The sequence below is a fragment of the Mirounga angustirostris genome, unplaced genomic scaffold, assembly GCF_029215605.1.
Source record: "Mirounga angustirostris isolate CCGP_5_RB_7025 unplaced genomic scaffold, mMirAng1.0.hap1 SCAF_8, whole genome shotgun sequence".
NCBI lineage: Eukaryota > Metazoa > Chordata > Mammalia > Carnivora > Phocidae > Mirounga > Mirounga angustirostris.
This window is the reverse complement of record NW_026991716.1, coordinates 16,511,718-16,650,407: the sequence shown is the minus strand read 5'-3', so window position 1 is coordinate 16,650,407 and position 138,690 is coordinate 16,511,718. Positions and strand designations below refer to the sequence as shown.

The following is a 138,690-nucleotide window of genomic DNA, read 5'->3' as shown; positions in this document are numbered from 1 at the left end:
GCAAATAGTAAAAGTTTCCCTTCTTCCTTACCAATTTGAATGCCTTTTATTCCTTTCTCTTGTCGGATTACTGTGGCTAGGACTTCCAGTACTATGTTAAATAACAGTGGTGAGAGTGGACATCCTTGTCTTGCTACTGATCTTAGCGAGAAAAATTTTCAGTTCTTCCCCATTGAGTATGATGTTAGCTGTGGGTTTTTCATATAAGTCCTTTATTATGTTGAGGTATGGTCCCTCTAAACCTACTTTGTTTTTATCATGAATGGATGTTGTACTTTGTCAGATACTTTTTTTGCATGTACTGAAATGATCATATGGTTTGTATCCTTTCCCTTATTGATGTGATGTATCACAAATATTGAACCACTGTTGTATCCCAGGAATAAATCACACTTGATCATGATGAATGCTTTTTAAAAATGTATTGCTGGATTATGTTTGCTAATATTTTGGTGAGGAATTTTGCATCTATGTTCATCAGAGAGAGTGGCCTGTAGTCTCTTTTTTTGTTGTGTCTTTATCTGGTTTTGGAATCAGGGTAATGCACAATTATATGGTCAGTTAATCTTTGACAAAGGAAGCAGGAATATGCAGTGAAAAAGACAGTGTCTTCAACAAATGGTGCTGGAAAATTAGACAGCTACATACAAAAGAATGAAACTGGACCACTTTCTTATACCATACACAAAAGTAAACTGAAAATGGATTAAGGACCTAAATGTAAGACCTGAAACTGTAAAAATCCTAGAAAAGAGCACAGGCAGTAATTTCTCTGACATCAGTCATAACAATATCTTTCTAGATATGTCTCCTGAAACAAGGGAAACAAAATAAAAAAGCAAAAATAAACTATTGGGACTTCATCAAGATAAAAAGCTTTTGCACAGTGAAGAAACAACCAACAAAACTAAAAGACAACCTACTGAATGGCAGACGAAATTTACAAATGACATATCTGATAAAGGGTTAGTGTCCAAAATATATAAAGAACTTATACAACTCAACACCCAAAACAAATAATCCAGTTTAAAAAATGGGCAGAAGATACATGAACAGACATTCTTCCAAAGAGGGCATACAGATGGCCAATAGATATATGAAAAGATGCTCAACATCACTCATCATTAGGGAAATGCAAATTAAAACTATAATGAGATATCACCTCAGACCTGTCAGAATGACCAAAATCAAAAACATAAGAAAAAACAAATATTGGTGAGGATGTGGAGAAATAGAAACCCTCTTGCACTGTTGGTGGGAATGCAAACTGGTGTAGCCACTGTGGAAGACAATATGGAGGTTCCTCAAAAACTTAAAAATAGAACTATCCTGTGACCCAGTAATTGCAATACTGGGCATCTGCCCAAAGAATACAAAAACAATGATTCACAGGGATATATGCACCCCTATGTTTATTGCAACATTAAATACAATAGACACTTTATGGAAGCAACCTAAGTGTTCATCAATAGATGAATAAAGAATATGTGGTATATGTATACAATAGATTATTATTCAACCATAAAAAAGAATGAAATCTTGACATTTACAACATGGATAGATCTAGAGGGTATACTGCTAAGCAAAATCAGGCAGTCAGAGAAAGACAAATACCATATGATTTTCCTCATGTGGAATTTAAGAAACAAAACAAATAAACAAAGGGGAAAAACAAGAGACCAAAAAAAAAAAAAAAAGGACTCTTAACTATAGAGAACAAACTGATAGCTACCAGAGGGGAGGTGGGTGGAGAGGATGGGTGAAATAGGTGAGGGGACTAAAAGTACACTTATATTGGGGCACCTGGGTGGCTCAGTGGGTTAAGCGTCCAACTCTTGATTTCAGCTCAGGTCATGATCTCAGGATCATGAGATTGAGCCCCATATTGGGCTCCATGTTCAGCATGGAGTCTGCTTAAGATTCTCTCCCCCTCTCTCTCTCTGCTCCTACCCTTAGCTCACACAAAAACTCTCTCTCAAAAAAAAAAAAAATAGTGCACTTATCTTGATAAACACTGAGTAATGTATGTTGAATTGTTGAATCATTATGTTGTACACCTGAAATGAATATAACACTGTATGTTAAAACAACAACAACAAGCAAAAGTCCAGGACCAGGTGGATTTACAGGTGACTTCTAACATTTTTAAAAGATTTAATACCTATTGCTCTCAAACTATTTCAAAAAATAGAAGAGAAAGGAAAGCCTCTGAATACATTCTACTAGACCAGCATTTCTGTGATACCAAAACCAGACAAAGACATTACAAAAAAAAAGAGAACTATAGGCTGCTTTCCCTGATGAATGCAGATGAAAAAATCCTCAACAAAATATTAGTAAACTGCATTCAACAGAACATTAAAAGGATCATTCACCAAGATCAAGTGGGATTTATTCTAGGGGTTCAAGGATGGTTCCATATGCACAAATTAATCAACAGGATATACTACATTTATAAAATGAAGGATAAAAATCATCTCAGTAGATGCAGAAAAACCATTTGACAAAATTCAGTTTCATTACTGATTAAAAACTCTCAAAAGTGGATTTAGAGGGAACATACCTCAACATAATAAAGGCCATATATGATAAACCCACAGCTAACATCATAATGGTAAAAAACTGAGAACATTTTCTCTAAGATCAGGAAAAAGACAAGGGTGTCCACACTCACTGCTTTTATTCAGCATAGTTAATGGGAGTCTTACACAGCAATCAGAAGAGAAAGAAGTAAAAGGTGCCCAAATTTGTAAGGAAAAAGTAGAATTGTCACCATTTGCTTAAGACATGATACTATATCCAGAAAATCCTAAAGACTCCACCAAAAAAACTATTAGAACCTATTAATGAATTCAGTAAAGTTGCAGAATATAAAATTAATGCACAGAAGTCTGTTACATTTATATACACTAATAATGAAGTAGCAGAAAGATAAATTAAGAAAACAGTCTCATTTACAGTTACATCACAAAGAATTAAAACCTAGGAATAAACTTAACCAGGAAGTTAAAGACCTGTACTCTGAAAACTATAAAATATTGTTGAAAAAAATTGAAGACAAAAACAAATGGAAAGATATACATGCTCATGAATTGGAAGAATTAGCATTGTTAAAATGTCCATACTACTCAAAATAACTTAACAGATTCAATCAGAATACCAGCAACATTTTTCACAGAACTAGAACAAATAATCCTAAAATTTATATGGAAACAAAAACCCTGAATAGCAAAAGCAGTCTTGAGAAAAAACAAAGATGGAGGTATGACAATCCCAATTTCCAACTATACTACAAAACTGTAGTATTCAAAAACAGTGTGGTACTGGCACAAAAATAGACACATAGATCAATGGAACAGAATAGAGAGAGCCCAGAAATCCATGCTGCTTTGGTCAATTATTTTGTCTGACAAAGAAGACAAGAATATACAATAGGGAAAAGACTACCTCTTCAATAGTGTTGGAAAAACTAGAACACATTCTTATACCATACATACAAATAAATTCAAAATGGATTAAAGACCTAAATAAATGTGAGACCTGAAACCATAAAACTCTTGAAAGAACACATAGGCAGTAATCTCCTGGACATCACCCTATGTTTCCTCAGACAAGGGAAATAAAAGCCAAAATAAGCTATTTGGACTACACCAAAATAAAAAGGTTTTGCATAGCACAAGAAACCATCAGCATAATGTTAGGCAGTCTACTGAGTGGAAGAAGATATTTGCAAATGACATATCTGATAAGGGGTTAATATCCACCAAAATATATGAAGAACTTATGCAACTCCACACCAAAAAACCAAATACTCCAATTTAAATATAGGCAGAGGGCCTGAATAGACATTTTTCCAAAGAAAACATCCAGATGGCCAACAGACACATGAAAAGATGTTCAACATCACTAATTATTAGAGAAATGCAATTCTAAATCCAATGAGGTATCACCTTATACCTGTCAAAATGGATAGTATCACAAAGCAAGAAATAACAGGTGTTGGTGAGGATGCGGGGGCAAAAAAAGGAACCCTCATGTACTGTTGGTGGGAATGTAAATTGGTGCAGCCACTGTGGAAAACCGTATGGAGGTTCCTCAAAATTAAAAATAGAACTACCATATGACCAGAAATTCTGCTACTGGGTATGTAATGAAAACGAAAACAAATTCAAAAGGATACACATAACCCTATGTTTATTGCAATATGATTTACGATAGCCAAGATATGTCAGCAGCCTGTGTCCATCAATAGGTGAATGGATAAAGATGTGGGGTACACACACACACACACACACACACACCAGAATATTACTAGTCCATAAGAAGAATGAAATCTGGGCGCCTGGGTGGCTCAGTTGGTTAAGCGACTGCCTTCAGCTCAGGTCATGATCCTGGAGTCCCTGGATCGAGTCCTGCATCGGGCTCCCTCCTCAGCGGGGAGTCTGCTTCTCCCTCTGACCCTCCCCCCTCTCATGTGCTCTCTCTCTCTCGTTCTCTCTGTCTCAAATAAATAAAATCTTAAAAAAAAAAAAAGAATGAAATCTCCCATTTGTGAGAACATGGATGGACCTAAAGGGTATTCTAAGAGAAATAAACCAGACAGAGAAAGAAATACCATATAATTTCTCTTGTATGTGGAATCTAAAAAACAAAACAAATCCCAAAGACGCCTAAGTATTGAGAAGAAACTGGTGGTTGTCAGAGGGTAGAGGTATAGGGGGATGGCCAAAATGTGTGAAGGGGAGTGGGAGGTACAGTCTCCCTATTATGGAATGAATAAGTCATAAGGATGAAAAGTGAAACATAGGAGATATAGTCCACGGTATGTAATAGTGTTTTATGGTAACAGATGGTAGCTGCACTGTGGTGAGCCTAGAGTAATGCATAGAGTTGTTAAATCCACCATGTTGTACACCTGAAACTAATGTAACGTGTGTCAACTATACTTAAAAAAATGTGAAAACAATTTAAAAATAGAATTTATGACACAAAGAAATAAATAACTCAGGATAATTTCCAGTAACTTACTTTACATATGTTATGTTAAATTAACTTATGTGTATATATTTATAATATATTTATTGTTTGGGAGGGTGTTTTGGTGGTTTTTGTTTTACTGCTATGGCTTTGTTCTGGGTTCCCTCTCTAAAAAGCTTGTCGTGATATACGTAGGTCACAATTCAGATGATAATGAGTCTTTTGCACTCATGGCTGAACATATTCAAAAGACTGGTTTATGAAAAATAGAACGACTAATGAAAAAAACTTACATATTGATGTAAGTAACAGATTTTTATGAAAAATAACCAGACTTTTCAAAACAAACATGTGAGAGGAGTAGCATTATTTTGTTTTTGCAAATCTCTTAAATGTCAGGCTTCACAGAAGGTAGCTGCTTTGTCATATCTGCTTCTGAATTCAATCTGTTGTGATATCACACATCATGTAATGCAAAACTCCATTCTATATTTGTGAGAGTAAGAATGAAAAAAGCAAATGAAGTCTTAGTATTACTTACCATTATTACCAAAATAGTTTTGGACTCACAGAACCTTTGGACGCTTAGGGGTCTCCAAGAAAAGGGGTCCCTTAAAGGTCCTAAAGGTTTACACTTTGAGAACTGCTGATATAAATCCATGCTATATTAAGAATTAGGGAAGATTATACCCCTAGTCTTCTGAAACCTGGAGAATTATTTTGACTAACCCCCAGACTTTAGATAACTGTCTCTTTAGTTCATACAGATTACATTGTAGGATATTAATTACTCTTTAATTTCATCTCCTTATAATAGGCCCCTTGTGTGAATTTAGAATACCTCAAAGAACAAAAATTCCTCCAAAATATACATCTCCCTGGGTTTTGCCTTTGCTGTCCTCTCTTCCAGACACCTGAGGAAACCACGCTGTGGCTTGCGGAGGAGAGATGATGATGATGCTTTTAGCTCAAGCTGGGTGCTTACTGGGTACCAGGCTGGAAGCGTCTATGAGACTTAGGTTATTGAGCTTGGTTGAGATCCAATATCTGGATCTGGTTGGTACCCAGTGTCCTTTTGGCATGTTTGCACATCAGTGATGGATTTACATATTTTGCTAGGGAATGAGAAGGACATTTCTCGGACTAGATTATTTCAGTCCCTAGTGCAGTGTTACAAGGAGGTAGGGATTTAATACGTTTTTTATTTTATTTTATTTAAATCTATTTAACCAACTGGGACATCAGGAAGTGATTCAATACTTTGAATGATTGTCAGGAAATATCTCTACCTACTATGTAGGCTAGTAGCATTGACAGATACAATGCATGAAATAGAATCAAGTGAAAATATTAATTGCTTAGGTTGATATTCTGAATTGGCCATTGACCCTCCTCGGGTAACATCTAGTAATGCAATGATCTATGAAATAACTCTATGGTGTATATATGTACATATATGTATATTCTTATTTTTAAATTGTCTAATGTAAATGTGATGAGATGGACCAATTTCTTCCAGGCTTAATCCAGATCAGCCTTCATGAGGAAAGCCAAAGCCCAGTGTTACTACTGCATTCCTGGGGTAGGTGCAAAGGTTTACTTTGATGGAATTGGGGTGGAGGAAGTAGGCAGTAAGATACTCTAACGTTTTGCCCATGTTCCACGAAGTTTTCTCCTCTTTCACAGTATCGCCCATCCTAGAAATTATCCTTTTGGATCTGGTCTTTTCATTCAGTAAATATTTATAATTGAGTGCTTGCTCTGCAACAGGCACCATGCTAAACATGAAGATACAATGGTTAACACAGAGATCTGTTCCTGCCTCCATAATAAAAATAAATTCCTTGAAGGGAGACAGAAAAAGACAAGTGAAGAAATAAAATAATTAAAAGTTTACTAGTGCTTTGAGGGATACTGACAAGGGGTGCTTTGGCGGAGAGTGATGGTGTGAAGTATTGGTTTCAGATAGGATGGTCATCAAAGGTCTCTCTGAGGAAGCGACATTTAAGATGGAGTTTCAAGCATAGGAAGGAACCAGACTTAGGAACAGTTTAAAGCACCAGGATTGGGGAGGGGAGAACATGACATGTTTGAAAAACTGAAAGTTCTTAGCTCAGAGTGGTGTTTTGGAGGACAGTTACTTGAAATGAAGCTGGGACCATGGCTGACTCTCAGTGAGGGAAAGGCCTCCCTGAGCATATTGAGGAGTTTGAATTTTATACCACAGGTGAAGGAAAATATGGGCAGGTTCTGAGCAAAGGCATTAGGGGTGAGGATAGTGTAATCTGGTTCATATTTTAAGAAAATCATCTTAGCTGCCATATTGAGACTTGACTGGAGAAGTGAGAAACAGAAGAGGGGAGCTGAACTGGATGGATGGCTTTGGAGATGGTGAGAAATGGGGATACTCCAGGTACATTTGGGGGCCAGATTTAATAAATCACTGACAGACGGACGCGATGGGTGAAGGAAGGAGAAGTAAGGATGACTCCTGGGTTTCTGTTTTCTAGCAGTTGGATAGATGGTGCTGCCAGTTAGGGAGATGAGGGGAAGACTTGGGGTGGGAGGAATATGTGGGTCAGGCAGGAACTAGAGTTTATTTGTTAACACGTTAACTTTCAAATGTCTATGCACGTTCAAGTTTTGATGAGAACTTGAAGTAATGAACAATTTTCCAGGAAAATATAATTTAATAAAGTGGACTCCTACACAGATGGGAGATATTCATAGAAGAAGTAGAGAGAGAGTTGATGAACTACCATGCAGATGTGTATGATTCAGGTTGTGTCACAGAGGAATTCTACTGGTCCTTTAGCAAACGATAACTTCAGTGCGAGTGACTAAATGAGACTAAAGGGTAACTTTAGTATTCCATCACACAGAAGAATGAAAATTCCCAAATTCTTCTTATGCCTTTTGCATTACAATGCCAAAATTCAATGAGAATTGCACAGAGAACCATAGAACAATCTCACTCAAAATAACTAAGCCAAAATACGAAGTAAAATGTTGGCAAACATCATTTTGCAGCTTATTAAAGGAATAATATGTCATGATCAAGTGAGATTTATCCAAGCAATGCAAAGATGGTTTGATATTAGGGAATCCATTAATACACTAATTGCTAATCAATCTAGGGAGAAAAATAATTATGATTCTCTCCGTATATTTCAAAAGGCATTGAAAAAATTCTACATCTGTGTTTAAATTTGCATAAACCCACATAAAATAGTCATAACTAGATATTCTGTAGTTTGCTAAATCTCAGTCCAAAAGCCACTCTTACACTTAATGGAGAAACTCTAAATGCATTATTACTAAGTTCAGGACAAACCGATGAGGAGACTCAGTAAAAAAAAGATGTCAGTTCTCCCGGGGTGGAGAGCAGAGAAAGCAAGCTCTTTCCTGACTCTTCTAAGAGCACTAATTCTACTTTTGAGGGCATCTCATGACCTTATGTCATCCTGATTACTTCCCCAAAGCTCTACTTCCTACATCACATGGGTGTGTGGGGGGGGGGATTTCAGCAATTAGATGGGGTGGGGTGACACAGACATTCCATCCATAAATAGTGTCAATGGATTGACAGTTTCAGTGGAATCCAAAGTTAAGACAGTGAGGGAAGGGAGAGCAGGTGGCTTAGAAAGACCCGGCAAGTGTGGTTAGAAAATGGGATGTTGAGAATCAAGGTTTCAGAAGTGGGAAGTGTGTGATGACAAAAATATGAAAGTGCATAGCTGTGGTGGAATTGAAGAAAATGCTAGAGGTGGTGAGAAGGTGAAAGAACTGAGAAGCCAGAGCATGAAGATGGGTCCCTCATGATGGAGTTTCAGTTACTACTAAGGCTGACGGGAACCAGGGCCAGGTGAACAGAGGGGCCAGGATGATGGATGATAATTCAGATGGCTGGCATAAACATCTGCAGAGAAGTGTCTGCAGGAGAGGGAGCAATTCCTGTGTTTGGTAGTTCAGAGCAAGGAGAATACCTGCCTCTCTACCTGTCCGGGATAACAGAGAAGAAAAAACTTTTAATTGACAGAACGTATGGGGAAGGTGGTACCCTCAGAAGTCAGCCGCCTTTTAGTTAAAAGGATGAGGCAGGGAGGCCTTTTCTTTTAAGAAGAGGCTGAGGATACTGGGGAACAGACTAGCGTAGAGGAGATACGTATAGGCATCATCAGGTGAGAATGTGGGTGATAATGGTCACCTTTTAGCAGTTATTAAGGCAGAGAGGGATTTGAGACAGGATGGGATTGATTCAGAGAGATTTTTTAAAAAGATTTTATTTATTTGATTGAGAGCGAGAGACAGAGACAAAGCATGAGCAGGGGGCAGGAGGCAGAGAGTGAGGGAGAAGCAGATTCCCCACTGATCAGGGAGCCTGATGCCGGGTTCAAGCCCAGAACCCCGGGACCATGACCTGAGCCAAAGGCAGATGCTTAAGCAACTGAGCCACCCAGGCACCCCTGATTCAGAGAGATTTTTAAATGAAGAAGTTTGTGGGGCTGCTCAGCGGAAGGCCTGCTTCTCCCCCTTCCTCTCCGCCTGCTTGTGTTCCCTCTCTTGCTGTCTGTCAAATAAATAAAACAATTTTTTAAAAGATTTTATTTATTTACTTGAGAGAAAGAATGAGAGACAGCATGAGAGGGAAGAGGGTCAGAGGGAGAAGCAGACTCCCCACTGAGCAGGGAGCCCGATGCGGGACTCGATCCCGGGACTCCAGGATCATGACCTGAGCCGAAGGCAGTCACTCAACCAACTGAGCCACCCAGGCGCCCTGATTCCATTTGTTTTAATTCCGATGATAAAGCTGGCTTGGGCCACACAGTGGTGCTTTAGTGCTCTGGCTTATTCATTTTGCTTTGCTCCCAGTGGAACTCCTGAGAACTGCAGAGTTGGAATAGAACAGAATATGTTTTAGATGTATATGTTCATTCACTTAAGAAACTGCTGAGTCTATGAGGTGCCAGGTACTGTCCTCGATGCCCATTGAAGACTAGAACGATACCCAAGAGGTCCTTGACCGCATAGAGAGTACACTTTAGTAAGATAGACAGTGAAGAGTAAACAGGTAAGAATTCATGACAGTGATAAGTGGTAAGAAGGAGAAAAGTGTGATGACAGAGACTGATGGTGTGGAAGGAGAATCCAGTCAAACCTCTCTAAAGAAGTGACATTTGAGCTAAAGCTTAAAGGGTGGGAGAGCAGGGAAGGGTATTTCAGAGGGAATGGCCAAGACCAGTGTCCAAGGCCATAAGCAGCTTGATATGTTCTAGGAATTCAGTGAGGGCCAAACAACAGGAGTAGAGCAGAGTAGTATAAGGAGGTTGGGGGGTGTGCTGTGTGTGGTGGTGGTGATGGGGTCACCTTATGGGCTGTGGAAGGATTTTCTTCCAGTGGCAGTGACCGTTGTCATGGTAAAGGACTACTTTGAAGGCCCTCTGCGTATGTGTTGGGGTGGGGTGTTGGATGATGCGGGCAGGTGTAGAGGGAGCCGGAAGGGTTGCTGATGAGTTGTGTAGTGGGAGGGGTGAAGGGCGACTTCCAGGGTTGGGGTTTGAGCAACCTGGTGGAGATTGGTTTCACTTAAAGAGATAGGGAAATGTCTGCTTTAGCTGGTAGGGTGAAGGAGAGGTTGTGGATAGATGTTAAAAGTTTAATTTGGAACGTATATTTGATGTGTGATTTCAGCATCTGAATGGAGTTGGCAAGTGGGTAACTGGATATTTGAGACTAAGACTCATGGCAGAGGGTTGAGCATGAGCCTGGCTGAGCTGACTTGGACACTGAGTATAGAGAGAAGTGCCCGGACAAAGTCCTTGGGCTGTTCCAATGTGTTAAAGGAAGGTAAGGGAGATGAAGCCAGCAGAGGAGGAGGGGTTGAGCAATGAGATAACAAGGAGGGTGGTGTTACAAAAGAGAATTTCTGTGTATATACATGCATGTATACACAGTGAGAGTCTAGATTCTAAAAGATATTCACCAAAATGTCAACTGTGGTTATTTCTGTGTGGTGACATTTTAGGTGAATCTTCGTATCTTAGGCTACTTCTGTATTTTTAGGATTTAGTCCAAGATAAGAATTACTTTTGTGGAATAAATTCAAATAGCATAACATTTATAAAGAGTTATTTTTTCCCCCTTTCCCTACCCCTCATTCTTATCTGTGATCCAGAGGTAACTACCTCTTTATAGTTTGGTTCATATTCTTCCAGACACTTTGCCAATGCTTATAGAAGAATGTGTACAGATGTCTGTGCAAGGATACATATGTATATTTTTAAGTAACACAAATGTTATACTAAAATGGGCATATTTTCTCTGAGCAATAAAAGTAGGAATCCTTTCCAAGTTAATAATATGGATCTACTTTTTTTTATTAACTGTAAAATATTCTAGTTTATGGACATGTTATAACTCATACATTGGATTCCCTATTGATGTACATCCAAGTTATTTTAAATTACTATTACAAATAACTCTAGTGAATATCCTTTTACATATATCTTGAATTACTTATCAGCACTATTTTTAAAAAAGATTTTATTTATTTCAGAGAGTGAGAGAGCACGCACATATGAGCAGGGAGGGAGGAGCAGAGGGAGAGAGAGAAGCAGACTCCCCGCTGAGCCCCACGCATGTGGGGTCAGACCCCAGTACTCGTAGATCGTGACCTGAGCTGAAGGCAGATGCTTAACTAACTGACCCACCCAGGCACGCCAGGAAAAAATTACTATTTTGGAAAAAAAAAAGCAAATCTTCAAATCAAAATAGTACTAAAAGAGGATATAGAAAAAAGACTAATCTGGGTTAAGAATATTAGCATAATTCCCAGCCCTAATGGGGAATTGGATCACATGAGAATTAAATGTACATGTGACAGTTGGTCACATGTAACAGGAATCAGGCTCCAGCAGCTAAACCAAGTTGGGGTTTTCTTTATCCCCTGTAAGCTGCAGCCCAGAGGGAAGGGGGTTATCCAGGGCTGGTGATGCAATAGCATGAAGTGGCCATCAGAGACCAGGTTCTCTGAGCTTCCGCCTCAGCCATCCTTCGTATGGCTTTGGGCTTTATAATGATTGTCTGCTCTACTTCTGGAATCTCTTCTACACTCCAGGTAGGAAGTGGGGGATGGGTGAAAGGTAAAAGAGGTGTGCCCGCAGAATCTACCTTCACCTTCCTTTTTTCTAAATTAAGAAAACAGTTTTCATGGAAGCCCAAACCAACAGACATTTGTCTCCATCTTACTGACCCGAACTGGGTCACGTGGCCTCCACAGTGGAAAAGGAATATGGGGAGAATTTAACTGTTAATGTCTTCTCAAAAAGTGGGAATCTGTAAATAAGGGAGAACAGATGTTGAATAGGTATCTAGTAATGTCTGTCAAGCCTGAATCAAATTACATGTGCTGAACAGAGGGGAAAAAAAAAGGATTTAAATCACACAGGTGATTCTGTCTGCCATTCTTTAGAATGAGCATGCACCCAAGTGTTTGCATTAGGATGGGAAAACCTATCCCTCATTGGTATCAGCTCTTATCTATCTCTTGTTTTATGAGGATCGAACTGGGCTCAGTCCCAGTCTGGTTGTTAACAACGTGCAGTTTTCATACAGCATGGCCCCAAAAGCCAGCCCAGCCCCTGCCTCTGGTACTCCACCCAAGAAATAACTGGCTTTTCTCCAACAGTGGAGGAAAAAATAATCTGCGTCTATTAAGAGGTAGCAGGCACATCTTCAAAGCAGCACATTAAGTCCTTTTTTTAAAGGTATTCATTTATTTGAGAGAAAGTGCTTGCATGCATGCAGGGGGAAGAGCAGAGGGAGAGAGAGAATCCCAAGCAGACTCCCCACTGAGCCCGGAGCCCAACGCAGGGCTCGATCCCAGGACCCTGAGATCATGACCTGCGCCAAAATCAAGAACCAGCCACTTAACCCACTGAACTGTCCAGGCACCCATTTTTGAGGGTGATTTTGACTCTGGCTAGCTTTCACCCAGTGAACTGACTTCAGCTGGCCACAGAAGATGCAACTTCACTGAATATCTGAGTTAGGGATGTAGCTGATAAAACATAGTGACGTTCATGTTGGCTCACTGGGTTCTGAGGGACCAAGAGGGGGATAGTTCAGGCTCAGCTAACCACCGTTCTTTTTATTTTCTTTCCAGCAGTCTGAGCCACCTGAGGACGATAAAGCTGGCTTGGGCCACACAATGGTGCTTTAGTGCTCTGGCTTATTCATTTTGCTTCACTCCAAATGGAACCCCTGAGTTGGAATAGAATAGAATATGTTGGTAGTTTGCAACTGTGTTATTGTCCCTTTGTTCACAAAAGTTAACCTTCTGTATCAAAATTTGGTCAGAAAATAGGAAGTTCAGAATGTTTACCAACTTAGAGTGTTGCTTTTTTTTTTTTAATGATTTCAAAGTAATATTGATTTTTATTTGAGAAGGGTCCTCAAGTTTTGTGGGGGAAAGAAAATCTTAACATCTGTATCCATGCTATTTGGTAGATCTCTTTGAGGAAGAATTTAATTTGTGATAAAAAGAGCTCAGATGAAAAAGGCATATTTTGAAATAGTTACTATTTCACTTGATCCACAACTATTCTAGTTTCTTCAGCACTTTCACAAAACCGCCAGCTTGAGCAGAGAAGAAAGACTCACGTGGTAATTACTAAATGCTCTAATAAAGTCTGAGTGCATGAAGTTTGCATGTACAGTTGAGTGGATTTATTTTGGAAAAATAAAATCTATCTAATTTGAGGCCATTTACAAAGTAACTGTTCACAAACTGGATAAGTACAGTTAAAAACTGTGGACTGAAAACAGTTTATTCATTGTATGGTATAACTTAGTGATGTAATGTATCTTATGTATTACGTATTTAATCTGCCAAAACAAATGTTTACAACCCCAGTGTGTCATCTTTTTTATTTAGGATTTTTTAACAAGCTATGGTTTAGTATATTATCGCAAGCTTTACAGAGTATGAGAGCACTTTTTCTTTAAGTCCAAAGGGTCTAATTAACCTCATCTCATTTGGGTGTATCCAGTTTAGGGCTCACGATTCCTGGTGACCTGGCATGTTGTGGATTTCAGTGCCATTATATTGACTGTCTTAAGTGAAGGACATCTAAAGAGTATATATGACTTCTGGTAACGGGTGAACATATATTGGAGAGCTGTTCTCTCCAAAGCCTTCAGCGAGCTCACGTGGTAAAGGTTAGGATGGGTAAGGTGTGATCTTAGCTAGTAAGAACTTAGTCTTAAGACACCAGGTAATTGAAAAATCTCCAGGCTGTGTGTGACAAGTGCCATAAATGAGTTGTGAACTGAGCACCAGCAGGGTTGTGAGGAGGGAGAGGTCCTTTTTGTGGGGTTGATCAGGGACAGCTTCCTGGAGGAAAAGCACCACTTGAGCTCCTGAAGGTTGGGGAGGGTTTTTCTAGGGTTAGCAAAGAGGGACTAATGAGACTAGTGGAACAGAGGCAGAGGGATGCAGAATTTGTTTGAGGCTGTAATATTATGGAGTATTAGTGGAAATTAAGGCTCAAGCCACCTTTACTGTCTTCACTGCCTTGATTGGAAGGACTTTATTCTTTGGTGAGAATGAGTCACTGAAGACTTAGCAGAGAATGATAAACGAACATGGTGGTTTAGGAAGATTAATCCACTAGTAGTATGAAGACCAAATGCAATCTACTAGGAGGTTTTAACAGCAGTAAAGGCCTCCCTTAGGACAGAATGTAAAGGGGGGAGCAGGTATGCTAGCTCATGGCAGGTAGGGGATTTTTAAGAGCTAAGCTTGAGGATGAGTTGATGGAAGTTGCAAAAGCCATGAACTTGAGATACTGGGGGATATCTCTTTAGAAATATTCCCCAGGAAGTCTTCACTCAACATCATCTTATTCTGCAAATCCTTATTGAGCACTAACTGTACACACAACCAAGCTCTGTGCGTGGTGCTGAGGGTTCGATGTTGTTATTGTCAAGGACCTCAAGGAGCTAGCTATGCGATGGGGACAATTACACAAACACGGAGAGCAGCTTGGACCAGAGTTCACCTCCCCTCTACTGAGAGCAGCCCTGTGCCCACCTCAGCGAACTCTGGAACCAAGCTGTGGCCTTGACCTCATTTGAGGTTTCCAACATTCCTCTGAACTGTAACCTTCCATCCTCCACAGTGGCTCTTCCCAGTATTTACTGTGATCCTCACCTCTCTTCCATGCAGATTATCTCCTGGCCTCTGTTCTCTCTCTCTCTGTGTGTGTGTGTAGTTGACACACAATGTTACATTAGTCTCAGGTGTGCAACTTAGTGTTTTGACAACTCTCTACATTATGCTGTATTCACCACAACTGTAGGTACCATCTGTCCCCACACATCACTATTACAATATCATTGACTGTATTGTTTATGCTCTGCTGTTTATTGCCATGACTTACTCATTCCATAACTGGAAGTCTGCATCTCCCTCTTCCCTTCACCCATTTTCCCCAACCCTCCATCCTCCTCCCCTCTGGCAACCATCTGTTTATAGTTCTGATTCTGCTTTTTGTGCATGTATTCATTTTTTAAGATTCCATTTATGAGTGGAATCATATGGCATTTGTCTTTCTCAGTCTAATTTCATTTAGCATAATACCCTCAAGGTCCATCTGTGTCTCAAATGGCATGATCTCATCCTTTCTTATGGCCATGTATTATTTCATTGGATATATTTCTATACTACATCTTCCTTATCCATTCATCTTATCCTATGTCACCTTATCTATCCATTGATGGACACTTAGGTTGCTCCCACATCTTGGCTATTGTAAATAATGCTGCAACAAACACAGGGGTGCATATATCTTTTCAAGTTAGTGTTTTCATTTTCCCCAGGTAAATAGCCCCCAATAGTGGAATTATTGGATCATATGGTATTTCCATTTTTAACTTCTTTTTTTTTAAGATTTTATTTATTTGACAGAGAGAGACACAGCGAGAGAGAGAGAACACAAGCAGGGGGAGTGGGAGAGGGAGAAGCAGGCTTCCCGTGGAGCAGAGAGCCCGATGCGGGGCTCGATCCCAGGACCCTGGGATCATGACCTGAGCCGAAGGCAGACGCTTAACGACCGAGCCACCCAGGCGCCCCTCCATTTTTAACTTCTTGAGGAGTCTCCATACTCTTTTCCACAGTGGCTGCACCAGCTTACATTCCCACTAACAGTGCACGAGGGTTCCATTTTCTCCACACCCTCGCCAACACCTGTTGTTTCTCATCTTCTTGATTTTAGCAATCTAATAGGTGTGAGGTGATATCTCAGTGTGAATTTGACTTATATTTCCCTGATGATGAGTGATGTTGAGCATCTCTTCATGTGTCTGTCCGCCATCTGTATTTCTTCTTTGGAAAAATGTCTATTCAGGTCCTCTGCTTATTTTTTAATCAGATTGTTGTGGGGTTTTTTGTTTTTTTTTTTTTTTGGTGTTGAGTTGTAGGAGTTCTTTGTATATTTTAGATGTTAATCCTTTATTAGATGTATCAATTGCAAATATCTTCTCACACTCAATACACTGTCTTTTTGTTGGTGATTTCTTTTGCTGTGCAAAACCTTTTTGATTAGTCCCACTAGTTTATTTTTGCTTTTGTTTCCCTTGCCTTAGGAGACCGATCTAGAAAAATGCTGCTACCGTTGATGTCAGAGAAATTACCACCAGTGCCCTCTCCTAGGATTTTTATGGTTTCAGGTCTAACATTTAGGTCTTTAATCCATTTGGAGTTTTTTTTTTTTTTTTTTTTTTTGTCTATGGTGTTAGAAAGTAGTCCAATTTCATTCTTTTGCGTGTAGCTGTTCAGTTTTCCCAGCACCATTTACTGAAATGACTGTCTTTTCCCCCATTGTACATTCTTGCCTCCTTTGTCCTAGATTAATTAATTATATAAATGCGGGTTTATTTGGGGGTCTCTAGTCTGATCCATTGATCTATGTGACTGTTTCTGTACCAGTACCGGACTGTGTTGATTACTATAGCTTTGTAGTATATCTTGAAATCTGGAATTGTGATACCTTCAGCTCTGCTCTTCTTTCGCAATATTGCTTTTGTCATGCAGGGTCATCTTTGGTTCCATACAATTTTAGTATTATTTGTTCTAGTTCTGTGAAAAATGCTGTTGGTATTTTGATAGAGATTACATTGAACCTGTAGATTCTCTTGTGGGCTCCAGCTCACTCTTGATCTCTCCCCATTCTCTATCCATCCCCCCTTCCTGACTTCCTCCCCGCCTGGTGGACTTTGAGGCCTAACGCTGGACAGGATGACAGCAGTCTCACAGAAGCTTCTTAATCACTACCACAGCTGTATAGGGTCAAATCCCTGGCATGAGCCCCTTCATGGACATGTGTGGGTATCTCCATAGAGGTTCTGCTGCTGAAATCCTGGGCCCTGGTCCACAGGGCAATAGTCCTTTTTTTCCCCACAAGAACTTAGAATATGCTTCAAAAGTGTAATTCACACTTACCGAAGTTCCAATGGTTTTTGCTGCTTTTCTCAAGCCAGGTGGTGTGAGCTCAGCAGGAATAGGGGTCTTGGCCTTCATAGTCAGGGCCCCCATGTATGTGATAGGAGTCTGTGAGCCCAGACATCTTTTTTTTTTTTTTAAAGATTTTATTTGACAGAGAGAGAGAGAGACAGCGAGAGAGGGAACACAAGCAGGGGGAGTGGGAGAGGGAGAAGCAGGCTTCCTGCGGAGCCAGGAGCCCCATGTGGGGCTCGATCCCAGGACCCCGGGATCATGACCTGAGCTGAAGGCAGACGCTTAACGACTGAGCCACCCAGGCGCCCCGAGCCCAGACATCTTTAACAGCATAAACAGCACATCTTACAGAGCGTGGTAACTGCCGGTTTTCCCTCTAGGAGGTGTCCATTAGACAAGAGCTTCTTAAAAGCAGAGCACCTGTCTGTTCTCTTGACATTTTATTCCAAACCCTGGGCAATGCCTGTCACATGGGAGGCACTCAAATAGTTGCTGAGGGAATGGGGACTCTATTGGAATCCTAGGTGTTTAACCTCTGGAATTTTCTTGAACAAAGCCCCCTCATCTATATGGAGAATTTCTCATCCATCGAAACTAAGCTCAGGTATTGCCTCCTTTAGTTTTCTACGTTTTCTCAGTAAGCTGTTTTTTAATACTTCTATTATTTTATAACTAAACATTTCTCCATCTATTTTACCAGACTCTGAACTCTAAGGGCAGATATATCACCGGGGTCACTTCTGTATCTCTAGTGTAATACACAGCACTGGGCAAGGTAGATTTGTGAACAATATTAAGTGAACATTACTATTTCCAGAGTTTTTCCAAATCCCATAGGACTAAACTAGCTTTTATGAAGGCTAGGGGCACCTGGGTGACTTAGTCGGTTAAGCCCAGCATCTGCCTTTGGCTCAGGTCATGATGTGATGACAGGTTCCCTGTTTGGCAGGGAGTCTGCTTCTTCCTCTCCCTCCCCCTCCACCCTGCCCCGTTCATGTGTGCACATGCGCGCACGCACGCTCTCAAAATCTTGGAAAAAAAAAAAAAGCGGCTAGTTCTACGTGGGCTAGCTCAGGTAGAGTGCTCAAATCTTGGAGAAATTTGCAACTTCTAATACTTGTTACTAAGGGATGTGATGTTCATTTCCCTCTTAATATAGGACATGAACCCAGGCAACATTGCAACATTTTTCCTTCTGTTCAATGCTCAGGAGTCAGACCCAAATGCCTTCAGGGGTCAGCTAGGTGTGTTGGCTGAAGGCAGATGGGTGAGTCCTAAGTGTGGCTGGCAAATACGAGAGCACAGGTCTGCTCCCCAGGCTCCAGGCTGTGGTGTGTGCCAACGGCAAAGGCAGGCAGGTGCCAGGAGCTTGGAGCGAGCTTGGCCTCACGCAGGCTGCCAAACGTGACCTGGCCTCAGACGCCTTCACATTGGGCTCCCGGTGAGTGGCTCCTAAGATCCATAATGACTGTACTTACAAACCGCTTGTTCTCATGCTGTTATTCCAGTGTTCCCTCCACAGTTTCTTTCTTTTTTTTTTTTTTTAAAGATTTTATTTATTTGACACAGAGAGACACAGCGAGAGAGGGAACACAAGCAGGGGGAGTGGGAGAGGGAGAAGCAGGCTTCCCGTGGAGCAGGGAGCCTGATGCGGGGCTCGATCCCAGGACCCTAGGATCATGACCTGAGCCGAAGGCAGACGCTTAACGACTGAGCCACCCAGGCGGCCCTCCACAGAGTTTCTTAAAACGGAAAAGGACCTACACTCTTCCGTGACTGAGAGTCATGTTCTACTGAAGGTCAAGGGATATTTTAGGTAACTGCAGTGTCAAAAGAGTGCTGATTTCTTTGTGTGCCTTGGAATAGAACTCTTCCTTACATATGTGAATGTAATTGATTTTGAAAAAAGCCCACTGTGATAAAAACACACACTGAAGCTTTCTTAATATAAAGAAACTAAGAAACGTATCTGGGTGAATGCTTACCATGTATAAGCAGCTGTTTTACTTTGCAACAAATTCTTAGGCCTTGCTCTAGAGACCAAAGGATTTCTTTTATTTTTAAGCATGAATTGAATCCACCCACTGCTTAAAATGAAATCCCAGTGGGTTAAGAGGAGGCTCTTGAAAATGTCCTCTTGTCCCTGCCCCCATTCAGGTAGCTAAATTGAAATCCCCCCCCCTTCTGTGCCACCTCTCCATCCCGTTTCCCCTCCTGCCCCATCCCTGTTACTATCTAGGGATTTAAGCAATTTCATAAGTGGACTTTGAGCACATCTTTTGGACTTGGCTTGTTCCAACATCACCGTTCAGAACGCTACACTGACACAACAGAACCAATCAGTGAGCCTGCTGGACGACCTTGACTTCCGTCTCTGTGGGGCTTCATCAGGGTCAAGCCTCCGCTCACCTCCCACTCCTGAGCTGGCGCAGCCTCCTCTCTGCCTGTCTGGGTGCTCTGCGGGGGGAGAGTCTGCGGCTCCAGACCATGGGAAGAGGTTTCTGCCTCACACTGTCCCCTCAACCAGGCCAGTGCTCCTCCTTGGGTTATTCTATAGAGCAAATCTGCTTGTTATAACCGCTATATCGTCTGCTCATCTAACTGGTCTTAAATTTTTCTTGTAATAACCATTTTCTGAAATATTTTAACTTGGTATATGAATATTATGTAAAGCTAATACTGTTACATAAAAGGCCATGCATTGCTTGTTGAAATGAAGAATTAAACGTTTAAAATTAAGTGCTAAAATATCCCTTTATTAAAAAAAATTCCTGAGTAATCATTTGGAATACCACGCAGGCACACATTTTAATGTCTTTGAACCAAATAAGAACAATCTCAACATGCTGTGCTTTAGTGTAAAAATCAATTTATTATATAACAATCATACAGAATGCTTATCGGTCTACAAAGAAAAATGGCTTCTCCTGCATCCCTGTCCACCCCAATCATGATATTATGTTCTCAAGTATTTTCAAAGGAAAACCAAAAAGTGATATCCACATTTTCTAAATAAGGAAGTCCCCAGAAACATCATAAAATGATATGGAAGAATCATTATGGTCTCTTACAAAGTGCTGTTCTGCCCATCACAGTAAGTATCATTTTGCCTTACAAATAAAAATAAGTACCTCTCTGATGGGGATAGGGAGGACCTTCTCTCTCAATATGCCTGAAGGCGTCAATATATCATTTTGATGGGTTGAAAATGTCACTTCATTTCCATTTAACATTCCATTTTGTTTAAAAAAAAAAACTGGAATTTTTAATGTGCTTATAGTATTACATATTTTCATTCTTATGAGTAAAAGGAAATTTGGGAACAAAAAGTTTTCATTTTTCTAACGTATATAGGCTGGCTTTTTTTTTTTTTTTTTTACAGTTTTAGGAAAATCGCATTAAATGTAGACATTTTGCTTTTTAAAGTTCCAATACTTAATAACAGGTCAAAATATTTACCTGATTCAGCTTTTGCGGCTAAGATTTCATAGCTCTGTGTATTTATATCAGCCTTTGAATGGTTTAAGGCTAGAAGTGTTTGATTAGAATTAAAGACTCAATGGGAAACAGCGTCCTGAAACCTCTACACTGAGCTGGAAAAGTGCAAACTACCCTGTTTTATCCCTTTGATCTGAGAGGCTTCCACCTGCCTTGTACTTACAGCTGGTGGGCTCACTCATTCTGCTGAAGGATGGCTTCTGTCCTTGCTCTGCCAATACCAAGTCCAGGAAAGCACCAAAGTTGCAGGTAAACGCCGGGGGGAGGGGGGTGGCGGGGGGGGAGACTTTCTGGCCTTCCTGACATTTGAGGACCAGCTGCAAACAATGAAGGCCCAGTGAGATCCAGCTTCTCCCTGAGTCTCATTTTTCCCCGGAATGCACTTTGAGAACAGAACAGATTTTTAGCCCTCACTTGGGACCTAAAACTGAGCTAGTCCAGTTGCTCTGAGGGGCTTTAGTCCAACCCATGTTTGTTACAGAGGAATAATCAGAGGTATACTTGGGTCTAGCCCTTATTTTAAAATGAATTTCTGGGAGAGAACGATACTCCTAACAATACTGTTAGGATGGGATGGAAGAAGCAGGGATGAAGCACCCTAGAAAAATCAGTTTTAGAAAACTTTTTAGAAAAATAAATCCAAGAGTAAGTGGGTGTCAAAAATGTGTGTTCAATAAAAATGGACCAAGTGCCCACCTGTGACATGTACATATACGCACAGCGCATCTACCACAACAAACAGCTAAGACCCGTCATCTTCCACACAGCGGGCCAGGTCCTGAGAGAAGTGAGAAAACGCAATCACAGTCCACGTTCAGTGTCGTACCAGAGTCTGTGCTCTTTTTTAAACGGAGAAGAATTTTAACACTAGAAAGCGAGGGGGTAAGGAGGACAGAAAGGCATCCCGGACAGAGCGGATGGGGTCCAGGGAGCGGTAAGCACGCCCTTCTGGTGCTTGTGCTTCGGACCTCAACAGGCCACCCTATGAGCTATTTTAAAGAGAAGGTAGGAAAGAGTAAGTGTCAAAGGCGGCAAGTCTTGTCTTAGGGCATAAATCTTCCTCACATCTTTAAAAAATATTGTTTCCATTCTTGGTGCAAGTGAATAGTAAAGGTCCAATACGCAGGGAGAAAAAAGAATATTCACTACTGCTTTCGTCTGCTTTTGTGCTTGTTCTCAGTGAGAGCGTGTTATCTGGGCAGGGAAGGGATGTGCTGAGTTTGCCAAATTGGCACTTTTCACGGAGGCTCATTACCACCCCCTGGCTCAGCGTTGGAATCTTTCCATCATCCTCCTCTTCCCATTTTCAAAAACTTAACCTGCAAAGAGTGACAGCAGGTATTTGGGGGTAGTATTCACAAGCGGGCTCACAAGAAATAGTGGAAAAACTCAATGTCTGTTTTGCCCCAACTGCTCTGATTTAGAAATATTCCAGTGGCTTATCCTTCTAGGGAGAAGGGAAGATTCCTTGATCAGAAAGGAAACGGGCAGCCAGATTTAGATTCTGCTTTCAAAACTGAGCAAGGTGTGTGTTTATAACCTAAAGTAGGGGAATTTAACATAGGAGGTAGACATGAACATATGAATAGTCATGGAAACCAAATTAAAACTGAGGAACAACTCCTATCCGAAGCCCCTGAGCTATGAGGATTTGGCAGATTTTTTTTCTTCTTAGAAAAAGTAATCGTCAAAATAAAATACAAATTTCATTACCATATCACGAAGTTGAGACTTAGTGTAGGAATTTGACAGACTGCACCTTAAAAGAAAAAAGTTGTGCTAGATTTTCCTGTCTTCCATGTATAATCCATTTTAATTATTTTCTGGGGTTGAGTCCTAATGGAACAAATGGACTAATGACTTTATTGCTTAATAAGCACTAAGCAATTATTGCTTAATATAGATTAAGACCCTGTGGTTAGAAGGTAATTACCATTTTGTCTTAAACATTTCAATCTGAATAAAACTTTTTATTTGAAGACTGGCTTCGGAAAACAAGGCTCCATGTTTCCTGGCTTTGTATGTGTATAAGGCGTTATGGAAACAGTTTCTGGTGAGGGGTTCAGTTTGTGGGGAGGAGGAGAGAGAAGCTACACCAGGTCTGAGGTCTACAGAGCTCGGTGTCTGAGGTGACATGGTGTGCTGACGGGAGCATTCAGTTAACAGATTAAGCTAATAGCAATATATTAATACATTCCGGGTACAAATGATTTATAAACTCAAAAGAAATTAGTTTATGCTAAAACATGTAACTTTAAATTCAGTCTTTGCTTTAAAACAAGCGAATCTTAGGCTATTATATATGCTTTGTTACTCGATGTTTATTGTGCTTTCCTGTTGATGACCCCATTAGTCACCGTGAAGTAGGCTTTGGAAAAACCGTTCTTAACTTCTTTCCCTGCAGGTGGCTCTTCCATATTTTTCTTCACTGGCTTTTTCTGGTACGTCTGTTGGATGTGTGTATTTCAAAGAGGGGGGAAAAAAAGGATTCTTGAATAAGACTTTCTCTCTGACATGGCATATAATCTAAAACAGTTCATGATTTTATTGCATATTGGACAAGTAAGAATTTTTGTAACAGGACAATTTTTAAGCTAATGGTTAAAAATAAAGGGGTAAAACCCAAGACAAATATGAATTCCAATGAAAGGTTATTTCTTTCACCTTATCAACATTGGTTAGGATTTACGTATTAAGGGATGGGCATCCAAATTATTCTGCATGTTGCTTCCTTGTAGTTCCTAAAAATGAGATCCTTTTCCAATTCAAGTTGAAAAGGTGCTGTTATTTTAAAAGTACCAGTACCTTGGATTCTGGCTTGATTTGGGTTTTGGCATATCCTTCCTAATTCTGACAAAATATCCGATTTCATCTCATTTTTACCTTTTTTTTTTTTTTTTTTTTAAAGCAATGGTATTAACAAGGGTCAAGACTGAAATTATATACTCAACTCTAAAGGAGTAAGATTCCATTTAAACCAACAAGTAGGGTTGAAGTTCTGGGCGCCCAGCACCCACCCTGCTGGGCCGCATGCTCCTGTCCTCAAGGTCCGACCCCAAGCACCACGTGGACTCCCTGAGCTTTCCTGGAACAGTCTGTTTCGGTTTGTTTTTGTTTGGGTGGCTTTGTTTGGTTCTATCAATGGTTATTTCTCTAGAAATTCTCAGAGGAAACTTATCTCTTATAGAAGACAAAGGCTAGCCAGTCCAATTTCAGAAACACAGGGGCTTAAAAGCTTGTCAGAGGTTCAGGTTCCCACAGCTGGGCTCTGTATGAAGCCCCTGTGGGTTAACTTTCAGCAAACACAAACTAAAAAAGAAAGCACTTGTTGTCTGAAGAAAGAAATACACACTTGATTACAATTTCAAAAGTGCTGTTTTGAATATAAATGTATGTTCTCATTGCTTTTTCATGAAGCTTAATTTCTCTGTCCCCCACCCACACAGGAGAGTAATTTAAAATCTATAATCACCTGAGGCTTGTGCCCTGCTACGGCTTTCATCAGTTTTTGTCTTAACAGAGTTGCTCTGAAATTGTGTTTTGAAGCTCTGTTCCATTTAAATTGTTGATTAAAAGAAAATGACACTTAGTGAAGAAAATGCCAATGTGACCTTTCCACGATGGCTGGCCTTAAAAGATTTTTTTCCAAGTAGTGAGTTTATAGTATCACAGTGCTGATATAGAAACAATTTTTTAACACTAAATTCATTTAGCTTCTGTTTTTCTCCCTTCAAACAGATTTCCTGCATTCATATATATCAACCAAATGTGTGACCTGACTGAACTCTAATAAAATGCCCACTAGGCTCGAACAGGGGTTATCCTTCAAGGGGAGGATGCGGGGTGTGGAGTTAGGAATGCACATTTCTCTGTTTCCTTTGGGTGCCTCGATTAGGCACAAGTCTGTGCTACGTTATTTAATTGGCAAAATTAAACCTCTAGGTGAGGCAAAAGCCCAGTCTACTATGTTTTGCTGCTGAAGACTTACAGGTCACTTACCTGCACGTAGAAATTTAAGAAGAGGATGACTAACGTCAGCATGTAGTAAGACTGGAAGATGAGACAGCCCAGGGGGAAGCCACAGGGTCTCACCACTGCACTCATGGTGTGCGTGATGGTGAGCACGAACTGTACCTGGGGGAAGGGGGTGGGGAGGCAGCAGGTGAGGCAACCAGGCGAGCCAAAGAAAATCCACTTTGAAATGTTATACACTGAGAACTCAACTTCTGGTACTCCCTAAGATTCGGAAACAAACGCTGAAGCAGCCCACGATCCTATCCAGACATTTTATTTGAAATGACACTAGTAGGTATATACAATTGCAGTTGAAATTCTTTAGATAAAAATGAATCTGTTAAAATTAATGTCTGGGTTAAAGCATCTACATTTCAAAGCAAGGAATAAGCTAATTGTATCCACAGAGGGCATTTTAACACACCAGGTTTAATGCTTAAAAGGCAATTTTAGAGAAAAATAGGCAGCATCCTCACACAGAAAAGCCTCTGTGGAGGATGACAGATTCCTTTCCTCCATCCCTCAGCATATTTAGATGCTTCACATGGAGAACAGCGGAAAGAAGGGATAACATACCAGTTGAGCCTGTGTGAGATATTTCTTCCACCAAAGATACTTGTGCATAGATGGAAACACAGAAAGGCCATAGTAGGAGTACATAAGAATGTGGATAAAACTGTTCAGTGTGGGTCCAAAGAAACCTGTGAAAGTACAGTATAAAAATTACTGTTCATTCTTTATCCAGTGAGACTGGTTCTTCCTGTACACCATCACTGAAGATGAATAGCAACTCCGGTACTAGCAGATACCAGAATTTCACATGGACAGACTCCCTTTCGCTTCTGTGCTTACTCCAGGATTCAGCAAAAGTCCCCGAGACAAGACAAAACTGGGATGGTTTTTCAGTCAGAGTGTCAACCAAACAGGTAATTCCTGATCTGCAAAGGTTTTACTGTCTCTTACACCATCATTATTATCCACTAATCTGGGAAAAAACGAAATGTTTGCTTAAAACTGGTGGCAGAACTCCTCTGAAAGAGAAGTGTCTCCACTTTTGCTAAACCTTGGATGAACCATTTTGATTGTGGAAAGAAAGCCACCAGTACGAGGCTGAACAAAGCGTTCAAGGGTCGAGGACAGTATGTTGCTCTTTATATTTATAAATTCAACCTGAAAGGGACCTAGGAAGCAGGAGATGCTGGGGGAAGGCGAGAGAAGGTCCCGCAGGAGAGAAGGCTGGGACAGAGAGGGACCTGTCACTGAGATTTCCCAGTGGCTGGGTCATGTCATGGACTTCTAGGACAAGGAATGTCTAAAATCCAATTTGAGGACCTGTGCTGTGCCCCTCCCTTCCTGAAGTCCCTGTAGCTGCCATCAACGGGGGTGAATGATGTTTTGGGAAACCAAAGGCAAAAACTAAGTTCTATGTTGGCTCAACTAAGAAGCAAAAGGATTTAGCTGCAAGAGGTGGGATGTCAGAGGCAGGTTCTTTGTTGGGAACTGGGATACTCACTGTCATGAGGAGTAAATCAATACATACATGCAAAGTGCTTACAATGGTGTCTGGCAAAGTGAATACCACTTACGTGCTACCTTGGGATCCAGATGGAGCTGAGTCCTGCGGTGAAGAGGCTGTGGAGCTAGAGGACCCCTACTAGCTAGGTCCCCTTGGATACATCAGTTTTACTTGGTAAATTTTGATTTTGCCATCTGGAAAATGGGCATGATGGGATTGACTGAATACTACTATATAAACTGAAAAGTACTGGACCTATGCTGGTTAATCAATTTAAATTCTCTAGCCTGGTTTTCCAATTCTAGATCAGAGGTCTGGTTAGATAAATGCAAATCAACGAATAAGAAATGAAAACAACACTCGCATCCAGTAAGTCCTCCGCAAACACAGGCTGGAATAACTTGTTACAGGGCTTGGATTTACATGAAAAGAGTTTCAGAGTACCAGCTAGCATAAGGTCAGTGGTATTTCTTTACTCACCTGAGTTTTCATTACCATGAATGAATGGAAAAGGAGTGGTTGATTATAATTCCATAATATTTTAGGTTCACTAGAAATTGTCACACACAGCATCTTATTAACAGGAATCCGATGTCTTTACACAGCAATTATGTGAGACTGTCGTTCAGATGCTTAGTGATTTGTAATGAGATAGCTGATAAGCACAAAAAATACTTAACCTTGATAATTCTTCTTTAATATTGGTTATGGGCTTTATATTGATTAAGCATAAGTCTATCATTGTCTTAATAACAAAACTCAAACTAGATTCGGTCCAGGAGAGGTATAAAAGACCCATCTCTTTCTGACTCCTGCACCCCCAGCAATTTCCTTCTTCACACTCTGGTTTCAATTTGCATCTTCATAGTCACTGATATTTCTTAAAACATCAAGAATGTTTGGGATAGATCTCTAAGGTCCCCAAATCATCTTTCTTTTTTTGGGGGGGGGTTTCCTTTTTTTAAATTTTAAGTTCAATTAATTAACAATATAGTGTATTATTAGTTTCAGAGGGAGAGTTCAGTGATTCATCAGTTGCATATAACACCCAGTGCTCATTCCATCATGTGCCCTCCTTCATGCCCACCACCCAGTTACCCCATCCCCCTCCACCTCCCCTCCGACAAGCCTCAGTTTCTTTCCTATGCTTAAGAAGTCTCTTATGGTTTGTCTCCCTCTCTGGGTTCATCTTGTTTTATTCTTCTCAGGTTTGTTTGTTTTTTTACTAACCAGAATCATGCTGTATGTATTGTTCTTTGATGTGCCTGTTGGAGATGTTCTCAGCCTAGCACACTCCTTGTATCCATTCTATATTCCACAGAAATAGTTAGATGTTTGGGTTGCTTCCTTCTGCTGTTATAATTATGCCCACTTTTGTGCACAAACTTGAGCACAGGGGCTGGAATTTGAGGGGAAGAGTGTCAATTTGAGCCCCTGGCAATCTGAGGTGAAGGCATGTTGACTTGGCATTTAGCAGGTGGCAGGCTGTGCGTGCTGACTCGGGCAGGAGGGTGGCTGGACTGTGAATTTGGGACCCACAGGCCGATGGCATCGTGTGTGACAGGGACGTGGCTGGTTTTGCTTTTAATTTTTGTTTTTCTGGGAAACTTGATCTCTCCCTCTATTCTAAATGAAAGCCTTGCTGGATAGAGTATTCTTGGCTGTAGATTTTTTCCTTTTAGCAGTTGGAATTTATCATGCCACTTTCTTCTGGCCTGCAGAATTTCTGCTGAAACCCACTGATAGCCATATGGGGTTTCCCTTGTATGTACATGCTTTCCTTTCTCTTGCTGCTTTTAAAATTCTCTCTTTATCACTACTTTTGGCCATCTTATTTACTTTGTGTCTTGGTGCAGACCTCTTTGGGCTGGTTGTGTTGGGGGTGCTCTGTGCCTCCTGGATCTGGGTTTCTCTTTCCTTCCCCAGATAGAGGAAGTTTTCAGCTATTATTTCTTCAGACAAATCTTTTGCGCCCTTTTCTCGCTCTTCTCCTTCTGGGATCCCTATCACGCGACTGTTATGCAGACAGTGTTGCTGAGTTCCCTGGGTCTATTTTCATTTTGCTTTTTCCCCCCTCTCATCTGCTCAGCTTGATTGCTTTCCATGACTCTGTCCCCCGGGTGGCTGATCCTTTCTTCTACTTCCTCTTGCTTGCTATTTATTCCAGATGGTCTATTTTTATTTCCATTTAGTGAGTCCAATAGCTCTAATTGGTTCTTTTTTATGTCTTCTATCTCTTGGTGGAGGGTCTCATGGAGGTCCTGCAGTCCTTCCTCAATTCTAGCAAGTATCTTTATGAGCATTACTTTAAATTCACTATCAGACATATTACTTACCTCCGTTTCGCTTAGGTCTCCTACTCTGATTTTGTCCTGTTCTTTGATTTGGGACATATCCCTCTGTCTCCTCATTCTGCCTCTTGCGTGCTCGGTTTCTCTGTGTTAGGAAAGTCAGCTCCGTCTCCTGCACTTGAAAGTAGTGGCTTTGTGAAGAAGAGGTCCTGCAGTGCAATGTCTGTTCCCCAGAACCTGGTGCTCAGGGGGGTCTTCTATGTGTGTTGCTGGGATGTGTTTGCCTTCAGTCCTGTTGTCTGCAATGGCTCCCTGCCTGTTGTGGGCAGGGTCTGGTGCCCGTGGTGTTAGTGGGCTGCTCCAGGGCTGCCTTGGGCTGGAGTTGAGTCAGAGCAGGCGTTTGCCGGAGATGGAGTAGCACCAAACTGCAGGCCCTGTCCCTGTGTCATCCCCGGAGAAGCTTCTGTTGGTGGATGGGGGCCTGCAGTCCGGCCCACTGCTGGGGTCACAGTCAGATGGGTGTGTGGTTATCTTCCCCACTCCCTGGGGCAGGACTCACTCTGGAGTGGTGCTGACCCTTGTCTGGGCCGCGCACACACCGCCAGGCTTGTGGCACCGCTTTGACGGGATCTTGCCAAGAGCGATCGGAGGGGGTGGATCTGCTTCGCTGTGGCCTCTTGTCTATGCCGGGCTGCGGAGAGTCTGTTCTGCCAGTTTTCGGGCTGCTTTCTGAGTTATTTATGCCGACGTGGGTGCTCTCTAGGCGGCCACGCGGCGAGAGGTGAGCCCAGGGACGTCCTACTCCGCCATCTTCCCAGCAGCCCTCCCCAAATCATTTTCACTGAAGTTTTACCTGTTCTGAGTTTTCACAGACCATTTTTAGATCTCGGGATTTAAGACAATCAGAAAGTACTGCTGTCCCTACTGCGGGGTGTAATGGACCTGTTAGTAAACTATGAAATCCCTGTCACGAGAGTCATCATCAGCTTTTTGAAAAAGTGCAACAGAATTAACAACAACAAAACCCAAAGTGCATCCCCCAGAGCTGGGGGAAAGAGTTCCTGAAATTCTTGTTTCATACAAAGTATATACATGTAAAGAGGCTGGGATATAACGTGTACTGTAGTTCTCAGTTAAGAAAAATATTGAAAGCCACACAGAGCTGTGACCTTAGTTTTTCAGAATGGGAAAAAAGTCCTAGGAGTTGAAGGGACCCCAAGCTGTAGTGTGGCCAGGTGGTGACTGTGGAAGGTGCCATATTTATTTCTGCAGGAGTCTTTCAGCCCCCGGGGTTGGAGGACAATTTCTCCAGCTGGCGTACATGCTTCTGGCCCTCAGACCTTTGGTGCATAGAAAGAAAATGTTTTTAAAATTTAAGATAGGGCGCCTGGGTGGCTCAGTTGGTTAAGCGACTGCCTTTGGCTCAGGTCATGATCCTGGAGTCCCAGGATCGAGTCCCACATCGGGCTCCCTGCTCAGCAGGGAGTCTGCTTCTCCCTCTGACCCTCCCCCCTCATGTGCTCTCTCTCTCTCTCTCTCTCTCTCTCATTCTCTCTCTCAAATAAATAAAAAAATCTTAAAAAAAAAAATTTAAGGTAATACTCAGATTTTGCCAGAATCAAAGACCAGAAATAACCAGCCACTGGCAAATAGGTGCTTCCTTGTGTAACAACGCAGGCCACCCCGTGGCCTCCCTTTTCTCTCTCCTGATATATGCAATATTCAATACAAGACACTCACTAGAGGTCTTAAAAGACCCAATTACAGAGAACTGAAAAATAACGAAATCACTTACTTTGCCCACAAGGTATCCAGTTCAAAACACACCACCAGATGTTAAACATGGAGGCATGATGGTATACGTGAAGAAAAGTAATCTGACTGGTTTTTTTCCGCAAAACAAAGAAAATTGTGTCCAGGAACTCTACTGATTTGGAGAAGTAGTACCACCATAACACCTTAGCTACCTGTAAGAATGTGGAAACAGAAAAGAGAAAAGGTGAGCAATGAAAATCCCCCTCCTGCTGCCCTCCCTACCTCTTGGCAACCCGGGGGACACTGGGTTTCACTAGTGTGCACTTCTCTCTCGGGAAATCCCACAAGCGCCTTCCTGGCATCTCTGCCTCCAGTTTCTCCCTATTCCCAGCAATCCACCCCACTCTAGTGAAAACAAGTTACGCCTCCAACATGCAGATCTGATCAAGGTACTCCTGTGCACCTGCAGAGCACAGGCTCTTTCCCGGCTTGCCCTGGCTGCCACTTCCTGCACCGCTCTCGGAGTGCCCCACCCCTCCTCTGTGAGCGCCCCACTGTGCACTGTCCAGGTGCTCTGCATACTCTCCCTGCCACACTTGCTGCTGTCTCTGCTCTGGGCTTCCTAGCCCCCTCCCCACATGCACCCCCCTCTCCTCTGGAACTCTACCTAACCCTCTCCTTGCTTTTCTCAGGCCTCATCAGCGGCTGCTTCCTTTGCATTCCCCGATGACTCTGCCTCTGCACTCAGGAAGCAGGCCAGGGTAGTGAGGGTTAGGCGGCCGAAGGCCCATCACACAGGGCAGGGACCGGCCCATCTTTGCTCCGTGCTGAGCACTCAGCAGATCACTACTGTTCCTTAACGTTAGGTTTTCACTTTTTCCCCTCTTCCTCTAACCTACATATGTTTTTGTCTCTTAACTGGTACAGGGCCCAGGAGCCGTCTGTACGTAGAAGACTACTTCTTCTGCATCTCCTCCTCAGATTTAAAATCAAGATGCCTCCAGGGTTGTATGAAATGCTGAATCACTACACTGTACACCTGAAACTAATATTACACCATATGTTAACTAATGAATTTAAATAAATGCTCTTCCTCCTCACTGAAGTGGTGGGTCAGGATTCCCCCTTCCCTCCTGAGCCCCTTACGAAGTCTCAGCTACAGGGGGAATACTTGAACTGCGCTGTGGTTTTAGCGCTAACATTGAAACATATGAGGAGAGTGTGTGTAACAGAAACTTTGAAGTTAGAACATCATGCTCTATTGTCTGCTTCCCAAGAACACAATAAGGTGTGGTGGCTTCCACCCTAATGTTTAAGGATATAATTAAACTTCACAGACATTAACCCAAATATAAATGTAAAACAACAACCCTTAGAGAATTGAAACGTGCTGGTCTGTGATAGAAATAAATTAGAAATAAAATGGATGCAAAAAAAATGGGTGTAGAGAAATCTATATACCTTATTTTGTATTATAGCTTTGAAGATGTTTTTTAAAAAGAGGATTCAAACATGTACATCTTAATATTAAAGATTTTAAAGAAAAGGTTTCTATTATGTAATAAGCAGGATTTTTGATATGGAAATTGTTAAACATCCATAAATGTAAGGAGAGTAAGTATAAATTATAGAACCTGTGTATCTATCACTAAGCTTCAAAGTTTTCAGTATGATTCAATTTGTTGAATCAATTCTATTTCTAAACATTTTTAGGGGGGTATAGCATATTATAAGCAAATGCAAGCTATCATTTTATCTATAAAAACTAACACTTTTTTTTCTTTCAACATAACCACCATGTCATCAGCTAATAAAATTAATGGCTCCTTAATATCTACTAATAGCCTCCTCTGTGTTCAAATCTGTCTCAAAAATGTTTTTTTATAGGGCGCCTGGGTGGCTCAGTTGGTTAAGCCACTGCCTTCGGCTCAGGTCATGATCCTGGGGTCCCTGGATCGAGTCCCGCATTGGGCTCCCTGCTCAGCGGGGAGCCTGCTTCTCCCTCTGACCCTCCCCCCTCTCATGCTCTCTCTATCTCATTCTCTCTCTCAAATAAATAAATAAAATCTTAAAAAAAATGTTTTTTTTATAATTGATGTAAATCCGGATGCAAACAAGGTCCACCTTGCACTGATGTGATATGGTTCTCCGGTCTCCTGATCAGTAACAGTCCCCTTTCCTTTTTCCAGGTCTTTTCCTCCCAAACACTAGATCAGCTGTTAGAATTCCTACTACTATGGATTCCTAGTGTTATTTAACTTGTTTCTCTATCCCCCACATTTTCTATAACTAGCAATTAGACTTAGAGGCTTGATAGACTGAGATTTAGGGGTTTGGGCAGGAGTACTTCTCTGGTGGTTCTGTGTACTTCCTGATGCATCATACCGGGAGGCACAGAATTTCAGGGTGTCTCACCGACATTCATGGACAGAGTTCAGACATTAACAGCCTAGTCCAATCATTATGAAGTTTCTTTCTTTCCTTCCTTTCCTTTTCTTTATATATTTGAGAGCAGGCGCCCCACTGAGCAGGGCGCCTGATGCAGGGCTGGACCCCAGGACCTTGGGATCATGACCTAAGCCAAAGGCAGACACTTAACCAACTGAGCCACCCAGGTGCCCCCATTATGAAGTTTTTCCATTCACCTTTTTTTTACCCAACAGTTTTATCACTTATGGATGACTGCTGAACAGATCCATCATTTCACTAGGACTTGCAAGAGGGTGATTTTCTAATTCTCTTGTTATGCATTTTTCTCTAGAGAAAGAGTTCTTCTCTATTTGGAAATTCACATTTGAAAAGCAAAGATAAATGTTTCTTTCCCTTTAACTTTTCTTCCCTAGAATGAGTTGGTGTTCTAGCAACCTTCAGACGTCAACAATGTGTTTTTTGGTATCATTTTAAGCTCATGGTTTTTAAATAAATGTAATATGTTTCATCAGTAATCTTTTGAATTGTCCCATCTTGAGCACTGGGAGTCCCCTTCAAGGTGGCTCCTAGATCTTTTCATAATGACCAGAGTAGTCCTGGACAGCTTGCTTGCTTTCTGTCACAAGATGTCCTGGATTCTGCTTATGCACTTTTCCCACCCCAAACCAGGAATTGGCCAATTCTCTAAGAACCCTAATCCCTTCTGGTGGAAAATTATATTTAGAAAGCGCAATCTGGGTATTCATTGCTCACTGCACTGGGTTGTCAGAGACTAACTAGGCCTTTGCTGGAGATAAGAGCTAAAAAACACATTTGTTTTTAGAATAATGTTAATTCTGGTATTTCCTATTTGAATCTATGATTAATGTTAGAAAAGAGATACTAATAAAAAAGTTAAACTATGTTTAAAATACTAGTTGTAATGATATTATTATGTACTTACTTTATTCTACAGTGTACCTATAACAGTCTCCAAAAAGCAATACTAATATTTTTATTAATAGAAACCAAAAAAATTACAGAATACTGTTAAGATATATCCCCCTAGGGAATTTCAGTCAAAACACTGTGTTTTTAAGTCCCTTGAAATAATTCTATAGGTGGTTATGTCACCAACTTAATATATGGGTGTATTTATTTATTTTAGTTTCCAAGTTTTGGGAGGAAGGCTACCTTTCTTTTTAAACTTAATTTTGTTTCAGATTATGTAAAATACTTAATGGTTTCAAAATCAAATATGACACAAGGTACATTCAGAGAAGCCCAGCTTCCATCCCTATCCCCCTCTGCCTAGTTCCTTCACCCAAAAGGAGACCACTTTGTTAGGTTTTGGTTTATTCTGCCACTGTTTCTTTTCAAAAACACACACACACACATTCCTATCACTTCTTGTACTATACTATAAACAGTCTGCAAGTTGGTTTTTTTTAGAGAATGTCCCCAAAATGGCTCTAACAGTAAGTATAGAGATCTTCCTCCTTCCATTTTGCAAAGGGATCCATTCCTGGATGTGCCATGGTTCATTCAGTCAGTCCCCCCTTGTTGGACATTTGGAAAACATTTTTGTTACCAAGCATTTCTATTAGAACAGGAGGACTCCCTTTCTTATGTAATCCCAGCCCCATCCTCATATCTGGAAGGAGAAAACCTCCTCTCCTTTTCAAAGAGAAATGGTTGCAGAGGGTCAATCAGCTTCTCAGGACTCACCCGGACATCAGCTTCCCCGGCACTGGCGAGATCTTGACACTGTAAGTTGTAGCCTCCTTCCCAACTGGAGAGAATAAGCTGCCAAAGAAACAAAGGAGGAAAAGTTAACACTAAAATTTGGAAAGAATGGAATTTCCTATTCATGTTTCTGATTGGTGTCTCTTTAAGGTCTGAGTAGGAACAACCCTGCACTTGAATTTCTCAATCCTGTCCTCTACGTCATGTGATCAAAGGATTTCATTCTTGCTGTTGAAGAGATACCAATGGTTGTATTCCTGATTTGGTATAATTTACTTCTATCCTTTACAGTGGCCCAAAGGAACAGAATTTGGCTACTATTTGAGTAACAAAATATTTCATGTAAGGAATCATCAAGTCCTATGTTTCTATAGGTGAAATGTAGAATTACGTGCAAACAACTGAGAAGAGCCTAAAAATTTTCTTTAAAGATTTATTTACTTATTTGAGAGAGAGAGAGAGAGAGAGTGGGGGAAGGGGCAGAGAGAGAGAATCTCAAGCAGGCTCTCTGCTGAGCACAGAGCCTGACATGGGACTTGATCTCATGACCCTGAGATTATGACCTGAGCCAAAATCAAGAGCCACCCAGTATTATTCAATAATTATTTAATATTTAATTATTTAATACTTTGTACTGGCTTACCTTAATTGATCATCTCCATAATTTTATGAAGTACGTATTTATTACCATTTTACAGACATGAAAACTAGGGCTCAAAGGTTCTTAAGTCATTTTCTTCATTGTATTTATGCCCCTTGGTAATCAATCATTTGTGTGATTATAAATGATTAATATCTATAGCCCTCATCATGTTGAAAAAACAAAAGGCTCTATAAAGGTTTGTGCCTTTTTTGCTCATCTTTGAATCCACGGTTCCTTGCCCAATGCCCAGCACATTGAAGGCACTCAATAAATATGAGAAAATGAACTTTTAAAATTCTTTGTGGAAAATTCTGCCAAAGAAGTTCTGTCTTTTCTTTCCTGCCATTACTGCAAAAACTTAAAATTCTAGAATATAAAGCATGTACATAAGGCATTTTCCCCCTTCACTGAATTTTATTTAGGGGAAATTTTTTCTTATGAGAAAATTTTTAACCTTTCCAACTTCAGTAACATGGAGCAGGTAGTCATTTACAATTGCTGAATGAAAAATATCTCTGGATATGAAAAGAAACCTATACATCTGACAAGTCTGACAAGGCCTTTGAATATTTGATACATTGTGTATATTGTGAAATGATCACCACGATTAGTTAACATATTACATAAACTAAGCAAAGGCCTACTATTTATGGCTGCTTAACAGAGATGTGTAAAGGTATAGCTCTGTTGAAATACATAGAGTAGGCAGGGATGGGGTGTTAAAACTGAACACTAGAAACAGCTGAACTACTAAAAAAAACCATTTAGATTGTTTAAAACTACCTGACAATTTAAAATCTAAATAGAATTAAGCAGCTGGAGCTCCTGCGTGGCTCAGTCAGTTAAGCGGCCAACTCTTGATTTCAGCTCAGGTCATGATCTCATCAGGGTGGTGGGATGGAGGCCTGCTGTCAGGCTCTGCGCTCAACAGGGAGTCTGCTTGAGATTCTCTCTCTCCAGCTGCTCCTCCCCACTGCAGGCTTTTTAAAAAAAAGAATAAAGAAAGGGAGAAAGAGAGAATGAAAATCCTCTAGTGGCTTGCCATTTTATTCAGAATAAAAGGCAAATACTTTCCAAGACCCTCTATGAATCTGCCACCTCTCCACCTCATTCTGGATCGTTCCCTCCTCTGTCCAGGGTGTTCTAGCTGCACTGCTTCTTTTTATGGTCTTTAAACACCCCGAGTTTGTTCCTGCCTCAAGGCCTTTATGTTTGCTGCTCCTTCTGCATAAACACACTCTCCCCAAATCTTCATATGCTTGATTTTCATCATTCAGTTTCTGCTCAAATATCACATGCTCAGAGAGGCCTTCCTGCCTCACCACCAGCCCACCACTCACTGTTGTACAAGGGAAAGCCTGTGCCGTAGAATCTAGAAGAGAATCTGACACAGTGTAGGAAATCCACACATATTTGTTGAAAGAACGTTAACAATTTTAGCGGTAACTTCCTGGCCTATGCAAACGTCTGAACTGGGCCTAAAAATTAGCAAGGTTAAATCAACCTATCACTCAACTAGTGGCTATTAAACATACCCCAAAATTGTCCAAGACCTTATGCCTGCCCTGGAGGAGGCTACAGTCTCAGGAGACTAGGAGGCAATCAATAGTAGCGATTTTGAACCACGAGGTACAGAAGCCTGAGAGGAGCAACAGTGGATAAGCAATAGATAAAATTCATAGCAGGGAATGGGCTCAGGGCAGATGTCCTCCCTAAAAAGGAGCAGAAACCATTTACTTGTTCAAACACTAACCTATTGTTCCTGTTCCTTTAATGGTGAGTATTATGCACTTTAATATTTATACAGCATTTTCGGGGCGCCTGGGTGGCTCAGTCGTTAAGCGTCTGCCTTCGGCTCAGGTCGTGATCCCGGGGTCCCGGGATCGAGTCCCACATCGGGCTCCCTGCTCGGCGGGAAGCCTGCTTCTCCCTCTCCCACTCCCCCTGCTTGTGTTCCTGCTCTCGCTATCTCTCTCTCTGTCAAATAAATAAAATCTTTAAAAAAAAAAATTTATACAGCATTTTCATATTTACTAACTCCTACCGTGTACTAGTCTGTGAGATTTTCAAGTCCAGAAGTCACGTGTTACTCATCTTCCTATGTCCTTGGCTTATTAGTACAATTCACAGCACTGAAGAGGTGCTCACAGAATGTTGGCCAAACAGAACGGATTAATCCTTACAGCTCCCCCATGAGTTAAGAAGGACAAGTACCGGATCTCCATTTTAAAGGTAAGTTGCCTAAGGGTCAGAGAGCCTAAGTAACTGCTCTCGAATCATAGCGAGAGCAACAGTGGCTCCCGAATTCGGGCCTTCTGACTCCAGCAGGTGCTAGAGCTTCTGGTGTAGTCAGACGTTCAGGCTGCCCCTTCTGACACGGGTGTTGCTTCTGGAAACAATCCCAAGGAAGAGAATCTTTCCCTTTGGTTCTTCCCAGAGAAACGAATCCTGTCAACTGCTAGATCTTGCAAGCTCACCTAGTGAAGGGAAACTTGCCTACTTGCAAAGCTAACTGGAGATTCCCCTTTCAGAGTGAGGGACATTAGGAGAATTGATGTGAGAGGATTGCAGATTGGCTTTCCTGACCCCAGAGTCCATTGCCAGTCCTCCAATCACAGGGCGGTAGGCATGGAAAGTAACGGTTAGGAACCGTACTCAGAATGGTGCATACAAGGCACAGATTAAACTCTGGGGAGGATCCAGACGTTAGGCAAGGATTTATGTTCTTTTAGAATCCGAGGACCAGGAAGGCAACTACAGTTGTGCCATAAGACATTTATAACCGAGCACGAATGACTTTATCCTGTTCCCTCGCGTTTGCTCATGTTTTTGTCTTCCCTCCCCGAGGCTGCTCGCTGGAGCAGGTTTAATTTGGCACTTTTGGATTCTCCTTTGCAGTGGACTGCAACAGCCTTTGGTTCACAGGCAGGGCAACTGTTACTTTTTCTTCTACTTGCAGAATTACTTGGGTTTGGCACGTTGCAAAGGAATGGGCAATGCGTGATGTAATGGGGGCAGCCAGAGCTGGGCTGGAACTTTGGCCCGGCCTCCACGGTCATCCTAGAAACAGCCCCACCACCGCTTTCGCTGTCACAGGGGCCCCAAAGATGTGGGCAGCGGTCTCGAAGGGCCTATGTATTTGTATTTCAAACCAACCGCATTCAATATTAAATCAACTTAAAAATGTCAGTCATTCAATAGCGATCTATTCTCTGGCAAATCATGTACCTTTTGATCTTTAAAAGGAGAAAATCAGAACATTGGAGCTTTAAAGGCCCATTCAGATCGAAATTGTGATTTAAAATTACAGTGAAAGACTAAGGACTAAAGGGATGAGAAAAATTCAAGTGAGAAACAAAGATTTCCAAGACTTTCAGAAGAAGTAAGAGCAAACACTGGAACAGTTCTTGAGATCTAAAGAGCAGTACTGAGACCGAGCGTGGACCGCTGTGGCAGACCAGCTCTGTTCGCCCGCGCGCCCCCTCCCCAGCCACCAGCTCTGCTCGCCCACGCGCCGCCTCCCCAGCCACCAGCTCTGCTCGCCCACGCACCGCCTCCCCAGCCACCAGCTCTGCGACGCAAACACTTACCTCGACCAGCATATATACGGAGAGAAGTGTGATTCCGAGATTGTACAAGGTGAGGATGCCCCTGAGGGAAAGAGCAGGTCTGTTCTTCATGTATTTGTTACCCAGCCATATGGAAAGCAGATACAGGACAGTAAGAAAAAAGGTGGGAAGGTAGGAGTCCAACATGAACCATCCTCTGACTCGAAAATCTGAAAAGAAACATATACAGTGAGAATCCTGAAAAGTAGCACTTCTGTTTAGTTATAAAATTTTATCACATATATTTACAACTTTTTTGGATTTTTTTGGTTTTTTTAATGGGGGTATGCCTGACATACAACATATGAGTTTCAGGTGTATGGCATGATTCAGTATTTGCAAATACACTGCAAAACGATCACCACAGTAGGTCTAGTTAACATCCATCACCTTAGTCACAAAAATGTTTTTTCTTTGATGAGAACTTTTAAGGCCTACTGTCACGTATATTTTATTTGTACATACCCAATACAACAAGCAAGAGTCCGGCATTGACTAAGCTGGATTTGGGTTACAGTTCAGAAGAACCACCCCATGGGGGTGGGAGTAGTTAAGGAAGGTTTCGTGGAGCAAGCAGAGCTTAGGCTGAACACGGAGTGACAGGGACAAGTAATTAAGGTGGGAGGTAGTAGTTCTAGTGTCTTCGTTGGAACAGTTAACGATATTTACTCTAACTCAATAAATAGGAAGTATTCCTATGTCATTTTGTGGGTGAAAACCAGCTCAGAAAGCCACAGTAACTTGCCAAGACCACACAATAGTGGACAGCAGAGTCGGGATCTGAATTCCCGTCTGATGCCCAGCCCATTACACCTGCTGCTGCCTCCTTTGGGGAAGTTTGGAGCAGGCAGGAGAGAAGGGGTATGGATAGTGTATACCACCTTCATAAAACCCACACTCTGCGGAGCTCACAGACAACCACTATGCGGTAAACCAGGCTGAGCTTAGAGTTCAGCCGAGCCAGAGCCGTGGGACTGCACAGCAAGCAGGGGGAAGCTCAAGACAGCCAAGGCAAAGTGTTGGAGCTGATGATTCAGACGTGTGGGCAGAGAATACAACCGAGGACCTAAACCTGACCATGGACTAGAAGTATAAACAGCCAGGAGGAAGGACCAAGATACACCAAGTGTTCCTTAGTCTGGAGAGTGAAAATGTAAAAATCTAAATAAAATACACAGAATAGTTCTATAATATAATTAGTAACATCTGAAAAGAACTATAGGCACAAAATGATCTTAGTTCTCTATTCTGCTCTTTTTCGTTGTTTACATAAAGAAAATAACTTGGCCCACAATTATAAAAAATAGAATGCTGTGGGATGCCTGGGTGGCTCAGTTAAGCGTCTGCCTTCAGCTCAGGTCATGATCCCGGGTCCTGGGATAGAGCCCCACAGCGGGTTCCCTGCTCTGCAGGGAGTCTGCTTCTCCCTCTCCCTCTGCCCCTCCCCCCTGCTTGTGCTCGCTCTCTCTCTGACAAATAAATTAGTTTAAAAAAATAGTATGCTGTTTTTAATCTCTGTAAATGGAGTTGGAAGGAACAGATTTCTCCAGCAGATCATGCCCTTTTCTTCCTGTCTCGGCTTTTCCCACATCTCTGCCCCTCTTTCTGCTCCACTCTACCTACCCTGCGCATCCCAGCTTCCCTTACTCCACCCCACCGGATACACAGTACCAAAGAAAGTGCCTTCTCAAGCCCTCACTGTCCCATCTCCTGTTCTGGAAACCCCTCTGGTTGTGACAGAGATAAGAAGTAGGAAAGGGGCTCATCTCAGCATCCATGTGACTAACAGATTAACTTTCATAGAACTAGCTGGTAATCACTAGTCATAAAAGTCTGTGGTATGTGCCTGCCACTTCCTAATGTCCACCTCCATATCTAAATCCTACGCAGCCTCTCAAGACCCGAAAAACATCCTGCCTTTTGAAAGGAGCCGTTTCCTAGTGCTCTTTCATAACTACAGCTCATCTGCATAACAATTCTCATTTTTTTTTATTTTTTTTATTTTTTTAAAAGATTTTATTTATTTGACAGAGAGGGACACAGCGAGAGAGGGAACACAAGCACGGGGAGCAGGAGAGGGAGATGCAGGCTCTCCACGGAGCAGGGAGCCCGATGCGGGTCTCGATCCCAGGACCCTGGGACCATGACCTGAGCCGAAGGCAGACGCCCAACAACTGAGCCACCCAGGCGCCCATTTTATTTTTTTTTTAAGATTTTATTTGTCAGAGAGAAAGGGGGGGTGTGGAGACAAGCAGGAGGAGTGGCACGCTCAGGGAGAAGTAGGCTCCTCACGGAGCAAGGAGCCCGATGCGGGACTCGATCCCAGGGCCCTGGGATCATGACCTGAGCCGAAGGCAGACGCTTAACCGACTGAGCCACCCAGGTATCCCACAAGTCTCATTTTAGAATTATTATTATGGCTGTAACTGTTATTACAACTAACATTTACAGAGCACTAAGCCTTTTACATGCATTCATGTATTTAATTCTCAGAGCAATCTAATGATATAGATGATATTTCTAACAGTTTTACTGAGGTATAATTGATATACCTGCACATATTTAATGTGTACAATCTGATGTGTTTGGACTTAAGCAAACACCCACGATGCCATCACCACAGTCAAGGTAATAGACACATCCACCATATAGGTGACATTATTATCCCCAGTTAAGGCCTGAGAAAAATTGAGGCACAGAGAATAAAAAAGTTAAATATTTGCCCTAAACTGCTACCCTACCTCCTGTTACAGTGTTATGGATTGAACTCTGTCCCCCAGAAGATATGTTCAAGTCCTAACTCCTGAGACCTGTGTGACTGTGACCTTATTTGGAAATAGGGTCTTTGCAGGTATGACCAAGTTCAGATGATGTCATACTAGATCAGGTGGGCTCTAGTCCAGTGACTGGTGCCCTATATAACAAGGGGAGATTTGGACATAGGGACACAGGGAGGAGAAGCCGTGTGAAGAGGAAGGCAGAGACTGAGGAGAGGCATCTCCAAGCCAAGCAATGCCAAAGATTCCTGACACCACCAGAAGCTGGGAGAGAGGCAGGGAACAGACTGTACCCTAGAACCGCAGAGGGAACACAGCCCTTCTAACACCCTGATTTCAGACTTACAGCCTCCAGAACTGTGAGAGAATAATCACTGTTGCTTTAAGCCATGTAGCTTGTGGTACTTTGTTACTGTGGCCCTAGAAAACCAGTACACATGGTTTACTTTCTTGCTTTCCAGTTGTTTCAGATGGGGTGGTTTGACCGCCCCCGCCCCACAGTATATGCTCTGTGAGAGAGGGCCCAGGCCTTCTACTTCTACTCTCACTTATGCATCCACTTAGTTCTGAGTCATTAAATATAGATCAACTGGCACAATGAGTCAAGCACATATTATAAAACTAATACAGCACCTGAAAGTTGTTTTCTTTTGTCATGGTCCTGTAAATGTTCACATTTGTCAAGGAGAATAACTGTCCCAACCAAAAGATAGAAACAAATACTTGTAATAAGATTATCTTTGGGACATAAGTGTTAGCTGTACATCTGTGTCAGATATCTGCCTCCAACAATATCCCTTGATGATAATATGGAATAAGTAAATACGGAAGAGACGAGGGGACACCCAGAAGCCTACGAGGTGGCCTGCCAGTCAACTTAAGCTTGTGCCACTTTTAGTAAAGGAAGACAGATTCTTGATGGCCCAGATGCTAGATTCCCTGTCATTGTGGAGGTCACCTGATCCGGTTGTCAACAGTCAATCTTACAGTCTCCTCGCTACAAAAGAACTTTCCATAAAACAGACCAGAGCTGAGTGAACTACTGCAAGCCTATCCTTCCGTGACCCCCACCCACAGAATTCCAGATCATGGTGATCTTAGTAAACACAAAGCTCAGTGTGAACTCAGGTCAGAGAGACCGCTGTTTCACTCTCCAGTGGCAGTGTCAAATAGAAAGCCACAGACACCAAGAAACACCGCATGCCCAAGGGAGAGCACTGTGCCCTCTGTGGGAACCGTTCTCCTTCCCACCCGCGAGAACTGTGAGGCAGAGATCAGTCATTAAAGCTTATCAGATACAGATATCCTGCCCTGCCTACCCCACAGGATTGTCAAAGATAAAATGGGGGGGAAAAGGCTGCGTGAAAATTTTTAAAAGCTCCATACAGGGGCACCTGGCTGGCTCAGTTAGTGGAGCGGGTGACTCTTGATCTCGGGGTTGTGAGGTCGATCCCCATGTTGGATGTAGGGATTACTTAAAATCTTTTTTTTTTAAAGCTCTATACAATCACAGTATCATTATATTAAAATTATACAAACAGTCATTCATTTAGGATAGCTTGTAAAGCCTATGTACAGACTGAAGTGGTCTAAATAATCTCTACATGACTCTATTTAAAGATTTTTGAAAGACCGGAAAACCTCCTTTCCCTCCACCCCTTCCCAACAGCGCTGGGGAAATAACCTGTAGAGAACCACAGATTTTCCAGTCTGTGAACCAGCAGGGCTCAAGTGAAACAAAGCATGTTGTCTGGGAAATACCCATTCATCTGCAAGCTGTGTAGTGTGACTAAGGTGTCCCCGGCGCCCTGAGAGGCGCTGGAGGGACGGTGCCCCACCGCGAGACTGAGGTGACAGGGACGGTCGAGTGCGCAGGCGCGCAGGCGCTCCAGCCACAGCCGGGGCCGAGCGAGAGCGCGCCGCTGAGACCGCAATCGCAGAGACCACGGCTGACTGCGCAGGTGCGGAAGGTGGGCGGTGAGTGGGCGGCGGCGAGAGGAGAGGAAGTCGCGGAGGGCAGGACAGCGGCGACTGCGTGGGTAGCCGGCGAGGCACCGAAGCAGAGCACCGCACCGCGCTCCGTCCCTGCTTGCGGCCCCAGGACTTTCATCCCAAGGAAGGCTGAGCAGGAGAACGGAGGCTTTCTGGATGTTCTGGGAGAAGGATATCAAAGGCGAGGGAAGTTAAATCTCTAAATGTTGAGCACCATCCTGTTTAAAAACACCAGAAGTGACGAAACCCTCTTCCACGTGAAGTTCTCGAGTCGCTTACTTACCTCGAGGTCCAAACATATTGTCCAAAAAAGCACTGATTTCATCATCAAAGGCCTTTAGATGCTCCTGAAAAGATAAGGAAAAAATGACTGAAGTGGGGTTTTCTTGGGAAACTCTCAAAACAGACCACTACCAACAGAACAGCGGCCAGAATCTCCCAGTCCTAGCTTCAGGGATTTCGGCTGTAAAGACTTCAGGAAAATGGACGAGTTAAATGCAGCCTCACCCTTCACGAGCTTGTGTGGATTTGGAAAGAATTTCTTTTTCCTTTCCTTAGGCAACAGGAGTTCTGGAAAACAGGCTTGGTACATTTAAACACTGAAGGGTTATTGACCTTAATTTCATTTCCCCCTAAAATGCTTAGGGGCATAAGCTTTCCCATAAGCAACGTCTATTGTTGCAATTAACAGAAGTTGTGTGCAAACAACAGGGAGGGTCTATACCTACAGAATATAATGTAATTGTTAAATGAAAATTCAGCTGAGTTGTATTTTACAAAGCTGACTCTAAAGCTTTAAAGGGGACTTATTTTTCAAATAAGGAAATTAAGCACTATAGCTATTTTCTTCATAACCTTCATATTTCGTTTTCAAAACCTTTTCTATACATGAATATGTATTTAATATCACAGTAAACAGTGTCACTAGGGTATATCAGATTATTACTGCCACTTTAAGTGGATTCGGGTTGGAATAGGAGAATTTCTGCTAAGAATCTTATGGTTGCAGTGTTCCTAGGAAAGGGATCGTTGAAGAGGAGTTTGGGGCCAGTGGATTGGTGAGCTGAGTGTGACAGCCCCCAGGACGTTCATCTAGAACATTCTGTATAATCAACAGTGGGAGTGCAGTCAACAAAGCATCTCATTTTCAAAGAAAGTATAAGTGCCAAAGAGGAGAATTAAGTTACTGGCATCTGAAAAGAAGATCTGTACTTTTGGTGATTGGCACCTACCATTTAGACCTATTTTTTTTTTTCTTAAGATTTTATTTATTTGACAGAGACAGCAAGAGAGGGAACACAAGCAGGGGGAATGGGAGAGGGAGAAGCAGGCTTCCCACTGAGCAGGGAGCCCGATGTGGCGCTCGATCCCAGGATCCCGGGATCATGACCTGAGCCGAAGGCAGACGCTTAATGACTGAGCCACTCAGGTGCCCCCATTTAGACCTATTTTCTTGTTTGTGACTTTGATCCTGAGAAAATTTCAAGGAAACTTAGATCTTTGGGGACTTTAGGAAGCTTGGGAGAGTAGATGAGGATTAGTGGCTGACATTTGTTAGCACCTACACCTGCTGGCCACGTATTAGGACCTTTATCATTTAGTTGTAGCTCTATAAAAAGTATCTGGGCTAAACCAAGCTTGGAAGTTTTTATACAGTGTTTTGGTTTCTATGAAGGACATCTTGGGGAGACCTCTAGACTTGAGAAAGGTCACCTATCTCACATGTCAGTGTGACAGAGTAAGATTTGTGTTGCCATTAGAAAAGAGCAGATCAATCCTGAGGCCTCTCATTCTTGAGCAAAGAATGTTAACCTCACTGATGAACCCACCCTCATAACAAATTACCAATGAAATCTTCCTTTCATTGCCACATCCACCCACACATGTTTAAACTTTTTCAGTCTGTTTGCTATGGTCCAAAATCCATTTTCTCACATCTGTAGGTCTAAGAAAACTCTAACTAAAGGTTACAAAGCTTGTATTAGTTCTATAATATTGCAGAAATTTAGTCACAGTGGAAGACCAGAAATAAAAGAGAGGGGTAGATATGGAGAGAGAGCAGAGTGGAAAAACTGAATAACAAAGGGCATTCCACACCATTACCCTGGAAACAAAACCAGAGGACACTATAAAAACAAAACAAAATAACACAACAACAACAACAAAAAACCCCCAGAGGCCAGTATCTCTGATGAACATAGACACAAAAATCCTCAACAGAATATTAGCAATCAATTCCAACGACACATTAAAAAGGATTAAGTGGGGTTTACTCCGGAGATGCACGGGTGGTTCAATATTTGCAAATCAATCTGATATATCACATTAACAAGAGGAAGAATAAATAGGTGCCAAAAAAGCATTTGACAAAATACAACATCCATTCATGAAGAAAACTCTCAACAAAGTGGGTTCAGAGGGTCCATACCTTAACATAATAGGGGCTGTATCTGAAAAACCCCCTAGGAGCTAACATCATACTTGGCAGTGAAAAGCTGAAAGCTTTTCCTCTAAGATCAGGAACAAGACAAAGATGTGCACTCTCACCACATTTATTCAGTATGGTTCTATGAAGTTGTAGCTGCAGGAATCAGGCAAGAAAAAGAAGCAAAAGGCATCCAAATTGGTAAGGAAGAAGTAAAACTGTCACTGTTTGCGGATGACATGATGCTACAGATGGAAAATCCTAAAGACTCCACCAAAATCCATTAAAATGGATAAATAAATCCAGTAAAGTTGCAAGATACAAAATTAACATATAAAAATCTGTTGCATTTCTATACACTAATAACAGAAATCTAAAAAACAATCCCATTTACAGTTGCACCAAAAAGAATAAAATACCTAGAAATAAATTTAACCAAGGAGGTGAAAAGACCTATACTCCGAAAACTTTAAGACAACTGATGAAAGTTGGTAAGACACTGATAAACTGGTGACACAAACAAATGAAAAGATACACCATGCTCGTGGATTACGAGAATTAATATTGTTAAAATGTCTATACTACCCAGAGCAATCTATTGATCAATGCAATCACTATCAAAATACCTATAGTGTTTTTCACAGAAATAGAATAAATACTGAAATTTGTATGGAACCACAAAAGACCTCAAACAGCCAAAGTAATTTTAAGAACAAAGCTAGAGGGCGCCTGGGTGGCTCAGCTGGTTAGGCGACTGCCTTCGGCTCGGGTCATGGTCCTGGAGTCCCAGGATTGAGTTTCACATCGGGCTTCCTGCTCGGCGGGGAGTCTGCTTCTCCCTCTGACCCTCGCCCCTCTCATTCTGTCATTCTCTCTCTCTCAAAAGTAAATAAAATTAAAAAAAAAAAAATAACAAAGCTAGAGGTATCACAGTTCCAAATTTCAAGACATACTACAAAGCTATAGTAATCAAAACAGTACAGTACTGGCATGAAAACAGACTCAGATCAATGGAACAGAATAGAGCCCAGAAATAAACCCAAACCTATATGGCCAATTAATCTATGACAAAAGAGGCAAGAATGTACAATGGGAAAAGACAGTCTTTTCAATAAATGCTGCTGGGAAAAATGGACAACTATATGCAAAAGGGTAAAAGTGGACCACATCCTTACATCATACACAAAACTAAACTCAAAATGGATTAAAGACCTAAATGTGAGACCTGAAATCATAAAACTTCTAGAAGAAAACATAGGCAGTAATCTCTTGGGCATTGCCCTTAGCAATATATTTATGGATTGGTCTCCTTAGGCAAGGGAAACAAAGCAAAACTAAACTACTGGGACTATACTAAAATAAAAAGATTCTGCACAGCAAAAGAAACCAACAAAACAAAAAGACAATCTACTGAATGGGAGAAGATATTTTCAAATGAAATATCTAGTAAGGAGTTAATATCCAAAATATATGAAGAATTCACACAACTCCCTACCCAAAAACAAATACTCCAATTTAAAAATGGGCAGAGGATGTCAATAGACATTATTCCAAAGAAGATAGACAGATGGCCAAAAGACACATGAAAAGATGTTCAACATCACTGTCAGAGAAAACCAACCGAAAACATAAGGAGATACCACCTCACACTCGTCAGATGGCTACTATCAAAAAGACAAGAAATAACAAGTGTTGGTAAGGATGTGGAGAAAAGGGAACCCTCATGCACTGTTCATGGGAAATTAAATTGGTGCAACGACTGTGAAAAACAGTATGGAGGTTCCCCCCGAAGTTAAAACTGAAATACCATAGGATCCAGTAATCCCATTACTGGGCATTTACCCAAAGAAAACAAAAACACTAATTTGAAAAGATACATGCACCCCTATGTTTATTGCACTATTATTTACAATAGCCAAGTTATGGAAGCAACCCAACTGTTCATCAACACATGAGTGGATCAATAAGATGGATTATTATGCAGCCATAAAACAGAGAGATCGTGTCATCTGCGACAACATGGATTGACCTAGAGGGTATTATGCTAAGTGAAAGAAGTCTGACAGAGAAAGACAAATACCATATAATTTCACTTGTATGTGGAATCTAAAACACAAAACAAAAAAAGAAAATGGACTTCTTAAATACAGAGAACTGGTGGTTGTCAGAGGGAAGGCAGGTGGGGGGATGGGCAAAATAAACAGGATTTAAGAGGTACAAACTCCCAGTTATAAAAGAAATAAGTCACAGGAGTCAAAGAGAGAAAGACATGTATCATATGATCTCACTGATACGAGGAATTCTTAATCACAGGAAACAAACTGAGTGTTGTTGGAGTGGGGGGTGGGGTGGGAGGGATGGGGTGACTGGGTGATAGACACTGGGGAGGGTATGTGCTCTGGTAAGCGCTGTGAATTGTGCAAGACTGTTGAATCTCAGATCTGTACCTCTGAAACAAATAATGCAATATATGTTAAGAAAAAAAAGAAGAAGAAGGTAGCGGGAGGGGAAGAATGAAGCGGGGGAAATCGGAGGGGGAGACGAACCATGAGAGACGATGGACTCTGAAAAACAAACTGAGGGTTCTAGAGGGGAGGGGGGTGGGAGGATGGGTTGGCCTGGTGGTGGGTATTGAGGAGGGCACGTTCTGCATGGAGCACCGGGTGTTATGCACAAACAATGAATCATGGAACACTTCATCTAGAACTAATGATGTAATGTATGGGGATTAACATAAGAATAAAAAAAAAAAGAAAAAAAGAAGAAATAAGTCACAGGGATGAAAAGTACGGCATAGGGAATACAGTCAATAATATTGTAGTAACGTTGTATGGTGACAGATGGTGACTACATTTATCATGGTTAGCACTGAGTAATGTATAGAATTGAATCAATACATTGCACACTCATATAACATTGTATCTAAATTATACTTCAATAAATAAAATAGAAGGGACATTCCAGTCTTTCAGTCATTAATGTATTGATTCATTAACCAATTATCTGAACATTAGTATGTGCCAACACTATGTTAGATGCTGAAATACGAAGTCAAATGAGACATGGTACTCGTCTTTACACAGGATACTGACAAGTAAATCAATAATTACAATATTAATGGCTTAAATATGAGAGAAGCTTCAAGGATGTACTATAAGAACAGAGAGGAAGAAAATATTCAGCCATAAAAAGGAAGGAAATCTTGCCATTTGTGACAACATGGGTGGACCTTGAGGGCATTATGCTAAGTGAAATAAAGAGAGCAAGACATACTTTCTGATCTCACTTAAGTGTAGAATCTAAAAACACAAAAACCAAAATCCCAAATTCATAGGTACAAAGAACAGATTGGTGGTTACCAGAAGCAGTGGTATGGGGGTGGACAAAGTGGGTACAAACTTCTATGTAAAATGAATAAAAATTTGTAACTATGTATGTTAATCAGACTTATTGTGATCATTTTATTATATATATGTATAAATAATGAATTATTATGTTGTACTCCTGAAACGAACAAAAAACATAGAGTTAGGAAATTTAATACAGGTCTCTTAAAAAGAGAAGCCTTCCAGGAAGAGATGCTGCTGCTGCTGAGTTCTGAAAGATGCTAGGACACCTTCTCGCTGGAGAAGGGAAGAAAGAGCATTTCAAAGTGAAGTCAAGCAGACAGTCCATTATCATATGGTTTCACTTATTTGTGGAACATAAGGAATAACATGGAGAACACTAGGAGAAGGAAGGGAAAAATGAAGGGGGGGAAATAGGAGTGGGAGACGAACCATGAGAGACTATGGACTCCGGGAAACAAACTGAGGGTTTTAGAGGGGAGGGGGATGGGGGATGGGTTAGCCCAGTGATGGGTATTAAGGAGGGCACGTACTGCATGGAGCACTGGGTGTTATACGAAAACAGTGAATCGTGGATCACTACCCTCAAAAACTAATAATGTACTGTAGGGTGACTAACATAATAAAGTAAAATTTAAAAAAAAAAGCATTTCAGGAATAATCAGCACGTACAAATAGATTGAGACAGGACTCACTTGGGGAATGTTTACAGCCAGGGTCTCTACTGACCCATAAGACAGATGGAAATAAAGCCAATATTGGGAAAATCAGAAACTTGAATAAAAATGAACTCTCTATTTCTCAGTTATTTAATACAGTTAGTAAGGATGCAATCTAAAAAGACGTTGATGAGGTAATGAGAGGAAATCAGAAGAACAAATGAAAATTTACCCCGGATTAGTAAAACGTCAAGTACAGAGGTTGGGTAGCATTAGTCAACTAAGATGAACGCTTGGCACAGCGTGGGAGAGAGCAGCACGGGTAATGAATTCATAGCTGCACACTCGGTTCTATGGGAAAAGCATGCTGGGTGATTTCCTAAGACGAACACCAGAGCCCAAGAGCTAAGAAAAATCAACAAACTACACTACACGCAGCACACTTTGCTCACTCAGCCAACATTTTTGAACAGCCATTATGTACTAACACTTTGTCAGACATAGGACAAAAAGGACTCAGAAGCTTACAGATTGCGAAAGTGACACATACAGAGAAAGGCAAACAGCAAACAACTGAGTAGGAAGAGATACACAGAACTGCCACAGTGACAGAGGACCCTGCAGGAGGGGGGCTTAAGGTGGTTTTTAAAGATGGTTATTTGGACAGATTAGAAGAGGGCAACAGAATTGCCCTTACACCTCGGCAAGAGGAATGCTGTCCTGAACCCCATACTTCAGAGGGCCCCACACTAGCCATCCCGTGGCTGTGCAGCTCTACACAGGAAATCCTAGGAACCAAGGAAAACGCCCATCCATGGCCATGGCTTCCCCTCCAGACTGTGATCCAAGTTCCCCAGGCCACATAATTCTCTGCCAAACAATTCTCCATCTCCACTTCTAGAACAACTTCAGGGATTTCCCCTTGCCCACATAGTAAAGTCCATGTTCCAGGGCTTTATTTATTTTATTGAAGTACAAGTGACACACAATGTTACATTGGTTTCAGGCATACGACATAGTGATCTGACAACTCTGTAAGCTATGCTGTGCTCATTACAAGTGTAGCTACCATCTGTCCCCATACAGTGCTATTAAAATGTCATTGTAATGCTACATGTACACATCCATGCTATTACAGGATCACTGACAAGATTCCCTGTGTGGTATCTTTCAGGCCCATGACTTCTTCATTCCATAACCGGAAGCTTGTATCTCCTACTCCCCTTCATCCATTTGGCCCTTCCCCTCCCCCACCTCCCCTCTGGCAACCATCAGTTTGTTCTCTGTGGTTCTGTTTCTGCTTTTGTTTTTTAGATTCCACATCTAAGTGAAATCATATGGTATTTGTCTTTCTCCGTCAGACTTCTTTCACTTAGCATAACACCCTCTAGGTCTATACATGTTGTCACAAATGGCAAGATCTCATTTTTTATGGCTGAATAGTATTCCACTGTAGATATATACCACATCTTCTTTATCCATTCATATATTGATGGACCCTTGGGTTGCTTCCATTATCTTGGCCACTGTTAATAGTGGTACAATAAGCAGAGGGGTGCATATATCTTTTTGAATCAGTGTTTTCGTTTTCTTTGGGTAACTACCCAGTGGAATATTCCATGACTTTAATTTATGGCTGTGTATAACAATGGCTGAAGGATAGAAAGATCAGAAGCAAGTGGAGCTTTATTTAATTGTGTATCCCTACTTGCTTACCACAGCTACTAAGAATGTAAAATGGTGCAACCACATTGAAAAACAGTTTAGCAGTTTGGTAAAAATTATCAACATTCACCTACCGTATGATCCAGCATACTACTTCTAGGTATATTTACCCAAGAAAAAGTAAAGCATGTATGCTTGCAAAGACTTTTACACAAATATTCATGGAAGCTTTATTTTTAATGGCTAAAAAAATGGAAACCTTCCAAATGTCCAACAGGTGAATGCATAAATTGTGGCGTATCTGTACAATGAAATACTACTCAACAAAATAAAAGAATTATTGATGCACACACAACACAGATGGATCTCAAATTATGAAGAAGCTAGACTAAGAGAACATACTATGTGTTTCCATTTACATGAAATTCTAGGAAATATAAACATATATGTGACAGAAAGCAAATCAGTGGTTGCTCGGGGACTGCAAGGTCGAACAGTATATCTTCCAAAAATGAAAGTGAAATAAGACCATTTTCATATGATGCCGAAGTGAGAGAGTTTGTAGCCAGCAGAAGTGCGCTACAATGTACACTGAAGATGTTCTTTGTGCAAGGGAAATGATTCCATACGGAAAGGATTTACAGAAAAGCATCAAGAGCACCAGAAACAGATCCTTCTAATGGACGAGCCAGAACTCAGAGCAAGCTAGCCTCCACCCACCCCGTGACATGCACTGCACCTGCCATCCTCACTCCTCACACCATGCTCCTCTCTACCAGAGGGGCAGGGCTGCACAACACCCAGGTGATGTCCTGCCCCCGCTCCTTGTTCTACTGCCACTAGGAAGACCACCATTTGGAGGCAGTGATGACCCATCCGAGGCAAACCCACTGGGCTGACTCCTTACACAAAGCTGAGATGGTCTTCCTGGCTCTGTGCCATGCAGCTCGCAGTGCTGGTGGACAGGCTGGCCAGGCACTCCGGCCTCAGCTACCTTTTTCTGAGAGTACTTGGAAACAGGAGAGTCATGAAAAGCATACCTACTTTTTTGCCAGCACAGTGCTGACTGGGACTCCCACCCCCTCCCAGCTACGTTGGCTGGAGCTCAGCTCCTTCTTCCCTTTCCTTCCTCTTCTTCCTCTTTTCCCTCCCTCATGCCTTCACTCCTTCTTCTTCATGTCCCTTCCTTTATGTTTTAGGCATTTTGGGGGTTTTAGCATTTATCAATCATGGGCAGTATATCGTATAATGCGGTGATTCAAGATCTTGGTGTTTGTCCTATTTTGTTGATACAGTTTTATAGAACATTTTAAGGGCACTTATTTGACCAGAATAGTTATTTCCCACCACCAACTCTTTCCTCACTTCTTTTTAAAATGAGCAAAATCGTTACGGTCGTGAGACAGACTGCTGAGTTTGTAAGAAGACACGGTATCCAAGCCTTTGCCTTAAAAAAAAAAAAAAAAAAAGGATTTCAGAGAAAACGAAATCCAAAGCATTTGATAATGGCAGGTCAGGAAATGGGATCCAACCAGCTCAGGAATATATCCTTCTTAGACTAACCAGATACAACTCTGAAACCTTCCTGGGACCCTCAGGGTCAAGGCTGAGTTATACAGAACTGAGAGACAGGGAGATGGCATCTCCTTCCAGAGACAAGGGACACAAAGCGGAGTACTGTCACACAGCGAAACCTCTGTGTTGCTCCCAGGGCTCCGGATGGCTGCCTAACGTTGACCCTTCTTTTGGTGACCCCTGAGGGATGGTTCTTAGCCAGTGTCTCGTGTGTCTGAAGAATCGGAATGTGTTTACATTTGTGAACGAAATTTAGAGAATGGCTAGAAGTAGACATATGAAATTCTCTGGCTTTCATGCAGTTGACTTCCCAGAAGGTGTATTTATGCGTATTTTACATGAATTTGCAAACCCACTCACCATCTACCTCCCAGCACGGTGCTCTGAAGGGAGCGGCTGAGGACACAAAATAGGTAGGAAATTCTCAGTCATTTAGAGGAACTCTGAATTGTTATTGTCTGTCTTACAGAGTAATTCTCACAAGACTGAAACCATCTAGGTCAGGTATTGAAGCATCTGGGGGGACATATTTGGTTACCACAACTGAAGAGAAATATAAATGAACCATAACGATGAGTAATGATAACAGCACCTGTTTACCAAACACTCGTGTGCCAGGCATGGGATATATGTTATCTAGGATTTTCACAACAGTCCTGCAAGTTGCGTATTTTTCCCAGTTTACAGACTGGAAACTGAGACCGTGAGCTCAAGACTGGCACTGCTGTGTGAAGTGTGCACGAAGTTCAGTAACAACCAGTGTCTTTTATCCCTTCCGAGTGAAAGGTTTCAGAGCTGGGGTGGCAGAGGTAGGGCTCTTTGTAGATTCCCACTTAGGTTTCCTATGCTGGAGCACATTTCAGAACAGTAAGCAGACCAAAAATAGAGGGGTTGATTGTAGCTGCGTCCTGGGGAACCCTGAGGCTGCAGGGCAGCTTCCCTCAATTAAGGAGATGAAAGGTTTATTTAGAACAGAATAGATCACTGCAGTTTTGTTTGCTCCGCTCTGTTTTCCCCCACGTGGCTCTTTATCTCATTTCACTCAGTGTCTCGTTAAAGGGAAACTCCTCCTCCAGCGCTTCCTGGCTCCATCTCTCATGGGCTTAATTACAAAGGGAGGAGGAAAGCGTCTGCCTTGTGGTGTCCTGATCTGTGATGCAGAATCTCTATCTCCTTACCTGCTCTATTTTTCCTGGATAGCACTTACTATACAAACTTTCACTGGCTAGTTTATTATCTGGCCCTTCCAATAGGCCACTATATCCCCAGTTCTAAGAACAATGCCTGGTACATAGCTATTGCGTAATAATTAGTGAGTGAATTAATAAACTCTCATTGTTCTCAATCTTTACAGGATTCACTTGATACTTACATTTCATATTACTTTGCATTCCTACCTAGATTTTCTTATGTGTGATATGGTTTCCAGTACATTGCGTAAGATCCTTAACCCTCTTAACACCGGATATGTCATCAGGGTGTACGGGACCCAATTTTTTATTTTGAGTTTCTTTTTCAGATGATTCTTTCTTCCAAAAAACAAAGAAAAAAAACTGTATATTTTTAAAATAGAATAAAACTCACTCTATTTTGCATTTAACATGAGTTCTGTGGACTCTTTTATAAATCCAAGATACGTTGTGGGATCTTAGTGATTTTATATTTTCTACATTTTTTAAAACATCTTGTTATTTAATCATTGCAGAAATTATCTCATTACTACTCAGGCATTTAAATTTGTGCTAAAAAAAAGAAAAAAAAATACGAAAATGTAAAAATGATGGAACTGCCTCGAAGGACAATGAAATAATCACAAGTCATCACTACTGCACCGTCCTTCATTTTTCTTATTATTCTATCCAAGGAATGGCATTGTGCTTTAAGATAATATAAAAGAAATTTAGTGACCTCTTTATAGCTTTTTAAAGCTCTCACTGAACACACTTGAAGGTTCAGAATTTTTCATGCTCTTTATTGATTATCATACAAATTACCTGAGGATCTTGCTAAAGTACAAGTTTCCATTAACTTGGTCTGGGTTGGGGCCCAAACGTCTGCATTTCTACCAAACTCCTGGGTGAGGTCGATGCTACTGGTCCACAGAACACACTTTGACTAGCAAGGATTTAGACCATGGTCTCTTGAAACTTATGTGGAATATAATCAAGGAATTAACTATTTATGCACTTTTATTATAAAAATACCAAGTTCTTGCTTACTTTCTACAAATCTACCAAGTATTTTATTACATATACTACCCTATGAAATTCAAACTTATTTTATACTAATTATATCACCACTCACTTCACAGGAATTTAGTAATTAACTCTACAAACTCAGACAGTATCCACAGTATTCCAGACAGAAATGAAATCACTACTTCCATTGTATTTTTCATTATATTTGCTGTATTGGAATATGGTATTCTGAAAGTGCCTACTCAGGGAAGAGTGCAGAAGGACTGGTGGCCTCTTCTGATGAGATTATGTTTCTATTAAGGTATCATGAGATTGCATTCACACACTGCATCAGTCAGTACTGATTATCAGGTGATTTTCATGTTAATTGCTGTCAAATTCAAACCTTATCCATCCTATACTTATGCAACTCATTTTTTTTTTTTACTTAAATGGGATTTTAAGCTTTTGTTCTTTTTGAATTTATCTTTTTCATTTCAGCCCCAACTTTGTGCTCTGTTAAGATTATCCAAATTCTGGTCTTCCCGGGAAAACGGTGGAGTACAAGGACCCTAAGCTCACCTCATCCCATGGATACAAGTAGATAAACAACCACATCCACGTAAATAACCCAGAAAATGACCCAAAGACTGGCAGAACAGACTCTCCACAGCTAAACGTAGAGAACAGGCCACATTAGGAAGGGCAGAAACACAGTCGGGAACAAAACTGACCCATGAGCCCGTCCTTGAAAGGGAGGGGCACCACTGGTATGGGGAAGGGAGAGGAGCAGCTCCCACACCAGGCAGCCCAGACACAGGGGCCCCACACTGGGAAGACAAATCTCCATAACACTTGGCTTTGAAAACCAGAGAGACTTAACTTCATGAGTTCTTACAATCAGTGGGGCTTAACAGCTGGAACTTCTAAGTCAGCAGGCTGGCTCTGGGAGAGCCAGAGAGTGAGAAGAAACTGAGTTTTTAACCTTAAAAAGACAGCACAACAAACAGCCCGCAGAGATAGAGTGTAGAAGCAGCAGTTTGAAGACCCCTGGGCTGTATGGGAGGGAGCTTTGTATTCTCCTCTCAGAGTGTGTGCTGGACAGGCAGGGATCTTTAGGAGACTTCTCCAAGCACAAACGAGCTGGCAGGTGCCATTTCCCTCCCCCACCCACTCATTCTCCTGTGGACCTGCCCCCTCCAATATGCCCGGGGCCAGAACCCATCCAAAGTGGGACCACAAACCTGGCAGTGTGAAGCAGCCCCACCAGGGCCCAGCGGCACTCCAAAGTGACGCCTACACTGGGGTAAGGGAAGATAACCACACACGCTGTCCCACTGCAGCCCCAGCCATGGGCTGGGGGCAGACATCTGGTCTGACTGCAGGCCCTGGCCACATACAAAAACTTCTCAGGGAGAGCACCCTGCAGTTTGGTGCTACTGCATCCCGGGCCTGGGCCTGGTCTGACTCAACTCAAGCCCAGTGTGGCCCCAGACTGGCTCACTAACAACACAGGAACTAAACCCTGCCCACAGCAGGTGAAGAGAGCCATTTAAATAACTAGACTGAAGGCAAATGAGGCTCAGCCACAACAGCAGGGTGCACACAACACACCTGAGACATCCCCGCAGGGCCAGGTTCTGATAAATGGGACACGGCACTGCAGGGCACCACAGGACCTCTTCTTCATAAGGCCACTACTTTCCAGAGCAGAAGACACAGCTGACTTTCCTAACACGTAGAAACAGACACAAGGAATTAGACAAAATGAGGAGACAGAGGAATATGTCCCCTATGAAAGAACAGGACAAAATCACAGCAAAGGAGCTAATAAACAAAACAGAGATTAAGTAATATGCTTAATAAAGCATTTAAAGTATTGGTCATAAAGTACTCCCTAGGCTTGAGAAAAGAGTGGAGGATTTCAGTGAGACCCTCAACAAAGAGAGAAAACATAAAAAGAACCAGAGATAACTCAATAAATGAAATTAAAAATACACTAGATAGAATAAATAGAGGAAGCAAAACAATGGAACAGCAACCGGAAGGAGAGAATAATGGAAAGCAATCAAGTTGAACACGGGAATAAAAAGAATAACAAATGAGAACACATGAAGGGAACTCAGCAACACCATCAAGTGTAACAACATTCACATTATAGGGACCCAAGAAGGAGAAGAGAGATGAAAAGCGGCAGAAAATCTATTTGAAGAAATAGTAGCTGAAAACTTCCCAAATATGTGGAAGGAAACAAACATCCAGGTCCAGGAGGCACAGAGAGTCCCCCCACTAACAAAATCAACCCAAGGAGGTCCACACCAAGACACAGTAGTAATTAAAATGGCAAAAAGTAGTGATAGAGAATTTTACTTCTTATTTTTTAATGGGAAGTTAAATTTTTTGCAAGGGTAAAATAATATAGCTTTATATTTGGGGCTAAAGAACACTTTAAAAGATCTATATATTTTATTTTAAGGTTTGTTTTTAAGTTGTTTTTTTTTTTTTTAAAGCACCCGCTGCTTATCACAAGTGTACTCCTTAAACCCCATCACCTATTTCACCCATCCCCCCACTCACCTCCTCTCTGGTGACCATTAGTTTGTTCTTTATAGTAAGAGTCCATTTCTTGGTTTGTCTCTTTTTTTTTCCTTTTGCTTCTTTGTTTATTAAATTTCACATATGAGTGAAATCATACTGTATTTGTCTTTCTCTGGCTTATTTCCCTTAGCATTATACACTCCAACTCCATCCACGTTGTTGCAAGTGGCAAGATTGCATTCTTTTTATGGCTGAATCATATTCCATTGTCTGTATATCACAACTTCTTTATGCATTCATCTATGGAGGGACACTTCGGATGTTTCCATAATTTGGCTATTATAAATAATACTGCTATACACTTAGGGGTGTATGTATCCCTTTAAGTTAGTGTTTTTGTATTCTTTGGGCAGATACCCAGTAGTGCAATTGCTGGATCATAGGGTAGTTGTTTTTAGTTCTTTTTTTTTTTTTTCTAGAGAGAGTACACATGTGTTGGGGGGTGAGGAGGGGTGGGCAGAGGAAGAGGGAGAGAGAATCCTAAGCAGGCTCCATGCTCAGTGCAGACTCTGACATTGGGCTTGAGCTCACGACCCTGAGATCATGACCTGGGCCAAAATCAAGAGTTGGATGCTTAACTGACTGAGCCACCTAGGCGCTCCTCATAGGGTAGTTCCATTTTAACTTTCTGAGGCACCCCATTCTGTTTTCCACAATGGCTGCACCAGTTTGAATCTCCATCAATAAAATTGTCTATCACCCTCTTGCACTAAATTTTTTTTAAAGATTTACTTATTTATTTGAGAGAGAGAGAGAGAGCATGAGCAGGGGGGAAGGAACAGAGGGAGAGGGAGAAGCAGATTACCCACTGAGCAGGGAGCCCGACGCAGGGCTCGATCCCATGACCCTGAGATCATGACCTGGGCTGAGGGCAGACACTTAACCAACTGAGCAACCCAGGTGCCCCAGGAGAGAATTTTAAAAGCAGTAAGAAAAAAGAGTTACATACAAGGGAAACCACAATAGTCCAAAATATTTGGGATAAAGCAAAAACTGTTCTAAGAGCAAAGTTTAGAGCAATACAGGCTCACCTTAAAAGGCAAGAAAAATGTCAAATAAGAACCTAAACTTACACTTAAAAAAGCTATAAAAAGAACAAAACTCCAAACCAGTAAAAGGAAAGAAATAATAAAGATTAGAGCAGAAATAAAATAGAAACTAAAAAAAAAAAAAAAAAAAAAGCAATAGAACAGATCAAAGTCAGGAGCTGGTTCTCTGAAGAGATCAACAAAATTGATAACCTTTTAGCCAGACTCATCAAAAAAAAAAAAAAAAGGTGGGGGGATGGAGGACTCAAATAAAATCAGAAATAAGGCAAAATAATAACTGACACCACAGAAATACAAGGATTATTAGAGAATATTATGAAAATTTATATGTCAACAAATTGGACAACCTAGAAGAAATAAATTCCTAGAAACAGATCACCTCCCAAAACTGAATCAAGAAGAAGTAGAAAATCTGAACAAATTGCTACTTCAATTTCACTGCTGGTATTCAGGGAAAAAAAAAAAAAATCCCTACAAACAAAAGTCCAAGACCAGATAACTTCATAGGTGAACTTTGCCAGACATTTAAAGAATAGATAATACCTATTCTTCCCAAACTATTCCAAAAACAGAAGAAGGAGGATAGCCTCCAAGTTCATTCTATAAGGCCAGCATTACCCTTATACTAAAACCAGATAAAAACACTACAAAAAAAAAAAAAAGAGAATTACAGGCCAATATCTCTGATGAACACAGATGCCAAAATCCTCAACAAAATATTAGCAAACTGATTCCAAAAACACATTAAAAAAACCATTTACCACAATCAAGTGGGATTTGTTCCTGGGTTGCAATGGTTCAATATTCATAAATCAAATATGATACATCACATCAACAAGAGAAAGGATAAATTCATATCTTTCAATAATCACTCTCAACGTGAATGGCCTAAGTGCTCCCATGAAACAGCACAGGGTTGCAGATTGGATAAAAAAACAGGACCCATCCATATGCGGTCTAAAAGAGACTCATTTTGAACCTAAAGATACATCCAGACTGAAAGTGAAGGGATGGAGATCCATCTTCCATGCCAGCGGACCTCAAAAGAAAGCTGGGGTAGCAATTCTTATATCAGACAAATTAGATTTTAAACTAAAGTCTGTAGTTAGAGACACAGAAGGACACTATATCATTCTTAAAGGGTCCATCCAACAAGAAGATCTAACAGTTGTAAATATCTATGCCCCCAACATGGGAGCAGCCATCTACATAAGCCAACTGTTAACCAAAATAGAGAGTCCTATTGATAACAATACGTTAATTGTAGGAGACCTCAATACTCCACTCTCAGCAATGGACAGATCATCTAAGCAGAAAATCAACAAGGAAATGAGCTTTGAATGATATACTGGACCAGATGGACCTCATAGATATTTACAGAACATTCCACCCTAAAACAACAGAATACTCATTCTTCTCGAGCGCACATGGAACTTTCTCCAGAATAGACCACATAGTGGGTCACAAATCAGGTCTCAACCGATACCAAAAGACTGTGATTATTCCCTGCATACTGTCAGACCACAGTGCTTTAAAACTGGAACTGAATCACAAGAAAAAAATTGGCAGAAATTCAAACACTTGGAAGCTAAAGACCACTCTGCTCAAGAATGTTTGGGTCAACCAGGAAATCAAAGAAGAACTTAAACAATTCATGGAAACAAATGACAATGAAAACACATTGTCCAAAACCTATGGACTCTGCAAAGGCGGTCCTAAGGGGGAAATACATAGCCATCCAAGCCTCACTCAAAGAAATAGAAAAATCGTGAATTCGCCAACTAACTTTACACCTTAAAGAACTGGAGAAAAAACAACAAATGATGCCTAAGCCACGCATTAGAAGAGAAATAATTAAAATTAAAGCAGAGATCAATGAATTAGAAACCAGAAACACAGTAGATCAGATTAACAAAACTAGAAGTTGGTTCTTTGAAAGAATTAGTAAGATCGATAAACCACTGGCCAGACTTATCCAAAAGAAAAGAGAAAGGACCCAAATTAATAAAATTATGAATGAAAGGGGAGAGATCACGACTAACACCAAGGAAATAGAAACAATTATTAGAAATTATCAACAACTATATGCCAATAAACTGAGCAATCTGGATGAAATGGAGGCCTTCCTGGAAACCTATAAGCTGCCAAGACTGAAACAGGAAGAAACTGTCAACCTGAATAGACCAATAACCAGTAACGACATTGAAGTAGTGATCAAAAACCTCCCAAAAAAACAAGAGCCCAGGGCCTGATGGATTCCCCAGGGAATTCTACCAAACATTCAAAGAAGAAATAATACCCATTCTACTGAAGCTGTTTCAAAAAACAGAAACAGAAGGAAAACTTCCAAACTCATTCTATGAGGCCAGCATTACCATAATCCCCAAACCAGGCAAAGACCCCATCAAAAAGGGGAATTTCAGACCGATATCCCTGATGAATATGGATTCCAAAATCCTCAACAAAATCCTAGCTAATAGGATCCAACAATACATTAAAAGGATCATCTACCACGACCAAGTGGGATTTATCCCCGGGATGCAAGGGTGGTTCAACATTTGCAAATCAATCAGTGTGATAGAACACATTAATAAGTGGAGAGAGAAGAACCATATGGTCCTCTCAATTGATACAGAAAAAGCATTTGACAAAATACAACATCCTTTCCTGATTAAAACTCTTCAGAGCATAGGGATAGAGGGATCATTCCTCAAGTTCATAAAATCCATCTATGAAAAACCCACAGTGAATATCATCCTCAATGGGGAAAAGCTGAGAGCCTTTCCCTTAAGATCAGGGACACGACAAGGATGCCCACTCTCACCACTATTGTTCAACATAGTACTAGAAGTCCTAGCAACAGCAATCAGACAACAAAAAGAAATAAAAGGTATTCAAACTGGCAAAGAAGAAGTCAAACTCTCTTTTCGCAGATGACATGATACTTTATGTGGAAAACCCAAAAGACTTCACCCCCAAATTACTAGAACTCATCCAGCAATTCAGTAATGTGGCAGGATACAAATCAATGCACAGAAATCAGTTGCTTTCTTATATACTAACAACACAACTGTAGAAAGAGAAATTAGAGAAATGATTCCATTTACAATAGCACCAAAAACCATAAGATACCTCGGAATAAACCTAACCAAAGAGGTAAAGGATCTATACTGTAGGAACTACAAAACACTCATGAAAGAAACTGAAGAAGTCACAAAAAGATGGAAAAATATTCCATGCTCATGGATCGGAAGAATAAACATTGTTAAAATGTCTATGCTACCCAGAGCAATCTATAACTTCAATGCCATCCCAGTCAAAATTCCAATGACATTTTTCAAAGTGCTGGAACAAACAATCCTAAAATTTGTATGGAATCAGAAAAGACTCCGAATCTCCAAGGAAATGTTGAAAAAGAAAAACAAAGCTGGGGGCATCACATTGCCTGATTTCAAGCTATATTACAAAGCTGTGATCACCAAGACAGCATGGTACTGGCACAAAAACAGACGTATAGACCAATGGAACAGAATGGAGAACCCAGATATGGACCTTCAACTCTATGGTCAAATAATCTTCGACAAAGCAGGAAAAAACATGCAATGGAAAAAAGACAGTCTCTTCAATAAATGGTGCTGGGAAAATTGGACAGCCACATGCAGAAGAATGAAACTCGACCATTCTCTAACACCATTCACAAAGATAAACTCAAAGTGGATGAAAGACCTCAATGTGAGACAGGAATCCATCCAAATCCTAGAGGAGAACATAGGCAGTACCTCTTTGACATCAGCCACAGCAACTTCTTTCAAGATACATCTCCAAAAGCTAGTGAAACAAAAGCAAAAATGAACTTTTGGGACTTCATCAAGATAAAAAGCTTCTGCACAGCAAAGGAAACCGTCAACAAAACAAAGAGGCAACCCCCAGAATGGGAGAAGATATTTGAAAATGACACTACAGATAAAGGGCTGGTATCCAAGATCTATAAAGAACTTCTCAAACTCAACACCCAAAAAACAAATAATCAAGTCAAAAAGTGGGCAGAAGATATGAAAAGACATTTCTCTGAAGAAGACATACAAATGGCTAACAGACACATGAAAAAATGTTCATCATCATTAGTCATCAGGGAAATCCAAATCAAAACCACACTGAGATACCTACCACCTTACACCAGTTAGAATGGCAAAAATGGACAGGGAAAAAAACAACAAATGTTGGAGAGGTTGTGGAGAAAGGGGAACCCTCTTACACTGTTGGTGCGAATGCAAGTTGGTACAGCCACTTTGGAAAACAGTGTGGAGGTGCCTCAAAAATTTAAAAATAGAGCTACCCTATGACCCAGCAATTGCACTCCTGGGTATTTACCCCAAAGACACAGATGTAGTGAAAAGAAGGGCCATATGCACCCCAAAGTTCATAGCAGCAATGTCCACAATAGCCAAACTGTGGAAAGAGCCGAGATGCCCTTCAACAGATGAATGGATAAAGAAGATGTGGTCCCTATATACAATGGAATATTACTCAGCCATCAGAAAGGATGAATACCCAAGTTTTACACCAACATGAATGGGACTAGAGGAGATTATGCTAAGTGAAATAAGTCAAGCAGAGAAAGTCAATTATCATATGGTTTCACTTATTTGTGGAACATAAGGAATAGCATGGAGAACATTAGGAGAAGGAAGGGAAAAATGAAGGGGATGGAAATCGGAGGGAGAGATGAACCATGAGAGACTATGGACTCTGAGAAACAAACAGGGTTGCAGGGGGGGATTGGTTAGCCCGGTGATGGGTATTAAGGAGAGCACGTACTGCATGGAGCACTGGGTGTTATATGAAAACAATGGATCGTGGATCACCACATCAAAAACTAATGATGTATTGTATGGTGACTAACATAACATAATAAAATAAAATAAAATAAAAAATAAAATAAAATATAAAATAAAATATAAAATAAAATAAAAAATAAAATAAAATAAAATAAAATAAAAAATAAAATAAAAATAAATAAACCCTCCAAAGAGAAAAAAAAAAAAAAGAAGAGGTAAAACGCTCACTATTTGCAGATGTCATGATACTAGATACAGAAAACTCTAAAGACCCCACCAAACAACTATTAGAACTGATAAGTGAATTCAGTAAAGATGCAGGATACAAAATCAATATACGGAAGAAATCTGTTGCATTTCTATACACTAATAGCAAATTAGCAGAGAGAGAAATTAAGAAAACAATCTCATTTTTAATTTCACTAAAAATAATAAAATACGTAGAAATAAACGTAACCAAGGAGATGAAAGACCTGTACTCTGAAAACTAGAGAACAATGATAAGAGAAACTGAAGATGAAACAAATTAATGGAAAGCTATTCCATGCTCATGGACTGGAAGAACAAATTCTGTTAAAATGTCCATACTATCCAGAGTAATCTACAGATTTAAAGAAACTCTATCAAAATACCAATAGTATTTTTCATAGAACTAGAACAAATAATCCTAAATTTTGCATGGAAACACAGAAGACCCCAAAGAACCAAAGCAATCTTGAAAAAGTATGGTCCTAACATAGAAAGAGACATATAGATCAATGGAACAGAATAGAGCGTCCAGAAATAAACCTATGATTATATGGTCAGTTAATTTATGACAAAAGAGGCAAGAATATGCAAAGGGAAAAAGACAGTCTCTTCAACAAATTGTGGTGGGAAAACTGGACAGCTACATGCAAAAGAATGAAAGTAGACCACTTTCTTATACCATAAACAAGAATAAACTAAAATTGGATTAAAAACCTAAATGTGAAACTGAAATCATAAAAGAGCACTGGCAGTAATTTCTCTGACATCAGCCATAGGAATATTTTTCTAGATAGGTCTCCTAAGGCAAGGGAAACAAAGGCAAAAATAAACTACTGGGAATACACAAAAATAAAAAGTTTTTGCATAGCAAAGGACAATAAACAAAACAAAAAGAATCTACTGAATGGCAGAAGATATTTGCAAATGATGTATTTGACAAGGGGTTAATATCTAAAATACACGAATAACTTCTACAACTCCACACCAAAAAAAAAAAAAAAAAATCCAATTGAAAAATGAGCAGAAGACATGAACAGATATTTTCCAAAGAGGACATATAGATTACTAACAGACACAGGAAAAAATGCTCAAAATCAGTCATCATCAGGGAAATACAAATCAAAACCACAATGAGATATCACCTCACACCTGTCAGAATGGCTAAAATCAAAAGCACTAGAAACAATAAGAGTTAGTGAGGATGTGGAGAAAAAGGAACCTTGGGCACTGTTGGTGAGAATACAAACTAGTGCAGCCACTGTGGAGAACAGTATGGAGGTTCCTCAAAAAAATTAAAAATAGAATTATCATATGATTCAGTAACTCTGGTACTGGGTATTTACCCAAAGCAAACAAAAAAGACTAACTCAAAAAGATATATGCACCCTTATGTTTATTGCAGCATTATTGATATTAGCCAAATTATGAAAGCAGCCCAAATGTCCATCAATAGATGAATGGATAAAGAAGATGTAGTATATATATACAATGAAATATTATTCACCCATAAAAAGGAATGAAATCTTGCAATTTGCAAGAACATGGATGGATTTAGAGAGTATAATGTTAAGTGAAATAAGGCAGTCAGAGAAAAGACAAATACCACATTTCACTCACATGTGGAATTTAAGAAAGGAAACAATAAAAAAAGAAAAGAGAAACCAAAAAACGGGTTCTTACCTATAGAGAACAAACTGAGTGATTACCAGAGGGGGGGTGGGGGGGGGTGGGTGGAATAGGTGATGGGAATTAAAGAGTACATTTATCATGATGAGCACTGGGTGATGTATGAAATTGCTGAATCATTATATTGTACATCTGAAAATAATATAACACTGTACATTAGTTATATTGGAATTTCAAAAAGCGGTTTCCCAAATTCCTAAATGTATGTATTTTTTCTTTTTAGGTTTAGTGTATCTTAAAAGTTTTGGCACCTTTATTCAAATTACTAATGAAACAAAGTTAAAGTTGCACAAGTGTGTTATGGACTGAATGTTTACATCCCCCCAAATTCATATATGGATCATATTTGGAAAGGAGGGTTTGGGGAAGTTTATGTCCCCCTCAAATTCATATGCCCAGAGTGATCGTATTTGGAAGAGGGTTTTGGGAAGTAGATTTAGATGAGGTCTTGAGGATGGAGCCCTATGAGGGATTCGTGCCCTTATGTGAAGAGGCACCAGACAGTTTGCTTTCTCTCCCAGCCATATTAGGGCACAATGAGAATGTGGCTGTCTCCAAGCCAGGAAGAACACCTTCATCAGAACCTGACCAATGCTGGCACCTGAGCTCTGACTTCAGGCTCCAGAACTGAGAAAATAAATTTCTATTGTTTAGCTGCCCAGTCTATGCTATTTTGTTATGACTGAACTGGCTAAAAGAGAAAAAACTAGCCCTGAAGAATGCCTTACAGAATAACTGTGTAAGAAAAGAAATCATGACTTGAACTCATCTAATGTAAAGTACAATACACACTTTACATTATCAGATGTGGTTTAAAAAAGCAGTTTAACAAACCTCAATCTATTTGCCTATGCATGTATATGTACAAATATATATATATGGAAAATTTTGGAAGGACACACATTAAATTGTTAGTAGCAATTATCTCTGGGAGGAAGGAGAATGACATGGGGCAGGGACAACAAACTGGATAACCTAGAAGAAATGGATGAATTCCTAGAAACACAACCTACCAAGACTAAGCCATGAAGAAATGGATATCTGAACTAACTAACAGGAGTAAGGAGACTGAAACAGTGATCAAAACCCCTCAGACACAGAGAAGCCTAAGACCAGATGGTATCACTGATGAATTCTACCAGACATTTAAAGAATAGTTAACGCCAATTTCTCAAACTTTTCCAAAAAATGAAGACAGGGCCCTCCCAAACTCATTTTACAAGGCCAGCATTATACTGATACCAAAGCCAGATAAAGAACTACAAGAAAATATTACAGACCAATATCCCTGAGGAATATAGATGAAAATTTCTCAAAACAAAATATTAGCAAACGGAATTCACATTGAAAGCACGTGAAAAGAATCATACACGATCAAGTGGGATTTATCCCCAGGTTGAAAGGATGGTTCAATACACACAAATCAGTAAAGGTGATATACCACATCAACAGAGGATAAAAATCATATCTCAATAGATGCAGAGAAAACCTTTGACAAAATACAACATCCTTTTATGATAAAAATGCTCAACAAATTGGATATAGAAGAAACACATCTCAACACAATAAAGGCCATTTATGACAAGCCCATGGCCAGCATTATATTCAATGGTGAAAGGCTGAAAGGTTTTGCTCTAAAATCAGAAACGACAAGGGTGCCCGCTCTCACCACTCTTATTGCACATAGTACTGGATCCTGCCAAAGCAATCAGGCAAGAAAAAGAAAAGGCATCCAAAGAAGAAAGGAAGAAATCTTTGTTTGCAGAGGATATGATTTTATATATAGAAAATCCTAAAGATCCCATCAAAAACCTGTTAGAGCTAATCAATAGATTCAGTAAAGTTGCAGGATACAAAAATTAACGGAGTTGCATTTCTACACGCTAAAAACTAAACAGCTGAAAAAGAAATAAAGAAAATAATCTCATTCACAATGGCATCAAAATTAATAATTAGCAAAAATTTAACCAAGAAAGTGAATTATCTGTACACTGAAAACTACAAGATTTTAATGAAAGAGACTGAAGATGCAAATAGATACCCCATGTTCATGGATCAGAAAAATTAATATTGTTAAAATGTCCATACTCTCCAAAGTCATCTATAGATTCAATGCAACCCCTATCAAAATTCCTATGGCATTTTTCACAGAAATAGGAAGAAAACCCTAAAATGTGTATGGAACCACAAAGATCCCAAATAGCCAAATCAATCCTGAGAAAGAAGACCAAAGCTGGAGGCATCAAACATTTTGAACCATACTACAAACTATACTACACAGCCAGAGTAATCAAAACAGTATGATACCAGAGTAGAAACAGACAGTCCAATGGAACAGAAACAAGAGCCTAAAAATAAACCCTCACATATACAGTCAATGAACATTTGACAAGGGAATAAGAATACTCACTAGAGGGACGCCTGGGTGGCTCAGTTGGTTGAGCGACTGCCTTCGGCTCAGGTCATGATCCTGGAGTCCTGGGATCGAGTCCCGCATTGGGCTCCCTGCTCAGCGAGGAGCCTGCTTCTCCCTCTAACCCTCCCCCCTCTCGTGTACTCTCTATCTCTCTCATTCTCGCTCTCTCAAATAAATAAATAAATCTTTAAAAAAAAAAAAAAGAATACTCACTAGAGAAAGATGGTCTCTTCAATAAATGGTGTTGTAAAAACTGAGTAACTACATGAAGAGAAATGAAATTGGACCTCTCTCTTGTAATACTCACAAGAATTAACTCAAAATGGGCTAAAGATTTAAACCTAAACCCTGAAACCATAAAACTCCTAAAAGAAAACACAAGCAAAAAGCTCCTTGACATTGCTCCTGGTAACATTTTTTTGGATGACACCAAAAGCACAAGCAATAAAAGCAAAAACAAGTAGTGGGACTATATCAAACTGAAAAACTTCTGCAAAATGGAAGAAACAGTAACAAAATGAAAAGGCAAAGCACAGAAAGGGAGAAAACATTTGCAAATCATAGATCTGGTAAAGGGTTAATACCCTAAAATATATAAACAATTCATACAACTCAGCACAAAAACCACCAGATTAAAAAAAATGGAGAGAGGAACTGAATAGATATTTTTTCACAGAAGACCAACAGATAGCCAAAATGCACATGAAAATGTGCTCAACATGACTAGTCATCAGAGAACTGCAAAACTATGAGACATAGAATGGCTATCCTCAAAAAGAGCTACCAAATGTTAACAAGGATGTGGAGAAAGGAAACCCTTGTATGCTGTTGGTGGAAATGGAAACTGATGCAGCCACTATGAAAAACAGTACAGAGGTCCCTCAAAACTTAAAATAGAACTACCAGGATCCAGCAATCTCATTTCTGGATATATATCCAATGAAATGAAAACAAGATATCGGAAATATCTGTGTCCCTATGTTCACTGCAGCACTATTTGTAATAGTCAATATATGGAAGCAATCTAAGTGTCTGTCAACAGATGAATAAAGTATATATATTCAATGGAATAATATTCAGCTATGAGAAAGACAGAAATCCTGCCCTTACAACTCAGACGAACCTCGAGGGCATTAAGCTAAGTGAAATAAATCAGAGAAAGACATGGAACCTATGTGGAATCTTAAAAAAGCTAAACCATTGGGGCGCCTGGGTGGCTCAGTCATTAAGCGTCTGCCTTCGGCTCAGGTCATGATCCCAGGGTCCTGGGATCGAGCCCCACATCGGGCTACCTGCTCCATGGGAAGCCTGTTTCTCCCTCTCCCTCTCCCCCTGCTTGTGATCCTGCTCTCACTGTGTCTCTGTCAAATAAATAAATAAAATCTTTAAAAAAAAAAAAAAAAAGCTAAACCATAGAAATAGAGTGGCAGTCACCAGGGGCGGGGGGGGGGAGGTGGTATGGAAAATGGGCAGATATTGGTCAACGGGTACAAACTAACAAGTTCTGGGCTTCTAATACACAGCACTGTGAATATAGTTAATAATACTGTATCAAATACTTGGAAGTTGTTAAGAGTAGATCTTAAATGCTTTCATCACAGAAAAGATTGAGACAGGATAAAGGTGTTAGCTAATGCTATGATGGTAATCATTTTGCAATATAGAAGAGCATCAAATCATTACATTGTACACCTTAAACTTACATAATGTCATATGTCAATTACATCTCAAAGCTGGAGAAAAAAGTCATCAGCCCAACTCTACAGTAATTGGCTGTGTTTGGTTAAATCTTGAATCATATAAAATACGCTAAGCTACCAAAATTCAACTATCTTCAAAAGATCAGCAACACCAGGAGCTGTCTACTCTAATATTTCTCTATAGGTCTTTAGAGATGCCTGGAGAAGGGTAACAAGAGGACCCTTCAGGGGCGCCTGGGTGGCTCAGTCATTAAGCGTCTGCCTTCGGCCCAGGTCATGATCTCAGGGCCCTGGGGTGGAGCCCTGGGTAAGGCTCCCTGCTCACTTACATGATGGACCCACCCAGGCGCCCCTGAAGAATTTTTAAAACATCAAATAATTGTTAAGTTCTTTGGCTGGCTGGGCCAACATTCACAAGCTCGACCCACTTCGCTAAGCTTCCTCTCCTTCCGGAAGCCTAGAGCGTAGCACCCTGTGCTCTAGGCCTATCTAATTACCTGAAGTTCCCCCAAAGCAACCTTCTCTGTCTGTGCCATTGCAGCTGTTCTTCCTTTTGCCTGGATGACTCTAGATAGTCTTTTGGTTTTCCTTAACCACTCTTCTCCCAAAGTGGCCAAGATCCTCTGTGCCTGGCACACACCAGGCTCTCAAAAAGCATCTGTGGAATGCATGTAGTAGTAAGGGAAGGAGTCTGTCAAAATCATACCAGGAATGGGGCTAAGCAGACAACTTTTGACCTCTTTTTCCTTTCACAACACTCTTCTTGTACAGGTTTGGAGAGTTATCAGGATTATGTATATATGAATATACACATGGCAAGTAAAGAGTCCTGGGAAGTAGGAAGAGAGAACAGACACACTGACAGAGATCTGATAAAGTATCACCGTATTTTCAAGCAGTCGGATACTGAGGCAGCAGTAATTCCAGAATTGTAAACAGACCCAAGACTCAGTGCAAAACAACTAGCAGAACTCTAAAATATGTTTGTTAGATTTTTAAGAGATAAATATCAAAAATTAAAATTTACAAATTTCAATAACATATTTTAAAAAGTTTTCCAGAAGGCACCTGTGTGGCTCAGTTGGTTAAGCGTCTGCCTTCAGCTCAGGTCATGATCTCAGGGTCCTGGGATGGAGCCCCACATCAGGCTCTTCGCTCAGCGGGGAGTTTGCTTCTCCCTCTCCCTCTGTTCTCTCTCAAATAAATAAAATCTTTAAAAAAAAAAAAAAAAGCTTTCCAGAATGCTATCAGGCGTGTATATGCATTCAGTCACCTGCTGCTCTATCTCTACATTGTGGGTGGTCCTGCTGGCTCACCTCTTGGCTCCAGAATTCTCTGCAAACTGGTGGGGCAGCCCACTTTGCACAAGAGCGTGAGCAACATTTTGGGAGGAAACTCATCCTATGGAGGCTCCCTGGTGGAGGGGTCAGATACTGACAAGGTTGTCTTGGTAACAACTTTGGACATGAGAGCACTGATATTAAGTAAAAGCTGTTACTTGGGACTCTTCATGGTTCAGTCCTCTGTGAGTCCCCAGGAAGAAAGAATGTGGTGATCAAAAAATAGGATGTACTTAAATCTACATAAGATATTGGGGTTGTAGGAGAGGAGTGCTTTGCCGTCTCTCCCGTACAGAACAGAAAACAAGAGACCGGTTATTCTCAACTTTTCCGCAGAATAGCACCTGGAATCTGGTACCTGTGGGGCTCCTTGGCATCGGCAGTGGTGCCCAGCAGAGTCTGGGATACCGGGCGTGAGCACCACTGAGCTCCACCAGCCAGCACCACTGGCCGTCAGCATTCTCTCGACGTAGCGGCAGATGTTTGGTGGGTATGGTGGTACTGGCCTTACCCCCAAAAAGGAGATCTAAGCAAGACAAGAGGCTATGCCCAAGGATGTCCTGAAATAATGGACCAGAATTATTCATGGACGTGAATTATAGAGAACTCTTGAAAAACCTGTCTGGGTATGGGTGCATGTCAAAGGTAGAGGATACTACACGAAATTCATGAGGTGCTGGTGAAAAAACTGGTGAGACGTAAAAAGTATATAAAATTACTGTGAGCTAGTGCTCAGATGTGTATCTCTGGAGCACAGAACAGTCCCTGGTTAAAAAAGATAGGAGATAAGTATATCTGATTTGTTAAGTCTCAAAAATAGATTTGAAACACCTTAAAAATATATTAACAATGCTTAAATGATTTGTGAATTAATTCGCCAGTCCCATAGATCTTAACCAGTTTAAGGAAACTGAAATTTTACTGAACAGACTTACATTCTTAATAGTGATATAATAATATTAGTTTATTTGCAGTTACTTTGCAAGTTATGGCCTTCTCTCTAAAAGTATGGAAATAAAGTCCAAAACCATATTTCTTTCATAACATTCTGGGCCCATTAAAAGATACTAAATAACTGCCAATTTTGAGGGAAAAAATGAAATCTGCTGTACAGGAAAACAAAGAGTGTCAATTTCACAACTACAAAATAACGTCATTCAGAGATTCAATACTGAATATGTAAGGAACAACAACAACAAAAAGCTAATAATGAAGCTAAGGTTACAATCCGAGATCCTCATAATGATTATTACACCTTCTACTTCCACAGGAAGTAGTGAGGGAATACAAAACTCCTTGGAGATTTACTCCAAAGCCAGACAGTTGGATTCAGGACACGTTGGAACTGTACCAGTTTCTGAATTTGGGGACATGGGCAAGAATAAAGCTCTTTCACAATTAACAACAGCAGTGAAAGGAGATTCTGTTTGTATGTGCCCTGGTTATCAAGTACTGACCAGAGGGGAAGCAGGTTGGCTATTCTGCATGTATAAGTGGTTTCCTTTTGAATGAAAACAAAGGAAAGTTTTAATGATTTCTTGGGAAAAAAATGAGCCAGATTTTATTTCCAATTTTTTAAGCAATAATCACACCTATCTATTTCTCTGTATTCTATTTCTATATATTCTAAAAATATCTACAGTTTACAGTAGATTTATGGTAAAGTCAAAAGATGTGTTCTTTTATTGCTAATATTGAGCAAGAGACAATATGTGAGTCCTATGGACTGTTCTTTATCTTCCTTCTTTTAAGCTATAAACCCAGCCAATAAGGGGACTTAATGAGCAATCTAGATTCTTTCCCTGATGAATGAAATCCTTATCACACACTTTGCTGTTTAGCAGTATATTATCATAAAGTGACAATTAATCCACACTTCATTGAGTGAAGTCTTTTAGAGGTGAAGGTAAAGCATACCCTTCCCTTAGCATTTTAATCCAGATAATGGAAAATCAAATTGAGCATCATTGGCAGGCTCTAAGAAGAAAATAAGTCATGGAAAGGCAAAATGCAGCCTGAGTTGTGTGGGGGGTGTGGGGGGGAAAGGACTTTGTTGATGGCCACTTAACTTTTATTGATGGTTAGAAAGTTTTACAAACTAATTTTATATATATGAATCTCATGTTATTTTGAGCATCTTCTGGGATAACGCCTTAATTCACCTTAAGTAATTCATCAACATTTAATCATCAACCCAACTTGTCCTCCCAAAACACCGAGCTAAGGGATGAAGACAGATAATTCTATAGGGAGGTTGGTGGGGGGGTGGATCAAGAGGTGACAAGTATTATCTATTTTACAGATAAGAGGCAGAAGACAAAATGATCACAATTATATACCACACGTGGCTCAGCCCATTGTCTTTGCCAAGGTATTGTGTCAAAATAAAGAAAATTATGGAAATATAAGTGTCTGACTCCCATTTTTTTCTATTAGCTTTGCACCACACAATCTTCTCTCTGGGTTCTTCTTGAGCTATTGTTTGAACCCTGCTAAATGAGCACTTTTATAACATTACTATCCTTTTTCTTACTGACAAATCATTTCTATTCAATGGAGAATAGAAAGAATTTTGTAATGTTTTCTCATTTTCTTTGAAGTGCAAAACAGAAACTTCAAGCATCCCCCAGTCCCCGTCCTCCATTCAACCAGATGGCCATCCCATTCTTGGCCCATATAAAAATTCTGAAGCCACTACTGGAAATATAAACACATAATGAAATAAATGATCATTTATTTTAGCTTTATGTATGTCTGAAGTATGTAGAACTGATGCATAATTTGGAAGTAAACTGGGCAGGTAGGACTGAAATCTGGGAAGCTGAAATCTGTAGCCTTCTAAATTAACAGGGTAATTTCTGCTCGGTAAATTAGGTTACCTCGGTGAGTTCACTCGTTCCACAGTTTTTTAGTTCAATTATATGCAAGCAAGCAAGGTCTTCCTTCGAATGCTTATCTTCTGTGTAACTTTTAATAAGGTAGAAGAAACAGTTTAAAATAAATGCCTATTTGAAATGGTTATAGATGTATCATAAAAATTAGAATAGAGTTAGAGAAGCACAACTATTTTAAGTCATATAAATAAGAGACTATTACCAGGTTTTCTTTAAAAAGTAAGTGCGTCAATCTATTCCTTTGACTTCCATAAAATAAACACACACAAAATAGACTGTTAACTTCAAGACCTTAGGCTTTAAAAAGATTTTCTTGGCAGAAGTCTTCACCTAGTTTTAGCTTTTCAGCACTCCAACTTGTTTTTCCTGTTAAATTGTCAGAACTGTATCAGTCTAGAAACGTTAGGTACCAGAGCTATAGGGTTTTCCCTCCCCAGCCCTAAAAGGAAAGGAGAAAGTCAGTACACTACTGGACGGGACTCTGCACAGGGGAAGGCGTGGCTGAAAAACAGTCCTGAGTGTCCTTCGAGAAGACGCTGGAGGCAGCAGACACGCGATCTGGAAGATACAGTGGAAGCAGCAACCGAACAGTAGTTCTGAGAGCCTGGCTTCCACGGTCACGTCCCCTAGTGGCCTCACCGATTACGGCTTCCAGTGCTTTCTCAAATAACAGCCACAATTAGTCGCCGGAGAAGTAATGACTTAAGGAAAGTTTGCTAGCCTGATTGTGCGAAAACAAATATGTTGCATTTAGACATATTAGAAAAGTTAAAGATGTTAGGCTATGAAGTTTTTGTTTCTTATTTAAAAGGACAAAGTCCAGCCAACTCATTTGCATAGCTTTAAAGTCGCCCTAGGACTGAGAACGCAAGTGACTCCAGCAGCCAGTGGCAAGCGAGGCGTAAGGGTCAGATAATGCTGCGCTGGGCCGCCAGCATAGCGGAGCAGCGCGTGGTAGGAAACCGTCTGTGGTCCTTCTTGGCTGTAACAGAAGTGGATCTCTGGGACAGCCAAGAGCCTGATTCTTAAATGGAGAGCCTCCTTTGTTTCACTAGACAAACTAGGAACTGTGGGGAAATGAAAGCTGTTTATCAGTATTTTCTTCATATCCACGGTCTCATTAATGTAGCACTCTTAAGTCCAACAGACTTACGAAGGCAGCAGCTGGTAACAATTAGAAGGAAAAAAAAACATACAAAAAACCCGAAAACCTTACAGTGTTCCCTTCCAACTGCAAGGAAAACCTTACCACACTGATTTGCCACCTCCTCTAGCTCTTTCCTCTGAAGGACTGGAGTGAGTAGTCTGATTTTCATCTAACTGCTCGTTCTAGCTTACTATTCCTTCCGGCTCTAGAATTCTCTAACGTAGGAATCACTTGAATGTATTCACAGAGAAACCTATTTAACTCCATGACAGCAATGGTTACGTTAGCTTAAATCTTTCAGAATAAAACATATTCCTGCCAAACCTGTAAGGATAGCTTGCATACACTTAGCAGAATGTCAGAATGCAGGATAAAATCAATGTTATATACACTAATCAAAAATCCTATTTAACAAAAATGAGCTTTCCCAATTCCATAGGATCTCTTAAACGGAACTGCCCATACATTTAGCCACTTAGTAAACATAACTGCTTCACTATAAAGTCAGTAATTATCATAATGAGGCAGAAAGCACTGGAATATGAATTAAGAAACCCAGGTCCTTGTCTTGACTCTGGCACCGCTAAGTTTTGTCATCTGGAACCTCATTTATACAATACAGGAAAAAAACCACCTCCCTTCTTCTGATGACTGAATTACCTGCTGTTGAGGACCATTTACCTAGAAACAAAGATTTTATGACAAGTATTCATGGAACATTAATACATCTCAAGTGTCCTACCACATTTTAGAATCAGTAAAATAAGTATAACTTTGTCCTGTTACTCATGTGTAATTCCAACACAATCAGTAGATTAACAGTATGAAATCTGACCTTTGGCCACACTCTTAACTCCTGCAAAAGAGCCTCTAGCTTTGTGTGTATCCAACATATAAAAATTGAGGAAATACCAGGATTTACTGCCAGTTTATAAATCATAGCCTGGTTTCGTCACATGACCTTTAACAAGGCTATACGGAGTATTAATATTATATCCAACAGAGTAACTATCCTTCTAAAGAGTAACTGTCCTTCCTTACATGGAGATCTAATATCTTTAGGTAAAATTAAAATATTTGAAAATTTTTATGTGATTACTTCTCCATTTCTTAAACTTACACACAACACAAAACTTGTTTTGTGAAAAATAACTTTGAAAGTACTACAATAATATTACAATTCCCTTCCCATCACAGAGCACCATAAAGCCATAAGAATCAGCCCTGCATAGTCCAGACTTTTTCTGATGAATAGAAACAAAGGAAGGAAAAATACAGAATGATGTTTTAAACCTCAAATGAATCAATGAGCAGTTATTGGCTCTCACAAGATCAGAGAATCGTAGACATCTAACTCAACTTTCCACCCAAAGTCAGAAATAATAGCTTTCTACAATAATTCTGGTAGAAATTCACCCACCTTACTGGAAAATACTCCAGAAAGACTTCTCACTACTTTGCAAGGTAGCACATTGTTTTTAAAATGTTTTTTGTTTCCGGAAAACCCTTATTTTGAGCTAAAAATCCTTCTCTATTCAATTGTTACCCATCAATCCTACTTCTTTCCTCTGAAATCATACACAGCTGGTGTTTTTCCTGTCACCTGAGAGCCCTTCAGATATTGAGAGCAGGCATTTCACACCATGCCTCCCCTTTCCTAGCTAACCAGTCTCAGTGAGCCCAACTTCTCCCATCCTCCTTTCCTTGCCTGCCTCTCTTCCGTACCATGTCGTCTGATCTTTCCTTCCTTCCTCCTCCCACAAGCATTGGTTGAATATATTAGGTATTAGACACATGTCCATATGTATGACATAAGCTCTAAACCCTCACACTCTTCGGCATTCTCCTTTGGATTTATTCTAGTTTGTCAGCATCTTTTTTTAAAGTAAGCCCTCAGAAGTGAACATTTTCAGAATGTGGCAGAACTATTACCTCGCATACTCTGAAAGCCGTATTTCTATCAATATAACCATTTCCTTTTGGCTTGTACCTAGAAAAAAACTTTCCCTCTGATACCATTCCTCCAAATGGACCTAATTTGGACTTTTTTTGGAGGGGTGGGGAGAATCTACAGACACATGGATTTCTCTTCTCTTCCATCCACCAAATGATGACCATAAAGTTTCTTTATAACAACTCATAAATTGCTTTAATTATAGGATGTCTTTTCCCTCTTTGAGGATTTGGTTTTGCTTTAGATTTGGATGTAGTATTTTAACTCCATGATATATTAAAATAGGGCCTGTCATGACTGCCCTGATAAGCTACTGCTTGACTGAACTATTTATTGACTCTTCAGTCTAGCCACTTTGGGTAAAGAGATTTTATCATCAGCTAGAAGCAGGTGTAAACGAATGGGCTGATCGGTGATTGGATAACTTCAGTCCAAAGTATCTCCCTCAAAGGGTAAATTGCCTCCAATAGTAATAAGGGTCATAGTTTTTCTTCTTTTCCTTTCTTTTCTTATTAACTGGTTTATGAAGAAAAGAATTAATTGACACTGCCAACTCACAGGGCCGCTGTGGAGATGAGTGACAACAGGAAAGGTTCTCAGAACCTGGGACACAGTAAGAATTCAACTTAGATGCTCCTGTTGTCAGTATATGGCTCTTCAGTCTCTTTCTGCACATGGGAAAATATCCTTATTCCTTTAACTGACGCTGAGAATGACAAACATGCCCTGGTACAGTAAGTCCTTTTGTTCTCTAAAATTGCATGGATGCTAGAGTCTGGCCTTCTAAGGCCCTAGGTCGATTTGGTCAGCCAAGAGGAAAGGACTAGGGTTTAAGAAAACAAAGGAAGGCCCTCCTGCCTTGTGGCTCATCTGTCCTCCATGTGCTATACTTAACAGATCTGACCTGAGAATATAATGCAGATGCCAAATCCAAACCGATTTTTAACTTGGGAAAAAATGTAAAGGCAAAAAAATGTAGAGCATAACAAAATAAATATATCACGTACGTTGAAATTGTGTCATATTTGTTTCAAATCTTTTCAAATTAATTCAATAAATATTTATCGAATGTACCTACTAGGTACTGGGAATTAAGGAATAAAGTATAACTGATGAAGTCATCATTCCCTTTGCAAAGCTCCCTAATCTTTTGTCCCTCATTCCTTCCTCAGATATAACTATTGTAATAAATTTGATTTCAGGCCTTATCTGTATTTCTATACAATTATATACAGATATTCACAAACAAAAACAACACTACTTAACACATTTTAAAGATATATATAAATTATATCATACTTAGCTTAATCTACTCATGATGATACATGCAGACCTAGTTGATTCATTGTAACTGCTGTGTAATATTCCATCATGTGAATATTCTATATTGTTATTTATCCATTTCCTCATGATGGAATCATAGGTTGTTTTCAGTTATTCTATTACAAACAATGCTGCTTTATACAAATCTTGTTTTCATAACAGACTTTCTCTGAAAATAAGTCTAGTTGTGGAATTGCTATGTTGTTTGGGGAATACGTTTAATTTTAGTAAAAACTACCATATTGCTCTTATGAACTTATGGGACTTGCTACTGTCCATCTTTTAAATTTTTGCCAAGTTCAGCGTTGTGACACGGTTTTAATTTGCATTTCCTTACTATTACTGCAGTGGGATGTCTTTAAAAGCTTCCTGACTGGTGGCGCCTGGGTGGCTCAGTCTTTAAGCGTCTGCCTTCGGCTCAGGTCATGATCCCAGGGTCCTGGGATCGAGCCCCGCATCGGGCTCCCTGCTCTGCGGGAAGCCTGCTTCTCCCTCTCCCACTCCCCCTGCTTGTGTTCTCTCTCTCGCTGTGTCTCTCTCTGTCAAATAAATAAACAAAATCTTTAAAAAAAAAAAAAAAAAGCTTCCTGACTGTACAGGTTTCTTCAGGGAGCTGCCATTTAATAACTCTTATGTATGCTTCTAATGAATTGCTTGTCTTCTGTTTATTGATTTATAAAAATCATTTGTATATATAACAGTCTATATTGTTAATACAGATAGCAAATACCTTCTCCTAGTCTGTTGCTTGATTTTTTTTAAAGATTTTACTTATTTTTTTAGAGCAAGCACAAGTAGGCGGAAGGGCAGAGGGAGAGAGAATCTCAAGCAGACTCCGTGCTGAGCACGGAACCCCATGCATGGCTGGATCTCACAACCCTGAGATCATGACTTGAGCTGACATCAAGAGTCAGACACTTAACCGACTGAGCCACCCAGGTGCCCCTGTTGCTTGATTTTTTAAAATGTCTACCTATGGTGTCCTTTATCGTCTCAATTTTAAATTCTGATATGGTCAAACCTGTCACTTTTTATGGTTTGTGTTTTTGCAAGACATGCTGAAAATACCATGAGTATGAGGAAGGCCAACTGGTATAATAAAATAAGCAACAGGGTAGAAGACAAAAGACACGGGTGTAAAAAGGGTTTGAGTCCCCAATCCACCACTTACTAGTTGTAGGACTCCGGCTAAGACAATCTGAGTCTCAGTTTCCTCAAACAAGGGAGAACTACTCTACACAGCCGTCCATTTATCCAACAAGTATCCTTCGAGGGTCTATTACGTGCAGGCACAATCCTGGAGCTGAAACTACAGTGGTAAACAAGATACCCGAAGTCTATGCCCTTACAGAGCTTATACTGCAGGATGGGGGGGCAGCAAATAGTAAGTAAACGAAGATAATACAAAAGCAACTAAATGACATCAACTGAGAGGATGCTGTGAAAATGTTCTGCAAATTGAAAAGTGTTCTACAAGCGCAGGACATTTCGATTATCACCACTGGGGACGCTGCCTGAAGTTCCTCTGAAGTGGCCCACAAACTGAAGCTGCAATTATCCTATTTCATTCGAAAACAAACTGATAGGGAGTCAAGCCATACAAGACAAAAAAAAAGTCTACCAGATAGGAAAGAATTTTATGCCGGAGGGCATCATGGACTTTGAACCAGAAACCCAGAAACTTCATTCCATTTGGTCCAAAGCAGTCCTCCGGCCTTGCTGGGACCAGTCGTTGATGCAACAGCTTCATACCGGCCAGGCTGGTGTCTTCACTGCCCTCAACACATCTCCCAGTTTTCCCACCTAATCTTAGTCTCTTCTAATATTGTCTCCGCCTAGGTCATGCCAAGTAAGTCCTATCTTGTCCATTTATTTCATTTTTATCCATACACTTAAGTTTGTAATCAATTTTCACTACTTCCAAACTGACAGGGAAAAAGTAGGAAAACAAACTACGTATATATACGCGTTCTCTTTCCTCATTATTTCAAATACAATATACAAATCCAATAATCTGCTCTACTTAGGGTTTTAGTAATGAAATAATGATGATCCAGTGGGAAAGGCAGAGAGTGGAAGATATGTTTTCTTGTAGGGTAAATTTTTAAGGGTTAAGGCATTAGATAAAGCATTATTAAGAAGCTCAAGACAGGCAATTTGATGTAGGCAGTTGGGCAAACAGCTAAGGTTTAATCTGATGATGGGGAGCACTCAGGATTTTCTAAAATTGTGATTCAAATCCTTGAAACAATTTTCAAAATACATTCAGTTTCCTAACAGGAGTGCATCTATAGGTGCGAATTATTCAGCAGGAAAAACAGTTTTGAAACTAGCACGTAGCTTGGTCTTTCATTTTTTGCTAATTAACAGAACTCGTGCTGTCTGAAAAAAAAAAGGAACTAAATATCAGAGAATGAAATCTTTATTACTTTTTCAGTCTCTCCAGGAAAAGTCCTGAATGTTAAACTAAATCTATAGTCACAGGAACATGAAGATTTTAAAAATGTAAGTAAATGTAGCTTAATCAAGTTAGTCTAACAAAAAAATTCTCTCTTCCAGACAGAGAAAAAAGTTAGGTTTGTAAAGATGAACAGGATTAAGTTTCTACGGGTAATAGCCACCAGTTTTGAATTTTCACTATCAGCTAGCTTGTATATTATGAGGAACTTATATATAGGTTATCTTATGTGACCCAATCTTCACCATTTGTTACTATACACATCTTATAGAGGAGATAAATGGAGTAGGGAATTGAACCCAGGAAGCGTGGTTCAAGAAATCACTTTTTCAAATGTTGACAACACGAAAATAAGGGAGTACTGACCTATTTTATAACCTCCTTACCCAGGCTCTCTCAGCCCAGGTATTATGGAAACCAGGTTAATCTTCCTAAATGACACTTCCATCACTTGACTCTCCATTTCAAAAACTTGGTTTACAAAATCAAGAAGGAACCTCTTGGCCTCAGATTCAAGACTCTTCAAAAATCTGCCTTGACCCATTCCATACTCCTGTTGGTCCACAACCTTCACAATTCAAAAAACATTTACTGAGCACCTACATGTAAGCTAGGCTCTGCAAGAATAGATGGCCTTGACCATAAGGTGCTCACAGAACAGTGTTTCTCAAATATGTTATTGCTTTCTGGGTCCTTCCTTACCCAGTTATTTCCCCTAAATGGAATCTTCTGTTTGATTCTACATTCCTCCTTTTTCCTATATATCAAAATCCAACCTAGTCAAGATCTAGTGTCAATCCCAACTCCTTCATGAAGCATACACTAAATATTTTTGTTAGTTCATTCCTCTGAACCCCTAGAATACTGTATTTCAGATTTCTGTGGACTTGATTCCTGGCATGCAAATTCCCAAGCCCCTCATAGAGAGATTCTGAATCAGTGGGTCCGGCTTCATCTAGTCTGGGCATGTGCATTTAAACATGTCTATCCAGTTCCCAAGTTCCTGCTCCTTCTACTCATGCTACCTCTCAGACAACTGGTTTGATTTTTTCTCCTCTCGTTGAATTGACTCATCTTCTGAGTACTCTGGTGTCACAGACACAAACTTAATCTCAGCCTTATCAATCCTGATGATTTTGGCTCCTCAATTACCAACCACCTCCTGGTCCTGACCACATTCTTGGCTCAATAAAGAAATAAAAGTTACCCATGCTGTAGATTTGGATTTTTTTTTTTTTTTTTAAACTAGTATGGTTGCTTTGCATTAGTGAGTCTGAAACAGACTTCAGGCAGTTAAATCTCAAAGTTAGTCGTGATACGTACCATTTCTTTTTAGGAGTCTGAGTACAGAAAAGACCACAGGAAAGGGGTAATCTTTACCGTGAAGAATACAAAGGAGTAACAATTCCCTAACCTATGGAGGGAGGGATATGAAATAGCCTCTAAGGGCAATCTTGATTAGGTTGTCCTAGAAGAAAATGCAACTGAGTATTGTTCTGATAACCCAAAGCACCCTCCTTAAGCAGAACTGCACCACTGACATTAAAACACTCCCAAAATATGCATTTCCAAAAATCAAGGAAGCTGCTGGCCCAAGAGAACGAACCTTCCCTGTAACAATTTAAGGAAAGCCTCTGCAAAGAAAGCAGACAAGGTCAAAGTATAGGCTCCCTCTTTCGTCCCACTGAGTCAGAGAACACTGCACAGACCTCCCAAAGGCAAAGAAAATGAGGTGATCAGAACTAATTTTTCTGGAAAATTAAAAATGGTCCAATTTTATTTTTGCATTATGGACACCTTTTGTTTTCTACTTTAAAGGCTTGAGTTAATTTTTAATCTGACTCTAACTCACTCTTACTAATCTAACTTCAGTGTTAACAGCTGATAAACTTTTGACCCTGCCAAAACACTAAGGGTCCCCAACTAGTCATAATATCTGTTAAACTCAAAGATTCTATTAACCAAATTCTGCTTAGCAATATGGAAAAATCAGTAATTTAAATCTTTAAGTATTACAATTAAACTCAAACGATAAACTGTCATTATGAAACAAAAGTTTATGTGCAAAGCTATCATTGGTCTCTTTCATCAATGTCTATTTTATTAAAGATTTACTCATTCATTCATTTGAGAGGGGGAAGGGCAAAAGGAGAGGGAGAGAATCTCAGACTCCTCACTGAGCACAGAGCCCTACACAAGGCTCAGTCTCACGACTCTGAGGTCATGACCTGAGCCAAACCCAAGAATCAGGTGCTTAATGAAGGTGCCCCTCTGATTAGTGTCTTAATACTACAGTTATTCAATCAAAAAACAGTGACCGCTTTACTTAATTGCATATTATTTAAGTGTCTACTAGATGGATGTGGGGCCGGCTTTAGATTCTCTCTCCCTTCTCTCTCTCTAAAAAAAGAAACACAGAAACCCACCCCCACACTTTTCCTTGCTTGCTCCATTTTCCATATATTTGAAATGGATTTTTAGGTTATGTGAATTGGTTTATATATGTAAATACATACATATGATCTATATAATATGTAAATACAGATATTATATATATAAATACAAATATATGTATCCATCCATCTATTCTCATAATTCACAGGAAAGAGACTACATGGGGAAGTCATTCTAATTTGTCCATTCTCATCTATGATAATGTAGAAGAGTACTATGGCTTTCATCACATTTTTATATGAGAAGAGTTCATTTACACTGATTCATGGATAAACCTATATGGAATAAAACAGGTAATGTTTTTGCATCAGAAGGTTTATACCTGGTTTTGCTACCTCTAGTATGTGACCTTAGATAAATCATTTATTCTTTGAAACTCAATTTTCTCACCTGTAAAGTAGGTATATTGATACAGGACTTGCCTCTCTCAAGTTTCTTGTAAGGCTTCAAACAAGATAAATGTTTTCCAATGCACTTTTACACATATTAACTAATTAATATAAAATAACTGATAACCCAAAGCACCCTCCTTAAGCAGAACTGCACCACTGACATTATTACACTTGCTGTGTATTTAAGTGATAACTAAAACCCAAAAAAGACAACACATACGTAAGAATCAAAATAATTACTCAGTAAATTCACAAATCCTGGCTTTGTTTATATTACTATTAAGATGTTCATTTTTAATTTCAGCAAAAATTTAATGTTTTTACTTATAGATTTCATCATGTAAAAATAGGAACATAATCTGGCCCCATCTACAAATTATATTATGAAAAGCAAATATAATTATAGAAACATATACACATTCATTTTAATTTCAGTAACTTATAATAAAGTTATAGGTTTCATTACTCAGAAATGACATAACCTGAGCCCTTCCACAAATATGACTGTGAAATAAAAATATAGTTGTAGGAATACATATACGTCATCATTTATGGAAAGGTTACACAAACATATGTGCGTGGATGAAACACCTATATTACTGAAACACGCCTAAACTCAACTGTGATAAATAATTATAAGAGTCTTTAAAAGAACTGTACCATGGATATGTTTGCAAAGCAGATGTGCGTTTCCAAATTAATCCTTTATGGATGGTAAATGGGACTGATGAGAAAAGAACACTGCACTGGGAACCAGCAACACTGGCCTTCACTTTATCAGCAAGTAACAGTTTAGCATTTACTATAGGTTAGGCATTAGCCTAGATGCTTGAGATACTTTACTGAGCAAGGCAAACAAAAATCTGTCCTCATGAAGCTTGCAAACAAAAGGGGACATTAAAGGACACATCATGAGGAACAAACAAAAATCACTTCACATAATAATTAAAAGGTACCAAGTGTTATATAAATGAGTAAATCAAAGTGCTATGAAAAAATATAGCAGTGTAAGGGGATCAGGCATTTGTGAATATGGCAGGGCAGGTTTTAGTTCTAAACAGAGTAGTTAGGGTAGGTCTAATTAAGAAGGTACTAAGCAATAACTGAAATGAGAAATACACTAGAGGGAATCAACAATAGATTAGAGGATGCAGAAGAACAGATCAGCAATCTGGAAGACAGCATAATAGAAAGCACCCAAGCTAAACAGCAAAAAGCAAAAATAATAATAAAAGAAAGGAGGATAGTTTAAGGATCTCTTGGACAACATCAAGGGAAGGAACATCTGTATTACATGGGTCCCAGAAGGAGAAGAGAGAAAGGGGCAGAAATTATATTTGAAGAAATAATAGCTGAACACTTCCCTAACCTAGAAAAGGAAACAGACTTCTAGGTTCAAGAAACACAGAGAGCGGGGTGCCTGGGTGGCTCAGTCGTTAAGCGTCTGCCTTCGGCTCAGGTCATGATCCCAGGGTCTTGGGATCGAGCCCCGCATGGGGCTCCTTGCTCAGCGGGAAGCCTGCTTCTCCTTCTCCCACTCCCCCTGCTTGTGTTCCCTCTCTTGCTGTGTCTCTCTCTGTCAAATAAATAAATAAATAAATCTTAAAAAAAAAAAAAAGAAAGAAAGAAACACAGAGAGCTCCAAACAAGATGAACCAAGGACGTCCACATCATGATACATAATAACTAAAATGTTAAAGATTACAGATAAGCAGAGAATTTTAAAAGCAGCTAGAGAGGAGCAACTAATTACAAATGAAAAAGGGAAATCCCAAGTGGCTGTCAGCTAATTCTTTAGCAGAAGCTTTGCAGGCCAGAAGGGAGTGGCATGATATATTTAAAGTCCCGAAAGAGAAAAACAACAACAACAACAATGTTATACCGAACAGCAAGACTACCATTCAGAATAGAAGGAGAGAGAGAGAGTTTTCCAGACAAACAAAAGTTAAAGGAGTTCATCACTGCTAAACTAGCCTTATAGGAAATGTCAAAGGGACTTCATTAAGTGAAAAAGAGAAAGTCAGGGATGCCTGGGTGCATCTGCCTTCGGCTCAGGTCGTTATCCCAGGGTCCTAGGATGTCAGGCTCCCTGCTCAGCAGGGAGCCGGCTTCTCCCTCTGCCTGCCTCTCCCCCTGCTTGTGAATGCAGGCGCACGCTCTCTCGTTCTCTCTCTGACAAATAAATAAAATCTTTCAAAAAAAGAAAAAGAGAAAGTCATAATTAGAAGGAAAACTATGAAATTTTCAAAATTAGAAAATTATGAAAGGACAAAATTTCATGAGTAAAAGCAAACATACAGTAAAGATAGCAGAACAATCACAGAGCTACTGTGCATGTTACAAAACAAAAGTAGCAAAATCAATTACATCATAAAGATTAGTTAAGGGAACTCACAAAATAAAAATATGTGAAATATGACAATATACAAAATGTGATGGAAGAGTAAAAATAGTTTTTTTTTTAGAAAGTGTGTGAACTTAAGTGACCATCAACTTAATATGGACTGCTATATATTTAAGATATTATATATGAACCTCATGGAAACAACAAAAACCTGTAAAAAAATACATTAAAAAATAAAGAGAAAAAAAGCCAAACATAACACTAAAGAAAGTTATCAACCACAAGGAAAAAGAGCAAAAAAAAAACAAAAAAGAAAGGAACAGAGAAGAACTACAAAGGAAGGAAACAAACAAACAAACCCAGAAAACAAGTAACAAAATGGCAGTGAGTATATACTTATCAATAATTACTTTAAATGTAAATGGTCTAAATGCTCATTCAAAAGATATGAGATGACTGAATTAAAAATAAAAGAGTCACATATGCATATATGCTGCCTACAAGAGACTGACTTCAGATTTAAAGACACATACAGATTAAAAGTGAAGGGATGGAAAAAAATATTTCATGCAAAGGGAGGCAAAAAAGAAGAAGAAGCCAAACTAGCAATACTTCTATCAGACAAAACAGACTTTAAAACAAAGACTGTGGGGCACTTGAGTGGCTCAGTTGGTTAAGCATCTGCCTTAGGCTCAGGTCATGATCTCAGGGTCCTGGGATTGAGCCCTGCATCTGGCTCTCTGCTCAGTGAGGAGTCTGCTTCTCCCTCTCACTCTCCCTCTGTGTGTGTGTGTGTGTGTGTGCGTGCGCACGCACCCTATCAATAAAATCTTTTAAAAAATAAAAATAAAACAAAGACTGTAACAAAAAATGGCATTACATAATGATAAAGGGATCGACACAACATGAGGATATAATAATTGTGAATATCTACACACCCAACAATGGCACACTTGAATAAAGTAAATACTGAAAAATATAAAGGGAGAAATTGACAGTAATATAATAACAGCAGGGGACTTTAGCACCCACTTACAACAATGGATAGATCATCCAGGCAGAAAAATCAACAGAAAGAAGGAAATAATAAAGATTGGAGCAGAAATATATGAAACAGAGATTTAAAAAAAAAAAAAATCAATGAAACCAAGAACTGTTTTTTTGAAAAGATAAACAAAATTGATAAAACTTTAGCCAAACTCATCAAGAAAAAAACAGAGGATCCAAATAAATAACATCAGAAATGAAGTAACAATGAACACCACAAAAATACAAAAGAATACTAAGAAAAATTATATGCCAACAAACTGGACAACCTAGAAGAAATGGATAAATTCTTAGAAATGTACAATCTTTGGCAGGTGGGAGGGATGGAGTGGCTGGGTGCTGGACACTGGGGAGGGTATGTGTTGTGGTGAGCGCTGTGTATTGTGTGAGACTGATGAATCACAGACCTGTACCCCTGAAACAAATGTTAATTAAAAAAAAAAAAAAAAGAAATGTACAATCTTCCAAAAGTCAGTCAAGAAGAAATAGAAAATCTGACTAGACCAAACTAATAACAAAATTCAATCAGTAATCAAAAAACTCCCAGCAAACAAAAGCCCAGGACCAGATGGATTCACAGGTGAATTCTACCACACATTTAAAGAAGAGTTAACACCAATTCTCAAACTATTCCAAAAAACAGAAGAGGAAGGAAGCTTCCAAATACATTCTATGAGGTCAACATTACCCTGACACTAAAACGAGACACTACAAAAAAAGAAAACTATAGGCCAATATACCTGATGAAAGCAGATGCAAAAATCCTCAACAAAATATTAGCAAACCAAATCCAACAACACATTAAAAGGATCACCACGATCAAGTGGGATTTATGCTGGGGAGCAAGGATGGTCAATATCTGCAAATCAATGTGATATACCACATTAACAAAACAAAGGATAATAATATGATCATGTCAATAGATGCAAAACAGCATCTGACAAAATTTAACAATCATTCGTGATAAAAAATGCTCAACAAAGTGTGCTTAGAGGGAACATACCTCAACATAATAAAGGCCATTACATGACAAACCAGAGCTAACATCATACTCAATGGTGAAAAACTGAAAGCTTTTCCTCCAAGGTCGGGAACAAGACAAGGATGTCCACTCTTACCACTTTGATTTAACATGGTACTGTAAATCGCAGCCATAGCAATCACACAATGAAAAGAAATAAATGGTATCCAAATGGGTAGGGAAAAAGGAAAACTCACTATTTGCAGGTGACAGGGTACTATATATAGATAACCCTAAAGACTTCACCAAAACAGAATAAATGCATTCAGTATGGTTGCAAGATAAAAAATTTATATACAGAAATCTGTTAAATTTCTATATACTAATAACAAAGCAAAAAGAGAAATTAAGAAAACAATTCCACTTGTAACGGCACCAAAAAGAATAAAATACCTAGGAATAAACCTTACCAAGGAAGTGAAAGACCTATACCCTGAAAACCATAAAACACTGATAAAAGAAACTGAAGACACCATAAACAAATGAAAAGATACATCATGCCCATGGACCGGAGGAATAATATTGTTAAAATGTCCATATTACCCAAAGCAATATATAGATTCAATGCAATTACCATCAACCTACAACAGGATTTTTCACACATCTCAGAATAAATAATCCTAATATTGATATGGAATCACAGAAGATCCTGCATAGCCAAAGCAATCTTGAGAAAGAAGAACAAAGCTAGAGGCATCACGCTCTGATTTCAAAATATACCACAAAGCTACAGGAATCGAAAGAGTATGGTACTGGCACAAAAACAGACACGTGGATGAATGGAACAGGATAGAGAGCCCAGAAATGAATTAATGCTTATACAGGTTAATTCATCTATGACAAAGGAGGCAAGAATATGCAATGGGGGAAAGACAGTCTTTTCAATAAATGGTGCTGGGAAAACTGGACTGCTACATGCAAAAGAATGAAACTGGCCAACTTTCTCACACCATACACAAAAAGAAACTCAAAATGGATTAAAGACCTAAGTGTGAGACTCGAAACCATAAAAATCCTAGAAGAAAACACAGGCAGTAATTTCTTGGACCATCAACCTTAGTAATATTTTTCTAAATCTGTCTTGTCAGGCAAGGGAAACAAAGGCAAAAATACACTACTGGGACTACATCAAAATAAAAAGCTTCTGCACAATGAAGGAAACAACAAAACAAAAAGGCAACCTACTGAATGGAAGAAGATATTTGCAAATGATACATCTGATGAAAGGTTAATTTCCAAAATATATAAATAACATACAATTCAACACCAAAAAATCCCAAATAATCCAATCAAAAAAATGGGCAGAGGACCTGAATAGAATTTTTTCCAAACAAGACATACAGATGGCCAACAGACACATGAAAATATGCTCAACATCACTAGTCATCAGGGAAATACAAATCAAAACCACACTGAGCTATCACCTTACAGCTGCCAGAATGACTAGTATCAAAAAGAAAAAAAAAAATAACAACAGGTGTTGGCGAGGATGTGGAGAAAATGGAACCCTCGTGCACTGTCTGTGGGAATGCAAATTGGTGCAGCCACTGTGGAAAAGAATATGGAGGCTCCTTAAAAAATGAAAAATAGGGGGCGCCTGGGTGGCTCAGTCATTAAGCATCTGCCTTCAGCTCAGGTCATGGTCCCAGGGTCCTGGGATCGAGCCCCGCATCGGGTTCCCTGCTCCGTGGGAAGCCTGCTTCTCCCTCTCCCACTCCGGTTGCTTGTGTTCCCTCTCTCACTGTATCTCTCTCTGTCCAATAAATAAAATCTTTTTAAAAAAATGAAAAATAGAACTACCATAGGATTCACCAACTCCACCACTGCGTATTTACCCAAAGAAAATGAAAACACTAATTTGAAATGATCTATGCACCTCTAAGTTTATTGCAGCATCATTTACAATAGCCAACATATAAAAGTAACTCAGGCGTCCATCAATAGACAGGTGGATAAATAAGATGTGTGAGACATATAATATATATCTCACAATATTAGTCAAGAAAAAAAGAATGAGATCTTGTCATTTGTGACAACATGGTAGGACCTAGAGGATATTATGCTAAGTGAAATAAATCTGATAGAGAAAGACAAATACTATGTGATTTCAAGTATACGTGGAATCTAAAAAAAAAAAAAAGCAAATGAACAAAGAAAAGCAGAAACAGATCCCATAAATACAGAGAACTGGTGACTGCAGAGCAAAGGGGGGATAGGAGGACAGGCAAATGGATGAAGAGGAGTAGGAGATACAGGCTTCCAGTTAGGGAATGAAGAAGTCACAGGGATGAAGGTACAGCCTGGGGAATACAGTCAGTTTTGCATTGTATTGTAATAGCACTGTATGGGGACAGATGGTAGCTACGCTTGTGGTGAGCATAGCATAAGGTATAGATTTTGTTGAATCACTATGTTGTACTCCTGAAACTAATGTAACATTGTGTGTCAACTATACCTCAAAAAGAGAGAGAGAGAGAGAGAAAGAGAAAGAAACCTGTCTTGTCTACTGCTTCCCAAAACTTTTTTGATCCTAAGATCGTATTCTCTTAACACTTACGAGAAAAGAAAAAAAAAAAAGGTATTAAGAAGACAGCCATACAAGAAAGGGGAACCCTCCTGCACTGTTGGTGGGAATGCAAGCTAGTGCAGCCACTCTGGAAAACAGTATGGAGGTTCCTCAAAAAGTTGAAAATAGAGCTACCATACGATCCCAGCAATTGCACTACTGGGTATTTACCCCAAAGATACAAATGTAGGGATCCGAAGGGGTATGTGCACCCCGATGTTTATAGCAGCAATGTCCACAATAGCCAAACTGTGGAAAGAGCCAAGATGTCCATCGACAGATGAATGGATAAAGAAGAGGTGGTATATATATACAATGGAATATTATGCAGCCATCAAAAGGAATGAAATCTTGCCATTTGCAACGACATGGATGGAACTGGAGGGCATTATGCTGAGCAAAATAAGTCAATCAGAAAAAGACATGTATCATATGACCTCACTGATATGAGGAATTCTTAATTGCAGGAAACAAACTGAGGGTTGCTGGAGTGGGGGGTGGGGTGGGAGGGATGGGGTGGCTGGGTGATAGACACTGGGGAGGGTATGTGCTATAGTGAGCGCTGTGAATTGTGTAAGACTGATGAATCACAGACCTGTACCTCGGAAACAAATAAAATCTTTAAAAAAAAAAAAAAGAAAAAATAATACATTATATGTTAAAAAAAAAAAGATAGCAGGAAGGGAAAAATGAAGGGGGGGAATCGGAGGGGGAGATGAACCATGAGAGACTACGGACTCTGAGAAACAAACTGAGGGTTCTAGAGGGGAGGGGGGTGGGGGGATGGATTAGCCTGGTGATGGGTATTAAAGAGGGCACGTACTGCATGGAGCACTGGGTGTTATACGCAAACAATGAATCATGGAACACTACATCAAAAACTAATGATGTAATGTATGGTGATTAACATAACATAATAAAAAATATATATATATATTAAAAAAAAAGAAGAAGACAGCCATACAGCTCTCTGGCAGAAAGATCCAGCCAGGCAGCCAGAGAGAAGAGCCAGTGTAAAGGCTCCATTGATTCTGCCAAAACAATCTTGTGAAAGGAAAATACCCCATTTTGCAGATGAGTAAATAGTGTCTCAGAGTGATGGGATTAAGGCAATAGAGCTAGTTAATTAAAAAAGCCAGGACTATAAAGAAACTGGGTTTATTGACTCTTGGTCCAGCACCTTTCTGTTTCGTGCCTTTGTCCACCAGGCTAGAGGAAAGTGTTCTGTTTCCTATAAAGCCCTGAGTAAGGGGTCACCATAGCTGTGGTTGTTGTTGCTATTATTATTAATCAGGTCCACTGACACTTCTTGAAAGGTAGTTAAAGCTCAAAGAATAATTTCATTTTCCCTTCCCATGGTCTATTTTTCTCTTTCCTTTATCTGTGCTTCCTTCTCTGGGTGGGTCATTTCAGTATCAGATTTTCAGTTAAAGGAATTCTATTTCTTTGGATATTTGATAAAGGTGTGAAGCACAGAAATAAGGTATGAAACAGAAAGCATTTATAACTTAACATACAAAAGAGCTATGAGAGAATGGTGAGAATGTGGAGCCCAGTGGCTGGGAGGTAGAGAACTACCTTTCGTGGGGCGGGGTTGCAGAAGGAAGGGAAGTGCAACACAGGGAGGAAGGCAAGAGGGAGGTCTTGGAAACATATCAGGACCAGAGCGTCCCCAGCTTTAAGCTACTACAGGAAAATGAGGACTCTGGCCTTGAAAAAATAATGAGCTTCAAGTAAAAAGGTTAAAAACTAAGAGACCACAAAGGAGGAAATCGGTAAGAAAGACAAGAATAGTGGAGAGGGCCCCGGAGGAGAGAGAAGATGCAAAGAGATTTTCAAAATGTGGGAATATTATACAATGAACACTATAAAAGAGAAAGGCGAGTAAGAATCCAATTTCAGACACAGTAGACTTGAAAGCTGGTGGAATTACTAACAGCCAAAGGGAACAGAGAGGACAGTCTGAAAGGTGAGTAGCTGACTTTTGGTAACACTAGGTCTAAAGCGGCAGTGAGGTTCTCACGAGAGGGAAGAGTCTAGCAGAGAAGAGGTAAATTTGGAAGACACGTGTCATCTGGGGCTGCTTTGTCCCAAGTGTGGCTACTCAGCACCTGAAATTGTGGTTCACCTGAACTGAATGTGCTGTCAGTATAAAACACATAACCAGATGTTGAAGATTTCACATGGGGGAAAAAAAATGTATGATATCTAATTTTTTTACATCGATTACATGTTGAAATAATATTTGCATGAATTGGGTTAAATAAAATCTATTATTAAAATTAATTTCACCTCTCTTTTTACTTCTTAATGCCACTACTAGAAAATTTTAAACTACATATGCAGTTTGCTATTTCCCCTGGATGGTGTTGATAAAGAGCAATACTAGATCCGTTTCAGGATCACATAAGGGGATGAAATCCAGGAGTGAATCACAGACATTATCCTGAGGTATTTCAACTGAAAACAGCCAGATACAGGAGAAAGAACGCACGTCATTATAAAAGATAACATTCATGAATGCTCGAAGAAATACACTAGCCACAGTTAGTGCAGTATCTTCTTTGTTCCTCCCAACAACCTTATGAAATGATAGCACTGTCTTCTTTTACAGAAAAAAACCTGAGTTCTAAAGAAGTTAACTTGCCCAAGGTCACACAGTTAAACCTTGTGTTGGGGTTCAAATACATGACTCAATCCAGATCTCAAGGTTTAAACTGCCACATCAATTCCAGAACAATGTATACTCTGCAACTTTTAAATTGTTAGAGTTTAAATGGTTATATTTAAACTAACAATTTATTAGAATCCTTCACTGTCAGAGTCAGGGACATACTAGTGATGTCCTAATTCGATTAAGATACAAATGTGTAAAATTTGTAACTTCAGAATTTTGCTGAGCTACTCATGTTGGCATATTTTCACCATGTTGACCTTAAATAAGAGCTTACTGGTGTAACCTCTTGTCTCTTATCAACATCTACTCCTAAATAGCCAGAACTTTCAGGTTAGATGGTAGACTGTCCAAGGGAGATAATCCTGGGCACAGCCCTCAATAGAAGGACCCTGTTTTCTGAATAGAACAAATTTACAATATGGAGCCACTTAAATTTTAAACACCTTCTTTCAGACTATGAAAACACCCGAACCTCCCAAACTGTGATTAAAATGTTTTGAAGGGATCAGTCATACTGCAATTAAAAAAAAAAAAAAGTTTTCAAGGGAGCTGGATGAAATTGTAACTTTTTGTTGAAAGAATGAGAATTAAGCTTACCCAACTGGATAACTTTAAAAGGGGATTTATATTTCTTGAAAAATACGATGCTTTGAGGAATAGACAAAAAAAAAAAAAAGGCTTGATATTTTGACTGGAATCGTAACATAAAATCTCCTACAAATATAAATTGGGATCAAAAGAATGAGGCATCTTTCATTTATGTTTGGTGGTTGGATTTAATTTCAAAGACAATCGTATTATGCCTTCCTTTCCATCTTTCATCTTTACTACCTATCTGGCCAGAACAGCAATTACAGAGGTGCTAAACTTGAAGAGTGACGGCTATAATTACATCATTTTCAGGAACTTGCCCATGTAAATTTTACTATGCAGTTAGGTTCAGATTATAAAAACACATGTCCCCAGGCTTAAAACAAAGGACTGCTATACATTTATATTGTGAAATGGAAAAGCAAAAGGGAATTTGAAGGAAAAACATAGGCTTTGGAATAAGACTAATTAGCAGCCATCGTGAGAGACTATTCATGTTGGACTTGAATCCAAAGCAGTGTCTCTCTGAACTGACCCATGAGCTTATTTTGGAATTTAACCTCCCACTGCCAGCATAATTTTTTTAAAGTGAGAGGACTTCTACGTGGACATATGCATAAAAATATCTCCTCAGAAAACCCAGTTTCTGAAAATGCTTTTCTAAAAAGGTAGTATCACAATATTACAGGGTAGAGTTAATAAGTGCAAGCCCTTTATTTTGACTCTTTTGAATTCCCATGACTCTTCCATTCCAATTAAGGTGATATCCTTGGACTTCTTTTCTTACTCATTATAATTCTTTGTAACAAAGGTTCAGGCCCCCAAGGAGAGAGCCACTTAGCTCTAAAAATGCTTTATCCATCCAAGGGCAAAGGTGTCAAGGGCATGAAGAGACAGACCCAGGCATTAAGAGATGGCAGCTCTACTCTTCCCACTGAGGGTCACCACACTAAGTCCCTGGTTTCCAAGACTATTCCTCCTCTCAATCTTCCCTTGAAATTCTCATCCTTATAACTGTCAACTGGATAATCCTTATAGTTGCATTGCTGCTTCCCATTTGTACATCAGCAACAGTATGCTGGTTTTTTGGGTTAATTTTCTCTTTAATTTATAGAGCACATATTATGTGCCAGGGTACTAGAAATACAGCGGTGAACAAAATGAAAAAATCTCTGCGCCGATATTTACATAGTGGGGAACACGTTCAGTAAACAAGATAAACAAAAGAGTATGTTAAATAATAAATGCTATAAAAAAAAATGAAGCAAGAAGGGTGATAGGAACTGTGGTGGTTGGGGTAGGAAAGACTGAAATGTTAGACAGGGCGACCACAGAAGGCTTCACGTATAATCAGGTAGATGATGTGTGCCTGAGAGGGTGGAGGGAGAGCAAAATCCGGGACTGATCAAGGTCAGCTGGAGCGGGGAAAAGAAAGGAGATTAGCATATTTTAACAAGCCCCATAGTGGAGAAGGAACCATATGGAAACCACATCACTTTCTCTTTTTGTAGTCACAGAACCAGGTTCTTCCGCCAAAACTCTCAAGCAGTTCATGGGATACGGACGCGCGGGGACACACACGGACACACACGCACCCCTCTCTACCAGGACAGAGCTCCGCGGCCAGCAGAAAGGGGTATGAATTCAGAGTCGAGCACCGGCCTGGAAACTGGGAAAGAGTAGTTGTCGGAAGAACACGCCAGACCCCCCCGCCCAGTCTCCGTAAGCAAACGGGAATCTCCCCGACTCCACGAGGTAAACCCAGGGAGGCCGGGGCAAGCACAAAGACACAGCCCCGGGATTGCAGGCACGGTGCAGGGAGGAGAGGAGGCACGGATTCAGCCGTTAGAGACAAAAACCCCAGAATTTCCCGAGGCAGGGTCGGGACCGCGGGAGGGAAACGCCGCCCCCCACGCCGGGGGTCGGGGCGGGAGCGGGGTTGGGAGGCGAGCGGGAATGGCCGCCACGGGAACGGGGTACGGTGTCGTCGGGCATCCCGGGCGCCCGGCCGGCCGCGTGCTTGCAACAGGGGGCTGGACGCGAGCGGGCGCCCCGAGGTGCCGGGGCGGCACCGCGGCCCCGGCCCGGCCCGCGCGCCCTCCCCCCACCCCCTGCGCAAACGTTCACCGCCCCCTCCCCAGGCCCGCCGAGCGCGACGGGTTCCAGCGGTCGAACCCGCAGCTCCCGCGCCGCTGCCCGCCCGGCTCCTTCCCGCCCAGTGCGTTGGTCGAGGAGAGAAAGGAGAACGGCTGTGGCGGCGCGCGGCGCCCACTCACCATGATCCGCAGCGGCGGCGGCGCGGCGACCCCGGCGGGCGGCGATGCGCTGTCCAGGGTAGCCAGCGGCCCTCTGCCCCGCGCTCCCGTGTCGCCCGCTCGACCTACCCACGCCCACGCCCACGCCCGGCGCGCGCACGCCCGCCCGCCTCCCCGCCCCCTCGGGCTCGCGCTGCTGCCGCGCGACGCTCCGAGCTGCAGGACCGTTTCGGGCCCCCGCCGCTCCCCACCCCCGCCCTCCGCCCGCGGGTCGCCGGCCGCGGCGCGAGGAGGGCGGAGGGGGAGGGGAGGGGCGGGGGCCGACGAGGCGGGGCCCCGGACGGCCTTGCGCGCCCCCTCCCGGGCGCCCGGCTCCGCCCGCGGCGCCCCCTGCCGGCCGGGCGGCGATTTGCAGGCCCAGCAGGCCGCCCGTCGCGTGCCGGGGCCCAACGTTCGCAGAGCCTCCGCGAGGACCGCCCCGCTGGCCTCTGTCCGCTGCCCCCGGAGGCTGCGGCGGCTGCGGGAGCTGCGAGGACCTGGGGATTGTGGAGGGCCAGGGCCCTGCTCCTCCTCTTCGTTGGGCTCCGCGGTTTTCAAGCACACGTTAAGGGGGGGGGGGGGCGTTGGGGAGGATGGCTCGTGTTCATGCGGGTTTGCGGGATGTGGGTGTCTTAGATCCAGGGATCAGTGGGGGGTTTTTGGCGTTAAGGTCAGGAGCGGATCAGTCTGAGCAGGCGACTGACTCCTTGTTCCACACGACGCTGCCTGCAGAGGGTCTTATTCCAGGGCCTTCTTAGCTAATACCACCAATGGTTAGTTGAACACTTAATCGTGAACACAAAGTATGGGATCTTAATTAAGATCCTGCGCTTTTCATTTTTTGAAGACTTGTGCGTGCTGCATGACCTTTCCTCTTTTTTAGCGTTAAGAATGTCTGCTTGCTTTTTTATGTGGCCGATGTGGTAAACTGAAATGCAAGCAAAGGTAAACGTGTTTGTTCAGGGTCAGGACACCACATACGGTTGTACACGGAGGTACTTGCAACATATCTTAGCATTCCACACCTGAAGGATTGCGGATGTATTTGCAGTTTTGTGAAGTAGCAGAGTGAGTAACCATAGATGTGGAGCTAACTCCTAATTGTCAGATAATCACCTAATATTTGGAATTTCCTGTAGTTGGGACTGTTAAAATCAGTTACGTATTTGCTTATAAGGAGTGGATAGCTTATACCACGAACAGGTAGGTATTTGTTAACCAAGTCTCTTAAAATCTCACCATCAGTGGGCTCAGGAGTCAGCCCTGCCACATACTGGCTTTAAGTAGTTACCTAATTCTCTAGGCTTCAGTTTCTTGATCTATAAAATGGGGATAAAATGACACATTATATATGGCTATTAGGATTAAATTAGTATGAATAAAGCACTAGAAAAATGCCTGGAGCAAAAGTACTAATTATTGATATTGTTACTGATCTAATGCCCATGGAAATCAGAAAGTTATATTCTACTTAATGCTGGCATATTTTTATAAAAAGTGTCCATAAGGCTGAAACCAAATATTCAATTTGATGTCAGTCCCTTTCATTCATTCATTCACTTTGTTCACTCAACACAATCCCATTTACAATTGCACCGGTAAGAATAAAATACCTAGGAATAAACTTAATGAAGGAGGTGAAAGACCTGTACCCTGAAATAGTTAACATTTTATTTCAGCAGTAAATTGATGAATGGGCCTTCTAGAGGTAATGGAGAAGAACCTAAATGAGGTTCAGATGCCTTGAAGAGCCTCTTACTTGACCCAGACTTCAACCACATGCACTGTTGCAACCTAGCAACTCCTTCTACATCTGGGAAGCAGACCAAAGGGATCCTAAGATTAATCCAGAAGTTATAGAAGACAGCCTCAGTTTGTAAGCTCATCATTCTTTTAGCTCAAATGTGGTATTTGCGGGTAACTATTGGGTATCTAACATAAACCATGCTGAATGACTTACAGCAGTAGCTCATTTGTGACTAGCTCCATTGTACAGATGAGGAACCCGGGGCCCAAAGAAGGGAAATGGTGTACCTAGAGTCACATGGTCAGGCAGTTGGAAAATGGGGAAGCCAGAATACAACCTGAAGCCTGCTGGATTTTTTCTATGACACCACGTGACACCATGCTGTTTTGAATAATCCTATCTTTAAGAATCCTTATGAACTTGGCAGAGAAACTCACTTTCTGTGGTTTGAAAGAGTATGAACTTTACAGAATTTTTTTAATTATGGAAAATTCCAAACATCTAAAAAAGTAGACGGATTAATGAACTCCAATGCATCCATCACCTGTCTTTAAAAATTATCTACCCATGACCAATCTTGTTTCATCAATACCCCTACCTACTTTCCCCTGATCTATTATTTTAGGGTTTTTTTTTTCCATTCTATTATTTTGAAGCAAATCCCAGATATAATAGTTTGTCTGTATATATGTCAGTATATATCACTAGAAAAGAAATCTTTTAGAAAACACATATTAAGAGGCCCTGGGGTGGCTCAGTCTGTTAAGCTTCTGACTCTTGATCTCAGCTCAGGTCTTGATCTCAGGGTCAAGAGTTGGGCACGGAGCCTACTTAAACAAACAAAAAAACACACAAAATGACAACGCCATTGTAATACCTTAAACATTAACCATAACTTATCAACAGCATTAATTATGGACACAGAGTACACAAATTTCCAAAATTTGTCTTTTTTTTAACATAGCAATTGGTTGCTACATCTCTTATGTTTCTTTAATCTCCAATCTCCCCCTCCCATCTCTTTTCATTTTCTTGCAATTTGTACTGTAGCATTTCCTGCAGTCTGGATTTTGTTGACCACACCCCCAGGGTACTTTTTCGCATGTGCTCTGACCTCTGTGTTTTTGTAAATTGTTAACTGTAACTAGCTCCAGAGGCTTGATCAGACTCAGGTTAGACATTTTTGGCAAGAATACTTCAGAGGTGATTGTGTGTTTCCATCAGGAGGCACAAGACATCCAATTGTCACTCTTTTTGTGATGCTTAGGCATCAGGTGATGCTCAGTGCCTACATCTAGTAATTCATTAGGGGTTGCAAAACTGTGACATTCTAACTCTGTCATTCCTTCTTCGTTTATTTGCTGAAATACTTCCAGAAATTTGCTGATATGTATTCTTTGGTTGCCTATGGTGCTGTGCATACGGGAAAGACAAAATGAATTAAAACTTTAAAATGAAGAGCTGGTTCACTGCTCATGTAAAAACTCAGAGATGGTTCAAAATTTAAATGTGAAGATAAGAATAAATAGCATTTGGAAATACTCAGGCTAGCTGCTAGTGTCAACAAAGACACCTTAACTGTTGTTGCCCAACTTGCTTTTTTAAATATACTGTGTTCTATCTTAACTAGAGTGATTTTCACAGATGTCTTTGTTTATCTAAGCTCTGAAAAGGGAAAAAATTAACAGAAGACTTTAATGTGATTGATCCTTTTCAAGGGAAGAGGTCAGAATTCAGGAGAATGAGTCACATGAAGAATTTTTTTGAATCTTATTTGGTTCTATCATTAAACTAGTTGAACAGAAAAGTACATATGACAATTACCTTTTTTTAGAGGTGGGAGGGTAGAGGGAGAGAGAGAATCTTAAGCAGGCTCCACACGCAGGAGCCTGATGTGGGGCTCAATCTCATAACCCTGAAATCATGACCTGAGCCGAAATGAAGAACCTGATGCTTAACCGACTGAGCCACCCAGGCACCCCTTAACAGTAATCTTGATTATAATTGGTCAGCATTGTAACTAGTTCTGTTAAAGGTAATTTGTAATTACTTTAGATCTACAGATACTTCAGCTTAGATCAGAATTTACCTGAAAATGTTCATTTCAACTGTCTTTTTAGCTTTGGTCACATAGTAAGCATTCAATTAATATTTAATGCAGACCTACCCCTCCTCCCTTTTTTTTGTTACTGCATGCCACCTAGGGTTTCTGTGACATTCTAATGAGAATCTCATTAGATCCAAAGGCCTTTGAAAAATATATTATTATTATTGGCTAATGGAAATGCAGCTCCTGAGCAAATAATATCATTGATATAAGCAATACCCTGAAAAAAAATGTGGTCTTTACTTTGTCAAGGCCTGCACCATGCCAGCACTGAAGAGTTTACCAAAAAAAAAAAAAAGAGAAAGAGAGAGAGAGGGGCGCCTGAGTGGGTCAGTCAGTGAAACATCTGCCTTCAGCTCAGGTTATGATCCCAGGGCCCTGGGATGGAGCCCCACGTCGGGCTCCCTGCTCAGCGGGGAGTCTGCTTCTCCCTCTGCCCCTTCACTCACTTGTGCTTGCTCTCTCTGTCTCTCTCTCTCAAATCAATAAATAAAATCTTAAAAAAAAATGGGAGACATAGTTCTAGCCATCACATATTAGGTATGACGGCTGCATTAGGAGTTGGGGTTTCATAGGTTCTAGTATTATCTCTCCATTGTCTGATGGGGGACCCGAACATTGTGCAAGCAGTGAAGAAACCCTACCTGAACTAGTACCCAGGGGGCCTGTTGAGTTCTAATAACAGTTGCAATTCAGTGAACTAGGAATATAGGTCCAGGAAACTTACTTGTTAGTGCATGAGATAAGGCTAGCTAGCATGAGATAAGGCTAGCTAGCAAGTGTGTGGCCCAGAAATTTTACCAATGAAATAGATAAAAATTTACCTCTTTTGCACTTCTCTCTATTTTTGATCCTTAAAAAGATACATACGTCAGTTCATGTGTACCTGTGCTAATCATCCTCCCCATAGGGAAATTGAATGAAGCATGGCGATGGGTCGAATTGAATTTGCGCTCTTCTGCCCTTTTGCATTAAGCTCTACAGCCTCAAAAGACAATACGCCAATAGCTAGAATTCCTGGTGCATCAATTTCTATCATTTCTAGGGAACCAAAGTCCCTATACTCTTTTTTTTTTTAAAGATTTTATTTATTTATTTGAGAGAGAGAATGAGAGAGAGAGAGCAGGAGAGGGGGGAGGGTCAGAGGGAGAAGCAGACTCCCTGCCGAGCAGGGAGCCCGATGCGGGACTCGATCCTGGGACTCCAGGATCATGCCAAAGTCCCTATACTCTTAACTTTGATACAGAGTAAGCATTAAGGATCCTATACGTGGAAGATGGCCTCTTTTTCCACATAGAGGACTAATCCTGCTCCCCTAACCCTCGCCCTCACCTCCAAACTCTCTAGCAAGTCCTGCATAGCTTTGGACCTTGTTAAATGGACTTCTGCTCCTGACTATACATAATTTTATCATCCAGACTAAGCTGTATTCATTAGCCAGACTATCTCCTGGGATGTTAACGTGTTCTCTCATATGACTACTCAGAGCATAGGAATAAACAGAAAGGCCTGATCACCTTTTGAATTCCTTAAACAAATAGTTAAAAGTCCTTAAACAGGGCGCCTGGGTGGCTCAGTTGGTTAAGCAACTGCCTTCGGCTCAGGTCATGATCCTGGAGTCCCGGGATCGAGTCCTGCATCGGGCTCCCTGCTCAGCGAGGAGCTTGCTTCTCCCTCTGACCCTCCCCCCTCTCATGTACTCTCTCTCATTCTCGCTCTCTCAAATAAATAAATAAAATCTTTAAAAAAAAAAAAAGTCCTTAAACAAGTAGTTTAAAACAAACTGGTATCCTTTGGAACTGGCTGAGTTAACAGGTCAATAGCCTTTACTTCAGGAAAAAGAAAAAACAAATAGGAAAAAAAAATGTTTTAATGGGACTAAGTTAAGATCCTTTATTCTGCCAGAAGATAGATTGCAAGTCAAAATGTAAAATGTGAAATACTAGAGACCAAGGGAGAAGTACGTAATCTCAGAAACCTCTGAAGGACATCTAATAAAGTCTTCATGGGAAGAAGGTAATAGCAACTTTTAATTTTTGTCTACTTTCGGCAAAGGAGGAGAGCTGAGGAGATAAACTGTTAGCTTTGTAACAAAGCGGAAACTCCTACTACAGCCAAGTTGTGGTGGTCGGGGGCCATCTTCTGGGACACATCTACACTGTTTGTCTAGCAGTGTTATCTTGACTCACTGATACCGAATATCTATCAAAAGCTTAATTGAGAGAGGAATTTTCTAATGGAGATTTGTCATTTTTGTAGTCTTATTTGAATAGTCTACATCCACTCCTGCATTAAGCCAGATCTTTAGAAAGCTTAGAACATGGACCAAATTACCTTAATGTAGCTAACTTTTTAAAAATTATTTTTCCTACTAGAAGGGTCCAGAAATAAAGATACAACTTGTTTTTATCTGGCTTTAGTATGTATGTTTATTCTAAAATAATCTTCACTTGTTCTAGTTACTAGAATAATCATCAAAATGAATTCTAAACAGTTAATCAAGGGGTACCTGGGTGGCTCAGTCAGTTGGGTGACCAACCCTTGGTCATCATCTCAGGGTCTTGAGATTGAGCCCCATGTCCTAGCTCCTTGCTCAGCACAGAGTCTGCTTGGGATTCTTTCCCTCTTCCTCTCCCTCTCCCTTCCCCCTCCCCCCACTCACTCTCACTCTCTAAAATAAATAAATGAAATAAAATCTTTTAAAAAAATAGTTAAACAAGTAGCAAATGCATTCAGGAAAGCCAGGCCTCATTCATTCATTCCTTCATCCATCCATTCAATGGTTTTTTCTGAGCACTTTGCATGTGTGTATTTGCCACCATCATGCCTTCTTTGGTAAAGAGTCTATTCACATCTTTTGCCCATTTTTTTACTGCATTATTTGTTTCGTTATAAATGAGTTTTGAGAGTTCTTCATATATTCTGGATATAAATCCTTTATCATATATATATAGTACAATACTTCATTCTAGCCTATGGCTTCTTTTTTCTTTTTTCAACAATGCCTTCCAAAGAGAAGAAATTCTTAATTTTGATGAATTCCAAGTTTTTATTCTTTTATGAATTGTGCTTTTGGTGTTGTATATAAGAAATATTTGCCTTCCCAGGGTCACAAACATTTCCCCCTTTATTTTCTTTTAGGAATTTTCTAGTATTACGTTTTACATTTAGGTTTATGTGGTTCATTTCCAGTAACTTTTTCTATTTGGTGCAAGAGATAAGTCAAAGTTCGTTTCTTTTCTTTTCTTTTTTCTTTCTTTCTCTTTCCTCCCTTCCTCCTCCTTTCTTTCTTCCTTCCTTCCTTTTTCTTTCTTTTTTCTTTCTTTCTTTCTTTCTTTCTTTCTTTCTTTCTTTCTTTCTTTCTTTCTTCTTTCTTTTCTTTCTTCCTTCCTTCCTCTTCCTTTCTTTCTTTCTTTCTTTCTTTCTTTCTTTCTTTCCCTCCTTCCTTCTTTCTGTCTTTTGTCTTTCTTTCTTTTTCTCTTGTATACGGATGCCCAATTATTCCAGCACCCTTTGTTGAAAGGATCATCCTTTTTTCTTTCAAGTTGCTTTGCTCCTTTGTCAAAAATCAATTGACCATATATGTGTGGGTAAATTTCTGGACTTTCTATTCTGTTCTATTGATCTATGTGTCTACCTTTTCACCAATACCAGACTGTCTTGATTACCATTTCTTTAGGGTAAGTGTTGAAATCAAGTTTTGAAAGTTTTCCACTCTCTTTCTCAAAATTGTTTTGGCTATTTCAGCGCCTTTGCTTTCCCATATAAATGGTTAGAATCAGCTTATTAATTTTACACCAAATTCTTGCAGAAAGTTTGATTGGGATTGTGTCAATTTTGTAGATCAATTTGGGGAGAATTGACACCTTAATAATACTGAATTTTTCAATCATGAACTAGTATTTCTTTTCATTTATTTAGATCTTTGACTTCTTTCTTCACTGTCTTGTAGTTTTAAGCATATCTTGCATGTATTTCATTAAATTTATACCTAAGTATTTAATGTTTACTGGTGCTATTGTAAATGACTTCTTAAAATTTCAATTTATGATTGTTGCTAGTACAGAGAATTACCACTGATTTTTTTACATTGACATTGTATCTTGTAACCTTGCTAAACTTATTAGTTCTAGAGGCTTTTTTGTAGATTCTTTGAGATTTTCTACATATATGATCATGTCATCTGTGAATAAAGACAGTTGTATTTCTTCCTTTCCCATCTATATTCCTTTTATTTCCTTTTCTCGATTTATTATACAGACTAGGACCTCCAATACAATGTTGAATAGGAATATGACAGCAGATATTCATTCTTTGTTCCTGATATGAGGGGTAAAACTTTCCATCTTTCACTATTAAGTATAATGATGGTTGTGGAGTTTTTGTAGATGTTCTTTATCAGGTTGAGGAAATTCCCTAGTTTCCTAGTTTGCTGAGAATCAATTTACATTATTATTACAAATGGATGTTGAATTTGGTAAAAATTTTTTGCCATGTTTATTGAGATAATCATGTATTTTTTCTTCTTTATATCTGTTGATATGGTGAATTTTATTGACTAATTTTTTAAGATTTTATTTATTTATTTGACAGAGAGTGAGAGACAGTGAGAGAGGGAACACAAGCAGGGGGAGTGGGAGAGGGAAGCAGGCTTCCCGCTGAGCAGGGAGCCTGATGCAGGGCTTGATCATGACCTGAGCTGAAGGCAGACGCTCAAACAACTGAGCCACCCAGGCACCCCTTGACTAATTTTTGAATGTTGAATTAACTTTTCATTTCCTGGATAAAGCTCAGTTGGTCTTCTATATTGCTGAATTCCATTTTCTAATATTTTGTTGAGGATTTTTTTACATCTGTGTTCTTGAGAGTTATTATTCTGTTTTCTTCTAATGTCTTTGTCTGGTTTTGGTATCAGAATGAAGGTGGCTTGATTAAATAAGTTGGGAGGTCCTCCCTCCTTTTCTATTTCCTGCAGGAGTTTGTGTAGAACTGGTCCTATTTCTTCTTTAAAATATTTTGTAGTATATAACATTGGACCTATCTGAGCCCAAAGTTTTCTTTCTTAGAAAAATTTCAAATTTGAATTCAATTTCTTTAAGACTTAGGACCATTCAGTCATTTATTTCTTCTTGAGGGAGCTCTGGTAATTTGCATCTCTCAAAATATTTACCCATTTTATCTAAATTGTCAAGTCTATAAGCATAGTGTTGTACGTGATCATGTTCCCTTCTCGTCCCTTAGATGTTCGCAGGGTCGGCAGTGATGTTGCCTGTTTTGTTCTTAATATTGGTAATTTGAGTCCTCTCATATCCATGGTCATTTTGGCTAGAGGTTTATCAGCTTTATGGATCTTTTCAAAGAACCAGCTTTTGAAAATTAACAAGTCAAGAAACGACAGATGTTGGTGAGGATGCAGAGAAAGGGGAACCCGCCTACACTGCTGGTGGGAATGCAAGCTGGTGCAGTGACTCTGGAAAACACTTTGGAGGTTCCTCAAAGTTGAAAATAGAACTACCCTACGACCCAGCAATTACACTACTGGGTATTTACCCCAAAGATACAAATGTAGTGATCCAAAGGGGCACATGCACCCCAGTGTTTATAGCAACAATGTCCACAACAGCCAAACTATGGAAAGAGCCCTGCTGTCCATCAATAGATGTATGGATAAAGAAAATGTGGTATATGTATATATATACATATATATATATATACACACACACAATGGAATTCTACTCAGCCATCAAAAAAAAAAATCTTGCCATTTACAACAATATGGATGGAACTAGAGGGTATTATGCTAAGCGAAATAAGTCAATTAGAGAAAGATGATTATCATATGATCTCACTCAAAAGTGAGAATTTAAGAGAATTTAAGAAACAAAACAGAGGATCATAGGGGAAGAGAGGGAAAAATAAAACAAGATGAAATCGGAGAGGGAGACAAACCATAAGAGACTCTTAATTGTAGGAAACAAATTGAGGGTTGCTGAAGGAGAGGGGGGTGGATGGATGGGGTAACTGGGTGATGGGCATTAGGGAGAGCACTTGATGTGATGAGCACTCAGTGTTATATGCAACTGATGAATCACTGAACTCTACTTCTGAAACTAATAATACACTCTGTTAATTAATTGAATTTAAATTAAAAATATCAAAAAATAAATAACAAATAAAAAAAACAGGCAAGGAATTAGCTTTTGGTTTCACTATTTTTTCTATTGTTTTTCTGTTTTCCATTTCATTGATTTCTGCTCTTCCTTTATTATTTCCCTCCTTCTCTTGCTTTGAGTTAATTTACTTTTCTTTCCCAATTTCTTAAGGTAGAAACTTAGATTATTGACTTACAACTCTCTTGTTTTCTTTTTTTTTTTTAAAGATTTTATTTATTTATTTGAGAGAGAGAGAATGAGAGAGAGCATGAGAGGGAAGAGGGTCAGAGGGAGAAGCAGACTCCCTGCTGAGCAGGGAGCCTGATGTGGGACTCGATCCCGGGACTCCAGGATCATGACCCGAGCCAAAGGCAGTCGCTTAACCAACTGAGCCACCCAGGCGCCCCATAACTCTCTTGTTTTCTGATATCAGCATATATTGTGTAACTTTTCCTCTAAGCATTGCTTTAGCTACACCCCCCATACATTTTGATTTATTGTGACTTCATTTTTATCCAATTCAAAATATTTTCTGCTTCCCCTATGATTTCCTCTTTTACCCATGTATTATTTAGTAATCTTTCTTTTCCAAAGATTTGGGGGTTTTCCAGATATTTCTTTGTTATGGATTTATAGTTTAGTTCTGTTGTGGCTAGAAAATATACTTCCTGTGGTTTTTTAATTCTTTTAAATTTGTGGAAGCATTTCAGAATATGAATCTATTCAGTTAGCCCAGGATATGGCCTATCTTGGTGAAAATGTTCTGCCTGTACTTGAAAAGAATGTGCATTCTGCATTTTGGGGTGGAATGTTGGCTTCACCCAGTGTCAGCTAAGCAAGTTGGTTCACAGTATTATGTCTTTGAAATACTTAGGTGGCCCTAATCTTTCATTAACCACAGGCTACCTTTAAATAATACTCTACTGCTTCTCACATAGTATAAGAATGTTATAACAGTATACTTCCAACTCCCCATTGTTAATTCCCAAATTGTAAGTTCCCCATTTCTATCTTTCGTGTTGTTGTTGGCATAGATTTTTCTTCCACATATGCGACAATTCTACGATTCATTGTTAAATAATCAATTATCTTTTAGAGCAATTAAAAGCAAAATGTCTTTTATACTTTACTTTCAGTTTAATCATTTCTGGAGATCTTCATTTCTTTTTGTAAATCCACCTTTCTGTCAAGCATCATATTCCTTTGCCTGTAGAATTTCCTTAACCTTTTCTTGTGGGACAGGTCTTCTGGTAATGAATTCTGTTTTTGTTTGTTCTGTATTTATGTACAATTTTAAATATTTTGCCTGAGGTAGAAGTGTCTAAAGATGAATGTCATTAATTACTTTTTTTTTGTTTTCCTGTAAACACATGAAGAGGTAAAATCTATTTCCCCTCCCCTTAAACTTGGGCTGATCTTGTGACTTGCTATAACCAATGAATATGGCAGGAGTGATCACGTGCCTGTTCTGAGTCTCGCCTCTAAAAAGACTGGCAACTTCTGTATTGCTCGAAGATACCAGCCACCTGGATGTAAAGAAGCTCAAGCATACTACTGAATTATGAGATACCATCTGAAGAGGAAGAAGCCATATGGAGGAACACTAGGCACCAGATGAGAAAGTGAAACTGTATCAGACCTTCCATCCCAGCCCAGCTACCTGCTAAATTCATTTGAGTGACCTCAGCTGATTCTCCACACGGCTGGAAAGCCATCCATCTTATCCCTGCCTGCCCAGATTCCCAATACTTTCACATAGCGGTAACAAAAGTCAGATGTTTAGTTCACTTAAAAAATGTTTTTTTCATTCTTGTCAGACAGTACGCCCCCCTATTGCTTGCACCCAGATAGAACGGCTCCCCACTCCACTGACGGACTACTTAATAAGAGTGAAAAACTTACAATTACATAGCACTGGTTCTCCTCCTTTCTAGTAATTCATGATTATCAGGTGTCTACTAGCAAATTGCATAGACTAGCTAGCAATTATAATCTTCCTATGTATATGCAACTAACAGAGTTTCACTAAATATAGTTTATACCTCCTCTTCAGTTACACTCACCAAGACATTCAGTATCTACCTAGCATTTTTAGTCAGTTAAAAAAACTTGCAGGATGCCTGGGTGGCTCAGTCAGTTAAGTGTCTGCCTTCAGCTCAGGTCATGATCCCAGGATCCTGGGATCGATTCCCACATTGGGCTCCCTGCTCAGCAGGGAGCCTGCTTCTCCCTCTGTCTGCAGCTCCCCCTGCTTGTGCTCTCCCTCTCTCTCTCTGGCGAATAAATAAATAAAAACTTGCATTTTTTTTCTCCATTCAAATTTTAAAGTATACTGCAGCAGAAGAGAGGAAGGACTAAGCTTTATCCTTCATTGAAACCGAGTCCCTGCTCTCTGGCCGCACACCTTTAGCGGGTTATGCACACAGAGGGCCAGGGCATTGTGTGTGGGCTTTGGAGAGAGGACACTCCCTTGTGAGATGAAATCAGAAGCCTGCCATTCAGCCTTAGTAGAAAACAAAACTGGTTGCGATAATGTGTTAATGTGACTATTTAGGAGTTTTCAGTGCTTTTATTTACTTCCTCTGGCTCCTTCTCAAGATTTCAGGAGAAAGCTACTCATCAACCGGAAGAAGAAGCATATAAGCATACATGTGCCTCTTACTTGCATCTATTCCATGGAATGACAGAAACGTCTTCCTCAGGCTATAACTGGTAGGTAGAATGATCAAGAGAAAAATGACTTCCAGAAAAACATACAAAAATAAAACACCTGCTATGAAGCCGTCTTTGCTAAGGATATGAAAGATGCAGGCATTGTACTTCAAATGGAATAAAAAGGGTTTTTTTGTTTGTTTGTTGCTATTGACCAATATTTATCCTTGATCAAGTGAATGAATCCTCCTCCCACTGCCTGGTGCTCCTTCCTTCACACCCTCACAGACTCAGATCCCAAGAACACTCCCCAGAGAATTTTCTCCCCAGAGACTGCTTCCCAGGGGAAAACTGACCCATGGGAAGGAGTAGCTGAATATTTATGGAAAACACCAAAATTTCAAATGAATGGATAACAAGTAATTACCCAGCTTCAACAATTATCAACCAGTAGCCAATTGCACTTCATCTGAACCCTCACTGACTTCCCCTAATCCCTCCCTAGCTTTTTTTTTTTCCAGAGAGAGCCAGGGGGAGGGGCAGAGGGAGAAGGGGAGGGGCAAAGGGAGAGGGAGAGAGAATCTCAAGCCAACTCTGCACCCAGGGTGGAGCCCAACTTAGGGGACCTATCTCATGACCCTGAAATCATGACCTGAGCCAAAATCAAGAGTCAGCCGCCTAACCAAATGAGTCACGCAGGCGCCCTCCCCCACATCCTAGTTTATTTTGAAGCCAATCCCCAAAACTGTAAATTGTAATCTGTGACTGTATCAGGACAGATCCCTAAAAGGTAAGAATTCTTTTTAAAGACCATAAGTGCAATACCATTATCACATCTTAAAAAATGAACAGTAATTCCCTAATACCAACAAAGTCAGTGTTCAGTTAGTTTCAGTTAGGATCTATATAATAGATGCCCTGCGTTGCAACTGATTGATATACCTTTTAATTCTCTTTTGGTCTATAGGTTCTCGCTCATCAGTTTTTACTTTTTATTGATTTAGTTTTGGTTGATGAGATTTTTAATTTTTTAAAATTTTTAGGTTTTTTTAGTTTTTAATTCCAGAGTAGTTAACATACAGTGTTCTATTAGTTTCAGGTGTACAAGACAGTGATTCTCATCAGTTTTTAAACTATACAGTATAGTTTTTGACTTTCATGATTCCTATGCTTGGAGTCCAGAAGAGCTTGTGGTAATACATTCATACCAACAATAGCTGCCTTTTGAAGCCTTGTTATGAACCAGGCAGGGTGGTAAGTGCTTTGCGTATATTATCCCATTTAATCCTTACACTAAGCCAGCAAGTTAGATACTCTCAGCCCCATGTTATAAACAGAACACTGAGGGGTCAAGAAATGAAGTAATTTGCCTGGGAACACATAGTTAATAAGAAACTGCTGAGGCTTGGGCGCCTGGGTGGCTCAGATGGTTAAGCGTCTGCCTTCGGCTCAGGTCAGGATCCCAGGGTCCTGGGATCGAGTCCCACATCGGGCTCCCCGCTCAGCGGGGAGCCTACTTCTCCCTCTGACCCTCTCCCCTCTCATGCTGTTTCTCTCTCGCTCGCTCTCTAAAAAATAAATAAAATCTTAAAAAAAAAAAACAACTGCTGAGGCTTAATACCATATCATTCTGATTCTGGTACTTCCGTGGATGTTCAAAATATTTCTTAGGTTAACAGAAACTGAACGCAGCAGGCATGTACTGAGAACCTTCTGTGTTCCTGGAACTGTGTAGGAGCTGGGTAGAATCAGCAGGTAAACTGTGTTTGATCACTGCCTTGCCAACGCTCTCAATCCGGAGGCTGGGGCGGAAGGAGACAGACACAAGCAGATGCCATGAAAAGTGGCCTGCGGTACGTGCTATCACGGAGCTACCGGTGAGAAGCGATGCAGAACAGAGAGAGAAAAAGAATTCTGACTTGGGAGATTCGAAAAAGCTTTCGGAGACCACGGGAGCTTCAGTGCCCCTGAATGATGAGTAGGATATTAGCAAAGAGTTTAGGCGGCTGGAGAGTAAAGATGATGAATACTAAAGAATAATACTGCATTCTAATGACGTTTACCTGGGGCCTCTGCTTCCCCCCTGTTGATTTGGTGGAGATGCATAAAACATTCCTTGCAGGTTTTCCGACAACTCAGCAACTTGCACCGTAGGTAGGTGGGAGCTAACTCCTCACCTGCTTCCACCCTCTTTCTAGGCAGGATCTAGGTTAGGGTGGTGATAGGAAGGGCATATTGATCATCCATATCAACTGCTAATCAACTCTTTGCTGGTCCCTTTTTTAAGATTTTATTTGTTTATTTGAGAGAGAGAGAGAGCCCATGTGAGAGAGAAAGCGAGCGTGAGCGCATGAGCAGGGGGAGGGGTTGAGGGAGAGCAGACTCCCCGCTCCCCAGGATCATGACCTGAGCAGAAGGCAGACTCTTAACCAACTGAGCCACCCAGGCGCCCCTGCTGGTCCGTTTTAAAAGGCCCAGGACTGTGTTAGGATTACTAGTGGCCGTGGCCCTTGTGTCCTGGGCTGCCATTTAGCTTATCAGCCTGCTTCTGACCTAAAGCATCCTTCAGCTTTTGCTGAGGTCAGGCAACTTGCCAGCTCCTTGGAAGGAGAGCCTGGGTTCCCGGGAGAGCTAATTTTGTGCCTCCCTGATTACAACCTGATCACAACGCTGCATTGTTCCTGGTGAGGGTGTGACGGCTGTCACAGCGGGAGGCCGTCAAACCCTCTGCTTAGTGGCAGATCCATCTGAAATTCCTTTAGGTCTGTTACATTAGGAAACAGAACTCCTTTTTCCAGCACTTGGAAGGATGACTTCATTTTACATCTTTATTAGAGAAACCTGTTTTTCTGGCTCTAGAAGGTTAAGTGAAAGGGATAGCTGAGCAGCAAATTTTCATTTCTGTTTTGTCACTCATCAGCTGCAAAAGGTTAGCCTCCAGCTGCTGGACCCTTTTTCCCAAGCCTGGTTGTTTCCCTTCTCATCTCCTCCCACCTACAGGGGTTAGTGTGTTCTCAGAAAAGACAAATAGGTTTTAATATTAATCAAAGCAAATCCTAAGTAGAGAAGTAAATCTACTATCCACTCCTCCCCTCCAAATCATATGTGGCAATGAATTTAAAAGCCGAAAGCAAAATCCATGCTAGCAGTTCCTACAATTAAGGAGGAAAGTGAACATCATTGCCTACAATCCCTTACTTGGAAGATCAAAGAACTTCAAAGTCAATGTGGCTAAATTATTTCCAGTGACTTTTATTATTATAACATTTGTAGCATGTGGTAGTGACTAAGGCTATCTATCCAATATTTCTGGTTTTCCTCCCCTATGCACCTATCCTTTTCCCCAAACTCGACATTAGATGACACGGCCGTGTGATTTGCTTTAGTTAAGAAAATGTGAGCCAATGCAGTGTCTGGGTGGCTCAGTCAGTTAAGTGTTTGCCTTCAGCTCAGGTCAGGACCCCAGGGTCCTGGGATCGGGTCCCACGTTGGGTTCCCTGCTTCTCCGTCTCTCTCTGTCTGCTGCTCCCCCTGCTTGTGCACGCTCTCCCTCTCTGTCACATAAATAAATAAAATCTTTTAAAAAAGAAAATGTGGGGCGCCTGGGTGGCTCAGTTGGTTAAGCGACTGCCTTCGGCTCAGGTCATGATCCTGGAGTCCCGGGATCGAGTCCCGCATCGGGCTCCCTGCTCGGCAGGGAGCCTGCTTCTGCCTCTGACCCTCCCCCCTCTCATGTGCTCTCTCTCTCTCATTCTCTCTGTCTCAAATAAATAAATAAAATCTTTAAAAATAAATAAATAAATAAAAATAAAAAAAGAAAAAAGAAAAAAGAAAATGTGAGCAAAGATAATGGGTGCCACCTCCAGACAAGCTTTGAGAGCCAATGCATGACTGCCCAGGCTTTTCCTTCCCCTCTGCCATGGTGACTGGTGACTTTCAAGGTGGTGGCTACTCCATCAACCCGATTCCCCTTATAAGAACAGTGGGCAGAGCCCTGGGACAACAACATGATGGACACAAAGCATGAGCTAGAGATAAACCTTTGCTGTCAAAGTCACTGACCCTGAGATTGTTATGGGAGTGTTACCCAGCCTTGCTTGACTGATACATAGGGTTTCTTAAAAGCGTCTGAAGATTAAACAAATGATCCTCCAGATAACCTGTAAGATAACCTTCAAAAAGTTTTTGGGTTGATGAATGTGATAAAACACCCTCTACAAATTTGAGGGACTAATGATAATTTTGCCAAGCTTTCCAAAAAGGCTCATTTTCCAACCTTCTGGTAATTTGCATAAGGTATAATATACATATAATATATATTGTATTGTATGTTATATAACATGTATAATATGGTACCCTACAACAAGTTTTTTTTTTCCCCTAGAGCATTAAACATTTTATGAAGTGACAAGACAACACAGAGGAAATTAACCTTGTATTTAATATTGAAAAAACTTTTAAACTTTGGTTCTTAAGACCTCCTATGCCCATATTCTACAAGACTAGCCCTTTTCAGATATATTTGCTGTACGTGACAGAACAGAATAGGCAAATCTATTATTCAACTAAACAAACTTTTGCTAAGCAAGCTTCACTGTGCCAAAGTTATATTTTAGCACCCTCTACTGAAGAAATTATGTGCACCTTTGATCAGTATGGGTGATTCCTGCCTCGGTGATCTTTTTTGACTTGGACTTTTCAAATAGAGGCTCTGGAGAATATATTATTTACACTCTGTACTAAAAGAAATTTCTCCTTTAAACAAATGCCCTTCTGATAAGCTATTCACCTACCAATGGTATGTGTCTTCTGCAGATCATGGAGCAAAGGAAATGCAGATAGACATGTAGTCATTAATGTGTATATAATTTACACATTCACAATGTAAAAATATACCTGGTGAAAATTAGACATTTGTAATACCATATCTCTCTCCGTGGCAACACCCCTGCCTCCCATGCTCACATAGGGCTTATGAGCTTCCAATCTCTCCATAATGTCTTCTGAGTTATTTGCCAAATCCCCCTACAAATTATGTCACTCTCCATTATTCATTCAACAGACTATGTGACAGGCACAGTGCTAAGGGCAAGAGTTCCATTGTCAGCTAAACGGGTGTTAAATCTGTCCTCTGAGAGTTTACAATCTTATTGCAGAGCTGACTTTTCACCAAATGAAGAGACAGATAGTGTTTAATTATGGACTGTAACATGTGATTTCAAAGGATACAGTTTCCTGTGACTATGCAGCAGGAGGACCCAACTTACACCCGCTAAGTCACGGAGCAGTGATTGGGCTGAAATGAACAGAAGTCGATGGGCAGATGCCAGCCAGCTGAAGAGCAGGGTGGGCAGGAGGTGGGGGAGCATTCCAGGAACAGAAAGCAGCAGGTGTAATACTCCATGTTGAGAGAGGGAGCCTGGCTGGTTGCAGGAGTGAAAGACAGTAAGGTTCCAGTAAAGAGATCAAGGGGGCGAGGGGAGGGACGGGTGGCAGGGTCAGACCAAGGGCTTGTGGGTCAAGGGAGGGAGTTTTGCTCTTGGACTTAAGAATGCTGGGGGCTGGTGAATGGAGGTTGGGGGTGAGTAGGGTAGATGCTACCGGCAGGGCACCATCGACTCTGTCTCAAAACGAAATTATTCCTCTGGAGTTTTGGAGAAGGAATAACATTGGGTATAACAAGAATGGTTTCCCTTAGACTCTAGAATTGAACCTAGTGGCTGAGCAATGCATTAGAGTTCTCCATAACTAGGCACTGTCTATTTTTCCAATCTCACCCTTTCATAGGTTCTATGATTGCTTATTGTTCCTTGAGAACACCCACCACGCTCATTTGAAATGCACATTCTTCTTCTCCCCTCTCCTTTCTCCACCTATAGAAATGCCAATCATTTTTATTTATTTATTTTTTTTTTTTAAAGATTTTTATTTATTTATTTGACAGAGAGAGAGATAGCGAGAGCAGGAACACAAGCAGGGGGAGTGGGAGAGGGAGAAGCAGGCTTCCTGCCGAGCAGGGAGCCCGATGTGGGACTCGATCCCAGGACCCTGGGATCACGACCTGAGCCGAAGGCAGACGCTTAATGACTGAGCCACCCAGGCACCCGAAATGCCAATCATTTTTAAAAGTTTGTTTATTTAAGTAATCTCTACACCCAACTTGGGGTTCAAATTCATGACCCGGAGATCAAGAGCCACCTGCTCTACTGATTGAGCCAGCCAGGTGCCCTGAAATGCCAATCATTCTTAAAAGATCAGTGCAAAACCACCTCTTTGGGGGAACTTTTCTCTGAGTCCCTCAAAATGAATTCCGCTTCTACTTCCATAACATAGGATCTGCATTTCTATACAACACATTTCACACTTCTTTCTCCGTGAGACTGTAAAAAATATGATAGGAACAATATCCTCTTCATCTTTGTACTTCTTCCCCATATTTATTGGATCATTGGGCTAAACTCGATAAATGCATTTTAAAGTGAAACTTCATTATACATTTCATTAGACCCCCTAGTAAATTTTATTAAATCTACTATAGATACACACTCATAGGGATATAGCTACGCACATAAATACATTTAGACAGGCAATCCTAAGAGCAAAAAGGGCAAAATTAATGTTTTGCTTAGGTTGAGAGGGATAGAAAGTAGAGAAAGGAAGAGGAGGTGGGAATGAATAGGGAGGCGAATTAGAGCATGTGGGCAAGAAGGTGAGATGGTAAGTAAGTAGTAAGTGGGGTGCCCAGAAAATGAGGACATAAATAATCGTGCCTGTCTATAAAGCTAAAATCACATATATATACACATATATACATACACATATGTATGTATATATGGCAAGATGTATCTTGTAAAATCATAAATATGTGGCAAGATATAACTTGTGCCTACTATTCTCTCTTCCCATTTTCTGATTTGGGGGAAAGCTCTATTAAATCTAAATTGATGAATATTCTTCCTGATAATACCTAAAAGTCCTGATTTGTAGGGATGCTAAGGATGAGATCAGCCGGGGATCTTGCAGATTCTGATTAAGTAGGTCTGAGGTTGGACCTGAGATTGTTGATGCCAGTTCTGGTGGTCTATGGACCATACTTTGAATAGCAAGGAACTGGATGATTTCTGATAGTCCTTTCCAGTTCTTTGGCAATTATTTTGTTGTAAAAACTCTACTATTTGAGGGGTGCCTGGGTGGTTCAGTCATTAAGCATCTGCCTTCAGCTCAGGTCATGATCCCAGGGTCCTGGGATGGAGCCCCGCATCAGGCTCCTTGCTCCGCGGGAAGCCTGCTTCTCCCTCTCCCACTCCCCTTGTTTGTGTTTCCTCTTTCACTGTGTCTCTCTCTGTCAAAAAATAAATAAAATCTTAAAAAACAAAACAAAACTCTACTATTTGAAAGTACTCAACTATAAATCACTTACAGCTTAATCTATATAGTTTTAGGTAAAAAAACAAAACATTGCAAGGCAGAAGATTCAACTATTAAAACAACAGTCTTAAATATAAATCTAGAGTTATTCTTAAGGCAATAAAAACTGCCAAACTAAGTGGTAAGTGCTAGGCCTGAATTTTTAAGAGTGCTCTTAAGATCAGATGAACAGCCATTGTTAAGTGAAGATTTGCTCCTAGTCTCAGGAAAGGGAATATAGACTAGATCAGTAGATATCAAAGTTTTTTGTTTGCAATCCACAGTAAGAAATATGTGTTTAAGTTGTGATTCTGTATAAAAATTAAAGTTTCATAAATAAAATAGTATCTTTACGAAACATACTCTGATATGTTTATCCTATTGCAATCCATTCAAAAAATGCTTCTCACAACTCATGAATGGGTGGCGACTTGAAGTTTGAACTTGAGGACACTCTCAGCTTTCTTTCTGTCTTTGTGTTTTTGATGACTCTTCACCAACGAAAGGTCCTAAGACCATGTTGCCTTTAGGTTCCTAACTCATGTGTTTTTCTTTCTTAGTGTGTGTGATGGAATATTGGAAGTGGGATTCCAGGGTAGGCTGGATGGCAGACAAGACCTGTGATGTTTTTCAGGATTTTTTGATGTCTGATTCTTAGAACTTTATGGAGGCAAGCCAGAGTGTTTTTTCCCCTGTAACCAGGCACCCCCCACTCACACAGGCAGGATAGTAGAGTGGTTAGGAGCATAGACTTGGAGCTGACGGTCTGGTCTGCATCTTGACTTTCTCATTTATCAGATAGGTAATTTTGCTCTAGGCATTTAACCTCTCCTGCCTCAGCTTCCTCATCTATAAAATGGGATTAATAATAGTTTCTACCTAAAAGAATATGGGTGAAGATTAAATGAGTTAACATCGTAGACAAGTACAGTAGTAATGTTATCAGCTACTGTTAGACTTAAGTTATAATGTAAAAAGTTTGAACCTAATTTCACATTTTCATAATAAGGTAGAAAAGTACTGTGTTCACAGGTTTTTTAAAAGATTTTACTTATTTATTTGAAAGAGAGAGAGCATGAGTGGGGGAGGGGCAGAGAGAGAGGGAGAATCTCAAGCAGACTCCCCACTGAGCAGGGAGTCCAACATGGGGCTCGATCCCAGGACCCTGAGATCATGACCTGAGCCAAAGGCAGATGTTTAACCAAATGAGCCACCCAGGTGCTCCTTGACAAGTACTTTCTAAACAGTGGCTTGAAAATAGTGACTTGAGCCATAATAAGTCCAATAAGCGTGTCTTCAGTAATCACCCAAGGCAATTCTCCCCAGTCCTGATTCAAATAGACCTGCAATAACTTAGTTATTCAACTGATTAACATCCTAAATCTATCCTGGGGGAAAAAAGATTCTACCAGAAATGAAAATTTGTGTAGTAGAAAAGAGAGATCTGGTAAAATGTCACATTTCTCCGGAAACACAAGAATTGGGGCTTTTTTGTTCAAATTGAAGGATGCAAACTCCAGTCAATGTATCACCAAGGAAAACATAATTTAGGAATTTGTTTCTTTTTTATTAATGCCTCGCTCTGTCAGTGCCCATTTTTCTGGTCGGTAGAAATGGCTGTGGTACTTTAGAAATAAGATAGGCTGAGCTGCCAAAGGAAAGAAGCATGGTATATTGTGGACTAAATGTTTATGTCATCCCCCCAAATTCATATGTTGAAATCCTGACCCCCTAAATGATGGTATTTGGAGACAGGGCTTTTTGAAGGTGATCAGGTCATGAGGGTGTTGCCTTCACCAATGGGATCAGTGCCCTTGTAAAAAGGACCCCAGAGAGCCCTCTTTCTTTTTTTGCCGTATGAGACTCAATGAAAAGACAGACTTTATTTTTTTTAAATATTTTATTTATTTATTTATTGGACAGAGAGAGAGAGATACGGAGAGCAGGATCACAAGCAGGGGGCGTGGGAGAAGGAGAAGCAGGCTTCCTGCAGAGCAGGGAGCCGGTGCAGGACTCGATCCCAAGACCCTGGGACCATGACCTGAGCCAAAGGCAGAGGCTTAACGACTGAGCCACCCAGGCGCCCCAAAAGATGGCCTTCTATAAGCCAGAAAATTGTCCCTCACCAGACACTGAATCTGCTGGTATCTGGGTCTTGGACTTCTGAGCCTCCAGAACTGTGAGAACTAAATATTTGTTGTTTAAGTCACTCAGTCTGTGGAATTTTTGCTATAGCAGCCCAAACAGACTGAGACAATATCCATTATAAATGTTCAATCTATTATATCATGAAAATAATAGTATAGCTATCTTTTAAAGTTCTAAATTGTTTAGGCTTTCCTTAAAAAAAGAAAGCTAACACATTAACCTAATCAGGGGCAATATAATCTTTTAATCTGATAATCTATAAAGCCAGATATTGTATTTGTCATGAGAATGATTAGACCAAGGAAGAAATGAGTATCAGCCATATGCACCTTCTTGCTTGTGACAAGTTGTGGCTATCCGCATAGATAAAAATCTATTACTATTGTTAGTTGTGTTAGTTGCCATAGAGAAACTGGTGTGTGTTCAGTGCCTAACTATAACTTCACCCACTTCTAAAAATTCAACCATGCTTATGTGGATTTCCAGGAGGTTAGGATGAGAGTAGGGGACAGTGTATTTGAAATGAAGATATTTTTCCAAGTAATGTCTAGAGGGAAAATTTGAACTCTTTTCCTCTCCCCAGTTCCTCACTCCTTTTACTCATACAGTTTGCCCTTCTTAGTGATATCTCTTGAACCCATCTTCTCCTTTCCCTCCCCATGCCCTCCCCATGCCCTGGCCTTGGACTACATTAGCCCAGAGCTGTACCTCTGCAGCCTCCTTGAGGTCGCCTTGAGGCTTGTAGGTGAGGTAAAATTTCCTCTGCTCTCTTAGGGTCTCCAGATAGGCCTAAGGATTAAACTGACATAAGACAGATTGACAGGAGGAAAGCATACAAATTTTGTTTAGTGATGTACATGGGAGCTTTTGCAAGAAAAATGAAGACCCCAAGGAGCAGTTAGGGTCCAAGCTTACAGTGTGGACAAAGAGAAGTCAGTTGTGAAAATGTGACAAGACAAAGGGTTTGGGGCCAGGGCAGTTGATGGTGGAGAAGTATCTAGAAGATCAGGGTTCATTGAACCAGGTTTGTTTGTTCAGATTTCTCTTGACCTCAACTCTCCTCTCTGGTGATAGGAATGGCTTCCTTCCTCCTGGTACAGGGAGGGCACCTCTCCCATGGGAATTTTCTCTTCTGCTTCACGAGGAAAAAGGAAGATCAGAATGCCTCCCCTGTACATGCTGTTTTTCATGTGCCTTTAATTCAAAATATCAATATGCCAAAGTGACCTATTTGTGGGTATCATGCTTGGAAGCCCTATAAGACCTAATGTCTTTCCAACATATCCTTAACTCCACTGCTAGACCTAATCTCCCTCTCTCTCTCTCTCTTTTTCTTTTTTTCCCAAGATTTCTTCCCCTGCCCCTTTTTGAGGCATAATCTTTTCAAAACACTACTTTGATCTTGTCGTCTTCTCTTCTCAGACTTTCATTCCTCCTTAAGCTTTCACATTTCCAACAAGGCCTGACTGCTCTCATGAACAACCTCCAGATGCCGCTGGAGATCTTCCTGCTGAACGTCTTTATCCAGAGGTCCCACTACCATGATTGAAAGCCAGCGTGGCAAACGCTACCTGGTTCCCCAAGTCAAAGATTTCTGTTCAGGGTGCTGACTTCCATTCAGTCACTTGGGCTAACTATCTGGAAGTTACCAGTGGCTCTTTCCATGTCCTCAGCAGTACAGACAACTCATGGATCCTGTCTCCTCGTTGTGGGCCCCTTCTGCCCTTCCTTTGCTGAACCCTATGTTCAGTTCTTGTGGCTTTTTGCTCAGATGAGTAGAATGTGAAATATAATACATTAAGAACATAACAAGAAAATACAGGTACAGCTCTGGGCTAATGTAGTCCAAGGCCAGGGCATGGGGAGGGCATGGGGAGGGAAAGGAGAAGATGGGTTCAAGAGATATCACTAAGAAGGGCAAACTGTATGAGTAAAAGGAGTGAGGAACTGGGGAGAGGAAAAGAGTTCAAATTTTCCCTCTAGACATTACTTGGAAAAATATTAAATTTAATAATTTAATATTAAATTATTAAAATAATTTAATAAAAATTAAATTATTTTTATTTTAATAAGCGAGTAAGCGGGGCACCTGGGTGGTGCGGTTGGTTGGGTGTCCGACTCTTGGTTTTGGTTCAGGTCATGATCTCATGGTTGTAAGATTGAGCCCCACATCAGGCTCCACACTGAGCTTGGAGTCTGCTTGAGTTTCTTTCTCATTTTCCCTCTGCCCCTCCTCGCCTCACTCTCTCTCTCTCTCTCACTCAAATAAATAAATATCTTTTTTTAAAAAAAAAAGAGGTAAGCTTTCCTAATATTTACTATAAGGATTGACACTGAGGCCCTCACTTGTCCTTATGCTATATGGTCACACATCAAATAGATAACAGCCAGTATCCTGAGGGCATTTTAGAGGTTCCACTCTCAGTGGAATTGCTGTTTCCTTGCTAGGAGTGGTTTTCTATGGGCTTATTTTTGTAAAAGTAAGACTTTAAAAATAATATGTCGGGCGCCTGGGTGGCTCAGTTGTTAAGCGTCTGCCTTCGGCTCAGGTCATGATCCCAGGGTCCTGGGATCGAGTCCCACATCGGGCTCCCTGCTCCACGGGAAGCCTGCTTCTCCCCATCCCACTCCCCCTGCTTGTGTTCCCTCTCTCGCTGTGTCTCTCTCTGTCAAATAAATAAATAAATAAATAAAATCTTAAAAAAATAATAATAATAATATGTCATCACCAGAATGGCCAGCAAATATTTTGTACCACACAGGAGTTTTCTGGTTTTTTTCTTTGCAAAGTATTACGCATTCTTTTTTCTCTTAAATGATGGTGTCCAGGTTGGGATCCTGGGAAGGAAACCCTGAGACACAGCCTGTAGGATGATTATGAAGGCCGTGCCCTTGGTTTCAACCAGAGTAGAAGGCAGAAAAAGAAGGAGGCAGGAGACATCAGAGGGAGAAGTCGAGCTGCATTGCAGGCCAGTGACTCTGGGGCTGACCTCATGGGAGCTCTGGAGCCAGAATGGCCCTTCCAAGTTGTCTTGAGTTGTGCTCAGATGGACATATCTTTGTGTTCCTGTGTGGATCAGTCCCTGGATGTGGCCACCCCAGGAAGGGTGTGGGAGAGGCAATCCCTGACGTGAACGGTAGATCAGCAACCCTTATAGCTGGAGCCACTGGGTGACACTGGGAGGGGGGTGAATATGGATGGTAGATCAGTGTCCATCCCAGAAGCCAACTATACAAAGTTTGCTGGTCTTTTCTGCAATGAAATGATAGAGTGGCTCTCTATGGCATAGTACGTAGCTGACAGTTTGGGAAAATAACCACATTTAATCTGTTACCTCAGGATAAAGAGGATATCTTAATAAAGGAGAAAGTAATTACTTTTAAAAGAAATGCACGCTATGGAGAGGATATTTTGAAAACATGTCCACCGTTATATGACTTAATTGTCCAAAACTACACAGTTCTGTCACACACAAACTTGAAACCAGAATTTTTTCCCTTGTCCAAAATTTTCCAAACAAAGGGTCCTCGTGGATTTTTAACTTATTTGTAAAAATGATAAAAATGCAACATCTTCCAATGAATGTTCAAGAACAACGAACATAGGAAAGATGGAAATTTGCTAAGTGAATATTTATGAAAATCTCTGTATACTACGTGGATGGGATTGATGAACGTGTATCACAATTCAGAAAGTTAGGCAGAGATGCTCTGCTTTCATTTGGATACCTGGATCTTTTGGAGGCATCTTTTACAAGTATGACAAACATTAAAATTAATTGTAAGATAAAGTGAATTTAGATCATAGAGCTGCTGCATCTCAAAGCATTAACCATTTTCAAAAGATTTTTTTTTTTAAAGATTTTATTTATTTACTTGAGAGAGAGAATGAGAGAGCGAGAGCACATGAAAGGGGGGAGGGTCAGAGGGAGAAGCAGACTCCCTGCCGAGCAGAGAGCCCGATGCGGGACTCGATCCAGGGACTCCAGGATCATGACCTGAGCCGAAGGCAGTCGCTTAACCAACTGAGCCACCCAGGCACGCTCAAAAGATTTTTTATAGCAGTGAGGACTATTTGGTGATTATTAATGAGTTGAATTGTGTCCCACAAAGAGATAATTTGAAATCCTCACCTCCAGTACCTCACAATGATTTTATTTGGAAATAGGGTTGTTGAAGATAAACTTCAGTTAAATTAATGACGAGTCCCTACCAGAGAAGACAAAGGCAAGAGGGCAAACAGCCCTGTGAAGAGTTGGCAGAGATTAGATTTATGCTGCCTGAAGCTAATGCATGTCAGGGGCTGGAAGAGGCAAGGAAGGATTCTCCTCTAGAGGCTTCTGAGGGGGCTTGGCTCAACCAACGTGTTGATTTGGCACTTCTGACCTCCAGAACCGTGAGAGACTACTGTTCTGTCATTTTAAATCACCCAGTTTGTGGTACTATGTTACGTCGGCCCTAGTAAACGAAACTGTGATATTAAAATGTTTTCTAACCATTAGACATAAAATGTTAAAAACTTAAATATTTTGTTTTGTCTCTCTCATCTTTGGAAGCAAATACACATGTGTTAAAGGGGAGCTAATTTTTTTTTTTTTTTTAAACTAAGAATGGCAAGCAATAAAAGGAGGAAAAAAGCTTGAGTATGTGCTGGAAGTTGTGTTTGAAAAGTTATTTGTACAAATAATTTGAGTCCAAGAATGTTGAGTTTCTTAATTTGTTTCTGCCAGGCCTTGGGGATTTCCTTAATCCCATTTCAGGATTTGAACTTTTCTGGGTCAGCCCAGATCAGGCAAAGCTGATCCAGGCTGCCTGTTTATTTTTGGTTTTCCCCCTACTCCTATAGTGTGACTCTCTGGTGTCTCAGCCCCATGGGCCTGATAGTCTTCCAGGGCCCTGAGCCCAGGACTCCAGCTTTGCCCACCCAGGGTGGTGGCTAGAGCTACTCAGCATTCTCTTCAGGACCTCTGGATGCACCTCTGGGTAAAGGAGCCCCTACATGCTAGCGCTCGATTCTGGATTTCCAAGTCTGTCTCTTCTCCGATCTTGGACCGGTTATTCTTCATTATCTTATTAGTTCTTTTGACATTTAGGGTTTTTCTCAATACAGATTTTTAAGTTGTATTCTGCCAGAGGGTTGGCCCTGTTTATCTCATCTATAATTACCAAAAGCACAATCAAAGAGAGTTTAGAGACTCCTAGATTATGCCAATGATCTCGTAACATCTTCAATCCCCTTCCCCCCAATCTCTCCTCCCCTCTGCTGCCAGATCCATGTTTTTTAAAGGATTTATTTATTTATTTGAGAGAGAGAGAGAGAGAGAGCAAGCAAGAGAGCAAGTGGGGGGAGGGGCAGAGGGAGAGAATCTTCAAATTGACTCCCTATTGAGCAAGGAGCTGACCAGAGATCATGACCTGAGGTGAAACCAAGAGTCAGATGCTTAACCGACTGACCCAGGCAGGCGCCCCCAGATCAATTTTTTTAAAACATTTCTGGTATTTCCCTGTTCCAAAAAAAAAAAAAAAAAAAGAAAGTCCCCAATGACTTACTGAGTTGTGACTCTGTACTATGTCAATTTAGCTAAGCTGGGATTTCCCAGAATTTCCTTTCTGGTGTGGTTCTGGGTCAGTGTTGGCCAACAGAGACATTTTGGATGCTATTTGGGAGGTAGGAATGAAACAGCTGCCAATTTTTAAAAAATGTTTTAATGGCTTGCCGGAGGTGCCAGGCACATTGGCTCTGACCTGCCGCTAACCCTCCTATTGTCATGGAGAAACATCCAACCAGAGTTCCTCGACTGCTGAGCTGAATGGTGTTGTCCCCTCCCCCTCCTCAAATTCAAGTCCACCTGGAATCTCAGAATGGGACCTTATTTGGAAATAGGGTCTTTGCAAATGTAATCAGTTATATTAAGATGGGGCTCTTCTAGATCAGGCCATACATCCAATGACTAGTGTCCTTATAAGAAAGCCATCTGAAGACACATGGGAGAGACAGAAACATAGGAAGAAAGCCTTGTTAAAGACGGGCAGAGACTGCAGTGATGCAGGTACAAGCTGGGGAAAGCCCAGGATGGCCAGCCACCCCCTGGAAGCGAGGGAGGATTCTCCCCTAGAGCCTTCAGAGGGAGTGTGGCCCTTCCAGCGCCTCGGTTTCAGACTTCCAGCCTCCAGAACTGTGAGAGAATACATTTCTGAGGGTTTAAGCCACGCAGTTTGTGCTACTTTGTCCTGGCAACCCCTGGACACTAAGACACTCCAGCTCCTGGCAAATCTCCTCTTCTCTTCTCTCCAACTCCTGGACTGAGAGTGTGTCTGGCTCCATAATGAGGGGCACCAGCTTGCTTCTCTTTACCCTAACTGTGGCATTGAGGATGGAGGCAGGGAGAGGCAGATGTGAGTTCTAGTTAGTCTTTCTGGGTAACAGTTGTGCTCATTGGTCCTAGTTTGCCCTTTGCCCTCTTTCCCATCCAACTTTGCTTCTCATCTGTCAGTATAGTGATTGTAGGATCAACACTAGACACGGGGGCAACTGCCTGCATAGACGGTCCACTACTCACCTCACTCAACTGACTTTAATTCTTAGAGTAATTCCCTTATTCCATACCGCACATGGTGGTTCTGCTTCTCTGGTGAAACTCTAACAGACTGTTTTCCAAATTAAGTAAAAATGAATTGAATGAAACCAATTCTGTAATCCAGTTCCTTCCATTATATTAGAATACATTAGGTTATTAAAATTAATAGCTAACATTTATTGAAGACATCCTAAGTGCAGGGTACTATGCTAAGCAAGCTCTTTATAGTATCTCACTAACTTCTCAAAACAACGCTCCAAAGAAGGGACTGTTATTATGCCTATTTTAAAATGTTTACAAATGTGGTAGTGGTTTGAACTTTTAGAGAGTGGAACTAATTCAACCAAGTCAGGTTTCATATCCAGAGTTTAATAATAGAACAGGAGTTCTCAGCTACCATATTATACCTCCACTCCAAGTTCATTAGAACTAAAAGGAATTGTATATTTTCCATGGAATCTTTTTTTTTTATTCTTATGTTAATCCCCATACATTACATCATTAGTTTTAGATGAAGTGTTCCATGATTCATTGTTTGTGCATAACACCCAGTGCTCCATGCAGAATGTGCCCTCCTCAATACCCACCACCAGGCTAACCCATCCTCCCAACCCCCTCCCCTCTAGAACCCTGTTTGTTTTTCAGAGTCCATCGTCTCTCATGGTTCGTCTACCCCTCCGATTTCCCCCGCTTCATTCTTCCCCTCCCGCTACCTTCTTCTTCTTTTTTTTTTCTTAACATATATTGCATTATTTGTTTCAGAGGTACAGATCTGAGATTCAACAGTCTTGCACAATTCACAGCGCTTACCAGAGCACATACCCTCCCCAGTGTCTATCACCCAGTCACCCCATCCCTCCCACCCCACCCCCCACTCCAACAACACTCAGTTTGTTTCCTGTGATTAAGAATTCCTCGTATCAGTGAGATCATATGATACATGTCTTTCTCTGTTTGACTTATTTCACTCAACATAATACCCTCCAGTTTCATCCACGTCGTTGCAAATGGCAAGATCTCATTCCTTTTCATGGCTGCAGAATGTTCCATTGTATATATATACCACCTCTTCTTTATCCATTCATCTGTCGATGGACATCTTGGCTCTTTCCACAGTTTGGCTATTGTGGACATTGCTGCTATAAACATCAGGGTGCACGTACCCCTTCGGATCCCTACTTTTGTATCTTTGGGGTAAATACCCAATACTGCAATTGCTGGATCATATGGTAGCTCTATTTTCAACTTTTTGAGGAACCTCCATACAGTTTTCCAGAGTGGCTGCACCAGCTTGCATTCCCACCAACAGTGTAGGAGGGTTCCCCTTTCTCCGCATCCCCGCCAACATCTGTCGTTTCCTGACTTGTTAATTTTAGCCATTCTGATTGGTGGGAGGTGGTATCTCACTGAGGTTTTGATTTGGATTTCCCTGATGCCGAGGGATATTGAGCACTTTTTCATGTGTCTGTTGGCCATTTGGATGTCTTCTTTGGAAAAATGTCTGTTCATGCCTTCTGCCCATTTCTTGATTGGATTCTTTGTTCTTTGGGTGTTGAGTTTGATGAGTTCTTTATAGATTTTGGATACTAGCCCTTTATCTGATATGTCATTTGCAAATATCTTCTCCCATTCTGTCAGTTGTCTTTTGGTTTTGTTGACTGTTTCCTTTGCTTTGCAAAAGCTTTTTATCTTGATGAAGTCCCAATAGTTCATTTTTGCCCTTGCTTCCCTTGCCTTTGGCGATGTTTCTAGGAAGAAGTTGCTTCGGCTAAGGTCGAAGAGGTTGCTGCCTGTGTTCTCCTTTAGGATTTTGATGGACTCCTGTCTCACATTGAGGTCTTTCAACCATTTGGAGTCTATTTTTGTGTGTGGTGTAAGGAAATGGTCCAGTTTCATTCTTCTGCATGTGGCTATCCAATTTTCCCAACACCATTTGTTGAAGAGACTGTCTTTGTTCCATTGGACATTCTTTCCTGCTTTGTCAAAAATGAGTTGACCATGGAGTTGAGGGTCCATTTCTGGGCTCTCTATTCTGTTCCATTGATCTATGTGTCTGTTTTTGTGCCAGTACCATGCTGTCTTGATGATGACAGCTTTGTAATAGAGCTGGAAGTCCGGAATTGTGATGCCTCCGGCTTTGCTTTTCTTTTTCAACATTCCTCTGGCTATGCGGGGTCTTTTCTGGTTCCATACAAATTTTAGGATGATTTGTTCCATTTCTTTGAAAAAAGTGGATGGTATTTTGATGGGGATTGCATTGAATGTGTAGATTGCTCTAGGTAGCATTGACATCTTCACAATATTTGTTCTTCCAATCGATGAGCATGGAACGTTTTTCCATTTCTTTGTGTCTTCCTCAATTTCTTTCATGAGTATTTTATAGTTTTCTGAGTACAGATCCTTTGTCTCTTTGGTTAGATTTATTCCTAGGTATCTTATGGTTTTGGGTGCAATTGTAAATGGGATCAACTCCTTAATTTCTCTTTCATCTGTCTTGTTGTTGGTGTATAGGAATGCCACTGACTTCTGTGCATTGATTTTATATCCTGCCACTTTACTGAATTCCTGTATGAGTTCTAGCAGTTTTGGGGTGGAGTCTTTTGGGTTTTCCACATAAAGTATCATATCATCTGCAAAGAGTGAGAGTTTGACTTCTTCTTTGCCAATTTGGATGTCTTTGATTTCTTTTTGTTGTCTGATTGCTGTGGCTAGGATTTCTAATACTATGTTGAATAGCAGTGGTGATAGTGGACATCCCTACCACGTTCCTGACCTTAGGGGGAAAGCTCTCAGTTTCTCCCCATTGAGAATGATATTTGCTGTAGGTTTTTCATAGATGGCTTTTATGATATTGAGGTATGTACCCTCTATCCCTATACTCTGAAAAGTTTTGATCAAGAAAGGATGCTGTACTTTGTCAAAAGCTTTTTCTGCATCTATTGAGAGGACCATATGATTCTTGTTCTTTCTTTTGTTAATGTATTGTATCACATTGATTGATTTGCGGATGTTGAACCAAACTTGCAACCCAGGGATAAATCCCACTTGGTCATGGTGAATAACCCTTTTAATGTACTGTTGGATCCTATTGGCTAGTATTTTGGTGAGAATTTTTGCATCCATGTTCATCAGGGATATTGGTCTGTAATTCTCCTTTTTGATGGGGTCTTTGTCTGGTTTTGGGATCAAGGTAATGCTGGCCTCATAAAATGAGTTGGGAAGTTTTCCTTCCATTTCTATTTTTTAGAATAGTTTCAGAAGAATAGGTATTAATTCTTCTTGAAATGTTTGGTAGAATTCCCCTGGGAAGCCATCTGGCCCTGGGCTTTTGTTTTTTGGGAGATTTTTGATGACTGCTTCAATTTCCTTAGTGGTTATAGGTCTGTTCAGGTTTTCTATTTCTTCCTGGTTCAGTTTTGGTAGTTGATACATCTCTAGAAATGCATCCATTTCTTTCAGGTTATCTAATTTGCTGGCATAGAGTTGCTCATAATATGTTCTTATCATTGTTTGTATTTCTTTGGTGTTGGTTGTGATCTCTCCTCTTTCATTCATGATTTTGTTGATTTGGGTCATTTCTCTTCTCTTTTTGATAAGTCTGGCCAGGGGTTTATCAATCTTGTTAATTCTTTCAAAGAACCAGCTCCTAGTTTCGTTGATCTGTTCTACTGTTCTTTTAGTTTCTATTTCATTGATTTCTGCTCTGATCTTTATTACTTCTCTTCTCCTGCTGGGTTTAGGCTTTATTTGCAGTTCTTTCTTCAGCTCCTTTAGGTGTAGAGTTAGGTTGTGTACTTGAGACCTTTCTTGTTTCTTGAGAAAGGCTTGTATTGCTATATACTTTCCTCTTAGGACTGCCTTTGCTGCATCCCAAAGATTTTGAATAGTTGTGTTTTCATTTTCATTGGTTTCCATGTATTTTTTTAATTCTTCTTTAATTTCCTGGTTGACCCATTCATTCTTCAGTAGGATGCTCTTTAGCCTCCATGTATTTGAGTTCTTTCCAACTTTCTTCTTGTGATTGAGTTCTAGTTTCAAAGCATTGTGGTCTGAAAATAGGCAGGGAATGATCCCAATCTTTTGGTACTGGTTGAGACCTGATTTATGACCTAGGATGTGATCTATTCTGGAGAATGTTCCATGGGCACTAGAGAAGAATGTGTATTCCGTTGCTTTGGGGTGGAATGTTCTGAATATGTCTGTGAAGTCCATTTGGTCCAGTGTGTCATTTAAAGTCTTTATTTCCTGGTTGATCTTTTGCTTAGACGATCTGTCCATTTCAGTGAGGGGGATGTTAAAGTCCCCCACTATTATTGTATTATTGTCGATGTGTTTCTTTGCTTTTGTTATTAATTGCCTTATATAATTGGCTGCTCCCATGTTAGGGGCATAGGTATTTACAATTGTTAGATCTTCTTGTTGGATAGATCCTTTAAGTAGGATATAGTTTCTTCCTCAATTCTTATTACAGTCTTTGGTTTAAAATCTAATTTGTCTGATATAAGGATTGCCACCCCAGCTTTCTTTTGGTGTCCATTAGCATGGTAAATGGTTTTCCACCCCCTCACTTTCAATCTGGGGGTGTCTTTGGGTCTAAAATGAGTCTCTTGCAGACAGCATATCGATGGGTCTTGTTTTTTAATCCAGTCTGATAGCCTGTGTCTTTTGATTGGGGCATTGAGCCCATTTACATTCAGGGTAACTATTGAAAGATAGGAGTTTAGTGCCATTGTATTGCCTGTAAGGTGACTGTTACCGTATATTGTCTGTGTTCCTTTCTGGTCTATGTTGTTTTTAGGCTCTCTCTTTGCTTAGAGGACCCCTTTCAAGATTTCCTGTAGGGCTGGTTTTGTGTTTGCAAATTCCTTTAGTTTTTGTTTGTCCTGGAAGCTTTTTATCTCTCCTTCAATTTTCAATGACAGCCTAGCTGGATAGAGTATTCTTGGCTGCCTATTTTTCTCATTTAGTGCTCTGAATATATCCTGCCAGTCCTTTCTGGCCTGCCAGGTCTCTGTGCATAGGTCTGTTGCCAATCTAATGTTTCTACCCTTGTACGTTACATATCTCTTCTCCCGAGCTGCCTTCAGGATTTTCTCTTTGTCTATGAGACTCGTAAGCCTTACTATTAGATGTCGGGGTGTTGACCTATTTTTATTGATTTTGAGAGGGGTTCTCTGTGCTTCCTGGATTTTCATGCCTCTTTCCTTCCCCAAATTAGGAAGTTCTCTGCTATAATTTGCTCCATTATACCTTCTGCCCCTCTCTCTCTTTCTTCTTCTTCTGGGATCCCAATTATTCTAATGTTGTTTCGTCTTATGGTATCGCTTATCTCTCAAATAATGCCCTCGTGATCCAGTAGTTGTTTATCTCTCTTTTTCTCAGCTTCTTTATTTTCCATCATTTCATCTTCTATATTACTGATTCTCTCTTCTGCCTCATTTATTCTAGCAGTTAGTGCCCCCATTTTTTATTGCACCTCATTAATAGCCTTTTTGTTTCTACTTGGTTGGATTTTAGCTCTTTTACTTCTCCAGAAAGGGTTTCTCTAATAACTTCCATATTTTTTTCAAGCCCAGCTAGTATCTTTAAAGTGATGATTCTGAACTCTAGATCTGACATCGTACTAATGTCCGTATTGAGTAGGTCCCTGGCAGTCGGTACTACCTCTTGTTCTTTTTTTGAGGTGATTTTTTCCGTCTTGTCATTTTGTGCAGAGGAGAATAGATTAATGAGAGAACAAAATGCTAGCAGAGTAACCACGTCCCCAGAAAATATACTCTAAACAAATCAGAAAAGACCTGAAGCAGTGGGAAAAGAAAGGGAAAGAGAGAAAAAAGAAAAAGAAAAAAAAGAAAAAGAAAAAGATAAAGATAAAAACAAAAACAAACAAAACAAACAACAACAACAACAACAAAAAAACAGAATGTGATCAAATATGATCAGGCTGGTATATAGATCAGTGCCACATACTAGGTTTGGGGTATATTTTGGTCTTTTAGAAGAAAGTGCCTCCCAAAATTTTAAAGAAAGAAAAACTTATATATGTACAAAAATAAGGGTTGATATGATGAAGGGATGGAATATGACTATAAAAATGGAAATTATAAAAAATTTTATAAAAGGAATTGATAACAAGTTGTTTGAAATAAGAAAGAAGAGGATTTAAAAAAAGAAAAAAGAAAAAGAAAAAAAAAGGGAGAGGATGTGATCAGGCAGGGGAATAGAAAACACCATATACTGGATATTTAGGGTATATTTTAATCTGTTAAAAGAAACTATCTCAAAATTTTAAAGAGAGAACAACTTATATATATAAGCCAAAAATACGGGTAACTACTATGAAGGGATAGAATATGACTCTAAAAATGAAAAATAAAATTTTTTTTTTTTTAAAAGGGATTGATAAGATGTTGGTTGAAAAAGGGAAAAAGAAAAATTCAAAAAGAAATAAAAAGACAAAAAGTTAAAAAAAATTATCTTTAAAAGACTAAAGAATCATGGTAAAAAAAGCCGTGAATTCTATGTGCAGTAGTCCCCTAGCGCTGGAATTCTGCCGTTCTCAGTGATCGGTAAACTTGGTCTTGGCCGGCTGTTCTCGCTGATCTTCTGGGGAGGGGCCTGTTGCCGTGGTTTCCAAATGTCTCTGCCGGAGGCGGAATTGCCCCGCCCTTGCCTGGTCCAGGCTAAGTAATCTGCTTGGGTTGCTCTCCAGAGCTTTTGTTCCCTGCGAGCTTTCCGTACAGCTTTGGAGGCAGAGAGTGAAAATGGCGGCCTCCCAATCTCCGCTCCGGAGCAGTCGAGAACTCGGGGCCCCGCTCCTCAGTGAGCCCCCAGAGAAAAGCCGTCAGTCACTCCCGTCTCCCCGGTCCTCCCGGTCACTCCGTGCTCGCCCGGCCTGTGACCGCGCGTTTCTATCTCTGGCACCCGACCCCGGGTGGAGTCTGCAAACCCAGCAGATCCCTGCGGTGTTTTCCCGCGTGGCTCCTCCAGGGGGAGGAAGGGGAGTCTCCCCGGATCTGCCGCTTGTTGGGTCCCTGCTGGAGGAGCAGTGGCCCGACTGTGCCGCGGATCCTGGTTTATGGCCACCCCGAGCTGAGAGCCCGCGCCTGGGCTCCGCCTCTGCAGCCGGCTTCCCTGCTCCGTTACCTGGGAGCTCTGCCACACTCAGGCACCCCCGGTCTTTCTGTGACCCCGAGGGTCCTGAGACCACACTGTCCCGGAGGGTTCCACCCCCCGCTTAGCCACCAGAGTGACGTCCCTCGGCGGAGCAGACTTTTAAAAGTTCCGATTTTGTGCTCCGCGGCTCTATCACTTGCCAGAAGCGGCCAATGGAGGCCCCTCCCCCGCTGTCTATCCTCCCGAATATCGCCTCGGATTCACTTCTCCGCACGTCCTACCTTCCAGAAAGTGGTCGCTTTTCTGATGAGAGAGTTGTTGCTCTTCTTTTCTTCGATCTCCTGTTGAGTTTGTAGGTGTTCAGAATGGTTTGATCCCTATCCAGCTGAATTCCTGAGAGGAGATGAAATCCAGGTCTCCTACTCCTCCGCCATCTTGCTCCGCCTATTTTCCATGGAATCTTAAGGACCCTGACCCTCCCTCATATATACTCACAAAATGCATTTTAACGACTTCAAGACTGTGCTCATGTCTTTTTCCATATCTTCCCCTTTTCCTAAGAACTTGCCCAGTGTCATCCTCAATCTTGTGGTCCAATGGAAACAAAATTTTCTTTTAAATCAGACTGACCTCTGTTTGAATGTCAGCTCTACCCATTACCTCCTCCCAAATTTTTAGATTCCCTGAGCCTTGATCTCATCTGTAAAATTCCTGTTACAGCTACAATAATATTCAATATAGTCCCTTACATACATGTCTGCCTTCTGCTAGATGCTAGGTCTTCAACTTTTTAAAAACTATGACCTACGGGGGGGCGGAGCCAGATGTGAAGATGTCAATGCTACCTAGAGCAATCTACACATTCAATGCAATCCCCATCAAAATACCATCCACTTTTTTCAAAGAAATGGAACAAATCATCCTAAAATTTGTATGGAACCAGAAAAGACCCCGCATAGCCAGAGGAATGTTGAAAAAGAAAAGCAAAGCCGGAGGCATCACAATTCCGGACTTCCAGCTCTATTACAAAGCTGTCATCATCAAGACAGCATGGTACTGGCACGAAAACAGACACATAGATCAATGGAATAGAATAGAGAGCCCAGAAATGGACCCTCAACTCCATGGTCAACTCATCTTTGACAAAGCAGGAAAGAATGTCCAATGGAACAAAGACAGTCTCTTCAACAAATGGTGTTGGGAAAATTGGATAGCCACATGCAGAAGAATGAAACTGGACCATTTCCTTACACCACACACAAAAATAGACTCCAAATGGTTGAAAGACCTCAATGTGAGACAGGAGTCCCTCAAAATCCTAAAGGAGAACACAGGCAGCAACCTCTTCGACCTCAGCTGAAGCAACTTCTTCCTAGAAACATCACCAAAGGCAGGAGAAGCAAGGGCAAAAATGAACTATTGGGACTTCATCAAGATAAAAAGCTTTTGCAAAGCAAAGGAAACAGTCAACAAAACCAAAAGACAACCGACAGAATGGAAGAAGATATTTGCAAATGACATATCAGATAAAGGGCTAGTATCCAAAATCTATAAAGCACTCATCAAACTCAACACCCAAAGAACAAAGAATCCAATCAAGAAATGGGCAGAAGAGATGAACAGACATTTTTCCAAAGAAGACATCCAAATGGCCAACAGACACATGAAAAAGTGCTCAATATCGCTCGGCATCAGGGAAATCCAAATCAAAACCTCAATGAGATACCACCTCCCACCAGTCAGAATGGCTAAAATTAACAAATCAGGAAACGACAGATGTTGGCGGGGATGCGGAGAAAGGGGAACCCTCCTACACTGTTGGTGGGAATGCAAGCTGGTGCAGCCACTCTGGAAAACTGTATGGAGGTTCCTCAAAAAGTTGAAAATAGAGCTACCATATGATCCAGGAATTGCACTACTGGGTATTTACCCCAAAGTTACAAAAGTAGGGTTCCGAAAGGGTACGTGCACCCCGATGTTTACAGCAGCAATATCCACAATAGCCAAAGTGTGGAAAGAGCCAAAATGTCCATCGACAGATGAATGGATAAAGAAGAGGTGGTATATATATACAATGGAATATTACGCAGCTATCAAAAGGAATGAGATCTTGCCATTTGCAACGATGTGGATGGAACTGGAGGGTTTTATGTTGAGTGAAATAAGTCAAACAGAGAAAGACATGTATCATATGATCTCACTGATATGAGGAATTCTTAATTGCAGGAAACAAACTGAGTGTTGTTGGAGTGGGGGGTGGGGTGGGAGGGATGGGGTGACTGGGTGATAGACACTGGGGAGGGTATGTGCTCTGGTAAGCACTGTGAATTGTGCAAGACTGTTGAATCTCAGATCTGTACCTCTGAAACAAATAATGCAATATATGTTAAGAAAAAAAAAAGAAGAAGAAGAAGGTAGCGGGAGGGGAAGAATGAAGCGGGGGAAATCGGAGGGGTAGACGAACCATGAGAGACGATGGACTCTGAAAAACAAACTGGGGGTTCTAGAGGGGAGGGGGGTGGGAGCATGGGTTAGCCTGGTGGTGGGTATTGAGGAGGGCACATTCTGCATGGAGCACTGGGTGTTATGCACAAACAATGAATCATGGAACACTTCGTCTAAAACTAATGATGTAATGTATGGGGATTAACATAAGAATAAAAAAAAATTAAAAAAAAAACCCCAAAACTATGACCTACAGTAAATATATTTTGCATTGTAATTCAATTCACACACACACACCCATATACATAGATAACTAAAACAAGTTTCATGAGTAGTGCTTGCCCTTAGTACTTGTAATACACAGTGGTATCTTCTATTCTATTTTATTCTATTTTTTAAGGTACTGATCATGATTCAGTTGATTTCTTGAAGCTCAAAAGGTCAGTGTTGAAAAAGGCTGAGCCAGTTTGAGTTCTTTTATATAAGGGAGCATATTTGATCTATTTTGTATTGCTCCTGGCTAGCACAGTGCCTAGTACAATGGAGTATTTGCTAAACACTTACCTTAGGACGGGGTTTTCCTCAAGGAATCTTATCTTAGTTACTTTGTATCCAACCCACATTTAGCATAGTTCTTCCCACAACACTTAGAGATCAAATGAGTAAAATCCAGGCCTATTGCCAGGCTTTAGAGATAAAGTATTTGGAACCCTCAATATCTGACTAGCACCTACTATGTGTTACTACATAAATGCTGAATGCATGACTCTTCCCTTAATTATCTTAAAAGCAGTCTGGAATTGCTAAAAGGGAACCATGAATCATGTTGCCAAATTGAGAAATTAAAGAAAAGAGTAAGACATGGAGGCCAAATGTCACCTTTATTAATAATAAAGACTAGATCAGAGAACATATAATAATGTGAGAGCCAGTCAGGCCTACTAATTAAACCCTAAGTTGAGGCAATGCTGAACTAGGGGGGACCTCCCTACGCTGAAAGCCTACACAGACAAGAGGCTTAAGGCAGCTCACACCCAAGAGGAATGTGGGAGGAGACAAGCTCAGCAAACCCACTTTATTTTTCCTAAATGCACTAATTAGGTAAGTCACTCCTCCCCAGACCAAGGACAGAGGGAATAAAGGAGCACAGAGAGACTAGACATATTATTACCAATTGAGTTTCCTCCCTTATGGAACGAAAGAGCAGGGGAGGAGTAAGTGTTCTCCTCTAAGAATCAAAATATGTATGTGTGTGTGTGTGTATATGAAATATATATATGAAATATACATATGAAATATTAAATAATAGGGGCGCCTGGGTGGCTCAGCTGGTTAAGCGACTGCCTTCGGCTCAGGTCATGATCCTGGAGTCCTGGGATCAAGTCCTGCATTGGGCTCCCTGCTCAGCAGGGAGTCTGCTTCTCCCTCTGACCCTCCCCCCCTCTCATGTGCTCTCTCTCTCAAATAAATAAAATCTTTAAAAATATATATATATGCATGAAATACTAAATAACAACATAAAACAATTCAAGGAATATTATAAGATAGGTGCCTAATTAATTTATAAATATAGTTTGCACTAGTGCTTCTCAATGCTGACTGTTCATCAAAACCGAGAGGGTATTAAACAGTTACAGACCCTCTATATCCCCCTGCCCACCTTTCATATGCCTAGCATGAAACCTGAGAATCTGCTTTTAAAGCTTCCCATGTACAGGTAAGACTGAGAACCATTGGCTTAGAGGAGCTGGACAGACCAGTGAAGAAGAAATCAGGAGGTCTTACTGAGGAGGAAATTGGACAGACATTGAAAGATAAGTAGGCTTGAGGTCAGAAAGGAGGGGGGTAGAGCATTTTATACAGGGATGAGAACAGTAAGTAGACTCCAGAAATTACCATAGCTCAAGAGTAACTTCAAAACCTTATCCTTGAAAATCCTTACAGAATTTATCCTTGGAAACATGATCTGTGCTAATACAGCAAATGATGAGACATAAGGCAGCACGGTTTAGTGGAAAAGCCCTTGGACTTTTGAGAGCTAAAAGACTTTGGTTCTTGGTTGTGGGACTTCACCACAGTCACTGTATCCTTCACCTGGACAGCTAAAGATCGTTTGTAAAGAGAGAAGTTCATAAAGCATTCTAGGGAGATGGTTGCATCATCTTCCCTGTTTCAAGATAGGGCACAGCCTTCACCTAGAAGCTCAGGCTACAAACCTGGGAGTCATTTTTGATTTCTTTTCCTCACCTGTTTTCACATCTAGTCTATCAGCTAATCCTGATATGATTCTCCTTCCAGAACATATCCTATATCTTTCCATTTGTCACTACTCCATTGATTACTACCCGAATCCAATATACCTTTTCTTTTCTTTTTTTCCGAGATTACCCCAGTTTTGGATTCAGTAGGTCTGGGGTAGGTCCTGAGAACTTGCATTTCCAACAAGTTCCCAGGTGATCCTAATGCTGCTGGTCCAGAGACCATTCAACGAGAACCACTGCTTTAGCTTTTTTAAAAGCTTGGGAGCTTTTAAAAAGTACTGTGCTTGGGATTACTTCTAGAGATTCTGAGTCATTTTGCCTGGCCATTTGTAATTTTTAAATCTCCCTAGTGATTCGAAATGTTGAGAAATTCTACCAAGGCATAGAGGAATGGCTGTTTGTTTGCTCCTTGTGCCTTTTGTTCTAGCTGCTCCTGTTCCCTGGGACACTCTTTCTTTAGGTATTTCCATGGCTGTATCCTTCAGGTCTCAGATTGTCACTTAGTCAGATAGGCCTTCTCTGATCCCCCCCCAATCTAAAATAACACCCCTATCTTTATCATGCTCTCCTGCTTGTTTTCATTATAGGAATTAGCGGTTGGAGATTTCCCTATTTATGCTTATCGTATCTTCCGATATAAGCACCTTGAGCATAAACACCTTTGTCTCATTCACTGCTGTATCCCCAGCTTTTACAATAGTGTCTGCCATCTATTATATATTCAATACATGGGAATGGAAGGGAAGATAAAAAGCTTTAAAATAAATTCGTCCAGTTCTTGTGTTATTTTCAACTATTCAATTGGGCTTTAATAAAATGTGTTTTATTTATGCAAAATAATTTCTTTGATTTTTGATTGATTTTTTTTGATCAACAAATCATAACTGCACTGGATTCATTCTCTTAGTAGGAGCCCTGTATTAAATCTTCTGCAAAGTCATTATCCCTTAATGTATTTTCATATGCAGTATTTGCTTATAACACTGTGCTTAGGGAATAAAACTGACGGTGGGGCAGCTGGGTTACGGCCAAGATATATTTGTTAAATCAAGAGATTTCTGCTCAGATTTTGTTGGCTTGTTTTTGGAGACAGAGAACAGAGGAAAGGAATTTGTAGAAGAAGAGAAAGGTATTGCAGGGCGCAACAGAGTCACAGGAGAACAGGAAGGCTATTTCTGGTACCTTCTAAAAGTCGGCTACATACACATTTATCCTCTCTTCTGGGGGCACATCTTTAACGAATGAATCGAATCTGACAGAATTGAAGAGTTTTGATTGCAGGTAGAGATAGAGTACTTGAGATTATTAAAATTGTCTTGTTTCACAGTGATTTGTTCAAGCCAGTGCGGCAAAATCTTCAGCTTTGGGTCATGTGTCGCTTGGTTTCAAGAAGTCCCTGAATTAAATTCACAAGTCGGGTGAATTAAGGGCTAAGCAGATGTACTTAA

At 40.6% G+C, this 138,690-nt stretch overlaps 1 protein-coding gene and 1 long non-coding RNA gene across 3 annotated transcripts; one reads left to right on the top strand and one right to left on the bottom strand.

Moving 5' to 3' along the window:
- The first annotated feature begins 21,155 nt into the window (after nucleotides 1-21,155).
- LOC135365534 (uncharacterized) lies at nucleotides 21,156-27,150 on the top strand. 2 transcript variants are annotated; one of them, XR_010413497.1, is made up of 5 exons: nucleotides 21,156-21,241; nucleotides 23,397-23,433; nucleotides 23,901-24,095; nucleotides 25,752-25,932; nucleotides 26,828-27,150. It is a non-coding gene; the product is annotated as an uncharacterized LOC135365534 (long non-coding RNA). The 2 variants fall into 2 exon arrangements; XR_010413496.1 differs by lacking the exon at nucleotides 26,828-27,150 and having other exon boundaries at nucleotides 25,752-26,159.
- ELOVL2 (ELOVL fatty acid elongase 2) lies at nucleotides 21,235-96,769 on the bottom strand. Its single transcript, XM_045866379.3, has 8 exons — nucleotides 96,612-96,769; nucleotides 44,027-44,090; nucleotides 38,957-39,144; nucleotides 34,706-34,783; nucleotides 30,609-30,780; nucleotides 25,583-25,707; nucleotides 24,992-25,126; nucleotides 21,235-23,439 (listed from the first exon to the last, which is right to left on the bottom strand). Exons 1-8 carry the CDS (start codon nucleotides 96,612-96,614, stop codon nucleotides 23,314-23,316), a joined length of 891 nt encoding a protein of 296 aa, XP_045722335.1. The 5' UTR covers nucleotides 96,615-96,769; the 3' UTR covers nucleotides 21,235-23,313.
- Between the last annotated feature and the right edge of the window lie 41,921 nt (nucleotides 96,770-138,690).

Bases quoted from the DNA above. Each gene is read 5' to 3' on its own strand.
- ELOVL2 (XM_045866379.3), bottom strand. The intron at 39,145-44,026 runs GTAAGTAAGCGA...GTTTCTTTTCAG, and splicing joins CAATATGTTTGGACCTCGAG to ATTTTCGAGTCAGAGGATGG. The intron at 25,127-25,582 runs GTATGTTATCCC...CCCTTCCCCCAG, and splicing joins ATCTCACACAGGCTCAACTG to GTACAGTTCGTGCTCACCAT.